Source organism: Poecile atricapillus, chromosome W (genome assembly GCF_030490865.1).
Source record: "Poecile atricapillus isolate bPoeAtr1 chromosome W, bPoeAtr1.hap1, whole genome shotgun sequence".
Lineage (NCBI taxonomy): Eukaryota > Metazoa > Chordata > Aves > Passeriformes > Paridae > Poecile > Poecile atricapillus.
In genome coordinates this window covers 23,422,542-23,556,499 of record NC_081288.1, presented here as the reverse complement: position 1 = coordinate 23,556,499, position 133,958 = coordinate 23,422,542, and the positions used below count along the sequence as shown (strand labels likewise).

Below are 133,958 nucleotides of genomic sequence, written 5' to 3'. Positions count from 1 at the left end.
TTCTTAGTTGTCAAAAGGATGTTCTGTGGGGTCTTTTGAATCAGGTGTGCATTGCTGTCACCATGGGGGAGCCAGCTCTGAAACACAGGTGATTCCCTCCGGCACTGGATGACCACTCATGAATGAGACCCCTCTAAGGAATTGGGCTCTCCCTCCATATTTCTTTCCCTGAGTTGTAGCTGAGGTAGTTCAAGCACTACTGAAATAGTTTAGAAATTAAGAGGGTTCTAGAAGGGAGAAAGAAAAAAAAAAAGTGTGTTACCCCTTCTAACCTCTACTTTTTGCTTTTTTCACTACTTTTAAATTTTGTCATTGCATTTCTGGTATTTTATTGCTTTACATGTATAGCACAAGCTAGATCTGAACATACAGACCTATACAAGAATGGAAAGCTCCTGTCTTTTTTTTTTTTCTTTGTTGGCTTGTAGATCTCATTTGCAAACTTACATTTGTGTATAAGATATTTTTCATATAATGAATTTTACCTGACTTAATATGAGCATCTGTAAGTCTTGCCCCAAGTAGCCAAACCAGCTGAGGAAATAGGAGTCTGATAGTATAATTCAAAGGAGTGGAAGTTCAAAAAGAGAGGAAAGAGAAGGTGAATGTCAAGTATTTCTACTTCTAGTAACAGTAGTCTTTTTTTTTTTTTTTTTTTAAAAATGCAGTAATTTCTAACACTTGAAACTTGTAGTCCTTCCAGACAAATACCAGGGTTTGTTTTTTTTTTCCAGGTACAATCTCAGCAAGGAAATGAAAGCCCCTAGAGAAGAGGATTTTGTGGTTCTAATCGTCTCAGTCCCTGCCATGGGGTTCATGAGCACCCAAGCTCCAGCGTGAAGTCGGTCAGAGTGATGATCGCAGCATCAGACTGTGCCTACAGCCAGCCTAGAGAACAGATGAAATCCCAGCACTTGTCTCCAGCCTACCACTCTGAAATGAATGCTTCCAATTCCCAGGGCTGTAAGTTTCATGGGAATCAGTCATTCAGAGAATGTGCCAGCTATCTGAAATATATTGTTTGCTCTTATGATAATATTTGGTGTTCTGCACAAAAATTCTTGGCATAAGCTGCTAGTTAATTGTGAACACATCGTTCATAGCTGTGAATCAACTCCTTGGTTCCTGTAACAACTTCCATCCCAGAGAAATTAAGTTAAATTACCAATAAAGGAAAACAAAGTGCTTAACTGTAGCTGAAGTGAAGGAAACAAGACAGCACTGAGCCCCGCATTTCACATCTCAGTCTTGAGGCAAATTAAGCTGCAAATGAACTTTCTCTTACTGGGTGTGTTGAGAACCAAGGCTCTGTTTAACCCTCTCCACTTTTTCCTGATTTCAAATTTATCAGAAAGGGAAGAATGGTAGAAAGCATTTAATCCAATATGTATTTATATGCAGAGAATGAAACCACAGCTCTTGCAGCAAGCAAGAAAGATTCTGACGCCGACTTTATGCACCATTTCTAACACTGGCTAGTATTTTATAGCTAATAAACTACTCTTTCAAATCTCCTGAGAGAAAATAAATATAAATGAAGACAGGCCAGTACTGCTAGTTATGCGTGTAAAATAGCTACAATTAAGTTATTACACATTCCTAGCTGTGGGGAGGGATCATTACATGTTAACCCTGGGCATCTGCACTCTCTCAGGCACACACATGGACTTCAACAGATGTTTCCCTTGTGGAGCCTCTGCAGGATCAAGACCCATCTCTAACAGAAAATTCTATTAGTTTTAAAAGTCCCCAGAAGCTCCCTGGCACATATGTACAATTCTATGGGATCTAAACGATGTGTGTAAACATGCCAGTGGTCCAGATATCCTAAAAATCCCCCACAGGCCTCCACTGGCTTAATCATCACACATACTCTTCCTTCTTACACTTGTTATCTATAGGATCGCTCAGCCATCAAATATCCTTTAGGCTATCTGTCTTCCTAACCAGCATGTCAGCAATGAAATCCCCTCGGCTCCCGGGACGCTGGGCTCCAGCAGGGTCGGATCGTACCGGGTACTCATTCTCACTCACCAGAACAAACAGAAAATCCAGCGCAGATGCAGGGAAACAGACAAGAGGGTGAACTCAGGAAATTCACAAAACTCAGCACTCACAGAATTGTAAGCTAATTATTTGGACTCCAGTGTCACATCAAGTATCCCCAAAGGACTGACCTTATATTTGTATTAGCTACATGACAGCCCACCACTGCTGTCAAGGCACCGTTTTGAACCATCAAACCCCAGCTGTATTTAAGGCCACATCTTCAAAAGTCTTCATCTGAAGAGGTACTAACATTTCCTCACGGCACAGATTTCAGTGATCCCACAGTTTGATCTTCAGTTTGCTGTGCTAAAATCCTATGAATGGAAATAGTATTCCAGAGGATGAACCTCTTTATGACTGCCCTAACTTGCAAACCAGCTGCAAATTAAGCTAACAAAATGCAAAGGTGTTTACGTTCATAGACACTGCAAATTTTACAGCTACGCTAACCTTCTTCCTTGCCTGCACACTCACTGCATTGCCAGCTGAAAACCAAACTTATTTTCTAAAGGCAAGCAAGCCAGCTACCCTGATGGAAGCAGGATACTCTTCTGATGACTTTCTGTGGGACAGCTGTAGCAGCATCATAGGTATCTTAGCACAAAATTATCACTTCTAATTTTGAGAAGGTTTTTTGCTCAATATATGTTTACTATAGTGAAGGTGCACCTGAAATAGACCTGTTGAGGCTACAGGTTTCTTTACAGTCCACACCCAAAAGTTTTATTTGTCAGAATCCAGAGTCCCTTTTGTAATGAGGCTTACACTCAAATAAAATCTTGAGGACTGTAAACTGTAAACTGCAACTTAAATAAGTGAAATAGTTTCCTACAGTTCTATGGCTAGTCTTATGTAAAACCTTCTTTTAGTTCTTTTTTCTTTACACCTTCTTAAAGATCTTTAGTGAAGATAAATATTTCAGAGCAGTGAAAAATACTACAATTGCCTCTCCCTAAGAATTTTAAAACTAATTAATTAGCAGACAAATAAATCATAAAATCATTCTTCTCTCTGAGTCAGGCTCAAAAGATGAACTTCTTCGGTCAAGGCAATTTCACCACATTTCAAAACCTCTAAGAAAACCCGACAGATTTTACAAAGTTATTAAAAACCCCCTCAGGAATGAAGACCTGATTCAGTGACAGGACCTGGGTTTAGATCCTTGTTCTGCTGCTGCTGAGGGCAGAGGGAGCTGCCAGGAATCGAGCCCTGCTGCACAAACATTGCCCACACAAACGCTGCAGCTTGCAGGAAGGAAAACATTTTTTTATTGGTTTGTTGTTTTGGGTTTTTTTTCCTATTCTATTTCTTTCATTTGCAAAATCTTGTAAGATACAAAATCACATAGGACAAATATTCAGGTTCAACTATATAAAGGACCAGTGGTATTTCTTCCGCATCTCCATATCATATCAAATTTAGGATTCAAAAGAATCACTGGATTATCCTAACTGCTCAGCAGGTTAGAGCCTTTATAAACACAAATTCTAAAACAATAAAGAACATGGGGTTTTTTTCTCCTTATTGGAATAAAAAGGTATGAAAAGTACTCCAGGAAAGTACGGGGAAAAAAGCCAATAGCAAGTTCCCTGTTTACTGCGTTGCAATAAGCAAAGCAAACAGTTTTCAGAAGCAAAATCAACCATTCGTTTGGATTAAACAGATCAGGACCTAGGATCGCTCACTTTAGCATCTTATATACATTCTGAAATGTCACAGCTCCATTCCCAACTAGCATTCAAGTATTTATTATCAATACTGATAATTTCATTAATTGAACCAGGATATGAAAGCCATTAATTTTCTTCAATCAATGCTTAATATGCTAGATCCTTCTTAAATGTCAAGCTCGTAGCAAAGGTCACCCACCACTGCCGCAACACCTGTCTATGTTGATAAGAAGATAGACTGAAATCTGGCCAGTGCCACAAAGTTTTCAACCCAGGCGGTGGGAGCAGCTTTTCGTGGTTCAAACAAACTGCTTTAAGGGCCTAATCCCAACGTCCTTGACAGCACTGAAAGGCTTTCTGCTCATTTTAATGGGCTTTGGATCAGCTCCTAAGTCTCAGCTTCAAGTCCCAAGGATCTCATCCATCCAGCGCCTGAAAGCCAGCAGAGGTTTTGCCCAGCACTGAAATCACGAGGGATATTTACTGAGTTGTGCGGGAAAGTTGCGCTCCAAGAACGCGCCTCTGTTTCCTCGGTCTCCTGCTCCCTGAGCGGCGCGGCGGGGGCTTCCCCGGGAGTGCCGCGGGGCAGGGAGCGTGGCAGCCCGCCGGGAAATCCACGGCTCCCCGCGTCCCCGCACGCCGCTCTCCTGCGTGGACGGCTTCTGCGGGGCAGCGCGGCGAGGGCTGTGTCCCTCCGGCAGCGCCCCGCACGCACCGTGCCGATGTCACTAGGGGGGGCTGCGGCCGAGGAAAGCCGCTACGGGCGCTCGGGGTCGCCCGCAAAGCTTCCCCCGCCAGCCCCGGCCGCCCCTCGGGGAGCCCCGGCCGCTGGCCCCGAGCACCCAGCCCGCCCCCGCCCGCTTGCTAGCCCCGACTCCTCCGGGGTGAGACGGGGCGCGGTGCCGCTGCCCCCGGTTCCCCGGCAGCTGGCGGGCACGGAGCTGTAGGGTGCCGGCGGGGCTGGGCGGTGAGGGCAGAGCCGAGCGCAGGGCAAGCTCCAAAAGCCAGATACAGCCCCCCGTAATGACCCCTTGGTGCCCCACAGCGAAGGGGCGGGGGAGCCCGGCGGAGGCTGCACACTTCCCCGGCAGCTCGACGGCTCCCGGCTCGGCTCGAGAAACTACACCCGGGGGCAAGCGACCGCCTGGCGGGGTTAAAGGCGGCGGCAAAGCGATGAGATGAAACATACCCCAAACCCAGCGAGAAGGACGTGTGGCCCTACTGTGTGGGTGCCCCACTCCGCGGCCGCGGGAGAACCCCGAGGGCAGCGGGAGAACCCCGAAGAGCAGCAGGAGAACCCCCTAGGGCAGCGGGAGAACCCCGAGAGCAGCGAGAGAACTCTGAGCGCAGCGGGAGAACCCCGAGGGCAGCAGAAGAGCCCCGAGGGCAGCAGAAGAGCCCCGAGGGCAGCAGAAGAACTCCGAGGGCAGCAGAAGAACCCCGAGGGCAGCTCCTCGCCAAGCGCCTCCGCGCCGTGCCTGGGCTGGGCCGTCGGGGCCGGGCGCTGCTGCGGGCGCGCTGCCGCTGTCCCGCCGGACACCCGCGGCTGGGGCCTCTCCAGGAGGGCAGGCGGACAGAAAGCCCTTTGGCCTTGGTGACAGCCCCCACGGGTCACTCCACGGGTTAGAGGAACGAGAACTAAACCCGATGGAAGCACACGACTCTGCTGGGGGAAGGTGAAGGATCCAAACTGTTCCCCTACCTTAAAATTAGAATCGCGGGTGAATCTTATTTATTTATTTTTAATTTAGGTTTAGGGAAAATCTGTTGAAGATGAATTAAAACATGACTGATTTTTTTCAATGAAGCCATATTTCTCCACAATGCAAAAGGATCTTTACATAACAACTGAAACTCAGGAGAAAAGCTAATTGGATTAAGTCCTGTGAAAGGGAGGTTAAGGTGTTTGAATGAGACAACTGCAAAGCTCCACTTTTCTTGCCATCTGCTTAGCAAGACTAAAGTGTTTTCTGATTAATATTATCTTAATCAATCATGCTGCCACTTATTACAGCCTTACTGAAATTAAGAAACGAATACTACGAAGGCTGAACCCGAGAATGGACAATTACTAAAGGAGGGACAGAAAACGCGGGGCTTTTTTTGTTGGGTTTGGTTTTTTTCTTTCCCTAAAGACCCATTCCTCTCGACAACGAGATGTTGCCAGCAGTCCCCTTAACCCCGCCTCGGCAGTGCCTCCGGACAGGAAGACAACTTTCTCTAACACACTCTTAGCTCCAGCACCCGCTCTGACCCGAACTCAACGATTCCTTCCTCGCCGAACACTTTGTCCCCGGAGCAGCCCGCCTGGGTTTTGTCCCGGGGACCCGGCAGTAAATGTGGCCCAAACCCGGCTGGTGTGGCCGGTGGCAGGCGAGGGGCCGAGCCTCCCCGGTGCATCGAGCGCCCCGCGCCGGGACCGCCGCAGGAACAGCCGAGCCGGGTCGGGCAACACCCTTCCCCTTCTCTCTTTCCCTCCTTGTTTTCAATCAATATTTCAAGTTTACAAAACGCCTATCGGCCGCGTTGGGAACGAGGGATGAGAAAGACCTTCGCGCGTTTGTGGCGACACGGAGCGAAGCGGTTCCGAGGCAGGACTGTCTCTCCCTCTCCCCCTTGCCCCGTCTGCACCCGTACCAGCTACACCGGCACAGCTCCGGCAACCCCGGAGGAGCCGGGACGGAGCTTCTCCGGGGCTGCGAGGCCCCGAGGGAGCGGCGGAACGTGGCCCTCCGAGGCCGTCGGGGAGGCGCGGCGGGGACGCGATCCCGCGGCGGGGCTGGGGCAGCTCAGCTCCGCGGCCATCTCGCCTCAGGGCACGGCGGTCACAGCCGGCACAGCGGCTGCCGGAGGGGACGGGACAGATGAGGAGCGGGCGGCGGGAGGGCCGTCCCCGGGCTGAGCCCTACCTAACCTGCGAGCTGTCTGCCTGGGGAGCGCCTGGGCGGGCAGGCAGGGAGGGAGGGGAGAAGGAGGGGGTGTTCTCCTGTGCTATAAAATACATGAAGTTTTCAGAGGTGACTGTGGCGGCTGCCTGCCCTCCTTTGCACGCGGGAGCCCGGGGGCTGCGCTCCGCTCCGAGCTGTGGAAACCGCGGGAGCGCGGGCAGGGCGGCGGGAGGGAGCGGGTGAGCAGTTCCGAGAGGCTGCCGGCTGACAGCGGGAAGACCTAGGCCTGGGCCCTGCCCCACGTCCCTCGCCGCCACCCCCGGGCCGGGCCGGGCGGCAGAGGCGGCCGTCGGATGGCGGGGCTCGGGCTGCGGCCCTCGGGGCGGGCGGGCTCTCCTCTGCGGCCGAACCTGTCCCCTCCCGCCGGGGCTTCTCCCCGCTGGCGGTGCCCGCTGGTGGTACTGCGGCCGCCGTTCTCCTGCCCGGTTACGGGACCGACCAGAGCATCTTTTGGTGGTACAGGGAGAGAGAGACCCAACCTTGTCCTTCCCCAAACTTCCTTCTGTCCGAATCGGCCCAGCCCCGACTTGGCCCGCGGGACAGGATGACCTCGGTGCTGGGTTTTCTCTAACCCACCAACCATCTCCCCTAGTAAATCCAGTTTTCTTGCCCAAACCGTTTCCTCCCCTCGTTGCTGCTCTAACCTTAGTGAGCGCCTAGAACTAGAAGCGGAGAGGCAACTAGTTTGCTGGCCGGCAGCCTATGATGAAGGGTAGAAAACAAAACAAAACAAAACAAAACAAAAAAGCAAGCAAACAAACAAAACACAGAAAAACACCCTCTGCTCCATCGTATCTGCAAGTGGAACCGTAGGGCTCCTGCAGCCCGGGAGCGAGAGCTCCCCCTCCGCGGCCCCCGCACCCCGCTCCCCCGCACACGCCCGGGCTCATTTGCCTGCGAGGCCGGTGCGGCGGGCGGCTCCCCCCGCTGCCGCCCGGGCTGCCCCCGCCGCCACGGTCAAGTTGAAAAGTCCTCCCTGACGGGCGAAAGGAGCCCGCTGCCTGCGGGGGGGGACTTACCTGTGGAGTCCATATCGGGTTCCTCCAGCAACCCGCAATGCATGCTCTTCCCATGGACGGGACGGGAGCCCCAAGGTCCCGGGGTGTGCAGAGCCCCTATCTCAGAGATGCGCGGGGGAGAGGGAGCAGGGTGGTGGCGAGGGGGTGGGGAGAGAGGACAGAGGCAGATAGTTGGGGAGGGGGATGTAGCGCGGGAGAGAGGGACACTCCGTAATCCAGCAGGGCAAAGCCAGACCCGTCAAAATGTTTGCGGATGTTTCATGGGAAAAAGCATCATTTTATAGAAGCCCTGATGGGAGAAATGTCATTGATAGGCCAGCCAGCCTGATGAATGGCTGCTACTCAGATGGGGATGTGGCAAGGCTCAATGTGAAGCCCATTGTGATGCTGTTTTGAATAAGAAAAGCTTTCCTCCAAAAAGGGGGGCCTTAGATCTACGCAATCCCAACACTTCGACTTCCCTCTTCTATTAGAGCATTAGAAACGTTTTTCTTATTTAAAGTTCCAGCGGTCTTTCCACTCCTCCCTTCTCCCCCCCCAGCCCCCACCCAAGGTCCTTGGCTCATTACAGACCGAGATCAAAATTGGCTTAGATCTTCAAACGGGCAGTAGGTTTGGGGTTGTGCTCTTTGGGGCTGCCGGGTGTGCGTGCAGCGCGGCCGAGCTCCCCTCCTCCTCCTCCTCTTTCTCCTCCTCCCGGTGGGCTCTGGGTTGGGATCCTTCGCGGGCACATGGCATTGGAAGCTGCAAGGTTCCCCCAAATTTCTTGTAAGCTTAGTTTATTGGAGAGGAAAAAAAAAAAAAAAAAGAAAGGAAAAAAAGAAAAAAGAAAAAAGAAGAGCGATGTGTGTGGGTAGGAAAGGGGTGTGAGGATAGAGAGAAGTTGCCAGTATCTCGGCAAGCGATGCTGGCACTGCAGACCTGCGGCAGGGACTCCCGTGCAAGGCGGGGTGGGGGCCGCTCGCCACCGGCTTGTCTGGCAGTGGAGAGCGGCTGACCCGGAGAGCTTTCCATGGGACCGGGCGGAAAGCAGGGGGGTGGGAGATCCCGATGGCCCAGAGAAATGAAGGACCAAGCGGGTGCATTTTCGAGCTAGCGTTGCTTCCCAGCTTTAGTCCGAGGATGCGAGGATCCCTTTTCGGGTTAGAGGATTGCGGGGGGAGAGTGGGGCAGGACAGAGGCTGGAAAAAGTTGCTTATTCTGCATGCGGTTGTATGTGTTGGAAGTGGAAGTAAAAGTGCAAAGCTAGGGCTCTGATAAAAGTGGCTGGTTTAGGGAAGGAAAAGCTGTGATTAGAATATGAATAGAGCTCCAGGAGAGGAAGAGAAAGGGGGATTATGGCTGAATTACTTTGACCATGGACAGAGCCAACGTTTTCCACTCTTCTCCCCCTCTCCCCTCCCTGCACCCAGACTACCCCCCTTCCCTCTCCCCGTCGGGAAAAAAAACAACAAAACCACCAACCCCACACAGCAAAACAAGCGGCGAGGTTGCTAAAGAGGAAGCTCCGCGGTGCCTTCGCATCCCCAGGCGGGCCGGCGGCGGGGGAGCCGGCGGGGCACCTCGGGCCCTGCGGGCCGGGCCGGGCGGGCACCGGGGCAGCCGCTGCGCACCCCCACAGGCCTGGTTTTGGCGTGGGGAGCCCCCAGTGCGCACGAAGTAAAAATAATACCGGAGAGACACAGTACAAAAACCGAGTCTGCAGCCGGCAGAGAAGCCCTCGCGGTGGCGGCAGGGACGCCGGCCGGCTCTGCCCGCCGCGGGGACGTGTCGGGCGAGGCGGCAGCAAGGCCTGGGTAGGCTGATGCTTCTCCCTCTGCCCTCCACTCCACCAAAAAACAACTCCAACCCAGCGCAAGGGCTCTGCTCTTTCCCGACGGCCATGGCAATCCCGACGGGGAGCTTCCATCTCTCCGTTCCCCGCACCAGCCGGGGCCGCCGGGCTGGCTCTGCTCCAGGCGGCTCCGCACCGGGGCCCGACGGGGCGGGCACGGCCGGCTCTGTGCCGCCGCCTCCCCTCGACGGCGCGGCTGCCCCGGCCTCGGCCGGAGGACCGATCGCCCCCGCCCCGGCCTCCTCGGGGCTGCCCGGCCAGCGGCTGCCGCCCCCCGGGGCTCGGGCCCGGCCTCTTCCCCCACACCAGCCGTATCCCGCTCCCACAGCGAGGGGACACGCTCAGCCCCGCCGCTAAACGCCCCTGCGGGCCGTGCGGGTGCGTTTTGATTTTCACCACCAAAACGGTGACATTTCCCCACCTTTTTATGTTTTTTTCCGACTTTCTTTTCCTCCAGGGCTTTACCGCGGATGATGCAAGCCCTGAGGGGATCCTGAGGGAAGGCCGCGGGTGAGTGCCCCTGGGGGCCAGCCTGCTATTTTCGGGAGAGCCCCGGGCCCAGTGGGGGGGCAGAAGCCCCCCAAAAAAACCCCAGGGACATTTTTGTCTCTGAGCAGGGCTCGTTCTTCTAGGGGTTTTGAAACCCGCGTTAACTAAAAGCCAGGAGATGCCGCCGGCGCCGCCTGTTCGCGGGGTTACCTGGTGTCCGCATGGCTTCCAGCGGGTGGTCACGGCCCCCGGCAGCCCCGGGCCGGCACAAGGCCGCGGGCACTCGCCATCCATCGCTCCGTGGCGCGGGGAGGTGCCCGCAGGCAGGGGCCTGGCTTCTGGAAGTGTGGAACACCTGCAGCCGCAGGGATCCATCACGGGCACCCTGAGCTTGTAGGAATTTCACCTTCACCGGTGTAAAGTTTAAGAGATGCTCTCGTGTTGCTGATATTCCAGAGATGAGCAAAATGACAATACAGGATTTGTGAACACGGGGATATGCTCTTTCTGGGGTCGATGAGAGGGATGGGATTTAGCACAGCCTGGATGTCTAGAGGCTTGGGCTGTTCTCTGAGGGGATGCAAAGGTGTATGTTCTCTGTGGAGGACGATGTGTGGGCAGGATCAGCAGCAGCACTTTTGTTAGACCAGAGGTACCTGCTGCAATGTGTTTACTCTCTGCCTCTCCAGGTTAGCTCCTGTCCCCACATTCTTGTGGAATATGTCAATGCTGTTGCCTTCCCACTTACCTAGTCCCTCATGTATCTCAGATCACCCCAATGTGCTTCATCACTCCATTATTGTTTCTTGTTTGGATTTTGCTTACCTATTTAAACAGCCTTGTGCTTCTGGCCATCCCATTGGACACTTTATTGAAGTACTTTACTCTTCTGAAAGCACAGAGCATCTCCTGTGCTGCAGGCTGGCAGTTTTCAGATGGAAGCACGGCAAGTCACTAGCTGCAGTTTTTGATTTGATACAACAGGCAGGTCTCAGCAAAGACACAAGAAGTATACAACTGGGAATTTTCACTCCAAGCTCTTGCCTATGCAGCTCATCTACAACCCATAAAATAGATGGAGATTAACCTTACACTGCATCAGATGAGGCATTTTTAGTAGAGAATTCTGAAAAGAATACCACCTTTATTCAAGAAAGACTACAAACTTTTTTGTTGGTGCAGGAAGGGAGAGCAGGATCAAGAGAATAAAAGACATATTCCAGACTGCTGAACAATTGGATGCAAAGCTGACATACCATTTTAGGTGACCAACAGATAATGAGTTTCTTTTGATGGTTTAGCAAAACAGAGGCAGAGTGGAAGTATGATAGTTTGAATCAACTTATCATCCACATATTTTTAGATGTTTCAGAAAAACACATTTCTAGGACTGTCTTTTACTCTGCAGCTGTCTGTGCCAGTAGGCTGTGACATTTTTGACATAAAAAGCTTCTTACACTGGTACTACACTGAGTATCTGTACTGAACTCAAATATTTTGGGGGAAAACCCCAAGAAAAAACGTTTTCAACAAAACTTCTGATACAGGAACAAAAAAAAAAAATAAATGGTTATCTATTAATTTAGTCAATTCTACTTAAAGGCAACTTTAGGCTGAAGTTGTATAGAAGTTTTCCCATAGATTATCAGGGACACCAGCCTTCATTAGTTTTAGGAATGGATGGGAATTGCTTGTGAAAGTAGTTACATAAGATGGCTCTTTGCAATACCAGGGATCTGAGTTCAGTGACTCAGGGGATCCTTCTGGATCCGATGTATCTCTGTGCAGGCTGTAAGATTGCTGGCAACAGCCAAACACACAGTGACACTTCATTATTTTAGCAGTGGCCTGCAGTCTTTGAGTGGTTCCATATTTTCGTGCCTGAGCCAGCAACCTCCTCCTCTCAGTATGAACCCATGCTTCTGTCAACCCTCCTTCCCAGCTCTGTTCCTGTTTCTGCTATCTTCATCTACTGGGCAAATCCCATGGAAGAAACAGAGATGGATCTTGTTTCTGTACTGGCTTCTCTTTCCCACTTACTCATCTTTATTACCAGAACAGGAAATGTTAACTTTATTTTACATATATTAACACCCCTGAGGAAGCTATACGTATAGGTGAAGGACAGGATATGGAGTAAGCTGACAGATGACTTCTGGAATCAACTCTGTGTCTGTGCTTGGGGAACATGATGCTGACAGATGCAGGAACTGGGAAAGGAACATCAAAAGGCTGCCTAGGTACACAAGTGCCCCAATTCCTTCAAAAGCCTTTAATTGACACAAGCACCACGAGAAAGTGGCTAAGGCAGACACATATGCAGGTATCTGGCAGAAAACAGCAGAAGAGCAGAGGCATGCAAAAGATGGATTGCACATGCACAGGGCAGGGGGCACCTTCCTTTTAGCTGGAAAGAACAGTAACATGAATTGCAGCTGGCACTCTCTAACTGTAGATATTTCTGAAGCCAAGTTCTGCTGAAGATGAGCAGTCAGCCTTAGATGATCTTCTCTTATTAACGTCTGTGAAAGGAATTTTGCTCAGCCCAAGCTGTCTTCTGTTTATAAAGTAGTGCAGTGACAGTGTTGCCAGAAGAGATCAGTGGAAATACCTGGTTCACACTGGTCACTGGTCAGTCTGCAAGGAGGAAGGGAATTCACTCTCCTGGGTAGTATCAGCATCCATAGGAGTTGAGAAGAACCACTGCAGCCAGGGCTGCTGCCCAGAACTCAGCCTGGGAGACACTTGTTGACTTGAGTTTGAGAAAAGGGCAAGCAGTCATCGATTTCCGAGCTTATACCAGATTTAGCTGGCTTTTGTTGTGTGTGGCTGGTACTAGTTACCAGAGGATTTGTACTGTGTGTTGGAAGAAGAGCCAGCCCTAAAAGCTATTATAGACAACAGACACAGAAAAGATCCATTCCAGACTGCATCTCAGCTGCCGAACAACTGGATGTGAAGCTGTCATATCCTTTTAGATGATCGACTGATAATGAGCTTCTTTTGATCTGCCTGGAGCAGAGAGAATTACCTTCAGTGCCTGCCTCTGACTGGCAGGGGGAGGCTTGAATGCAGAGTTTAAATTTCCAATTCACCAGGAGTTCAAGGGAAAACGGTTTCCATTATTAGAATATAATTTTAGTGAGAAAGTAGAACTTTGCTGTTAAGCACACCAATTTTTTTCTTTGTTCTTGAGCTATTTCTCAGTTTAAAATGTTTTATTGTCAAGTAGACTATAACTACCACGCACTGTCTGGAATGGTAAAGCATATGCATAGGTCAAGGAGCTCCCCAAAACTCAGGCTACTGGAAGACAAAGGCTCTGCTGCAGTTAGCAGCAGGGAATTGCTTTTGATTTGGATCTAACATGCTGTTTATATACTGACTGGGAGGAGGGGACAAGGACGTGCACAACGAAGTTATTGGAAAAAATACAAGGTCACCGGAATCACCTCAGTTACCTGCCCCAGGAACCACACAAATAAAGGAGTAACTGCAGTTAGGAGAAATACACAGTTGATGGTTTGGTTTTTTTTTTCCAGCAGCAAGATGCAAAGAGCAATGGGCAGTTCATGACCTTGGAAGATGGAACAAAGGCCTAAGACCATGTTCTGGGTAGAGAACAAAAATCTTTGCTGCTGATTTTGAGACAGAAAGAGAATAAAGCCATATAGACTTTTTTTTTAAAAAAAGCCAACTTCAAAATTTCTCTCTATTAGCTCTAACCTGGGTTTGGAGAATTTAAATGAGAGTTCCATTGTTTTAGGATCTATGTTCATATGTAAGGAAGGCGGAGGGACTGTATTTGAACTCCTAGGTTCATATTCTTAAAAGCTCTTAAATGATTGCAGAAAGGCAAATTCATGCAGTCTTAGCTACCTGAAAGCACAGTCTGACTGCGGCTACATAACCAGGGCAGAGTAAGATTGACAGAAGTAGCTGTCCTTACTCTTGCACCTTTCTACCCCTTCCCAAAGAAAGAACTCCTCCACTGAAATTGGTGGGCCCATGCTGAGATGGAAATATTTCATGACAAGGATGGACTGAAGTCAGATTTTGTTTCAAATATGCTCAAGTTTCTAGCAGCATTTAGGTCTAAAACATGGATCCATTTCTGGGCTTCTGAGCCTTAGACACAGAAACTGGAATCTGGATCCTCACCGTGCCTTGCACACGTTAAGCCTCCCAGCACTGGTCCAGATAATAGCAAAGAGTCACCATCTGGCTGGATTTTACGGTTTGATGAAGTGCTCAGTTTTAAGGCAAGCACGTGTCTGGCACCTGGGGACTGTGGAGCCCTGATCCCAGTTCTGGCACAGTCTTTCTGTGGCCCTGGGCAAGTCACGTCCTCTTCAGAGGAGGGAATTCATCAAGTGCCCCACGGCCCTGCTGAAATGGCAAAGGGCTGTAAAACAATCCACAGCTCCAACGGGAGGAGAGGCCGGCTGGAGGGGCTTCAGCAGCGCTAAGCCAGCTCCCTGCCACAGCTCCAGAGGTGCATGTGCTGAGACACAGCTGAGGAGGGCTCCTGTGGGTCACTGTGGGAGGCCTGCAAGCCCAAAGCTTAGGCTCCCTCTCACTAGGGCCATCCTCATCCTCAAGAGCCTTGGGGCAAAGTACAGACACATTTTTAGCCCCTCTAGTTTGGTTTTGCAGCTGTGTGACACCAGTTACTGTCAGGCTTTATAGGTGGTCTGAGCAGGGCTTGCAAATGCATTGTCAGCATTTTTCATTAGTTTGCCATTTGTTACCACCAACCATTGAAATATTCTTCAGTCTTTATAGGTTTTTAAATATGACATACTCCCATTTTGCTATAAACCATAGATACTTTTCTATTTACCATTAGAAAACATGAGAAAAGACACGGTAATTTCTCATCATCATGAATCTATGTTTTTCATTTTTTTCCTCCCTGTATAAGCAAGAAATAAGGAGTCCAACAAAGTAAAAAGCTCTTTTTGCTACATATTGAAGCTTCTTTATAAGGAAAACTCTTAATGAGATATGGGCATTACAAACAAAACCAATTGTGCTTAGTGGGAGCCCTTCCTTTACTTTCATCTTAAAATTATTGCATCTCAGTATGCCTTTATTTCATAATATATCCTCTTTGAATGCCAAAATTGGCCAGTCTGGTTTCATTTTTTTTTATAGTTTTTTTTTTCTTATTTCTATGTTTAGATAAATTTACCTTTTTTTAAAAAAAAAGAAGTTAAATACCTGTAAGGGTTATGTAAATGATTTGAAGCTGTTTTTCTGAACTCCAAACTAGTGACCTGTGTTGCTTTCAGCTCCAGAACCGGCCAGAAGCCCTGTGCCTTGCTCACCTCCTCATAGCATTCTGTAGGTCAGCCCTGGCTTCATTCTGTTTCTCACAACCAAACAGCAGGGCTGGACATATCCAGTATTCACTAGGATACATAGCATTTAACCTTTTATCTACACAGAGTGGCAGCTTATACTACATGGAGTTAGGTATCTTTTCCAACAGCAGCACACACCTCTAGCTCCTATCAGAAAATGGATTGCATCTGGCATTTCAGCTGGGACTGATGCTCAAGATCTTCCAGCAGAACAGCAATTCTAGAAAGCTTCTCCTGGCCACTATATACAAGGAATAAAGAAGTTGCAATGGAATGAAAACCTTATGGTACTTTTCTAGCCACAGCTTCTAGCGCTAAAGCCTTCAGATTTTGTCAGGTGTTGTTCAGAACATGGTATCTAATTCAGCAGTTAGAAAGTGATGGGAGGGTTGATCTGGGAAAGACCAGCTCCAGCAGTAGCCATGAGCTGACATACGACCTTCTTTCTGAAGGCATTCATAGTATAAAAAGGGGGGGAGGGAAGGCTGTCTGGGAAGATAATTCAAACGGCTGCAAGGATGAGGCTCACCAGAGGAAAGTAATCTGACAGCTCTGGGGTTCTGTAATTTACCTCATCAGTCCATGCAGAACAATTATTTCTCCTGACTGCAGTAAGATTCCTTCCATGAATTGCCACTTTGATCAACCATATTCCAGGAATCCATAGCTTTTCTGCTGCTGGCTCTGTAATGCTTATTCCATTCCCAAGAGATTACTTCCAGGTGTCAATTATGATGGAACATAAGCAGCCTCTTAGGGAGATGTAAGAAGTAAGCATCAGAGTTTTAACCCAGATCTGCACTCAAATAAGCCTCCAGTGTAGGCACAGGCTTAGGTCAGGCAGCAGTGAGGTGTAAATGCAGCTGATGTAGGTATCACCACAGTAACTGATAGTGGGTGACCCTCACTTACTTCCAGACACGTCTAGTTTCTATGCTTTACAGGATCCATCATTCTTAAGGCTGTTCTTTTCTTCCTAAAGCTCAGCTATCACAGGATATTCTTCAATCTCAAAAACCCATTCATCCCCATGCTTTCATCAGCTTGAGGTGAACAAGCTGCAAGGTTGCTCCTCAGGGCTGCACACAGACCTTTTCTCTCAATGAGGTTACTCATGAGCACATTCGTTGTTCCTCTGCCATCTCTGCTGTAACTGCTTCAATTTCCATGTGTACAATTTACACATTGCTTAGTCTTTCATGTCCTCTGACCACCCAACCTAGGAGACCAGCTGGGAGAGGACTGGGGAGCAAGGACCCTTATCCTCAGCGGGTTCCCGTGGTGCCCCCCAGCAGCTGTAGCCTTAGAGGCTCACTCCCTCTGCTGGTGCTCCCGAGCTGCAGCTGGGCCTTCTCAGGCACCAAAGCAGAGAATGTTCATTTGGTTGAGGCTTTTGCTTAACCTCTTCCTCCAGTGAGGAGGATGTCACTCTCTCTTAAAACTCTTTTGTAAATAACCCTGAGCTGTTTGGATCCTGGAAGAGGTGCTTCAAGAGCTTTTCCAATCCAGGTTTGTTGTGTTGACATCTGTGTTGTCACCAGTCAAACTGCAAGAAAAAGGGTGGGAGGGAAAAAGAGAAGGAAAGTAGAATCTATTTCTTCAGGTTTGGTTTTTAAGCCCAAACACAAAAGTACTAGTTTAAGCATTTTGTGGAAGGCTAAAAAGAAATCTACTCAGGCTGATACTCATCTGTGCTCAAAGCTAAGAGAACAGCAACAACGTGACTGCATGAGCAGTGTCAGGATTGTCAGGATCAGCACACAAAGTCGTATGAGAAGTGCATCTCAAGACTTTTACATCATAGGCAATGTTCTGTATCCTTGCTGACCCAGAGTGCTGCTTTTCACTGTAGGACAGATGAAGTCTGTACATGTCAATGTCCTCTGCTTAAAAAGTTAACTGCGTGTTTTGCTGAGTAAGGGCTCATTAGTTTAGGGAACTAAATGGTTCTTAGTTCATCCACTGCTTTAATTCTAGGCCTTAAGACCTCATGAAAAAATCCAGTTGTTCCCTTTCTAAATCCTCTCAGGTTACTCAAACCTGCTTCACTGTCAGAGAAGGATTTGTTCTTCTTCATAGGCTTGGTTTTGTTTTGTTCTTAAAGTGTTTTGTCTATCTTCATATTTTTAAAAACGCTCTAGAGCCCTTTGACAGCACACCAGGTAATGATCACTCCTTAGTGTTTGCAGCCTGTTTTTTCAGGACTTTGAGCCAGTGTATTATCAGACCTGCTACCCTCAGTAGGAATGGAATGGGTATCTGTGTGCTGTATCATGCATTTGCTACATATGCAGTCACCTCCTCCCCTGAACTTCATGGAAACTGCGTACATTCAGTTGAGAGCACATTACCTGTACAAGCACACCATCACTGGCACACAAATGCATCTGCATGCTGAAATTGCACTCAAAATCTCAAGCTCTTGAGAAAGAAGTTTCATTTCTCTAACACTGACACTTCTTTAGAAAACTTTAATGCTTTAGCAAACTGCTTTAGGAACAGAAAATGGTTTAGACATTATAAGGCCTTACCATCCTTACACAACTATCAACATTTAGCCAGTATTACTTAAAACATTTATTATAATTGTTTGGAAAACATTTTTAACCTCTATGAATAAGATGTATATTTAGCTGTGCTTAAGACCTAGTCCAGCAAAGACCTTTTCAAACACAAGCATGGGATTTTTTGAAGTGATCCAAGTGCTTTGCTGGACCAAGGCCTTATTCCAAAATTCCCACGTGTCCCGTTCATGACTAATCAATGCTTCACAACTGCTCCTAGTGTGTTTCACTGACAGACTCTTCCATGTCAGCTTAAAAACAAGGAGGATATGTAAGAAAAATTTCCTACTGTCTTGAACCTCCCCTCACTCCAGTTTTAGAGTTTATTCCTGTTCACCAAAAAAACTCTGAGTTAGATATGCTGGATTTCAATTCCTTAAGGTACTTTTTTTGGGTCTTTTTAATCTTGTTCATTCATTGTACTTAGCTAGTTTTAGCCTAGGTATGATGTTCATGGACTGCAGTTCTTGGAATAAGAGTTTACAGGCATAAGGTATGCGCAGAGAAGACACATGACATGATGATTTGCAGTAGTGGCACCTAGGGAAACAAACAGAAAGAAAGTTAGAGTTGGTCCATAACTTCTGCTGAAAAAACCCAATTGCCACTAGCCACTGTTGTTTTGTCCATCTGCATTTAAACATTGGCCACAGTCCTAGAAGCACCAAATGCTTGAGACACATTTTAGTGCTTAAGTCATAGCTTTAAGTCTTTAAATAATCTGACTGAAATCAGTAGGAGTTTAATGTTAAATCTGCACTTTTGTAGGAGGGCAATCACAATGCTCAGGAGCTAACAGCACCGACTTCTGCTTTTTCAGCACTCAGTGTCAACAAATTCAGCACTGCACAGTGACAGAAAGGAGGTGAACAAAGCTAAGTGTTTCTGAAAAAGTGGTTAATGGTCCAATTTCTGTGTTATATATATGTCACAAAAAGAAGAGTCAGGAAGAAAGAAAGTTTTTTATATGCAATTTCACCCTATAATGTCTCAAACCATTACACTTTCCAGAAAAGAGGCACTTCTCATCTTACATCTTTAAATATTAGTCAGCATAGAAATTCAGTAAAACTGCTTTAAACACATATTCTTTGTGCTCTTTGCTCTAGTGATCTTAAAATTCAGAAGGAAACTGATTTTTTGTCATACAGATATAGCCTTGACTATATAATATATAATAGGCTAGTCAGCCATCTTTGCAGTATTGGGACTCAAATTCAGTGGTGGTAGAAAACACTTCTAATAAATATCCATTTCCAACCTCCCTATTTCTTCATTCTCCTGCATATTCCGTTTTCTGTTTTTGGAGAGTTGAGAAAGCCACTCCTTTGGGAACACAGAGTGACTAAGCACTTCATAATGGTCTAACAAAGCTTTTTTTGTTCCTGTGTTTCAAATTTATATTTCTGGCATAAAGTCTGAAGATCCAATTAAGGAAGAACTAGCAAAACTGAAGGCTTCTGTGGTACAGAATTAGGCTCACAGTCAATTGCAGGTTTATAACTACTCCCCTAGTCAGCATTTATAGGGATAGGTACATTTTATGGTGGGAGGAAGTGACCTAAATGGGAGCTGTTCTCCAGCGATGGCAAGCAAGCAATTGCTCTCAATAGGAGAGATAGAATTCCTTGCAGGCCCTGGAAGCCTGATGAGACACAACTTCTCTGCTGTGAGCACATGTCTGGCATCTGATTACATCTCCTAGGGACTGAGGAGCAGAGACCACTCACTGCACCCAGGCTCAAAGCTACACCATTCTGGGCCTGCTTTGTACTTGAGGGGGACCACCCAGAAAGGTGCAGTAAGCACAAAACTGCATCACACAGAGGTCACAGAAACAAATACTTGAAAGACCATTTGGTATTAGAATTGACATTAAACAGGTCAAAAAAAAGGCAACTTTTACCATCCAAGGCTGAATCAATGGACCAGAAACCAAGTTTTTCTTCATGTATATTTTGAAAGGCTAGAGAGATCAGACTAACTCAACTTATCATCAAAAAAGGACCAAATTTTGCTCATTACATTCAGTGGTGTTCTGTTCCTAAGCACCTGTGCAACAGCTAACTTTGAAAATCTGCATAAACCCAGTAAATCATAGTAAGTTTCAACCAAATTTTTTACAGGGACAAATTCTGTCACTGCCACAGGAGCCCCTTTCCCCTGTGAAAATACCAGTTCAGGCCCAACACTGATCTGCTGTTACTATCTTGCAGAAAACGTACCCAGGGGGTTAGTCCTTGTCTGAGAGGAACGGCTCATCTTCCATAAGACAAGTGCCCTTAATGCTAGCCACAAACAATGTTTCTAAAAGGTTTCTTGCAGCAATGTCTTATTAATGCCTGAGTCACTGAAAAGGCCCATTTGGAAGTTTCTCTTAATGACTTCGTCTCTACTGTGATGCTCATTATAGGGCCACTTACTTCAGATACTGGTAGACTCAGTATAAAATTTAGTAGAAGCTCTCTTATTGATTACCCTCACACATCAGACAGCTTTTCACAGAATCAGATTGCAAGAATGTCTGGCTCTGTCTGAGACAGTAGTTTCTTTCACAATTATTTAAGGAGTTACTAAACTTCGCTAGGAACTTCAAAAAATGAAACGTATTAGCAACACCTTAAAAATAAAATGTAGTATTACTTCTAAAGTTCAAATTCCTGATTTTCTTCAAGGTCCTCTTACTTCCTGTGGATTCTGAAAAATCTTAAAGGACTGCTCTGAAAGTCATGGTCTTATTGAAAATATAATTGAGCTACATCTGCATGTGAGGTTTTTTAAAGGCAATGCTTTACACAGTTAGAAGTGGTTGGTTCTTTGACTTCTGGCATGTCCTTCCTTTCACACTACTTCCTATGATTGTTATTTGCACTGCAGTAGTTTTAAGACCTGGGTCTGAAAAAAGCTTCCCTTCTTACATACACTGAACACACCCTCAAGAAAAACAGGAATCTCAAAAAGAGTTATGGCACAAGAGCCAGCAGGACCATGCCCAGCTGAAAATCACCAATCACAGCAGGATGCTCAGAGAAGGGCTCATCTCTCCTCTGGATTACATGTGTTTACCCACCTCTGTCCGAACATCTGCTCCCCCAGGAGCAGAGCTGCTGCTGCTGTGAGCAAACAAAGGTGGTGCTTGGTTTCTGGCCAGAAAGACTTCAGAAGAAAGGTCTGACCAGGGGCAAAAACAGTAGCTGTCACCTTTACACATCAACAAACTGAGAATATACCTTCCTACTTCAGTGTATCATGGAAAAATCAGTCTTGAGGTACTGAAGTGAATAAAGTCCAATTTCCTGCCTTTCCCAATAGATTGATGCTGATATCCAAGATGCAGCAAGTTTCCAACTGTGGTCTTTTGAGGTTTAGAAATTTATCTTTCTCCTCCTCCTTCTAACTCTCCATCTTTCCCCAATATAAATATTGGAGTAAATTGTAATTTGAACGTGCACCATTTATTTTTTCTTCCCTTAGTCATGGGATTTCAGGTCACCTGTTTTTTGCAAAGCTTGCAATAATCTTGTATCTCAAATTCCTATTGGTTTCACATGTCTGTTTTCTGCTTGCCAGGTCAAAGCAAAACATCTCCCTCGCCTCTAAGACTATCTATAGTCCCTTCTATAAACAGAAGTTTGTTTATCTTCTAATAATAGCGTTTTCAGCCTGCTACGGGACAAATTTAAATCTAACATCTCAAAACTGCCGGAGAGAAAACCCAGTGTGTTACACGTGATGAGCTCCATACAACTTTGACATCCAGTTTTATGCTTCCCCTACATGAAAAACCAGTTTGTTTTCTGGAGACCAAGTCAGTAATGTTTCAGAGTCTGGTCTCAGAGTAAGACAGCAAGACCATTAGCCAGCCTAGAGGGAAGTTTCCTAGGGAGAAGGCATTCAGGCAGAAGCCAGCTGAATTTCCAAACAGACAGCTGCTTGTCTCTCAGGCTCCAATATGGGATCAATGCATTTGCCTAATGCTTTTAGGAGGAAAGCATTAGGCTTTCCTTGTTTTACAAGACTACAAAGCAAAAGCAAAAAAAAAAAATTTAGGCAAAATGCCTTGCAAAGGTAAAACCAGCACAGAGGGGCACAGTCAAAGAAAACCAAATGCATGGGATTATGAACCCCATAGCTAGAGAACAAGAAAGCAGGGGATATTGCTTTTTTCTCCTATTCTTCTGTACCCACTTTCACTCTTCAGCCTTGTGAGGGTCAACATGGGATTGTAGCAGGAGTATGTGTGACTAGCCCAGCCAGTATCCTCATTTCTGCTGGCAGAAGCATCAAGTACATTGACACTGCTGTTCTCCCCTTTCGAAATATAGACAATATCTGGGATTGGGTGCTTGATAATTCCTTGCAAGGGTGGGATGGAAGGTCAGCAGTGGGATGGAAGGTCAGCAGACAGATTGAAGGGAACAGCCTGGCTGTGGAAGAGAACACCTCTGCCCCCACAACAGGAGAGATCCCTGGCTCATTGACTACACACTCAATTCAGTCCTAACTTCAATCAGACCACAATAAAGAACCATCCCCTGTCACCATTTTTCCAAACACCAATTTTTAACTTTTTGATTGAAGTGCATGGGACTGTTAATTGATGCCTGTCAGCTCTTGAAAACTCAAAGCACTGTAACCAAGGGCAGTTCTGTTACACAGAGGCACTTGACAACTTACCATCCAGAGTACCCCAGCAAGCCACACTGCCCACAAACATCCACTTCGAAGGCATCACTTGAAATCATCAGTCTCTCCAATAAAAGCATGCTGGCTCCATAACCTATCAAGCAATCCCGTTCCATCTCTCCAAGACGTAAACCACCATCACGGGATCGACCTTCAGTGGGTTGCCTTAGAAATAAATATTTGGGAAATGTCGTAAGTATTCCAAAACATACATTCTATGACTCCAGCCTGTCTTCAAACTGTAGGAACAACACAGGGGTTGATGGACTTTAGAAACCAGAGCTGCTGATCTCACAAATGTGTTGCTCCTGTACCCACAATATGACGCAGTTCTGTAAGTGGCAACTACAGCATCAGGCCACAGCTTTTTACCTCACAGAATGCAGCTAAATAAGTGAAAACAAAAAGATTTCAAAGAGAATCCAAGACAATCTGGACACAGATTTGGCAGTCTTTCTTGATGAGACACTATCATGCGTAGCTAACAAAATGAAACAATATTCAGCAGCTAATGAATCAATCATCAACCTAATGTTTCAGCTGAACTACAGCTGATTTCAAAAATAAAGATGGTTTTGATCTGTGAGAGAATACCAAAATAAGTCAGCAAACAAGTAGTACACATATTGCTAACTCATGATTGAAATGCTATTTTTTTTAAAGTAACATTTATCTAGTTTATTTTTTTCATGTATGATGGTTAATAGTCATTCTATAGGTTCCTCTACACAAGTCAAACTCCTATTTTATTGTCTGGGGAGATTCCCTGTCCTTATCATGCTAGAGAAAAATTTTAATAAAGCAATCAAGTATACACTGAAGATTTTGAGGTAAAAAAATAAGGTACTGTATATTATCTAACATTAAGACTGCTTAAGCCAATTTTTCTGTTGAACACAATCAAAACTTTTAAACTTGTTTGTCATTCTGCAATTTCATAGTATCAGTTCTACACTCATGTACCAGCACAATGATGTAGTACTTAGGTTGCAAATATCAGAGCAAACTATGAAGCAAAAACAATCATGAATTCCTACAGCACTAATATACTGCATGCATTTAAATGAATATTTACATCTTAGTATTCCTGAAACATGACAGCAAAGAGAAGGAATTTAAAAGAAGTTACTGAGCTTCACTGCTCCCTGAAACCTCACATTTATGTGCTGTTTCTGACACTTGTAGCAGTGTAATCCACCTAAAATATTCAATTACAGATCTGGGCCATTACTTTTGGAGAATATTTTGTTTCTATTATTTCCAACAACTGAATTTGTTAAGCTTACTAAAGATAGTAAAAATTAAGATTTTGCCAACTTGCTGCAAACCACAGGAAAGAATTTCTGAAAGCCTTCAACAGCTAATAATCCTTTGTAACATGTAAAAACTTAGTCTAATTACCAGACCAAAATATCTTCTAAAGATGCAAATTGTATTTGTTTTTAGGGGGAAGTAGTTTCTCCTACTCTGACCACACTGGAACCTTAAAACTAATCTGCTTGTAATTCAAATTGTCCTTTTCATTCATATAACCTTCTGGTTTTCCCAGTGTTGGAAGAATGGATAGAAGTTGTTTACATCCTGATTAAACTCCCCAGGGCCCCCTCCCCAGACGATGGCACCACCACTGCTGTTTTAAAGGACTAACCCTGTGGTGAATGCAGTTTCTCTTCTGAAGTGTCAGGAGGCAGATTTTAAAAGCAGTTTGGACCTCCAAGGAATCAGGCATTTGCTGCAGTGCTAGAAGTGCCAAAGCTGTTTTTATGAACTGACTTCTGTAATACTATTTAATACTCAAGACTGCTTTCAGAAGTTTCACCTGGTGCTGTTCTACAGGACAAAATGACAAAATAGTTTTACAAATTTGAGCCTAAATAATCTCACCCCAATTCTGACAGGATAAAATCTCCGGAGAAAGTATAGTACAGGACCTCAACTCCATACATAGATATGCCATGGGTCTTCCAACAGATACAGGGTGAAGATTTTTACGGCAGGTGAAATTCCATTATAAAAAACCACAAAAAGCTCCCCAAACAAAAAAAACCCCAACTAGAACATTTAGCTGTTAAGTTTCACTCACACTGGCAGTATGATCTCATTGAAAGAAAACAAATCAAAATCCTGCCTACCTAAAATGTAGTTTTCTAAAGTGCCAAAAATTTCAATATTGAGATTGAACCTTTGAAAGGAGTCTCTCTTCTGCTTCCTAAGATTATCAGATTCTTCTTCCAGCTCACATGAGTTTTAAAACTCCTCATACAAAAAGTTGTTTAAAATGTTAAAACAGTACTTATAAAGCATTTGTTCTTCCCCTTTCCCACTATACACATGTACACTGCAGCTGTTGCCCTGGGCAACTAACTTCTTTCTTTATTCTAAATATAACATCAGAAAACAAAGCAGACTCTTGAAAATAAGATTGGGAATATCATTAAAAAGAGGTATTTTTAATATTAAGGAAAAACCTAAGTTCTTAAAATCCTCAAATGCTAAATAAAATGCAGTGATGCTTTAAATAATAATAAAAAAAGTGATCTTCATTCTATTTAACTGTTGCCTTTAGAAAAAAAAATCATAAACCAATTAACTTCAGTGTTTTTAAGCACATTAAGAATTTATTGGCACTAATTCTGCATTTTCTGCAAGAACAGTGGGTTCAGCTGAATGGTGATTCCTTGTTTTCACTTCAGAGGGAGAAATAAGTCTGCCTCCATGGTCTCAGCAGATCTCCCTTGTGTCTGATAAGGAAAACTAGTGATTAGTTTGAATGGAGTTGTTTGCTGAAGCACTGATCTCCAAGAAGTGGAACATTACCTAAAAAACACTGCCTGAAGAAGGAGGAGGGGGGCATCCCCTGCTCCCAAAGCCCTAGAGCACAGAGGGGAGCCCTGAGTGGTGTCTGTCCCATTGCTCCCCTGCACCACAACAGGACCTGGCACATCTGACATGCACAAAGACACACAGGTAGCAGCTCTGACCATGTCCATCAAAACAAATACACACGCAGAAAGCTCACATTGCTCACTTATAAGGAGAATTAAAAGCAGCTTATCTACTAAAAAGATTCAGCAGGACTGGTATCTGGGCAGCACCACATATAGAACTGTGTTACAGATCGTCAACTACCCATGGCATTGAAATTAAGGATTGTATTTCATTTTGAGTACCACTCCAGAGGGCAACATCCTGGTGGCTTTTGACCATGTTGACAAAGAGTGCTGCTTTGCAATTCTGCAAAGTCTTGTTTTAATCAGAACAATAGCTAGAATCAGTAATGATCAGGAAGCTCAAGTATTCTGCCTTATTCCAGATGGAAATACAGCTTTGCTCTGTCACTTAGGGTACATTTGATATATAATAAAATGCATTTCAAGACAATGACGGCCAAATTCCACGTTGGAAACTGTTACAGGATTACTTTTAAAATCAAAAAAGAATGTTAGATGCAATCTACTCTCCAGGAAGTGCAATGGATGATAAAACAATAGCGAATATGAAAGCTGGCAATGCCGACTCTCTCAGCAGAGGCAATGGCAGTAACAAATGTTTAATTATTTGAGGACAAAAAAAAATCCTGAAAGAATAGTCAAGAGGCAGCATAAATTGAACATCCACTAGCATTCCTGAAAGTCAAATAAGGAGCCCTAATTACACAATATGATGCTACTGATTGAACAAAGAATTTGCAGAAAGTAAGGGATGGGGGAAATCACACAACCTTCACCTTTACATATAAACATTACATTGACTTGGTATTTAGGCTTCATTTAAATTCAGTATCTCTAAACAGCTGAGAAGTTGAGGAGGCAACACAAAGGCAGATCAAGGGATTTAGGTAAGCCAGGAGTTCTAGTAAATCCTGTGTACTGTTAGCTAAGACAGAGTGTTTTCACTTTCATGTGAAGGACCAATATAATGCTTAACACACTGAAAATGGGGCAGACAGCATATTATTTGGGAATATAATTTATGTTCATATAGGCAAGCAGCTGTGGTTGTGCTACACCTCCTTTTCTCAATGTGGTTGATGAAAAAGTTCAGACAAATTACAAAATCTTTTCTTGATTTCCTTTCCAGTTCAACCACTGGTATTTATTTCCATGGAAAGCATAAGTTTGTCCTATAGCCAGTGTGAGGTTGGAAAGGAAATAAGCAATGAAAAGCCGAAGAGGAAGACACCTCTACAGCAGACACCTGCCCCTCCTTTCTCTAACAGCACATCAATAGGTAGAAGCTGCACTTAGTAAAAGCTGTTGTGCAGCCAGGCAAAGCAAGAGTGGTGCATCCTCACATGATCAGAGGCATAAAAATAAATGAAGAATTAAAGAATACAAATCATGCTTGTTATAGGGAAGAGTAAGGGTGGGATAGACACGACTGTGCTTACATCTTAAAAACAGTACAAAGATTTCTATGGTCAGAATCAGTACAAGGTTTGACTGATTCTTCAAAAAGAAGAATACCACCATGCAGGAGGTGAGGTATAACGGTCTACATAGTAACCCAGAAAAACTGGCAAAAGGACGTTTGGAATAATCTTCACTAGAATATACAAGATTAGCTGGAATTTAATTTTCTGGCAAGTTTCAGTAAACAATATTATTGTGATGGAGAGAAGTGAACTAAATGACCCCTCAGAAGCATCCCCAAAGCAAAGCCTGTGCCACTAAACTCTTTTTTGTGAGCAAAGAATATCAGAAACTTTGAACATGAGTGCAAGCAGACACAGACCTTGGCTTTAAGGAGAAAAAGTAAGTAGCACCAGTAAAAGCAGGAAGCTTCAATTTCCCCAAAGGTTTTCTCAAAGTGTTGAAATATTAGACCGTAATTTAAAATTTTTTCCTTCTACTCAGAACTGATTTTGTAAAAGTAAAAATGTTAAAGAATAAACAAACCTCTTAAAATACCTATGATATGAGTTATTTGACATGAACGACCCACAGCATGTACTGTGAATCATAGATGGTGTTTTTACCAGCTGCTAGCAGAAGTTTGAGAAGCAAACTCAAGTTTTGAACCACACAGGGCACACCTGAACCCTCAGAACAACCTCCTGCCACAGTCTACTGTCAGAGTTTTTAGTTTGCAACAATGTAATAACAGTTCATAGCACTTTGTACCAAATATCACAAGGTAAAAAACTTTCTTTTATAGCAATGGGTCAACTGGGCACACTTCTGCATGTACACAAGAATTTTGTGCTTAGCCTGTAATACCTGGTGAGCACTGCTCTGGGTCCTCGAGCTCTTGCATGCATTTTATCCAGCACCATGTGCTTCAGTTTCTGGTAATACACGGGACCAAAATAGATATATGCCTCCAAAGGCTCCCTGAAAGAATAAAAAACAAAGCAAAACCAACATCCACAGTTAGCACGCATCTACCTTAAAAGAGGCAAAGGTGTCATGTACAGAAGAAATGTGAAATAATTTGGAAATGATGAGTCCTAGAAAAATGTGTTTGGGCTTTCTGGGCAATCGGTTTGAAACCCTTTCCAGGGAAATCTTCTGAACACAGGGACAGTACACTGCCAGCACCACATGCTGCTGTCTCCATTGCAGCAAGGAACAAGCTCCTGAACTCTGGTCTCACGTTGTGCAGACATGCTCCTATAGCTGCAGGTACCTGTTTCAGCTGTACCATGGTAAGTCCCTCCTCTATCTACAGGAATGTTTCAACAGTGTCATCAGTAGCCGGGAAGGACTATAAATATGTCAGACCCTGAAGAGTGACTTAAGGTACTTCTCTTTATATTCCTTCATAAAGGTAAGCACATATGTAAGCAAATACCTATAGCAAAAATGCTCAGAAGATCCTTTTTGTAGGAGCACTTTAAGAAATTTCCATTTGCAAGAACTGCTTAGCACTGGAACACTATGAGCCTGACAATGTCCTCATCCACTAATTCTCCCTGCACAGTACCCTGAGGCAACACCCAAGGCCCAGAAGGGTGAAGTCCCTCCTTGAGTGGCTGTGCATCAGTGCAGCTGCCTGGCAGCACTGCCCAGCAGCTGCATCCAGGGGACAAGACTGCTGCCCTGGCTGGCACTGGGGGCTCAGATGAGCTGGGAAAAGGCTCTTGAGAACCGTATTTAGGCACTTTCATCAGCTTGAGAACATCTGTGAGCAATACAGAGGGTGTTACTCGTTACTCCATTCTATGAGCTGGAGTATGGCTAAAGATTTCTGTGTTTAAAACACCCCCAACTGTAAGAAGAGCGTAAGCGCCTAAAGATCAGAAAGCAACCAGTGAAAAGCACTCAGTCATTTCCCAGCTGCCACCTTCACCCAGCTACCACCTTCAGCATTAAAAATGACCAGATTTAACACTGACAGACTCAGCATGGCCACTAATTGGTTTGAAAAAAATACAAAAAAGGTATGTGCAATGTAAAACAAGCAGGAGATGAAAGTGTTATACTTCAGTCATTACTGACATTATGCAGTGTTATTCCAAAAGTTGACTAGTGAAGAAAATAATAAAACTTCATTAGACATTTGAAATCTGCAAACTTTCACATTCTTATGAAATCTGCCTTCAAATTTCACAACAAACAGATTAAGCCTGTGTAATTTGCTTGGAAAAAAGTATCAGTGTCCTTAAACAAAGTCTCTAAATAGGGCACTACAAAGTTGAAGTTTGAGGATGGGGGATTTTAGAGCTAGATACATGATTATATTCTCCCTAGGAAACATGATTAGTCAGATTTTTTAAAAGCTACCATAATATACCAACAGGAAGTGTTTCAAGGACCAGGATACATGATATACAATTTATGGAATATGCAGCGAATAAAGAAAACAAAATCGTATCTCTAAAACAAAAAGAGAAGCAACATATGGAATAAGTTGGTAGGAAAGGCAATTAAAATAAAAAGTATATAAAAAAAACTTGCAAAAGAGACCTAAACTTGCTCCTTGAGAAGAAGGGGACTGGAAGGATAATAAAAATAGCAGGAAGGTAGGATTAAGATACATTTTGGAAGGGCAGGCATGTGAAGCCATATGGCCTTTTCCTGTTCCTAAACTATCTTATGTTCTTTGAACTCCGTGTCTCAGAAGCCAGTCAGATCAACACAGCAGGAAGTTTGCAGATTAGAGTATTATGCCAGACTGAAACATTGTGTAATCGAAAGAAAAAAAAAGGAAAAAAGAGCACACACAGAATATTCCCAAGGAACAGACGCTTGCCTCCAAATCCATATTTACAGTACCATTAAAGTCAACATGAAAATGCTTATCTGATTCCAAGCATATGTAAGACTTTCTGCTGACAGAAATCTGAATTTTTTTCTATCTCTCAGCAAGAAAGTCTTGATTTTAGCTTTTTTTCCAGGCAGTAAAACTTGGGAAATTTTCATATGTACCACAAGGTTCATTCCCATTACAGCCACACATACACCAGCAATTTTTAAAATGTGGATCCACAATACACTTCTAAGAAATAAAAAAATGCACACTACTCTTCAGCCTCGTTTCTCAATCTCACAGCAGTTTGCAAACAAGAGAAAGTTCCCAAGCTCTGAGACATGAGAAAATTTTTTCAGATGTGTCTCAACGGGATTTCCCCACTCTCCTGAAACACCTAAATCTAAAGAGCAGATTCTTACCCAGTGATCCCAGATGTTACATAGTCCTTCCCGAGGTAGTTATAACCATGGCGAATAAGATCTTCACACACATCCTTAACTTTACTGCCGCCAAAAGCTGTTCCATAATGAAATCTGCCATCGAGCACCCCAGCCTTTCCAGCCAGGAGTTCAATCAACTTTCCTACCTGTGGAAGAAAAGCAGAGTTAGCAGCCTGGTCATTAGGACAGGCACATTGCTGGATTGGTCACAGCACAAGCTAGGCAGATGGCAGCCTGTTGCATGCAACAGGAGGAGTGGAAGAAGCCCAAGAACCAACTGAGAGTGCTCCTGTGTAAAGGGGGAAAACTGGACTCATCACAAGGTCTGGGAACACCTTTAATGTCCCAAGGCAGTTCCACTTCTTCCAGTTGTCTGAAAAGTGGGCATGATCTGTGTGGCCTTCTGCTGGAGGAAGCAGCCTTGGAGATTGACTCGCTGCACTGCAGCCAGGGGAACAGAAGGGAAGATGTTAACAAAGGAAGAAAGATCAGAGGTTGTGTGAAGGAAGCACTGAGGTCCCATATAAAGGGCAGCAGTGAGGTATTTAGCAGGCAGTGACCCTGCAGCACAGTTGCAAGACTCACCTCAGTTCCAGGGAGGTGTGCATAATTTAAGAAGTTTTATAGGTCTGGATCTATAATTGAAGCTCCTCTTCAACCTTCACCTTACAGTCTGCCTCAGCCAGATTAATGGGCACAGGCAATAGGGAAGGAAGAGCAAGAAATTTCCAAACACTAAGGGTGCAAGTGAAGTATTCAGTTGCATCCCTCTTAGCTTGAAACAGAAGAAAACGAGAGTGATGCATGAAGAGCCTGCAACCTTACTTCTTTCACAGTAGGATGTTTCAAAACAGTGAAACAGAGGGCTGGCTACTCAGAGCAGAGCAAGTGCATGGCATGATGACTGGAGAATATTCCCAGTGAAATCATGCTTCAAGCTTTTATTGTCCCTACTGAGTGATCCCTTCTCTTTCCCTCTTGGGGGACAGTGTCTTGTGAATCGGGCAGCAGCACTCACCGTCATACGCGATGGGAAGCCATGAGGGTTCATTATGATATCTGGGCAGATCCCTGTATCACAAAATGGCATGTCCTCCTGAGGAACAATCAGTCCACACACCCCTGCAGAAGAGAAAACATTTCAATTCACAAAAGAGCAAACCACCAGCAGGGCTGATGCTCATCACCAGATTTTCTTTAGTGTTTTCCTCCTCCTCTCTTTCTCATGGATCACTTTTCACCCAGATTCATTACCATGACCAGTACTCCCAACCTGCACACTAGAAGACAGCCCTTGTGACAGGACTGGCAAAATTAGCATATAACTAATACAATAGCTAATATATTAGCATAATGCTCCCAGTGATTTGTGTGTTAGCAAATTAGGGGATAAAGCTATTTTCAGCTGATCCTATTTTCAGAAGCAACTGGAAACTTCTGTCCAATCAGACTGAATATCTCAAGAGAGACACCGTTTTTAAAGATGATGCTATAATTTCCTGAAAGAAAAACATTCAGAAATTTGGCCTCTTAGCTTATATCGCTGGACATACAGAATTATTATTGATTTGAAATTTATTTATCATATGTATCTTTGCTAAATATTGTCAACAGAAACATATCAAATTGGACTTTGACAGGGACTGAAAAGAGAAGTAGGAGAAAATAAATAAAAAGCAGCAAAGATTTTTTTCAGGTAACATCAGTTTGCTGAGCAAAGACTGCTATCAATGAATTACAAAGTGCAATCCACTCCACAGACTGCTTTAATTTTGTCAGTCCATGAACACAAACTGTCCCTTTAAAAGTTTTGGAAGCTTTTGTCAGTCTCTATCAGTAACAGATAGAAAACAAAGAAAACCCTCCAAAGTCTAAAAATATTGCAGAAAGAATAAACAAAACCATGAAAACTCATTTTAAATGTCCATCATGCATCTCAAAATTTTCCTTCCAACTCTTACAATTTTCTATAGTGAATTCTGCAAATCAACATACTGCAGCTATAAATGATCAAGAGATCTAACATTCAAATTCAGGTGCTAAAATGCAGCTGCTTAAGCCCATACTCCTTTGAACCAAAGCTACTGTTTCAGCTGGACAATTTCTTCCAGAGGTCCTTAGAGCTGAAAAAGTCTGCAAGCTATTTGAGATCAGCCTGCTGCAACTGTGCCAGAGCATGCTTTGGGAACAGTCCTGGAGTGGAGGGGGCTCCTGGAAGACTGAGGGTACTGGTTACATCCCTAAAAAGGCATCCCCGACCAGCCAGTTCACAGGGGGATATCGGCGTCTGCTCAGGAGGGAGCTCCTCTTCCACTGTCCAAGCAAGACAGGGATAGGTGTATGGGACAGTAGTTAATAGAATGAGAATGGTAAGTATGGGGGAAGGGAGCAGAAAAAAAAACTGTCTGGGGCAAGGGGGTGTGTGCTGTTGCATTTAGTTTTTAAACCTATTGAAACTAATTTTCATTGTTCTACTGTGATAAATCAATAACATCCTTCTAGCCCTCCCTGCCAAGCAGCAATCATTTGCTGAAAATAAAAAAAACAAAAAAACCAAACCAACCCACTATCTCTTCCTTGCACAGCTTTTTTTTTGTCCTAAAATTTTATACATAAATACTCTGTTATATGTGTATTATCGTGTATACAATCTGCCTTATTTGCATTTACATCTAAGAAAGCATTAGGTTGCATCTGGACTTCACGGCACCTGTAAGCCAAGAATTAAATCTTAGCTAACTTAAAATTACTTTAGGCTCTGAAAACCTTTTATATGCCAAGCTGGTTCCCATAGCAGACAGCCACTGTGTTGTTTGTTTTGTGTGAAAGTGAATGATAAAAGATCCATGAAATCGACACAGAAAGGCAGAACAGCAGAAAGAACTGAGGGCTCTCCATCATAGCGGCTTCTACCCTCTGCTGACTTGTGTAACAATAGGACCTACACACCCAACTGCAGATCTAACACAGCTGTGCATTTCATTAGATGAAGAGCACTAGTGACACAAGTAAATAATTAACTTATTCTGGTCCGCTGACTGTGGTTATGAGACCAGTCATAGCTGACAGATTTTAATACAAGTTAACACAAAGACAGCATAATGAGCTTAGAAGTTAAAAACAAAATATTTAGACAGAATCCAGAAATGTGAAGCTCACTAGGCCATTTATAAAGTTTCTATTTTACAGAGGGAAAGAAAAAAGGGAAGAAAAAAAAAAGGGAAAGCTATAAAGCCACAGTTCTAAGCTTCTGTATTTTAAGAAGTTGCTGAGCCTGTAGCAGATCTATAGCATGTCTGTGTGTATTTAATAGGACAGAGAAGCTATCCTACCCTATGTTTTAAGAAAGTTCATTCAACTGTTAAAAAAGCTGAAAGATACTTTTCCTATATACAATGCTACTTCTAAAAGTAAGCAACTGCAATTCATTCAAAAATATAAACTTGATTTCATTTTGCAATCGCTTGCTTTCAGAAGCTCTTTAGGAGACTAATGCTTGCAGATCTACACTTTAAGCTCCTGAATTTTCTACTCTTTTTTTTTTTTTTTTCAGCAGAGCAGTACCAGGCAAGGCAACAGCTGCAAAAAAGTGACCAGTTGAATTAATTCATGTGAGTGGAATTATCATTTGCAACTGGCTAATAAAACAGTGGAGAGGAGGCTGGATTTAAAACAGCCTCAAGTTCCAAACCCTGTTCAAGTACGAACTGCATCTCATAACTGAGCAACTGCACCCCATACAGCATTCATAAGTAAGGCACACTCAAACTAGGAGGCTGTTTTGCTCTGTGGCTCTTACTAGAAGTTAGTATTTCTTAATTTCTACTGATTTAGACATCACATGAAAATTGATCCCCAGCATTCATAAAGGACACATGAAATAATTTGGTTTCATCCACTTCCCTTCCTCTCGCAATTTTTATATGCTGCATCTGGAATTGAGCAATTCAACTTGAGACTAAATTCCATACTGCAGTAGGCCTGAATGGCTTTCACCTATGCATTCTGGTGCCTCATCTGGGACCAGAATCAAGTATTAACAACCAGAAAAGGCTGCAGACAAAACAAAAAACAAAAAGTGTTTTTTAATGTGGATTAACAAGATGGTTATGTGCTTGAGCAAGAAAGCATCTGGTAACTTGCTACATGTAATTTCTTTTCAATTGAAAACAAATTAAATTCTAGAAAAAAACTTTCTGTGTATCAATTTTGCAATGTCACCTTAGAAGGAAAATCAGAGAAAATTCTAAGAAATTATTTTACAATATCAGAAAAGAAAAAAAAGTGGATTAATAAGCATGGAAGCTTAATGCAAGGATAACAGTTTAAATTAGAATAACCTTAAATCAGACATCCACAGTGGTTTAACATGCAAGTATAAAACAGCCATAGGCAGTGTTTTTCAATGCTATTGTATGGCAGCCAATAAATGACAGCCCCCTGACTATGCACAATAGCCCCCAGCCCCACACATGCTATCAGCATCAATGCTGACAGCATCTCAAACCCATGTACCTCCACAAGGCACTGACAGCATAAAGAGCCCCTTGCCCCTGTACTTTTGTCTGAGTTTCTTTTCCTAATCAGGAGAAACTCAGGTTTCCAGAGCTGGTACCTTTCGTGTGGTTGCTTTTACAGTTTGCTGACAAACACGAGCACAGCCAGACTTGTAAAAGCTCGGTTCTGTGCAGAGGGGGAAGGGGGGCGGCCGGGAGGGGGCAGGGACAGAACACAACAGTATGGGAAAGTTTTTCACCAGGCTACGATAAGGTGCCTTCTATACACACACATGCCAAATGGAAAAAAAAAAAAAATCATCAAATAAGTCAAAACAACCTAATATAGAAAACTAATTACTACCAGCAGGAGGGACATTAGAGAGCAAAGGAGACGACGTGAATAGAAGCAGCAGCAGTACCAGTTTCTATCAGCAAGATAAAAAGAAGCACATTACTAAACGAGCTTGTTTACTCATTCTAATGATACGGTGGTAAAAGAGCTAAAACTGACTTGAAAGGCATCTATTTTAGCTTCGCCAGATTTAGCAGAATTTGGAAATACTCTTGAGAAATAAGACAACATCACATAATTAAGCAAAGTTGTAGCTGTAACACATCGCTGTATGTTACGGACAAGTGACACATTTGCAAAAATTAGTAAGGCTGAACAAAAAATGTACAGCTGCTTCAAAACTCTCTAATTACATACTGTGTTGGCTAACTAAGCATAAAAGAAGTCTAGAAGAAAAAAGTGCTGCATCACATAAGCTTTGTTCAATATTGAATCATTCACTGATCTATCATATCACTCGCTACATCCCATTTGACATAAGAGGTAAAGAACAGAATTAAAATTAACAGATAAATAATGCATAAGTAAACTTGATTAGTTTTCTTATTAAAAACATCACTCTAAATGAGAGGAGGTGCTAGAAGACAATACAGTTTGTACACTGCTTTCCCATGAGCTGCTGAATGGTCTGATGTGATAAATTTGCATAGTCTGAAGCACACAAAGAGCTGATTAATTGAAACCCTTACAATGCTTCTGGAAGCAGCTATTGTAAAACAATAACCATAGGAACTTTACAAAATACACATGGCTGAATGAGTCAAGAGCTTAATAAAATGTGTGTTCAGGATACACTATTTGGAAACAGAATTAGAGATTTTTATTCTGTGCCATAAAATGCTAAATCACCCTAATTTCAGAGGTTCAGTTGAGGATTTACTGAAAAGGTCAGAAGGTTACCTGTTTGCTGCTTGAGATAAAAAATGCTGTTATTTTCTTCTTAAGACAGCGAACTAAGCAGCAGTTTTGTTAAAAACAAATAGAAAAAACAGAATGGGAAGTTTTAATGGCATTCTGACATTTTCTCAAATACAACTTCTGAAGATAAAAATATGGCAAGAAATCCCTACCTTCCCTGATGCCTAATAACTACTAATCATCCCACATTCCTGCAGTCGATTAAGAGCGAATTCTTTTTAATGCCACTTCAGCCATTTAATTACTATAAACCCACTGATGTTCTATTAGAGATAAAGTACTAATTCTGACTTGTAACATGGGGGGAAATTACACAAGTAGCCATTTAAAACTAGCATTTTATTTTAAATGTTCTGCTTATCTGTACTGTACAAGTGCCCATTAAAAGGAAAAAGATAAGTTGATCTCACTATGAAGTTAGGAAAGCAGATGGCAGATGCTCAAACTAATAAAAATTTCAAAAAGTAAGCAAGGTCAGGCTTAGGTAGATGAGTGGTATTGTCATGAAGTTTATGTAGCTGATAATGCAGTGAATGGATTTTGTTTTGACACTAAAGAACATGGTTCATTTAGGAAAACAAAGACGATCTTTCATGAATTTAAACTTGCTTCCTTGTCTTTAGAGTTGTTTAAGTGCAGATACTTCAGAAAGGTTTAATCCTTTATCTTAGATCTTCAGCTATTAAAAAGCTTCTGTTTGCCAGTTCAAACAATCTCTTGCTTAAATACAGTTTTTCCACTCCTCAGGAATACTGTTCAGTATTGCTGCTTAGTTCTGTGATCTACAGGACCTTTGTTGGAGGTGTTAATCCTTTTTCACATGAGAGACTGAGAAATGTTCTTTCAGAGAAGTGTTATATTGCTTTTTTTCACATCAAAGGAGCCCAACTTTTTCCTCATTGTGACTTGTAGCAAAGCAAGAGGAAATCTGGAAATATAATAATTTACTTTGTATGGAACTCAGATGAAGCTTCTTTAGCTTAACAATCCCTTTGCCTTCTGTGCTTTGAAAAGTGACTTTGCTTGAAGAATACATGATTAAAACAACAAAATAATTACCCCAAAAAGAGATTTTTTTATCCTTCTGGAAAATATATGATGCAATACAGTGAAAACAAAGTTCTGCAGTTCAGGATAAACATATAACTACCAGAGAGGATTTATTTGTGAGCCACTAGGTGCTTAATGACATTACAGACTATAGAGACAATGCCAGTCTCAAAGATCTTACTGCAACATCCAGTTTGAAGATGAATATTAAAATAAAGAAAAATATTTGCATTTCAGAACACAACATGGTGGCCTCATTTGTTTGGTGTTTTTTTTCCTTCTCCCCATATACTTCTTTTTGAGAAGCCTTGAAGGACAGGGAACCTTTTACAGGCAGCTTGGAAGGAGTGTACTTAAAACACGGACTCGCGTGAAAAGAGGGTGTGGTGGACAGGCCAGAAGTGGTGACCCTTGCCAATACCGTGTTGACATGTGAGAGGACACAAAGAAGGCAGCAAATACAGAGGCAGTGACATAGATCTGTATTATTACAGAGGCCTACAAAATCTACCTACATATTTAACGAAAGGCTTTTCTGTAACAAAAGGCTAAAGCTGGTTTGTGAGATTTAATCTGTTGTATCCCAGACGCTTTCTAATTCCTTTACTCTGCTTCCTTCTGCTCCAGTGACAAAGCACAGCTTTGAAATACAAATCAATTTGGAATACAGGAAAAAGACCATCAAAAAGTTTGAGACATGGTTTGTGCATTCTCTTATTTTACACATATTTAATTATTTAAAACCCACTACTACAGTGACTCCATGGAATCAAATCTCATGTTCATGTATCCCTTCTTGAAAATAACTATTTCACAAAAAAGACTGACAATGGAGACAGACATATGCTTTTTCTCCTTCTCACTGAACCAAGGTACTTGGTAGTTTAAGCTCATTATATGTTTAAATGGCCCTATAGCAGGCTTAAAGCTAACAGTCACAAATTAAACTTGAAGTCATAATTGCCTACATTCAGACCAAGATGAGAGAAAAAATTCAAAGCTAATTAAAAATTCTCTCAATAGAAAAAATTAAACTGTCAGTACTATGATTTCTGCTTCACGATTGTCTATATTCTTCTGATATGATTGATCCTTCCCCAGTTTGATGTCAGAGGACGATACCAGATGTAACTTTAAAAAGCTATCAAAGGAGATTTTCCTTTTCATGTCTTTTCTCCAGTTCTGCTGTTGACAGTATTGGCTGCTTCATTGTATAGTTAAACTGCAAAACAGTGAACTGCTCTGTTCTCAGTATTTTTTTTCTTAGTATCTATCAAATGTATCTTCTCCATATTCCTCCTTTCTCATGTTTACTGTAGCATCTTTTTCTATAATGCACTACAGGAACTGAGAGGTTTACTGCCAGGAGGGCTAGGAGTTCTAGTAAGATCTAATAATTTGGAATATGATCACTCCCCTGATCACAAGGCATTACTACAGATTGATGTATGTGACAGCAACAGGGACATGCCTGCAAACTCTGTAGCACAACTGTTGCAATGTTCCCACTCATATCTCCAAAATCAAGTTGAAAGTCACATTCTAAGTAAGTGATGGGCTTGGGTTTTTATTATTATTATTAGTAGTAGTAGTAGCAGTATCCCAAGAACAGATGCAGGGTGATCAGGCATTGTTAACCTGATGTAATGCAAGGTATAATTATGGGTGCCCTCAAAGTTTCCTACAGCATTCTGAGTAATTCTGAATATTGCTTTTCATTACCATGGGATTTCCACAGGTGGTTGCTTGCTTTACATTGTGAGATGTCTTAGGTGCATTTTGTCATATGAAAGGTCCTTAGCACCCTAAAGCCATACTACAGCCTGCCTGACAAAATTCTGTTTCTTTCTGTCATTCTTCCACTGCCACTCATGGTTCTATATTCGTGGAATATATAAAAACATATATATTTATATATGTTTTTATTAAATTAAATAAATAATTTAATTTAATTTTTGGAGGGATATGAAAAAAAAAAGTTCATTTACATTCTGTTCAACTATTCTCATAGGTACACATTAATAGCCCAAACTAGGAGAAAAAACTAACCCATGTATATTTTTCAGGCAAATCCCTATAAATATTTATCATGATTAAAAAAGAAGCTTCTTTAATATAATTTGGAGGGGTTTTTTTTTCATTCTAATAAGAAAATTTGTCTTGCACAGTACTGATTGTATTGTTATACAATAACTTGCTGCTAAAATACTGCATACCACTTATAAGGAGAAGGGTTTAACTAGACAAAGCTGAAACTGTTTCAAGAAATAGGCTTTGGTCTAACAGTGCTCCTAACTTTTTAAGCACTGCACAACTTCATTGTGTATGAGACTGGAAAAATATTTGAAAGAGAATCTACACAAAATCTTCATGAAGGAGGATCCCCCCTGAAAAAAGGAAGAATGGGGCAGTTAAACATTCCAATTGCTCAACTCCTTTGGGTTGCCTCTGAAGCTAACAGTCTTCCTCCCCTCACTTACCTTAACTATCCTATAAGGCTGCAGCACAAGAACTAGACTCAGTTTTATAAGGACAGTAAAGTATGTAATGCTGCTTCTTTACTTTTTTGAAACCCTCAACAATAGCAATTCCCAGATCATTGGGGAACTCAGTGGGAACAGCTTTGTATTTTTAGATCAAAAACCATCTTGAAAATACAATCAAGAAAAACATTTCAATGCTTATCAGAAGAGTTTCTCTTCCTTAATAACAATAGAAACAATGGAAATATTTCCTGAGAATACAGAGTTTCGAAAGCCAGTTTTGTGGGTGCGTGGAGAGACACTGTGGAATTACAGGTGATCTTGCAGAGAGCTGGATGTACTGGGAAAGGCTGTGCAGACTATTCTTATAGATAACACACAAACTTGAGGCAGTATCTGAAAACAGCTGTCACTGTGATCAACTACTGCCTTCTGCACCCATTTTACCTCCTCTGATTGACAGGGCTGCTGTAGGTAGATGTCCTGATGTCCTAACCTGGACACCACAACAAGGTGGATTACTGTGGTTAGTTCTGCATCTCATGACAGGGACACAGCTTTTATACCTGGCCAGTATTTATTAGGACAGGATCACAAGGGGTGTATGGGCTGTAATGGGAAGGATTTGGTAATATCAACCTCTTCATCTTTCCATCACATCTGACAAGAGACCAAGTAATCCTCTCAAGCCAAAATAAGACTTAAAAAATGTAACGAGATTACAACACTCAGGTAATAACATGGCACATACACTAACACAGAAGGTCATGCTTCAAATATTACAAATCTCCATCTCCCAAGTGTACAGGATGACCAGAACATGTCAAAACCTGTCCCACACTGACACCAATGGGAACAAAACATGCCTTTAAGTTGGTACAGTCAGATTGTTTTCGGTCACTTCTTTCTTGATACCCTTTTTCTGCACCTTCCAACTGTGAGATTCAGAGGATGATCTGACACTTGTATTTTTTCACATTCAGGTCAAGGGAGTTCACTGCTGTTTTTCAGCAGACATGGAAATAGGTTCCTGATTTTCATTTTCCTAGTAACATTAAAACTTGAGAACTATATGCCACCAAGCAGTTTCCTAGTAGGTACTCATTTTCAGGTTTTGGTCTTAAGATCCAGAGGTGCTCCCAGATCATGTCCCAGGTGTCTTTTTAAAAACATTCCCTTTCTTTCTGCTCTCTGCTGGTACACTCCTAGTTGTGTTCCTGATTTGATTCCCTTTTACACCATGGTTCTGAGTTATCTACCTGCAGTCTTGTCTTTAGAGCAGAATGTCTGCACAGACCTGCAAACATCCCATTTCATCTCTCATCTTTTCTGTGCGTTCAGAACCTCTCCAGTCTCTCTATTGACAACCCACTGACAAATCTATCACCTAAATCCAAACTGTAACTTAAAAAAGACCCAATCAAACCTCAAAAACACTGTACCTGTTTAAAATGGGCAACTACTGAATTTTCCAGAGTCATATATCAACTGAGAGTTGTTGATCATTGCTAAATTAGGTGAACTTAACCAAAAAAAAACCTGACATGGCCTTCTATCACTGTATTCATAAAATATCTTAACCAATCAATGGAAACATACATTATGTACATATAGAAGGCATATACAACATGAATTTATTTTCATTAAATGTGTCCTTTACCTTTCTGTCCATGACGACTGCTAAATTTATCTCCAATTTCTGGACGTCTGGTTTGCCTCAGCAACATTTTAATCAAGAAAGCATCCTCTGCATTTGATGAAATCATTACTTTTTCAATGTATGAATCAGTGGCACCTTTGTAGCTAGTAAAAGAAGCCAAAACATTGGTTTTACTTCTGTGAACCAAACACAAGTTACAGACAACTATCTCTGTCTTGGTAAGCTCCTGACCAAACAATAATCTTTATGGAACTTGTATATGAGGAAAAAGGATTTTATATTTAAATACATATTTACATACAAGTTGCAGAGTACAGTATGTTTCTGAAAAAGTTTCAAGAGCTGCAATAGAAACTAAGGGAGAATTAAGTTGAACTTGTAAAAGACAAGGTATGTTTTTTTTTCACACGGGCTCTTCTTGACAGCAAAAGCTTCATCATATATTACCAATTTCTTGATCTTCACTTAAACAAACAACACCCAAATACAGTTATAGTTGAAGAAGGGAATTTTCTAGAATTGAGTATTTTCTCAAACACCTTTCCTTCATGTAATTTGCCCAGCTCTAAAGTTATATTGCAACATACGTTACTGGCACATCTTTGTACTGTGGCTGCTGAGGCACACTGCTTCCTTCCAGAGGTGTCTGGGTCACAGTTGGCATAGATTTGTTCACAAGAACTTGCTTATTTTCTACTTTTTCACCTACAGAGAGCAAGAAGAAAAAGCACCATGAAAATGTATCTGACTGTGTTAGAAATACATTTTAAGCTTTTCAAAAAAAAGAGTAAAGTGGAAGACAAACTGGGGGGAACATGCCCAAGAAGTATTCTCTGTTGTTTTACTAAATATTGAATGTTAAGGGAATCACTAAACCAGTTTTCTTTGGTAAACTATAGCAGAACACAGTGCTGGGTGCACTATGAGAACAGCTATTCAACATACCCTGTGTCAGAAGTCTGCACAAAAGCATCTGAAGTCATCTGCTCTAAGCATGGAGAAAATTAACAGAGAACACTTTGCCATGATTGAACTGACAAAATTTAAAAATTCACACCTAAATTTGGGACAGCCCATCATTCCACAATGAGCTGTGCAAGACTACTGTCAATCTCACCTTGTATTTAGATATTTCTATTGACACTGATGTCACATATAGCTTTTCCCTGCTCCATTCCCTTATCCTGCCCTTTACATTGAAAACCAGATCAGGAGGATGCCAAATGATACAACTGCACACCAAGTATCTACCTCCCACCTCCTCCACTAAATTACACTGAACTTCAGCCTGTGTCTCTTCTGTCCACATGAACTATCTCAAACAGGTTTTTACCTACAAGCTGAGAACAGTCTCAGTCTGGCGTCCAGCCTGGTCCTATCTATCCTAATACTTCAGAAAATTCTCACCTTTTTTTTCCTTAATTAACTCTGAAAGCACCATTGTGATGTGTTAAAGAGCAAAACTGACCCAACTGTGTTACTAGAATGGAATTAAGTTTGGTGCCCTTTAAAACACCTTTCTTACTAGATCCTAGCAGATCTATGAAGACATTTTCTAACTGAAGTATGACAGTATGGGAGGATTCTTTCTCAAATCTATTACCATCGGAAAGTTATACACCTCTCTTTACGTTTCTATTTATTTTTCTTATCTCTCTGCAAACATCTTTCTAAAGTGTTAAAACCATAAGGTTTTATTTCCTCAAACTGCATTAACTGACATCTTGCTAGGGGATTTTGATGCATGAAATAAAAAAAATAAGGAGTCTATCCTGAAGAAAACAACAGTACATGACAGACAAACAGGGAAAAACTACAGTATTAAAAGCTTGCCAGTTTGGGAACATAAGAATACAAATTATAATGCTTCATTAGATTCACCTTATTAAAAACCTCACCCTTTTACTTAAATATAAAACTACTCATTTCAAGTACAGAAGTCCCTCCAATGACTGGGAATATGCTGCTTTCAGGAACTAACTTTTTAAAATTTTCCATCACATTACTGTTGATTTCAAGACAAAAAAACTCCCAAAACACTAAGTATAAAACAAGGTGTGCAAAAAATACCAACAGAACAATAATTTCCACTTTGGCTATGAACATGCCATGAGTGAACATGCAGTTTGACCTACCTGGAGAACAGATACCATCAGCATCTAAAATCTCATGGCGCCAGATTGGTTTACGGGTAGCTGCATCCAGCATCGGCCCCATCACTTTATCAAATGTCTGATTTGTGTAACGCTTCAGTGTGCACTTGGCATTCTTGTAAACAAGACACCTTCCAAAACCTAAAATGGAACACAAACTCATCTGCCTAGGAATTCAAAGATGCTTTCTGATCAATTTAAAATCTGAGCTATGGAATATAAAGTATTTTTTGTTAGATTATTCATTGGCTTGAATACACATAACATTGTACACGGATACCTAGGGGTGCACAACTTAAACATCAGATCATGTACGCTACTTTTTTTTAGACACTGGGCTACAGTCCAATTCTGAACTGTGCTGATCTGCTTCTGTATCTCTGCACACACATGCACATATAATTTCTCTTGAAATCACTAAATCTTTTGAATGATTTTGGTGATTTCCAGGAAGATGTAATATGGGAGAAGAGACTGCAATAGGGTGAGAGGAGCACTTATTCTTTTCATGATTTCTAAGAAACTTGAACTTTACTGATGTTTGTGGCTGGCATAAGCTAGTCTACCAGGAAAGTGCTAACTGAGTGTTTAGTATGATCAACCCATTATTCTTTTTTCCCCTCACCTGAAATTATACGTACTGTTACAAAACAAGTGGGTTTTGGATGAGAAAAGTATCATTTGTGGAATTTCTCTCCAAGTACAGCAACCAACCATGATACTAAAGACTTTAATCACATTTAGAATTACAGAGAGCCAAGAGCAAGGCTTGCTAATAATCTTGCATTACTTTAGTTCATTTGAAAGACGGCTGTGGCCACATACAGTACATCTATATCTTCAGATTATGTCAAGTAATTCCTGACAGGCACCACAGCTCTCCCTCTAAATGCTACCAGTCTACCAGAAAAGAAAACATTCAGTTTTAAATCATGCCTGTTGTTGTTTTAGAAAAGGAGGCATAAATTAAATGCAGCAGACATTAATGCCAAAGATACATGTCTAGGAATACTATTATTGCTGCCTAGCAACTAGGAGGAAGGGAGTTGGGGGACGGGAATAAAGTGATGGACAAATCTGATTTTGGCCACCTGAAACTAAAACCAATTTGATCATTACACTATGCCTGCTCTCAAAGGAATTTATTTAGAAAAGGGAGAGAAGAGTGACTAAGTTATCAGGCAACTCTCCTCCAGCCCTCAGCAGCATTAACATGAAGTGCTGAAGAAGTGTGGAGAGAATGAGACAGGCTAGACATGCACAAACATGGGCCTCTGTTAGTCAGCCTTCCCTTTGGTGTTTATGTACTTTTACTTAAAATACACTCCACCACAGATTTGGTATTTATTTTTAAGGAAGCAGGTAATTAATTTAGCCCTTAATAAACACTAAATTACTTTGCTTTACACAATACTATCATTTTGTCCTGGAAAGTAGGCAATACTGCTACTGCTCCCTCAGAACACCAAGTTTACAAAGACACAGACTGCCTCAGGTTCTATTCGTTCCCTAAATACATTCACAAATCTAATTTCATCTACTGCTTTTGTTACTGGTGGAAATAATGAGACCTCTCTGTTAGTAATGAACAAAGGTTCAGGTAAACATCTAAAAAGCAAGCCCAACAGAACAGATTAACTCATGCCTTATGTTTTCTGTAAACCAAGTATTTCCACTTTTTTATTTGAGGTCAGAAGTTAGCCAATTTTTTCTTATAATATTCAGACTCAGAAGTTTATATGCATGTTGGTAGCTTCACCACACTACTGTATGCATGGAGCTACAATCACTAATCATACAGAAAACCAACAAAAGCATTCAAAGCAGCTTGGGAATTCAATTTCTTAACTGGAGATCTAATGCTCATAACTGCAATAAAAGTTATTACAGGATACCACTATGAGAAAACAAGTTTATTAGAATATATATTGGAAGACACACTGGAGAAGTGGGAAAGAGCTGATGGATCTTACCTCTGTCCAAAGAGGCCTTATTTAAGACAAGAGCATCTTCAATATCATAGCCACTGTAGCTCATCACAGCAACTGTGGCATTCTGTCCAGCAGGGAGTTTCTCAAAATCTATCAGTTCTATTGTTTTTGTTTTGACCATTGGCTTTTGTGGATAAGCAAGGAGATACATCAGAGTATCTATCCTGTTTCTTTGATTGTATCCAATTGTACCTGCATGCAAAAATAAAACAAAAGCAGTGAACATTAGTGAGTTTTCTAGAAATGTTTGGCTAGAAAATTACCAAAATGCAAATTAATTAAAATCATACAGAAATTCTTCAAGAAAAGACGAAAAAAAATAATCGAAGCCAAAACAATTTCACATTATTATACTGTAATAAATACATAAGTAGTTTCTTAATTTAAGCTCCCAGAAATAATTATTTTCTTTTGAACAGAGAAAACCTAAGCATCAATATAAAAAGAACAACAACAAAAGAAATAAAAGCCATTTGACTAAATACAGATAAGATGTTCTTTTTCAATCACAACACTGAATCCTGCAAGTATGAAGTTTGCTTTTATTGTTCTCACAGCTACTGGGTTTGGGTTTTTTTGTGGAGTTCAACTTGTGTGTCAGAGACTTGATCCAAAGTTTCATGAGAATCAACAGAAAAGACTATCACTGAGTCCAAGAGAAACTGTGGATCAAGCTCTTCATCTTCAACCTCATATTTCCTTCCTTTTTTGGGCAATAATTAGTTCAACAGCAGCCTGTGTTAGAGTGGGACAAAGTATTAACAAAGCACACCACTAGCAGTAGCCAAGAGTGATTTACTTTCTGAAATTAGAAGCAGCATTAATAGAAAGACTACAGTAGAAGTCCACGTCTATATTTGTCTTTTTACATGAAATTAATTTTAAATTTACAGTTCAGAATTCAACCCTTTGTATACACCTCCCAGCTTGAGACTGAAATTTTTGGCCCTGTCCCATCAGAATGCCAAAGCGTCTCCTGAAATCTGAGGAAAAAATAATTAACACCCAGCAGGGAAACATAAACCGTTGTGTAGCAGAACAAAGGTTAAGGCAATCATATGTTATTGGAGTTTGCTGTACCAGGACTATGCTATGTCTCTAAGCAATTAAGAAATTACACTCTGAAAAGTTAACATTTTAAAGTTTTAAGTGTTAAATAGTCTGCAGTACTTTGTCCTTACGGTATAAGTCTTTCAAAACCTTTCCATTTTCTCCTGCAGTTTCAGAACCTGGCTGCTTTCTTGGAAATATCAAGGCAGTCAGTGTATCAGGAAGATTTCACACGGCCAGGAAGGATATCTGAACACCAACCTGCTCACTGGGGAGGTCAGCTTCCCATTTTACATGCATCTACTTGCAGTTCCCATCTACATTAAATGTCTAGAAAATCAAACTCCAAAATCAGGCATTTCCAAAGACCTATCCTGTCCTTGGCACTAGGTTCACTTTCCTAAACCACAACAGGTCTACCCTTCCCATGGACAAGAATGGTGAGATAGCCCAACAGCTACTGTCTGAAAATGAACTGTTACAGCCTGGACTTTCCTAGGTTCTACAAAGTAGAATTTCTTCTCAAATGACAAGAAAAATCTGGTAGAGTTGACAGGCTTAACTTGTCTCTTGCTTTTAAGCAGTTCTTTTTCTGTCTTTTTCTTGTATAATGAAATGAATCATCTCTGAATAGAATTTTTTGTCTCAGGTAAGACACAAACTGGTAGGGCCTGGATTCCTCAAGACTGAAGACCTTTGCAGTCCCACCCTGCAAAGCCCTACTTGGCCCTACCTAAATATTCCTGACATACTCTTGAGAATTTAGTTAGACATTGTTCCCATTGTACTTTTGACTCAACCCCCTTGGTTTTCCCAGTCTACAGATAGGAAAATATACTTCCAAATTAAAAACTCAACAGGTTTAGACCATTATTCCCCTCTGCATCTAGAATTTGTGTGCTTTCAGAATACGTTGCAGTGAAGCACAGTTTAAATGTTTTAGGTACATTTTCCTGATGTTGAGAGAAATCTTTCCAAGGGAAAATCATGCCAAACTTAACTTTCAAACTGCTTGCAATTTTCTTCTTCTCTGATATCTTTATATGCTATACCTGCTATGGTTCACTGGTTAGACAGGATAAAGTCTGGAGCACCAATTTTATCTTTTACACTGTAAGGGTGTCCTTTAAACCCCAGTGACAATCTGTGGAAGTCCTCTATATATCAAGGATTTCAGATGACATTTTTACATATTACAGGTAATGCAAATGATTTCTCTTCAGATGTTTCACATATTCCAAAACTGGCATTTTTATCAGAGGTTCAGATACGCCTAACAGAACTGCTACTGTCTGGGAGCCAGAAGCAACTGACATTACTGAGATTCTGAGCCTCAATAATAAACTGTATTCAGGCTATTCTTCAGGAGATGAATGCTGTATCAAATTGAAAACATATACATATATATCCATGACAGATATGCTATAGGGCAGGAAAGAAACTGACTAGAGAGTGATTCCAGAGCACAAATGAAATAAATTAGCCAAAAAACATGCCATAATATCAGCAATATTATTCCTAATTGCTAGGAATTAATGGTTATACAAATAATGCTTTCTCTAAACTGGGCTAACAAACCACAGCCTGAAACCACAATCTGCTTATTTAAAATAAAGCAGCAGCTCTCTGCAGAGGACTGGTGTGTTGAGACGTGCCCTCTGTGTGGGTGCTGAAATGAAAGAAGTCACTAGCTTTATTTCTGTTTTCTCTCTGAAAGAACAGAGCCCTTGTTTGCTCTAGCCAAACAACCAAGCAAAAGTAAAGTATAATTAAAGTTCACCATAACAAACCCTGCTCACAATGACTCGCATTTATAATTACCCCAACAGCAAGAACCAATTTTTTTCATTGGTAATTAGCCCTGGTTAAAGCAAAACACACAAGGTTGACCTGGATACAACAAAGATCATTTTCTTGCTTTTCTCAGTACTTGATATATTGTGAATGCACGTGTGCATTCTTTCTTTTTTTTTCTGTTTCCTGACAGGTTTGTTTTTTTTCTTTTTAAGTATCATTTGAGTATCCTTTAGTGTGAAATAATCACTATAAAAACACTACCTACTGATATTTAGCATAAATGAGGCATTGTTATTCTGATGCTGAAAGTTTTGAGAATTCACCAGAACACAGCCAGCTAAAATAAGCATTAATCCAATCCTCTGGTGTATCACTTACAACAACATTAAACTGTACAATCAAAATTAACAAGGATACAGAAATCAATCTGCTTGAGCCAAAAGGGCTATTACTGCACATGCCAAGAAAAGAATTGCTGTAATTCTCTATTTCCCCTGTTTTCACCATGGATTTTCTATGATTCTGTCCTTTTATATGAGCACAAAGCAAGAGAGCAAGAAGTATATTTTTTAAAAGCTGTGATAAGCCTTGCAAAGGGGGCTCCAACTCAACTCAGACAGATTGTCACAGTACGCACATTAAGTGATCTGGATGTTAAGTATTAGAAATACTCTTTTCACAGTAGAAAGATTAAGGAGTGGGTTAAAAGATTATGACTAAATTGGCAGTGGGGGCGTCGGGGGGAGAGCTCATTTCTGCCTCAGCACTTCTGTGCCTACTACCAACAAGAGGAGAGGTGTCAAAATGAGGTCGTGTCGCAGAGCACAAACACTCCTCAAAGAGCAGTGGCAGAACAGAGCTGCAGCCACAGCACATCCAGATCCAGCTGTGATGACCAGCAAAAGCTGGTTTTGCTTTGAGGTTTGTTTAGATTCTGTGCCCCTAGGCTAGCTGTACAAAATTTGGGAGGACTCCAGCTCTCAGTCCACTGAAGAGCTTTCACAACTGTCAAAACCCCCCAGCACTCAGTTCCTTGAAGCATATTTATCCTCTTAACTCAATTTTAACACATTCAGCTGGCTATAGTACAAGACAGAGCAGTAGATAAAGGGCTTTGCTACTTCACAGAAGCAAAGCAGAAAGTACATCATACAGTAAGAAGCTTTTTTTGTAATATTAAAGTTTTTGCTTCATGATAAGCTTCTACATCAAAGCTCTCAGCCACCAACATCTGTGCCCTTCCTTTTCTTTCAGAGGTTAAAGTAACAGTCAACACCCAAACCTTCATTTCCTTACTCAGCACTTGAGTTCATTTGGGTTGAAACTGCAGTGCACAGTTGGGCTGTGATTGTACAGCTTGCTTTGTGTACCCACACCATCACTTACACAGTAGCACATGGGCATGTGCAATATGGGGATTACTGGCAGGAAAACTGTATGTTTTCATTCCTCTTATTAGGCTTTTACACAGTCACAGATGTACAATGTGTAAAACTGACTGGTTTTTTATGTCTTAATGGAATTAAAAAGTCCAGTTTAGAGCTATTTCTTTAACTGTAGAAGCCTTTGATCCTCTTAAGCATTATTTTACCAACACATGAAATGCAAACAGTACAGACTTTTGTATTTTCATCTTAAGTGCTTCTGAGATTTTAAGGTACAACTGTCAACCTTGCACTTAAGTGTCAACATTCAGCTGAGGTCTTTGCAGCCGCTGTTGTATTTACCACCTACCTTCATTTCAGTCTTACAGTTCAACCTGCAACATATGGTAAATAATCTGTGCCGAAAGTGAGCGGCTTAATTTCAATTTAATTTTGCTGAGATCCAGTTTGGTCATTAAGTGCAGCTCTAGTCCTCCAACAAGATGACTCATCTACCCCTGAAAGGGAGGTATTTTTCAGGGCATGTAATGCTTTCCAGAAGAAACATTACTATTTTAGGACCTAACACTTGTCAGGGACACTGGATTACAGACCTCATTGCAATCTCTGATGTCCACTCTCCGCTTACTTGTGCTTTCGTGCCTTTCCTCAGCTTGATATTGCTTAAAAAAGAGACTTAAAAAAGAGAAGACTGTCCAAAGCTGTGGCACAGCAGCTGTGATATGGTCAGAGGGGGTGGGTCAGTGTTGACAAGCACAAGGCTTTCCTCTCCCGGTCTGAACCCTGAGCTCCCTTCACTGCCCCAGGTTTTGACAGTCAAGGGAGTGACACAGGGAACTTGGACATGAGACTTTCCACATGGCAGTGCTGGATGAGAAGTTGCTCTGCAATTTCAGCATGGAGAAAGAAAGCACTAAAGGTGAATGGTTACTTAAAGGTTGGGGTTTGAAGCACTACATCACATCTCTCCACAAAAATAAACAGAAAAAAGTATGTGCAATGGAATGTAATGGGGGGAATACCCTCTAGGTCTCATCTGATCAATAAACATAGAGAAATATCTCTGCTCCACATATTGCCACTTATGGTGGCTTCTTTCTATGCAGTTATTACAAAAAGCTTCAGGTGTTTGCAGGTACTTCAGAAGAGCAAAATATAGCTCAAGTCATGTGCCAACTTTTAAAATTTACTTTTATCTAGCTGCTTTTTCTTTGAGTCAGGTGTTTTGTCATAACAAACTGAAACAAAGGCTTTTTTTTTATTGCTCAAGATATTCAATGGCTTTTGTGTTCCTAGCGTCAGCAGGAACGTCAGAGGATTGTATCCAAGGAGCTAAATGTGCAAGACCTAGGGTCAAAGCAGCTGAATACACCAACCTCAGAAAACACAGACAATGAATTGCAAATGACACTCAAAACAAAACGGGGAAAAAAACCTTCACACAGAAAACTACAAAAGAACTCCACAGATACTGAATTGGCTTTCTGTACACACTGATCCTGCTTAACTGTGTGTGGTAACTAACCAAACCTTCTGAGACTAATAGTCATAAAATAGAGACTCAGGGGTGGGGGAAAGATAATGGGATGGGGGAGAACTGTAAGGAAAAAGATTGCATCGCTCCTCTTTCCACCCACCCACCCTTTCTCTTTTTAAAAATTTAAATAGAGAACATGCATCTTGCTATTTTCTGTTTTCATGTGCTCAACATGACGGTTCAGCATAAGGCAGTTCCTTTGCTATTAATTCTGCTGAAGAAGTCTCACAAAAGGTGCAGTGTTTCAGCTTTGAACACACAGCACAAAATAAATGCTTTGGTAAACCTAACTGAAGTGGCAGTTTCTTCATGAGACAGAGTTGTGCTACTGTAGCTCCCAACTTGCAAGCAAGCCATCAATACAAGCCATGAAACCAGCCTGTAAAGCACCAGTCTGAATGCAGCTGTCTGAATTGATGTATGACTGCTCAGGCTCCTCTGCCTCAAACACAGGCCATAGACTTGGACACTTTAATGCTGGTTTCTCTGAGTATTAAAGAAAGGATTCGAACTTCACTGCTGTCAATTACCCCCAGCAGCAAATTTACAAAACAGTTGGGTTTTAATGACCAGATATGACACTGTCAAATGAAATAGTAAGTAATCAGAAAATTGATTTTGTTTCAGTACTCACCCTCTTCATCCAAAACAACAAAAGCACAAAATCTAAACCATGGCTGTGGAAAGTGTTCAAATAACTAACCACTCTCTTTCACACTTGATTCTTCTTACTCTCTCATGTAAATGTTAACTATTGATATATTTATTTTTACGACAATTACTCAACCAGTCAAGGAAACACTCCTCAATCTATGCTCTGTCTCTCTTTGTGAGAATACTTTTAACTCTTTTTTGTCTGGAAACACACAGCACATGGCAGCATAGAGAGAAAAAAAAACCAACTCTGCCAATCCTGCAGATATGCTGAAAATTTGAAAGTTATGATGATTTCCAATAAAACACAATAGAAAATGTGAAAATGTTCCAGTTTATTAAAATTTTCTTTTAAGTGTTAAGAACTGCAGATATAGTCTTAAATAGAACTGACTGGTACTTTTTTCACATTAATCTTTCCAAGTTTCAGAGGTAAATTCTTTTTTTTCTCAAAGCTAAAGAAGTGCTCTGTTACATTTCCTAGCAAAGCTTTTATGTGAACCAGGAAAGAAAGAATTTTTCTTTGTCACTTTTGCTACATAGCTTCAAAAACTAAATAACACTTCAAAGAGGAATAAAAAGTGAAGTCTTACCCATGGCTTGTTTCCCCATGGCACACTGGTAAGTGTTTCTTGGGGACTGGTTGTGGTGAGGATATGGAATCAGCCCAGCACAGACACCCAGAAGCGTGAAAGGCTCTATCTCCAAATGGGTTGTATCTCTTAAAAGAAAGAGTACAAATTATGGCAGGCTTGTGAACAAACAACTTCAGTAGAATTTATTTAATTTAGCAGTATCTCATAACACTTTACATTCAATTTTGTTCAGGAGAATGTAAGTCAGTAGGACCTCAAAACATGGATTCACTACAGGATTTTTATTTTTATTACTAAAACCCAACAACTTTATTTTGGCTTTGTTTCCACATGAGAAGAAACGAAGGAGAAATAAGTCAGGGTTTATGAAATTCCGTAATGGAGGAACAGCCTCCAGATAATGACAACCTGAGGGAGCTCAGTAAGACAATAAAACATCAGTTTATACAGTAAGACCCAAAATGCCTTAAGGAAAGTCTTCTCATGTAATGAGAGCCCTCCTCATCAAATCACTAATCTCAGAGATCCAGAAATCCACTGGGGAGATGGAAGAAGGAAGAGCACAACAGATTCAGGTATTAAAAAACCTGTTTTAGTTTTCCAGGGTCAGCTGTATCAGTTAAAGAGAAAACATCTGTCTCCAAACCAGATCCAATGCCATAGGTACATGACATAATACAACACTATTTGAAAAGCTCTGCAAATATTTTGGAAGTGATTATGTTGTTAAAAGATAGTACTCATGAGAAGTAAAAAGCCAGGGAAAAGGAGTAAAGACAGAGAGACAATTTGTTCTATCTGGCATGAGCTTCAGAAGAGAAAGTCCATGCTCAACAAAGACAAATCATAGCACATTTTGGGATGCAAGTGGAGAGACTAATAACTAAGAACGAAGTGTACAATAATGCTTGGCTGGAGCAGATAGGAATTTAAATCAAGATAAGTAATTAGGAAGTGGGGAATTATGAAATACAGATGATTATAACTAAACCTATTCAAAGCCTATCTTTCCTGGATTTATTACAGAGAGCTTGGGTTTATGCATACATTGCTTCTTCCAGACATCTAAACCCAATGCATTCTGAAAATCTCATCTCATGTTTGACTTCTCTTGGAAGTCTTTTGGAAGACTTTAATTTTTGAAATAAATTAATTTGATTACTAAACTTCAGGATCTTGCCAAGGAAATGACAGAAAAGTCTTTATTATGGCAACACTCAAAAGACAGCCAAGCACCATAAGCTAAAAAAGGCTAAGGAGTTACCCACAAGCACATACAGACTGAAGACAAGTGCCAGCAGAAACTTAGATAAACGATATATGTACTACTGGAAGAATAATGAAATCTGAAAGCTGAAAAAAAAGACCTGGAAATCCTGAGGATTAAGCCAATGAAACTATCTATCAGTCCTAGAAATCTTTATAAATCACAAATACACCTGAACAACCTAAAAATTACCTGCTGACCAAAGCACAGCCACTATTTTTCTCCACTTGATAAAAAAGCAGCTATGTTGTCTAAAGCCTGTCTTAAGAAAATACTAATAGGTGAATCCAAACTGCAGTCAAGTAATTGCAAAATGGTCTCAAGAGCCAGAATCAAACTTAAAGCAGAGGCTCCTCCTCCATTCTGCCAAGCTTCACAGAACTGCTGACACTTTTCGAACAATAAAACCAGAGGCTTGAGACTTACTGATTGCAAATTTCTTCAGAGGGTACAAGTGCTTAGAAGTAGATAAACGTTTGCATATAGGGTATTCAACAAAATGTCTTCTTCCAGAGAGGTGAATCCTATTTCAAACAAAGATGATGCAACCTACACAGGTTCTACTACCTTATGAAGTATTCCAGAGTGCTAATGGGAGACCTTCAAACCTTACAGTTTCTGCAGGTCAAAAATGCCACTGCCAGAACCAGGCCCAAGAAAGGAAAGGCAACCTTGTGAGTTTGAAAAGCAGAGTTACAAATGTTTAAGGATAAAACTGAACACATTAGAGGCAAATACTCCAAAGAAAACCCCTCTAATAGGATTGGAAAGATAAAGAGAGGATACTGTAGCTAAAAGAAGCCTCTATTACGAAAGTAGGAATGTTAGTGAGATATTTCAGATAGTGGGTTGTATCAGTTGCATTACCAGAACAAACTGTACCAACATGGTCACACCATTTAAAATGCAAGATGATCATCTGGGGAAAGGGGGGACACAACTCAACTATTCAGGATGTAGGGAGTATCATTACCAAACACAAGGAGCAATGTGCTCATAGAATGCAAGCTCAGATACTTATGGCACTGTTAGCCACTGTTAGCATTGAAGCCAAACTCAGAACAATTGATGGACAATACAAGAATCTTCTGAGCTTCCTGGCAGTTGTTGTGGAGTCCTTTCCTCACACTGGTCCATTGGAAGTTCACTTTCTCCTCCTCTTTTGGACTAAACAATGATTTCATGTGATACATTCCCATTAACCTTCCTAGCTGAGTCAGTTGTCCTGTAACTTAAATTTTCAGCTCCGGTGCTTTGTGGAAGTTACTTAATTTTGGCACAAATTACAGCAATTGTGTGCGCTCTTCTTTGCTCATGTATACAGAACTCAGTCAAGAGCATGCAAGAGTAATTTCTTAAAGTGATAAAGTCTTCAAAAGCCTGGGTAGGAGCAATGCAATTTAATTAGCATAGTTAATGCATTACATTTAGCAAAGGTTAAAGATAATTGAAGGGCTCACCCAGCTCCACTGAAATCAATGATGTATTTCTATTAGCTTGCAGGAATACTTGACCAGGACAGATTATTTGGAAAAAGAATTTTCTGCATAAATCTACTGATCAAACATTTCACAGAGATAACTTCTAGCATTTCATATTCAGCCTTCAGTTCACAGGATATTGTCAGAGAAACATTAAAAACCAGTAAAAAGATAGGAGGACTTAAAAATTTAAAAGACTCCTTCGTTTAATGTGGGCTCTTTAATCACAGTCAGAAGACAAGGGTAAAAAAAATTGCAGCAGGTCCTTCAAATATGTGGAAAACATAACAGATCTGGAAATATTTCTGAATTAAAATCACATATCAAAAATGGTTTTAAGATGTGTGGTAAAAAGTACACATAATGATGCAGACATTTTTATAAGGACCTATTATACATCCAAAAGTCAAAGGGAAGGTCTCATCCCAGCACTCTGTTTACTGTAAGGTAGGTGTCTAGAGTCTCTTTATAGCCAGAAAATAAATTTCTAAATAATCATGATATGCTAAGATAATCAAACAACATGTGGAACCATTTGCCTTCTGGACATCTGTTGGGTAAAATTATTTATGATGAGCAGCCCAATGATCAAAACAAAAAAAAAAGAGCCACATCCAGAGAAAGAAAGGATATACCTTTATATAGTTAGTATTTTTGAGAGTCAGTAGCAAGAACAGATCTCCCAAAATCTAAACCATTTTTTGTAACTTCCCATGCATAATTTAGGATGTGTGCAGACAGATTTCTTTCTTTAGCTTTCATTTGGAGTAGTTTCAACCATTAGCAAGGGAGCAGTGTGTACATGTGAAAATAGTAACATTATTTATATGTTTGCATTTCAGAGAGTCACCCTATGAAATATTTTCCCATATCAGTTACTGAATGCATACTTACTTATTGATTGTATTTTCATACAGGGCAATGTTACAGTCATTTTCTTCATTCACATCCAAATATTCAACAAGGCCTTCATGCAAGAAGTCTTCAAAATTCCTACAGATAAATTAAAAATTACACAAGAAGTACTGTTTTATATTTCTGCAAACATAAAGTACTTAGTGTATATATTAAAGGACTGTAATATGTAAAGTTAAACCAGATAAATACTTTTACATGTAAAGTTCAGTGCATATTACATACTGATAAAAAATGTGTTTTTTTAAATAATCCTGTTGCCCACTCACTGCTTCACAGTCTGACAGATGAATGTTACTTACTTGAACAACTAAATAAAATCTTCCCATATGTACTCATCATCACTGTAAATGTAAGCAAATATACGGATAATCATGTACGTTTTTGTGATAGTTTTGTGAAATTTAATTAGAGCTAAATTTAAATGCCTTTGTGTGAGTGTGGCATTTTTAAAAAATATATAAACTAAGAATTTGCAGAAACTTTGAAAACTTTTTAAAAAACTCTGAATGTGCCTAGTTTAGGGTGGTTAAGTTGATACTCCTGTGAGGTATTTGATTTTTCAATCAGGAGAAGGATGATACTGCCTCAAACCTTCCACTTGCAGAAAGATGAAGCTGTGAGATGTATTTGTTCTGTATACTCACCAAAGCTCACAGCAGTAACAAAATAAGAACACCAGCCTTAATTTGACTTTAAACAGAAAATCTCCAGTAGAGAGATTATGAATTTATATAGGAGAGCAGACTTCTCTAATTAGCTAAACCAAGACTGTGAAATACTGACTGACTGAAGCACCTTCACAGTATTTACTTGGTGAAAATTAGTATGGTCTACTTCAATTGCGTACCTGTATCCTTGAGCCAGTTCTTCCATATGCTTGTTTGTAACTGCAGGTTTCTGCTTCTTGACAATTATGTAAGGCCTGAAATATATATATATATATATATATATATCAAAAAAAAGATTGCCATAGCAAATACTTAAACAGGTAACTTAATTTATACTTACACTAAGAACCCTGCCTATGCACAACTTATTCTATAAACTGTTCTTAAAATGTATTTGCCTTTAACAGATAAAACCACATAAATAAAATCAGTAACTATTCATTTAAAATGTGTATCAAAAAAATCAAGACTTATATTTTGAGGTGAAAGCCATTTTTTCCCCTTTAAATCATTCAACTAAATTTTTTTAAGTTTTTCCTACAGATTTTGATGTTGGCTTTAAAAGATTTGAGATTTCCCCAACTACAAAGCTAAGAACAGCATTTAGTACCGTGGTTACTGCAAGGATTTTATAGGAACCTAAGTGAACAGTTTGTGCTCACGTGTCCACATGCAAAGTTGCATTTTGCAATTGCCTACATGCTGTAAAGTACAGGCATTTACTGTGGGTGATCTCTGATGAATCCATAAATTTCAACAGCACATGGATCTCTGAAGGCTTCCCTACCACACAAAAACACTGACACAAAGGATGGCATGCAAGAAGGCAACGTCAAGGGCTGTTGCTATTTGGACAAGTTGCTTTGATAAAGAGCAGCAAATAGCTACAAGATACTTGTGGAGTCCCCTCTGAAGTCTAAATAACTGTTAGAAGACTAATAAGCACTTTTAAATGGTTAATAGGGATATCTGAACAATTGCAGGGTGAGGGGTGCTACAAAGCAAACTTGGTAAAGCCTTGCAAATCCACATGATTTCCCTTGCTTTTATTTTAAAAGTTTAAAGCTTTACTCCCATCTCCCCAACTACACATATTAGCCCTGACTGGAAAAGTGATTTCACTGAATATGCCACTACTCTGGATCTCTTGACCAGGTATGATTAATTGATGGTTTGTACATTTACTATTTTGGAGCCTCTGACATGCCACAAACTACATTCAACTCTGAGATTCAATTAATGAATAATGTGAAATACCACCAGTAGTTGTGACTGCTGCTTTTTTCAAGTGCACACAGAATATGCACACAGCCAGTTAATGCTAAAATATGTATATATTCATTAACCCGTTCTGTCTCTTCCAACCTCTGCCTGTTTTGAATGACGGCTATTTAAGGAGAAAAGAGATGCTCAAGTCGTACTAAACTTGTTCAAATTTGTTTAAATCTGTTCCCATGAAAGTCTTAGCCCAGCATAGAACAGTGTTTATAGCCAGTTCAGTAGTGAGGTAATTCTGATAAGAAGTTTACCTGCACAATCTTCCTCCATCAGAGGAAATGTAGACACATCTGTCAGACAGATTTGTAGAGATGGAAACGAATTCATTGATATAACCCGCTCGACGCAAGATCCGAAAGGTGTTGACTAATTTCTGGTGATCACGTATGACTCCAAGAATGTTACCTGTTCAGAGAGAGAATAAATACCTGGTGCATCCTTAGCACATCCAAAACAATTTACAAATTCTGATCATGTGTGGCATGCATAGTACTTCCTGCTTCTTGCAAATAATGAGTTCTTGTAAAATCTCCCTTCACTAAGGTGAGTAAGAATTGGCTCTTTTTTCCTTTTGATTCAAAATTGTCAGAATTTCACAAGTCATCTACCTGGACGCTTCCAAAGAGCCTGAGAAACCAAATGATATGTTTCTTCCAGCTTTCTTCAAGCATGTTTCTGCTCAGGTGCCCATTCATCAGTTGGTGCACAAGTTGGCAACTCTGAAGTCTGCAATTTCACCTGTACTGAAATGGATTCAAGGTTTCCAAGAACAGACTAAGGAACGGCCCTGCTGCCTTGTCAGAAATTTTAAAGTCCTGATATTTTGATATATGTGATCACTCACATCAGCTCCAGAATTTCTCTTTCAGGTACTTAGCTCAACTCAGCTATCCTGGCAGGGCACTTCAGCTCCTACTTATATCTTCTGATGCATGATGAACAAACAAGAGAGCAAAATTCATTTAAAGAGTCACCTGCCAAAAGCAATCTTAATATATAAAATAAACATCTATGGTCACATTTCACAAATTTTAAAGGAGAAGACCAAGGATGATAGTTTAGGGAATTTATAAGATCTTGTACTTAACAGATTATCTGCCCTCTTAAGTCATAAGTTTAAATCAGGACCAAGTCCACAAGTTTGAATTTTTTATGGATTAAACCCACAAACCACTGGACTGAACAGCAACTTGGCTTGCCTCACTTAGTACTAATTCATCCACATTTGGGAACGTACTATCTTTTTCCGTATTGCAAACTGAGCTTGTGAAGGAACAGTCCAATATTTTGGCTCTGCACTCGTCTTTGGACCATAAAACAAGACAGAAGAGAGTGCATGTGGTTTCACTGAACCTTATCTTCAACACACTGCTACAGAAAAGCAAAGCAAAGGAATGCAGTTCGGTCAAGTCTTGCTCTAATGTTACTGGGAAAAGACAGGGTTGAAGAACAACTGCTGTTTAATTCAAGGGTAAATTAAGAACTTATTCATGGTGGCAGACGTTACACACTGGTCCCTGGAAGCGGATGCTGCTGACAAAAGGCTACTTTGAAGTCAGAGTTATAGTTATAAAAATGTCAGTATTTTGAAATCTGATAGCATAGTACCTGTTGTTTTAGAAATGTTAACAGATCAGTTGTAAAAGAAATATGAACGTGCAGATGCAAAGCACGTGTGCCAATCCATCCCTTTAACAAGAGAGGCTTGTTTTCCATGGCCTAATTTTTCTAATCACACACAAAGCAAGATGCTCCTTCAAAGATAGTTTTAAAGAGAATAGCACTGCTGAACTTCCCAAACAATATTTTGATGTTTCCTTTTTGTTTTTAAAGGCACTTTAAAATGCATGAATATATATATATATATATAAAATATATAAAGATTACAGAAAACTAAATACTTTCTGTAAAGGAAGATCTGAATTTGTAAATTTATTACAATATTACAAATTGAAGTTATTTTCTTTTAAAAGTACTTTACAAGTAGTACCTCCTTTGACAATATCTGAAAAAACAAACAGACCTCTAGCTGAATGTGCATATTTTTGTGCCTCTTTATGCAAGTGGGCTTAAAAACAGGGCTGAAATTTGAGAAAGCTTCAATTTCCCAACTACACACATCTGCAGTCAGAGTTCTGAAGACACAACTTCATGCAACTAAGTGTCATCATCTGGCCCATCTACTTTGCCCAACCCTATCAAAATATTTACAGAGGAAATTATTTGCACATGGAAAGCAGCATCTGCAGTTGACTGTGCTCCAAGAACTACTGGAGGGTTTCTGAAGCCTAACTCTCCATCAGCAACAAATCAGAGTCAAGACTGCTGAAAAGTAACGTACCATTAAGAAAAACCAGGAACACGTTTGGGTATGAAAGTTCTTCACCGCAGAGCAAGTTGACATCTTCAACTCCAAGATTACTGGCTAATTTAATAATTGGGCCATCTTCCATATCCGTAGTAATATGAGTCATGAGGGCAAGGTTTTTAACCAAACCACAGGCCTAGGAAAAAACAAAACCAAAACCCACTAATTTTATTCCTTCTCTTTCTATGTGTTAATACCGTACTCGCATTTTCCTCTCCAAACTGTACTTATGACTGACAAAAACAAAAAGATGGCAAAGTACAAAGTGAAAGAAATTAAACAAATTAATGACCCTGAAATTTTGGAGGAAAAAAATGGTTAGCTTTTCTATATCACATTGAAATGTAATGTTTTAGCATTTACAAGCTAATAAAAAATCCAGGCACTGAAATATATTTTAAATTAACCAACCATGTATAACCCTATATTTCTCTCCTCAGCTACTCAGCAACATAATGGAAATACAAAATCAGTCCATTTATCAATTTTCCACGTATCCTGTAAAACAAAAACATTAACATTTTTAAATGAAAAAGTATCTTCTTATACAGTGTAACTTTATTTCAACTACTTAATGAGACTAGCTCATATTGAATTGTTCAGAGTTCCTCCCCCAAGAGTATCTTCTATTCAGAAAAAAAAAAAAAAAGAAATAAAAGGAAAGCAAAGCAAAGCAAAACAAAAAAAAACTGTCAGAATCAATTTTTTGGTTTAAATATGTACAAAGATGGTTTTCTTCCTCAAGCTAACGGCTAAAGAAATACTGGTACATATTTCCAGAAACATTGCAGGTTGATGCTGCAACTTCAAAACAGAATGTTTATTACACAACAAAGGGAGAGGGGTTTAGGACTCCTCTTTTTCTGCTCTCATCAGAAGAGAACAAGTAGTTCCACTGCAAAAATAGGACCTATTCATGTCATTCTCATATAGCCAAATACTTTCAGAACTGCTTCCAGACAGTCTATGCAGGAGAAAAAAGGCAATATAGTAAGGAGGACCAGGATGTAAACAGGTGGCATGTAAGAAGTAAGTTGTGTTATCAGGCTGAGAATAGTTTATTTCTCCAGAAACCTCCTCATCAGAACTATTCCTCCGATGAGGACTACTTGCTTCAAATTCAAGTGTCTCCATTCCTCAGGACAAGAAACACAGAAAGCAAAATAGAAACTCCTCACCTCTCCTTCAGGAGTGTCAGAAGGGCAGAGCATCCCCCATTGAGATGGCTGTAGTGATCGAGGACCACTCACTTTCCTTGTCTTTTCAAACTGAGAAGAGATCCTGGTCATCATTCCCAGAGCAGATATGTAGGACAAGCGGGACAAGACTTGTGTCACACCTTGGCGATCCATCTTGAATCTCTTTAGAGACCAATTTCCCTGTAGAATAAAATTTATGTTTCAAAAGAATTTGCATAGCTTGTCTGTGTCTTAACTTTGCCCAGTGTCTAGACAGAATGGTATCTGAGGAGCTTTGCAAAACAAATGTTGCCCATTTATAGAAATAAAGTTTTTAACTATCTGCCTATAAACTCCTAATTATAGCATTTCTGTGCTAAGTATTAAATAGAAGTTGAAACAAAAGGACTGCTCTTTCACATGAGAGGATACTTTTGCTATTACATATTCAATCACACAAATATTCTTTTTCATCTGTCCCTCACAGGTAAATCATTACTCAAATTTAGCCAAATCAAATTATTTTGGTTTTGTTTTACAGATCTTTTTTTTAGTATTTAAAAAAGAAAGGAAGGCCTTTGGAGTGATATTAACACTTTTACAATAGATCCCATGAGCTTTCAGTTTTGCCTTTTCCATGATTAGTTACTTTTGTAGAAAACAGAAATTTATGCTGGAGAAGTCTGACATCAAAGCCCTCTACTTTTTTGAAGCCTAGTGTTTTTGGAATCCAGAGGAAAAAGACTCATTGATGTGTTTTCCCAGAAAAGAGAGTGTATGTGGGTGGGTGGGTGGTTGGGTGGGTGTGTGGGTGTGGGAGGAGTAGGTCTACCCAACCTCCATTTGGATTACACCAAATATGAAATGCAAGATCCATGCACATCTCAGAGTGTTTGTGTTTCAGGACTGTCACTGGCACTATCACTTGTGGTTTTAATCAGGAGAACAGAGGAGCTCAGAGCATATTCCAGGACACATATTCTATGCTGAGCAGATGAATAATCCCTACGGCTATCTTGAAATTTGGTGCTACAATTTTTGCCTTTGTGACATTGATTCCATATCCAGTTCTCTGAACTTGAGTCAATGGATACAGAAACTTTCTGTCTGAAATACTATTTACTCCAGGCACCATGTTACTGGTCAGTCTAAAGATAACATTGTCCCAAGAACTGCTAAGAATTCTGCTAATTCTTGAACCACTTTGGCCAAACTCAGCTCACCAGTAATAACAAATAATATGAAGCTCGCTTGCTGTACTACACCAAAGCCCTTTTAGAGGCTTTGGTGAGATTTTCTTGGGTTTTTTATTTACACTTTTAACAGCACAATCCCATTCAGTAATCAACAGGAAGAAAACACCACCCATACGAATGACTTTGTTATTTGCTTCCACTGGAGACTATCAAGTATCTCAAATTTGTAATAGCAAATGGGAAGACATCATGCCCAATGGCAAGTCAGTCAAAAGAAATCTTTTCATTTGTTCAGCATCTTTGGGAAGGGTTCTCTCACTGACCATTTCATTCTCTAAAGACTGGGAGTTATGAGACTGTAAGTGGAACAATACAATAAATCAGTAGTTTTTCTTCACACTAGAAAGTATTGCGTCTGTACGTTAAACAAATATGTGGTTTCTCCTTTGCTGCCTAGAAGAGTCTAAAATCAAAAAGACTAGGAAAAAATAAAAATACTGCCTGAAGAAGTCATACAAAATATTCTTTATGCTTTGGAAGGGACAGACTAGATCTTTCAAAAGTTGTCCACAAAAAAAGAAATCCAAAAGGGGCCAGGGCAGTTGTGAAACCACCCCCATTGAGAACATCCTATTGAGAACTCTTATGAATGGGAATTTTCCCCCTCAGTGGCATCAGGTGGTTCTTAGGATGCTGGAATGTCCATGAGACTTGTGGCACTACTGCCTGTCCTACCTTCTTTCCTGGGCTTTTCCAGGGTAAGGAGAGGACCCGTAGCAAATATCACTGAGTACCACTGTACAGCTGATGCAGTAGGGCTATGAATTCTTTTGCATGCTACTGGTGTAATTATGAATCTGCTCAGTTATTTCATGCTCTTTGAGACTATCATTGAAGCATTCTGGTGAGATTGGAGATTGTCATTTCCAAGAATGGTTTTTATGGTATTTGCTTAATCTCTTGAATGGTGTGCACTGGGCATTGTTCCTGAGAAATTATTTTTCAATGCTTAAGAGCAGATGGTGTTTAACTGCTTATGTGGCAGTAAAAAAAAGTCCAAAGACAGAGGAAGAACGAAGACTTCACTGAATATGGACTGAATATTTGCAGATTTATCTCTGTCAGTCCAAATGGAAAAACTGGCACAAGCTAGAAGAAAGCACTAGCATTTAGAGCAACAAATCTGTCAATTGTTTTGGTTATGTGCACTATAGAGATTTAACTACATTTGGGGCACTCATAAAATTAAACAGTGATAAGCTTTAACACTGGGATTTGTAAGTTACAGGCTGTTGGCGGTTTTGGATGCAGTATGTGGAGTTAATTTGTTTACAACAACCAAAGAAAAACCTCAGTTTCATGCTAGGCAGAAAAGCCCTCTCAAGAGCACCAGAGATTAAAAATTAAGTTTCACAATTTTTACCAGCTCCTACAATACTTAAGTCTAATCTAATTTCTTTTAACAATCACGCATTTCAAAGTCTTTTACAAGCTACTAGCTGGATTTCAGGAGCAATCTCACAAATTGCTCTTGCAGATGTCTGAGGTGAAAGAAAAAGTTAGTATCTATTATTGTTCTTGTCCACTGGTGTGAATGAGAGTATCTGTTCCAGCAGAAGATGGAAACAGACTAAAACCCAACCAAGACAAAATTTAAAGGGCAATTATAAGGGTTTTTTTTTAAAAAGGATAACGTGGCATGGATATTATGGCACGCAACAGATTTCCCTGTTAGATAGATCAGCACCATTAGCACAGAAGTACTAACTTCTATGCTGCAAATTTGTTCATTCCAGCAGCTTCAAAATAAAAAGGCATTGCCCTCAAAGAGCTCAAAATTGAGGTTGAGGGGATTTTTTTCCCCTCTTGTTCATGATGTTTTCCTGCTGTTTTTCAAAAATCTTTTGTACAAATGATGTAACCTGACCCCAGCTAAATCCAGATAATAAAAAACCACAGAGTCAAGTAGAACCTAGAAGACAGTCAGTTGGATAAATACAACCATGGCCACTTTTATTTTAAATTTGCCTGTTTCTACCATTCCTTCTCAAAAACTAAAACATCAGTTTGAAATAAAAGATGCTTGATCATTATTGATTCTTCACTGAATTCCAAACACCCTGCCCGTGACGGAATTTTGCAATTTTAATCTATAAAAGAACATGAAATAGATCTGCTTTTTAAACCAAAACCAGAAGGTTCACCAAAAATAAATGTATGCACTTCCATCATTCACTGTGGTGGAAAAGCTTTGCATCCTAGAATGAGAACAGAAATACTTACTGTGGAGATGGCATTGACCATGCCGTTGGTGATCTGGTCCTGCCGCATGTGCTTCACGACATCAAACTGAGCTGCACGCTGCTTGGGGATGACCTGGTCAGCAATCTTCTTCAGCTCTGAGTTAAATTTTTTGAACAAATCTTCAAACAGAAGAGAAAGAAGCTGGAAATACAAAACAGTTAAGGGAAAAATTATACTTCTTCAAGTCTAGGAAATGGGGAAGGAGAGGGGAGACACAAGTTTAATATTTCTACCTTTCTAATTGTCGGTTAACAGGTAGAAATAACTTTTCTGTTTCACAAATGATAATTTTAACCCAAGTTTTTTGCCTTGTTACAGTATTAGAGAACTTATCTCATAATAGAAATTAAGTACAATGGTCTAAGTTTATGCACTTACTCCTTTCTGCTTTGCTTTAATCCTTCCTTCACAGTATTTTATTGTAGCCATACTTCTCTATGCTATCCAACTATTTTCCCTAATCTGCTACATTATAATGCAGCTAATTTACTTCTTCCTCCCTAAAGTTACAAACTCTTTTAGAGATATAATACCCTAAATGTACAACCCTGAATTACACACAAGATTTGGAGGCAACACTGGTTTTTACTCTAATACATACCTCAGGTTTCATAGGCAGCTTCCTTACTCATACACACTTTTATCCTGCTACTTTCTGCCAATCACAATCTGTGGAAAACTAATTACACCCACAGAGGTCACCTGGTTCAACATCATTCTGTTTTCTAGAACTGCTACTATCTGGAAAGTGCAATACTCTTCAAATCTCTCCCTTAAAAAATAAAAACCAACAACCCAAAAAGTCTTCAGTTTAGGCAATAAAGCTACATAACTCAGCTGAATTCGAAAAAAAACCCCAAACAATCAACCCAAAATGAACCCAGCAACAGAACTGGTCAAAAGTGTTGCATTTTAAAGACAATTATTTCTTGTATATTAATTATTTCTTTAAAAAGCCATAAAAAGAAAAAAATCTACCAAAGTTGTAATCTGACTTTTTTCTCCAATCTGCTTTGTTTCTGCAGTGTGCTCAGCCTCTTCTTGCAACAGCAACAGTTTTCCAAAACATTTAAACCCGCACCTCATGCTCACAATGAGTAGCTTTGCAAGTAAGCAATGTAAACTCTAAAGCCTGACAATCCAGTCCTGGGACTTGAGTCTAAAACAGCTTCAAGTTTCAGAAGAACCAAAAATGCAGCTGCCAGAAATGGTAGTTCCCAGTCTACAAAGCACTCATTGTAGAACAAGCTATGTGCTCATCCATCACAAGCTAAGACACTCTGGAGTAATTTGTACCATACGATTTTTGTATATGCAGAATTAAACTGTATTTTAACTGTCTCCATGAGACATAGTCCCCACCTTCTGGAAAGAAGAAAGTAAACCACACTCATTCCTCTCTCCTAGGATGGACCAATAGTTTTCATCTCCTTTCCTCTACCTCTGTGCTCCAGCTGGGCTGACCAAAGCATTTGGCAAATGACACTGTAAAGCTGGTGACAACACACACTGTATGCTAACCCTTGACAAAAGTGGAATTCTATTGCCAGTCTGGACAGACAGGTTTTTTAGACCTGACCTTGGAATGAGAGGAAGGTGCTGCAGACCCTTTTTCCCTACCTGATGTTTGTAATACCATTAACAGACACAAAATTCTACTCTCTCACCACTGTCACAAGAAATCCAGTCACCTGCAAGTCACCTCCAACTCACCCGTGATTTCACTGTTAGTTGAAATTAGATTTCCACAAGAAATAAAAGGAACTTTTATGAAGCATTGTCTTAGGAAGGAGAACTCACTGGAGCCCCCAAAAATAAGATTATAAGGGAAGAATTTCAAAAGTAGGGGAAAAGTAAAGTGGAGGAAATGTGTCATTTTAAGATGGCTGATATGACAATCATGTTAAGAACTAAACTTTTTTGAAATTAACTACAGTAAACATTTGATCTCAAGAGCTTTGAGCAGGATTTAAACACTTAACTAAACACTTTAAATACATTAAATACTCAGAATACATTTTCATATTTGATTCCTTGATCAAAAAGCTGCAAGAATCTCTGAATTCCATATGCCATGCATGGGGTTTGTAAAGCCATACCATCCTTCCTTTTCTCTAACTAATAAAGTCAGTTACACCCCAAGTACACCAACTTGTTACTGTTTGCCAGTCTGGAAAGCCTCATACTTCGCTAATTTCACTCACAGACTCTAAGAGCTCTGACTATCTGGCAAAGAAGAATCTCACAATAACCACATTATTTAGGTCAAGAGCAAGAGATTAAAGAAAAAGGATGGAATGCCACTGATAATATTCAATGGATTTCATAGTTAGTCCAGAGCCTTTCAGCCTTCTTCAGAGAGGAGCACTAAGGAGCAAATTATATTTAAGGAAAAAAAAATACTGACAGCTCATCAATTGATTTTCATTGAAAATCCTAAGAAAAATTAATAAAGAAGTTAAGCTGCTGAAATACAGTTTCAGCAATTAGCTTAATGTCAGAGAATTCTAATTAGGCGCCTTGAGATTGCTATTTAGCGTTTAAGCCTTTAGAGTGCCAAATTCTCCCTTTCACACAAACTGGTTGCAAAATTAAAGACATTAGGCAGCCTTAATTATATTATCAGAACAGCTGGGATTAGGCAATCTCTGAAGTCAAGGCGGTATTCTTTTGTCACAGGGTAGAAATCCCTTGCTTTCCAGGGTGCCGGATTTTGGTGCTGTTCCATATCTCACCCATACAAAGCAAGCTGCATTAGAAACAAAAAAAAAAAAAAAAAAAAAAAAAAAGAGGACAAAGAACAGAGTAATGCTTAGCAAATAATGAACACATTAAGGGAAGAGAAAAGGTAGGTGAAAAGATTAAGCCTGAAATCGGTAGGTTTTGCTAACACCTCAGCTGGCACCTGGCCTACCAAGCCTCTAGTGGCAGACAGACTAAGAGAAAGCTCTGTAAACCAGCTTGGCTAGTGGATACAACTCTGTTATCTAAAGCTAAAGCACATTTCGTACTCTCTTGTCCCATGGGGTGTGAAATTAGCAGCTATTGTTTTCACGCATTTTTATAAACACAATGCCATTTATGTCTTTACACTGTTTAGACCACTGTGTTTTTCTCCTCACATGGGAATCTTTTCTTTTTTTTTTTTTCATTTATTCAGATTTTAAATCAACAGGATTTTTATTCCAGGAACATGCTGGCATTAAAAAAACAAAAATGAAAACAAACTACCACCAACCACTTTATCCACACAAATTTTAGCTAAACACAAATATCTAGAAACTGGAAAAACTCTACACTATTTAGTCTGCAATCCAACAAAAATAGTATTTCACCAAAAAAATGGCAGAGGGGAATTCAACCATTCAGCTTGAAATGACCATTTAAAATACCACAAGAGAGAAAGAACTATTCTTAAACAAGTGTTAAAACCCCCATACCTAGTTCTCCTTGATGTAGAAAAAATATGAATTGGCTTTGTTGTGATGATCCTCTACATTTAAAACCTTTTCCCACATAATTTAAAACAACTTTGGTTGTTAACATCTGTGTGAGCAGAGGCTTTATACTTACAGCTTGTAGAAAATTCTTTACCTGTTCTACTTTCTGCTTTTAAAACTATTGGGAAAAAACAAACTACTCCTTCAAAGTTAAATAAGAACAATCTGATGACCAAGCAAAAACTAATTTTACTGATTATAATCCATACTGAACTACAGCAATATTACAGCAGAAATCAATCACAGCTTAAAATATTTATCTCATTAGAGCGTTGCACTACTGTACATTTACTACTCCTTACACTTTAGAAACACATTCTGTCTCAGCACCAGGGTAAAAATTTGATGAACAGTGAAGATATTAATTTGAAGAGAGAATTTTCTTATCCTAACAAGTTAAAAACATTTTTTTCATTGCATTTTTGCCTCAAATGTGTTCAAGAGTACCCTCTTAGTTTCTTCAGAAACTAAGAACTAGACTAAACTTCAGAAATTTCAGAAACTAAGAAGCAAAGCCTGTGTTTTTTACTCTAAAATAATAGCACTGTGTGTGTATGTGTTCACATATGTACACAGAGGGCAGGGTGGAAAGAAGGAGTATGAAACAATATGCAAGCACACATCTTAAAAAGTGTAATAAAATGAGAATGTCCACTGGACAGGAACAAAAAGGAACAAACACTGTTTTGTGTGTGGAGACAGAAATCCCAACACAAATGCTGTGAGCAGCAGAGATGCAGTTTCTGCCATTCAGTGTATTTTGTGTACTTGTTTGAATTTCTGACACATGACCAATAACCACAGGTGACACCAACTACTGAAACTCCAACTTACATTAGTACTGAACACAGCAAAGCCATTTTAATATAAACTGTTTAACCAAATAAGCACACAAGGCAAGGAAAAATCCAATCCATATTAGCCAAGCAGTTCTTTCACCTGACAGGCCAATTCCTCTTGCATTAGGAGGATGCAGTTTGGCCAACAGCTGTGAACTGCCACTCTCTGCAAAAGGATGCTTCCAGGCAGATACCTCAAACCATTCCCTCTTTTACAGCCCTTTGATACTGCCTCTGCCTCCAGTGTCAAGATTCTGCAAGCAGAGAACTCCATAAAATTGACTTTCATTAGTTGCTCAAGTTAACTTTGAGACATTCATTTTGTTAACTCATGCTACTCTAGAGGCCAGACAGGCAGATGACAACAAATTATGGGAGGCTTGAGCGGCTGTTCTGTGAGCTGTTACACAAGCTGGACTCTTCACAGTGGGACAGCCTGTACCTGACATGCAGGAACCTTCTTTGTCCCAGTTTATTCCTTTACCCAGCTGCTTAGAGGGGAACACTGGGGGACAGCTCTTACTGCTGCCTTCTCGACACTAACAGTGTTATGCCACAACTGGAACTGATGCTGTATTTGCACTTCTCTGTCCCTTTGTCTGGTATAAAGAGGCAATACAGAAGTGAGGATATAATGTATTAGTCTCAGTCATGGAAGAGATCTATGAGTCAACACAGAAAAGCCAATAAAAATAAATTGAGAGGGAAAACACTTCAGTTGAGAAGACAGGGATACTCCTTATTCTACATTTTTTCATAGGAGACAGCTACAAAACCCAGAAACATTTGTCTCTGAAGTAAAAACTCACCTGCCCTGCCAGCTCCAAACGTTTATTTCCATAATAGTCTCTGTCATCTACTTTATTTTCTCCTTGAGCCAAAATCACTCTGCGTACCATCACTGCTGTGTATATGCACTTAGCACGAAAATTGAATTCCTTCACCTGTGAACAAAAAACCCAAAAAAACTAATCAAAACAAAAACACACCAGTGTTTCAGGATCAGCAACTTAGTTCTCATTCAGACAAACACATCCATTTAAATCACTGGTAATCTGGGCTGACTGAGCTACAAAAGGGGTTTCAGTGTTTCACTTTCCTTAAAAATGTAAAAAAATATATATTAGTTACTTTGAAGCAGATAGCAAACGAAAGTAAATCAGAATAAAGGTATAGGTCATGAGATGAAAGTTCTGAATTAACACCTGATACTGCCTGGCTATGCAGAAAAGTATAGTTTGATTAGTTCAACGGTACAGTATTTCACAAAGATTTCTTTTGACTCAATCCAAGTCTTCCCCTTTATTTTGAGGTTGATTTACTTTATCTCAGCTACAAAGCCATCAAAGACATTTTTCCCTGCCAACAAAGCTCACACCATAAATAACCATACAAGATTATTCCTGTTTAATAAACTCCCAGAACATCACATACAAGCACATGGGTCAGAATGGTTGATGCCAGCAGCTCTCGGGCTTCTTCCATCTTTGTTTTCTTTGGGCCTCCCCACATCCTTTGCCTTCGTACTTTGTTTCCAATATACTTCAATGCCTGTGAAGGAGGGAATTAACCTGAGTTAATATCAGAGTTTCAACCTATACAAATATACACATATGTGGAGTTACGTGTGTATTCCTCAACCAGTGCAATCTCACCAGCCATGGATGATACAAACACCAAAGAAACTGCAAAATAACAAAGATGTAAGTGATACTAAGAAAAAAAATCCTGAAAATTGACACAACTGACTATGCATACAACATGTTTATCACAGGTTGGTAACATTTGGAACGGAAAGGGGTGAAAATTCTTTACTATGATACTGAAAGAAAGTATATGGCAGATATATAGAAAAAAGGATTCTATAAATTCCAAAGATATCTAGTTCATTTATTTAGAATTTTCACCTTCAGTTCTTTTGTGTACTTGCTATATTTCATTCAGATATTAAACCATGAGGTGACACTCACTGTTTAATATCCCCAAAAGCTACTGTGTGGCATCCATGTCTGTCTCCAGGAGTGCCTTGCAGTGGACTCTTACTCTCCTACCAGTTGTCAATCAATCTGCAGAATTCCTAGTTAGATTTGTCAAGAAGCTATCCAAGTCCACACAAGAAGTTCCTGCCTGGAAATGAAGCCATGAAGGTATGTGAAAGAATCACCCTCTCCACTAAATGACAGGTTATCCTTTCCATCTGCTACCCTTTCCCACAAAGAGCTATCTCTCTATTAACTTCATTTGACATTTCTTGCACAGAATACCTTCTGCATTTCTGTTTTTCCAACTTCCTGGATACTTCACATTCCTCTGTGTTGCTCCAGCTCACCATCTTACTCATCTGACTCTGAATTAGGAGCTCTTTAAGCTAGCTGGAACCCTCAAAAGCCTCCAAATATGAAAACCAGAAAGGTATTCACTTTAAAACACTAAACATCACACACAGAATGATTTGACAAAGTTTACAATGAAATAGCAGAAATAAGATTAATCTCCAAAGGCTTCTTCTAGCAGAATAATATATTCTCATTTCCTCCCAGCAAAACTGCCTAAGTTGTGGCTAACTAAAAAAAGTACATGAACCAAGAGAATTCTGCAGAGTCTTTAGCAGGACAGAGGGTAGCTGCTACTGTAGGCTTCATACCAGAGATTAGAATGGGAGCATATCTATTCCTGGTGAAATGGTCATACCCACATCAACAGGGCATCTGCAAAATGGGGTATGCAACTCCTTTTCAAAAAAAGTCTTCAATCCCTGATTTTATATACAGGATTATGTCATTAAAACACAACCTTGGGCTTCTGAAAACAAAGCATTGCTTGACTTTGATTTTTTTATTCTCCAGTTAGGTTATGAGAAAAAGTCTCACGTTTGACAAGTCCTGATGCTTTAAAAAGCCCCAGCTTGAAATAAACCCCCAAAACAAACCTTAAAACACAAAGTCTATGTCCACTGCTGACACAGCAAAGTGGTCAATACCCACTGTCTTGATTTTTATGGTCTCTGGCCATGTGAAAAGACACACCTGCATCTGTGTAAAAATCTGAGCTTTTTGGCATTCTTCCAGGCTAGGAGCAAATGCAGCCATCACATGTTCCTCTGTGCCAATCATCTGTACAATCTCCTGGTCACTCTCAACACCCATGGCCTAGGAAGAGAAGAAAAGACAGAAATAACACAGGCTTTATGTTAACTCACTGACATTTGCTTATGCTAATTTGGTATTGTTTGTCTGCATTACTACTAAGCAAGAGCTAGTTCTTCTCTAAGAAACTGTGCCATCTGGCACTGGCAGCACATATTCCAGCTATGGAAGAACGTTAAATGGAAATCTTGATAAGCAGCAGGAACACACAACACTTTTTGGAGAGCTGTTTTGGGTTTTTTTTTTTCCTTTTCTTCACTGACAGGAGTTAAATTCTGTGGGGTTTTTTCTTATGGAAAAAAAAAAAATGAGTAAAAACAAATCAAAATGTTTAACAATGAAAACCAAGACAGATTCTACAATAAAGAAAGGAAGGTGAAATTTCTTAAATGGTACTCACAGTCTCTTACCCCAAGCAAATTTGCAAACTCTGTTGACTGTGATGTTGCCCATCATATTTGAGAAATGTTTACAATTTACCCCCTTTGCAGCTCTCTGCATTTAGAAGATGACTTCACTACACAATTCCACTTGAAAGACATTCTATTATTTCACTGATCCATGGACACCTTGTTAGACTTTATACTGCAGAAAAAGCTTAATAAACTAAGAAAGCGCTTAACAGGTTTAGAAAAATCTCTGTATCAGTAAGTGTTTCAAGGTGGCATCCAGCAGTGAAGGCTTTTGTGGATTCCAGATGGTGCTAAAGCTCCCCCCCTTCACACATTTGCCTGGAGCTCTGCCATATCAAGAAATGGAATAATCTCACTAAACCTCTTCTGGCTGAGTTATAATATGTTTCTCAGAACTTTGTGAGGAAGTTACGTTTGCATTCACATTATTCTCCAAAGTGCCTGCCACAAAGACCATTGTAAATAATGGCCTATGTAGACACTAGTATTCTGGTTCTCATTAAAAACTGGCAGTACCCCAAAAAGTCACATTTTCCTCAAAAATGCAGAAATACCTTCCCTTCTTATTGCCTTCGTGGAGTGTCACTTTGCTTAACACCTAGCTAACGCCATTTCCTTGTAAAACTGTTGCTCTAATTGTGAAGTATTCAGTTTCTTTTTTTCTTTCATTTCTTTCTTTTTGAACAAAGAAGTGGTTGAAGTTCCTTTAAACTCAAACTCTTGTCTTTTCACCTTGTGGTTTATTAGAAATTAAAAGTGCTGAAAAATATTACACACCTGGAACAGTGTGAGGACTCTCCTCTGTTAATAATGCAAAGCCCAGATCGCAATTTCACCATCTCAGACAGACTTGAGTGCCAACTCGAGATATAGTTACTTCACCAGGTAAGAGTGTTTCATCATAGTTTGATCCCATTAAGTAGTCACCCCTCTGATCTCAAGGCTCTTTTCAGAACCAGAAGTTAGCCATATGATATTATTGTGGTTGAGATCTCTGTTTCTCAAATATTATTACACTTCCTCACCCTTTTAAATAAGGTCACACAGTAGTTAAAAACACCTCAGCAGAGAAGTTAACAAAACCCCTCCTGACCTAAGAGCCAGACTCACAAGGTAAGTAAAAGCATGAAAGCTTCACAACAGTAAGTTTCCATGTGTCTAGGATTTAATAGCTGACCAGGAAACTAGTTCAGGAACAACTAGATTCATACAACTGTTGTACTTAATCTAGAACTTTTTAGAAGAATAAAATTGTTGTGCCATTCTAGGCACGTATACCACAAATACATTTATCTAAAGCACATCAGCTGCAAGCTGATATCACCCCATTTCTGCTTGTCAAGTTAATTCTAGGATGGCAACCAAATCTTAAGGGTCATATAAAAACTGGGGGGGGAAAAAGTCAATCTGAATTTTTATTACGTTTTTTCATCCATTAAAAACTGAAAGCCATAGTAAATTAAAGAGGGTTGATGATTTCTTCTGCCTTGACGAATTCTTTAATCAAAAGTGTTACAGCAAAAGGATGAGAGTAAGACAAATCTATGCCTGCATAGATTTTTTAGCTGGAGCTAGTACCAGCAAAATCACTTGAGAATTCTCAGTTTCTGAGTGGTAAAGACTAAGCTCTGTCACCAAACAACATATGTTATGTTGTTAAATATGTGCAAATTGAAGGAAATTAATTTATGGGTAATGACTAAAATTCAGGCAAATGACTGAAAAAGATGTGCTAATACAACAGCCTAAAAGTAAACCTATTTATTCTCCTCTATACTCTCAACAATTCTGATCAGAGTTGCATACACAAATCCACCTACATGCAACACTGAGAGGACAAGCAGCAGGCCCATGCTGCGATCAGACAGATTTGTAATCTTAACGCTTTGGTTTTCAGTAAATTTGGCCCTGATGTTATCCTTCCAAGGAAAACCAAACAAACAACTAATAAACCAAACCAACCAAGAGAAGTACTCTGGAGTTAGCCTGTAAAATCATTAGGACAGTAACAAAATATTCCTTGGTTGTTACTTGTGTTACAGAAACAGGGAGGACGTGCCATACAGGAATGGGCCCAACGCTTAAAAAGCAAAGCAATAGTAAGATGTCTTGTTTCTTTTTGATTGGAAGGCAAGGTCACAAAGGGATAATTTTATGGGGAGGGGGAAAGGAGACTTTGTAAAAGCATAATTTGACAGTGGCAGTGAAAGGATGAGGAAGGAGACACTAGCAGGCTGCTGAAGACCACAGTTGAAGGGTAGCAGTCAATGGACATAAAACAGACAAGGCAAAGCAAGCATTCAGAATTTCAGATCATCCTGAGTCCAAGTGGGAGAAAGTGGTCCAAGTGGAATCAACTCCTTCTTAGGACTGGGGAACTTCCTCTGCCCAAATGTGTTTGTGTCCATCTTTGTGTGCACACACACACGTACAGATGAGAGTGTGAGCCCAGCTCTTCCTCCCCCAGCTCATGTCTTAATGATGATGTCTAGGCGTTTCCATGGCACTTCCCTAGAATGTAGTTCTGCAGTCCATCAGGCCAAATTACAGCACAGAGACAGGCAGATGACTGGATTAAAAAGATGTCAGGGTAGTTCAAGGTTGACATCACAGACAGAATTGGTCTAGAGCTTTCATAATTCAAAAGATACGAGCTATGAAACAACAGCCATGGGAACCCATAATCCTGCAGATCCAGTCAGACCACCATCCAGCTGTTCCTCTGGAGCTGCACCTTAACAGCTCCAAGGATAAACCAGGTTTATAAAAATGAAATTCAGCTTGCTGTTCAAATCTTTTGCCGCAGGTCCTAGAACAGTTTCTTATAGCTCCCACAAAAACTAAAGATACCTCATCTAGTGATTCAGGTCATAAAATTCAACTTCTAAGTCCCTGTAGGTTACTTATAATCCTCTTCCTTCCCTAACCAGTTTTGATGCAGCATACAACCTTCATTTACTTCAGCTCCCAGGGCTCATTCATACCTACCAAACTGAGATCACAAAGTCAAAAGAAAAAGAGCTCTTACCTTTGAGCAGTTCTAACTCCCTGCAATGTAGGGAGCATCCTGCAAAAGCAGCCAGCACCATCTTACCTCCAACTCGGATGATTCTCAGGATACAAACACCCTTACATAGCACACAAACATCCCACACCTCCTCCAATGCTCACTGCTACCTGTAACTGTCCAAGCCCCCCAGGTAAAGCATGTGCACCTCCTAGCCTGACATATTCAAGAGCACTGTGCACAGTTCACATAGCCCTATGAGATGCCCACAGCCAACACAGCTAAAACAAAGGTCTCTTGGGGCCGCAAGGCAGCTCAAGACACTATAAACACCCCTGTGGTTGCATATGTGTATTAACTAATGAAGAAGTGTTACAAAGTAAGCAGGAAGCAAATTAGCTGTGCTTGTTTCCCATTAAAAGGCAGTTAACAGCCCTTTAAAAACTGCAACAAACACATACTTAAGGGGCAAGATTGTGTTTTATGTCACTTCTTCGAAAGTCAAGTTGCATTTCCCTATATAGGGACGGCACAAATGCTTTGTCACTCATAAGAAAAAAAGTCAGGAAAAACTATTTAAGCTACCACAGCTACAAAGCTCTAGCTCCCCCACATCTAAAGAGCAGATACCCCAAGTCTGCCCTAGAATAGTGCCAGGCACATCCCTTTTGTAGCCTATCAAATTGCAGTTAGTTGTGGTCAATGTGCTAAATTTCACAAAACCACAGCTTGCATGTGTTTGGCACAACTGGCTGTAAAACATCAGAGCACGCCTATCCCAAAGATCCCTACAGGTCTGGATGGCAGAAAAAACAAAGCAACAGGACAAGGTGATTCTGGCTTGCAGTTATGGAGAAGGATGAACTGAATGCAGATGCCTCCTTTAGGGTGACCCACACAATCCAGTCCCTATCTAATCTAACCAGATCAAGGGACCTTTAGATCTACTTTACTCCCATGGCTCCCCAAAGCCCAGGTGCCTGGGCTTCACTCCTCACCAAAAGCAAGGATGGAGAACTCTGTGTTCAGGTCTTCCCCTAGCATGCAGCTCTGTCAGTTGGTGGTGTTTGTAATGTTCTCTATTTCACAGTCCTTGCTTTTGACAAAGATATCTAGAGGATATATTAGTACACCTCCACCTTACAGATGCATTAGCTTTAAATACACATTAGATTATAGATCTGCAATACTTGCTTTCTCTTCTGTAAAGCTACAATGATTTTCTGCACCTGATCTATTTCTTAAGTCACATACAAAATGTCAGGTCAATTAAAGCTATTGAGACTAGAAAGACAATCCAAAATTGCTCCCCGTCTCGCAGATAGTCCCTGACAAACTGCCCCCTCTAGCTGGCCAATGCATTGAATGGCAGCCTTCTACCAATTCCTATTTTTTTTGTTTCTTAGTCAAAACACAGAGGTCTTTGGAACTTGGTTGTAGCCTAGATGCCGGTCTGAGAGGAAATGCAGAGCAATGGATTTTTGCCATTGCTTTCTCATTTTAGCTTTTAATTAGAAATTATACATCAGGCTGTTTCAGTACAAGTTAAGGATTCAAAGGCAGTCAAAACTTCAGACCTTAGATTGTCTATACAGCTTTATTTAGTCCCTTGCAGATGTGGATCTCTACATCACAAGAAGCAGAACAGCTACTAGTAACAAGGAAGACACATACTTCATGCCCAAGGCCTGAGTGCTGGCAGAAAGGAATTATTCTCCTTGCTTTTCCAACAAGTCTCCTCTGTATAATACTGCTGTGTGAGAGAGCTGAAGTTAGACAGGCATTCCTAAGTTTGGGATTGTCCAGGCTGAGGGCTATTGCATTTGTAATCTTGCTCCTAGCAGTTAAATAGAACAAAGCAACAGCACATTAGAGCAATGCCCAAGAAAGGAAAATCGCAGACTGGTGACTGCTTTCATTTCCAGCTGGAGACTCGTCAGAAGCAGACAGAAGATCCCTGAATTTCATGTCGTTAAAGGAAATGACCACTCATGAGAACTGCTAGAATGGAACATTCAGAATAGTTAAAGTGGGTGTAGCTAATTTTCTACCGTATTAAATCAAAATAAATAATTTAAAAACACTACAGCCTAGAACTTCTAACAGCTGCAACCCCTTATTCAATTAATAAATGAAAAATTAAGAAATATTATCTAAAATATAAAAGATACTTATGATGAGAGGCATAATTATAGCAAACTACTTTATTACCTTATTGTCATAAGGTAATAAAGTAGTCAGTACAGCTTTGCTTAGAAAAACAAGCCAACAACCAACTCCTCAGACAACAACCCATAGCAGTTAGTTTACATGAGCAGGTATTTATCTGTACCAGCACAGGGTGACAAAACATAATAAAAGTCTATAAGGTAAGGTAAGGTGGAATCCAGCAGTTTGGTACTGGAGCAAATGGATTAAGAGCCATATTAACACTTTCCTGCAACACAAGAATTGTGAACTTAATCCTGGCACTTTTATGTGCATTTCTGTCCATAAATACCTTCTCAAACTCGGTTAACTCTGGTCACTAAAAACAGATGATCTCCTCCCTTATTTGAAGAGATTTTCTTAATCAGAGCTAATATCCATTTATTTACCTCTCAAGTCTAAACCCAATGATTAAACTATTTTCTAGTGCCAAGGCACACCAAGCACTGTGGTAATACGGAAAAACCCATAAATAACATTTGCGCTTTGGGCACGACCAGCTCGGATGCTGCAACCTCGTGCTGCCCTCTCCTGGCACATCATTTCCTGTGACCACCTCTCCAAACTTTCCGTGCTGTAACCCGCTACAGAGAACACAAAAAGAGAGTTTTGCCTAGATCCATCCAGTCAGAGGCTTTTTCGTGCCTCCAAGAATGCAGCCCAACTTCCTCCTGCACACACAACGTAACAGCCTGTAAATTCACAGGCAGCAGCAAAGCATTACAGGACAGGAAGGAACTCCCAGCTGTTGGCAGGACAGGTCCCAGCCTAAGGCCTGGCCATGCCCTACTGTCGTTTCCAGCAGCTGGACAGAGCATGTCCATCCACCACCTCTCCTGGCTTTAGTCCATGCATTTGACTCCACAGACAGAAACCCAGAAACAACGACCCTTAACACAACTTGTAACATAGCTCGTAACAAAGCAAAATCCTTCTGACTTGTAGCAACCTCAGAGGGCAGAGTAAGGGGGTGGCAGATATTTCTCTTGGCCCAGCAATGCTCTCCTTGCAGAAAATCACTTATTCTCCTTTTTGCTGTACAATAAAGATGACTTCCCAGGGGAAAAAAGCTCGCAGTTTCTAAGCCCTGCCAAGTCCTTCTGTACATATTAACTTGAGAGCTGCTGTCAATCTTCATTCTGGAGCTACAGCACAGCATTTTTCTCTCTTTTTTTTTTTTTCCAAACAAATAGCTGTATTACCTTAAATATGATAGCAATGGGAATATCTTCTGACAAAGTGTTGTGCCTCAGGTAAAATCTTCCTTGTTTCACAACCATATTTGTTCTGCTCTTCTTCTCATGAGTGGAACTGAAGTTAAAATAAAAAGAATACCATGTCCAACAGTGTACTGACTCCTAGAATCTTTTCTATAGAATTTAGCAAGCTTGAACAATCTTTCAGCTGAATTAATCCCATTTTCTCCTCTTTTAAAAATTCCATCAAACCAGTCACGGATCAGCCTGTAACTTCAAGGTAATAGGGAATTATCACCTGTGCTGGGGACTATTTGGAATATTTGACTTAATCAAGTACAAGTCAGTACTTTTAAAAATCATCTTTACACGCTTTGACAATCAATTTTGATATAACCAGCAAGGTCAAACTGTGAACAAGTACTGCAGCAACAGTGGTAATGACATAACAGTACTTGGTGGTACATTAACTTCATCCAGACTTACTGAGAGACCACAGAGTAGCTAGGAGAGACGTGAGAGGCCTCTGGAGAAGAAAAAACAGCCCTCACACTGAACAGTCACAAGCACCATAAAACAGACCAGCATGCAGCTTAAAAAATAAAAAACAACCAACCAAAAGCTGAACAAAATTGAAACAAAACTTGATCAAGGAGGAAAGGCCAAATTTAGACTACTTTACCATTTTCAGTAATTTGCATTGTACAAAAATATTTCTTTCCTCCTCAGCTGCCTTTAACTTTAAGTTTTTATGCCAATTTTATATAGAGAGGCAGACAAAAGGTTACATCCAATTTCCACTGCAGTAACTTCATGTTACTTGCTGCAAACTGAGACCAAACACCATCAATTAGGAAGTGCAAAGTGCACTTTGTTACATTAGAGCTTGCTTTTCCTAATCTGGGATGAATCCTGAAATACATGAGCCACTCTCACTAATTTTTGTGGGAATACTACACTATTTAGGGATTGAAGTTTTAGCATACAAAATGACAGTAGCAAAACAGGAGCACTGAATGTCTACAGCTTTTTCTGGTTAAACTATACTAGGAAGAAACCTCCACAGCCATTTCAACCACAACAATGAAGTTCTAAAGCTTTGGGTTTATCTCCTTTATGTAACGCTAGGAATTTACTATACCTGGTAACAGAAGCGCCAACTGTGCCTTTTCTGTCAGCTTCAACAATAATTCTGTTTTTGGATAACTGCTCTTGAATAAGAATGACTTTCTCTACACCTTTAACAATGAAATAGCCACCTAGTTAACAGAAAAAAATATTTTGCATGTCAGTACCCTTGCACCTTATTTGTCTCATCCAATATGCCTTTGAATATAACTTATTAGAAAGTAAATCATAAGTACACAATGGGAGAGTAAATTCTCCCTTAAAAGAGTAATGAACAAACTTGACAGACAAAAACCAAAGAAGTTGCTTGTTACAACCCTCCAACTCCTCCCTACATATCAAATAATGCCATGTAATTTTTAACACTTTATTCTTGCTTTACAAAGGGCAATGACAAATGAGAGTTCCCACCCTGGAGGATATCATGCTCCACTCTTCCCTAATCTGTTTAATTTTCAATGAATTAACTCATTTTTTTTTCTCATACAACACATCACTGTACAACACTATATACAAAATCCAAAATAATATATTCAAAATTTTGGTGTGTTGTTTTTTGTGGTTGAAAACTCAGTCTGCAAATACCAGCTATTCATGTTCTCAACCAAAAGCCTGACAATTTTTTTAGTTGCAAGCACACACTTGAGAAGTTTCCACAAAGACTTAATGGTGGCAGGAAACACACCAGAGGGGTATTTCTTTGCTGAAGAAGACTTAAAACTCAAAGCACAGACAGGGGAAAATAAAAGAACATGAGTGAAAATGTACCTGGATCTAATGGACACTCATTTAGTTTGGCAAATTCTGCAGGAGTTTTCCCAGTAAGTACACAATTGGAGCTACGCAGCATTATAGGCATTCTACAAGAAAACCAGTTACAATTTTACTTCAGACTCAGAGAGAAAAATATGAATAGTCAAATTCAGAACAAAAAACCATGCTGAACAAACTGGAGAGACACATTTAAGGTAATCAGAACTCATACATGCTGTAACCAACAAGTTTTCATTTAAGTCCACCTTATTTCATTGAACATATAACTGAAAAGAGACCTGAAACTGTACACCTACAAGCAGAAACCAAAAACTTCCTATTAAATTGTTATGTAACTATCAGGCATCATGACAAGCAGGGTCACCAAGGCCAGTGATTAGTGCAGAGACTCCTGGTCCCCAAAACGGTCTGCAGAGAAGGACATGTCACTGCAGATCCACTGTTACCAGTTTTCATTAGATAAAGTTAGTTCCTATCTCATTTCCCACACAGGAATGACACCTTCTGGCTGCAGAGAGATAGTGCCTCTAATTCATAACCTAAGCAAGAAGCTGCCCCAGTAGTAGCTCTGATTTCCCTGGTGTCCTTGCAGAGAAGCCTGCAAGCAAACATTTTGTGAAGCAACATGTGGTGGAAAGATATTCCAAGAAATTAAAAACAAATTCAGTGCTTAATTAAGTAAATAAAAGAGAAACTAAAGATTCACCATGAGGACAGTCAAACAGTGGAAGAGCTGCACAGGGAAGTTGGGCAGTCTCCACTCATGGAGGTCTTCAGGACCTGACAGGATGAAGCACTGAGCTGACGCATTTTGAGCGGGAGGCTGTGCAAGAGGCTGAGCAGGAGACTGTACTCTTTCAACCTGAATTATTCTGTCACCCCATGGTAAATCATGGAATGGTCACTTTTACAATTTGAATATTCAACAACAAACCAGCAATGACTTTGCAGTTATTATTGAAAAGTGTACTTTTATAGTCAGCTTCATATCATACCTTTTCACTCTCAGATTTCTCATTAAAACTTTGGAAAGAGAGCACAGTTTGCTTCCAAAGAGAAAGCTGTATTTCACAAAAGATAAAAAGTTTACCACTACATCTACCAAAAGACCTCCATGTCCTTTAGCCTCTTCCACCAAAAAGTTGATTTTTGATCCAGCTTATAGAATTTCACTCCTTGGTGGACAGCCTTTGTAAGAACTGTGTTCCAAGTGTTTTCTAAAACACACGTTGACAATAATTATTTATGAGTTCTATTAAACAAATATTTTCAACCTCTAAGACTATTCATTCAATTTCACTTCAATAAAAAACAAGATTAGACTATATTTCCTGTATTCAAATATTATAAATTATTTTTATTTCTTTGCTGTTCTCATATTGTTGTATCTTAAAAGAAAACTGATGAACTCATATTCTGTACTTCTGCAGATTAAAAAAAGCTATCTTGTCACTATATTTCACTGAAAAAGTGCGTTCTAGAGACAAAAAGCTTCATATGACAAGCAAAATCTTTTATCACACAAAATATAAGCTTAATGCATTAGCTGTTTATATCAGAAACAGGAAGCAGTTGGCATAACGTAAAATGGAATACTTCAATGCTATTACTGCAAACTCCAGTGAAACACCTGTCCCAGTTCAAACTGCATATCAAACAAGAGCACTGGCCAAAGGAAATATATATAATACGGACAGATGAGGAATGTTATTTCCCATGGAAATCATAACTGGATATGAACAGTTTTTAACAGCAAAAAACTTTTTGCATGTATGCTTTTAAAGCTAGTCTAATAATGTAATTTAAGCAATTTTAAATGAAACCTTAACTTGTGCAGCAGAACTAATCCTTGCTTTACTGGTCTTACCATGCACCTTCCACAGATGCTACTCTACATACGATGTATGAAAGACTAAGTAATTTGGCTACAAAGCAAATATGCCTGATTTCATTTTACAATAATGCAACTTGCAGCTCCATGCATGCATTTACTTCTGTGGTTTTATACCAACAGAATCAGAGACAATATTCATCCTTATATCTATCCTTCTCTGGAAGGAGACATTATCAGAAGCTTTTGCAAAACACTATCTTAGACCCTAAAATTCATGTACAGCTGTTTATGAAGATTTGCCTGCTTATTGTTTCTTTTAACAAGGAAGCAAGGTTGGACTACATGTGTTTTGCAGTAAAAACTCTTCCCAGCATGGCAGCAAAGGAAAAATGCCAGCAGAAGCTCAGCACGTGGTGTCTCACCTGCCAATGGGTAACGCATTGCGGATGATCCTCTGGCTGCCCCGTGTATATTCAATATCCACGGTAATCGGCGCAGAATAGGTCATGTCCCTCAGGCGGCACTGAAAGGACAACAGGCACATGGTCAGGTGTTGACTTCAAGCTGAAGAACCTCTCTTAAAACAGCCTGTATTTGGCCTATCCTGTAAATCCTCACAAAGAAATCAAGCAAAGCAAAGCTTCAGCAACATCTTCATGATAGCTGAAGTATGTTGGACAGACTCTCCTGCTTAAAATAAAAACCAAGAAAATCCAAACACAATTGCTCTGATTTTCAAAAGCAGACAGCAGATCTGTGCCTTCAGAAGACAGCACTGCAGAGATTAGCTTCTAAAATCTCTAATTAAACAAACAGGTCTAATTAAACAAACAGTTCTAATCAGCAGAGCTGGCATAAAGACCAGAGTGTGTCTGAGCAGTGCTCAGCTCAGGGACATTTGTATATGCAGACTCTCAACAGCTGAAGACTTGTGCTGCCATATGAAGTCTGACAGCACGGAAAGGCGCAAGATTGAGAGAGACACCAAGCTACCTTATCAGCAGAATGAGCAAACCTCACTGTATGGTACCATTTCTAAAGATGACTTACCGAAGGCTCACTAGAGAATCACTTCTTGCAAGGATTCCCTGAATTTTTCTGCAAATTGCTTGGAGATTGAAAGAAGCAAAATAAACACATCTAGGACATTAGATATCTCATGGTTCAAACATTTCTAATCCAATCTTTCTGGTCTGCTCTCCCCAGCCTCACTCTAAGATGTTGCCAGCCCTCAAGGTACTGTGCCTTTTCATGCAAGACAGGCCTTACTGCATCTGCTGAACACAACAGAGCAACTCACAGCAGGTCATTCGTGACCTCACTGTGCATGCTTTTACCTTTCATCTCCAGGATCACAGGTTTAACAGTAGTCAGACCTGCACATCTATGATTCTGCAGTCTTTCAGTGTATTGCTTATCCACAAATGAAAGGCAATTAAGATTATACTGTGTATTGAAGATGCAGCTCTATGGAAAAATATGCCTCAAGAATCATCACAAACTGGATGCTTCTCCTCTCCACACTACAAAGTTAACCTATTCTCTAATAATAAAATACTGATATACACCAGCAGCTTTCAAGCCATGCTTTGCAAGAAACTAGGTGCCATTTTGCTCCCAGAAACTACATCCAATTTAAAAGTAACTGAGAATATTTCCATATTCTAATTACTTTAAATTCTTCTGTGTGAATATCATCATCTGTATGAGTTCAATAAACTCCCATAAGGACTCTCCCAAAAAGAGAGTTAGATGGACTCTTTAATACTACTTGGGGAAAAAAATGCCTTGGGATTCTCTGTGTGTGCTTTTTTTAACACAAGACACAGATAAAAAATACAAATAACAGTGTAATATTCCGGCATGTGTAATTTTTTATCACCTTCCTTGAGGTAACTTACTATAAACACCTGAAAGTAAAAGAAAGGCATGACTTGATATACACTCCGACCCTCATAAAAATCTAATGATTTTAGGTGATTTTGGGAAGGAATTTTATAAGCCTTCAACAGAGAAATATAACAGCAGACTCCTAACTATCCAACCCTTTTTTTTTTCCTGAAGGCACCCAGGCTTGACCTGAGCACCATCCTATTTAAGGGAATAACTGTGGCCTCCATGTGTGTACAACACACCGAAAATAAAGAGAAATAATGCACTAACATTAAGCATCAACAAGAATATACTTGAGATACAAGAGTATCTTATTCTAAACTCAAGGTCAGTATGCTCTATAAGCATTTATTTAGCTGCCTTCTGCATATATAGTCACTTGAATTATACAGTAAGCAAGCATATTAATACCCGAATTCTTGAGTATGAGTTGTTGGCCACAAACAATTTTTTGCATGCAATTTCATTATTTCATTCATATGAAAGAAATGCTTCCTGTTGCATTTTGTGCATGTTCACATCTACTGATTGAGTATTATCTACACATTTGTGAGGTGCAGCAACTATCATGTATTACATCTGGCTGAGTTATTTGCTTTATTTCAAAGCTTTCCATCAAACCAAATGAGATTTGAGTCAGGTCACTCAAGACAGAAAGTGGCTACGTCCAAGTGGCAGTCACTGGACAGCTGATTCTTATAGAATTTTTTCAAAGCACATAATGCATTTCATTATTGCCTAGATTAAATGATGAAAAAGACATTTCAATATCAAATGGATAAGCAAGGAAAAAAGCAACTGATACATGAACTGAGTTATGAGGTTGACAACAGCCTGCATGTAAGTAAATGACTACAAGTTCCAAGTTCAGTTCCCCCTTCAGAGACCAAAAAGAGGTCGCTCCCTCTGTTGCAGTGGTATAAATCTCAAAGTAGGGTAGCATGAGAGAAATACTGTGTTCTTGAGCACTTTGAAGAGAACTGAATGGCTCTAGATACCTGAAAGCAATCCTATAAAGTTCAAAGCTTATGTTAGCTTATGGCTTTCTCATACATATGGAAGCCACCTTATATCCTGTTGGTCAAAACCAAGAGACCTTCTGATTTCAGTCACAGCAGCATGTCCTCCAACATGCATCTTTATTCCAGAAGTACACAGTCCATCTGTTAACCTACATGCCTACAGCACCATCATGAAATTAAATATACTCTTCAGAAGGCTGACGTTCTTCTGCAACTTCTTCTAATTTCAACAGTTTCTATCTGTTTCTGCTTAAAGTTTCCATGTTTGCTTTCTGAATCAGACTTTAAAAATATGAGCAAAAAATCAAATACAAGTTCCCAAAGACTGGAAGGGAAACAGAGACTGAAATGACGTATGGTGCAGACAGCAGCAAGGCTAATATTAAAAAGAAGTTAATAAAAATATCAAAGAACTTTATGCATTATAGCATGTTCAGCTCTGTCATAAGGAGAGCCACAGGATTAAGCAAAAGAAGAACTTTCACTACTTTCAAGGAAACCTACTCAAATTCAGCTAGCAAAAAACACTGAATACAGAAAAAAAATAAAATTAAAATAAAATTAAAAAGCTTTATTCCATGATGCTTAAAGCTCTGAGGCTTCTTTTTACAGAGATAGTGGAATGCATTGCACTACCTAATGTAGCATTAATGTAGCATCAAAATTACACGCAGCTATTATCCAAGATATTCCCAAGATAAAAAAACAACCCAACAGAACAGATGCAAACATTAATACCTCATGAGGTGATACAGGTCGTGTCACATTGAAGCTTTCTTCCACATCTGGAGTACCCACATAGATATTGAGGTACCTGTAATACAGTTTCAAAATAAGCAATGAGGTAAATATTTTTCATGCAACCTAAAGGAAGCAAAATTTTACACACAAGAAATTACTTTGATGAACACAAGTTGGTTAATAATAAGCAATGATTCTGCCCAAAGTAACTAATTTGAGTTGTGGTCAAATTAGTTAAAATATAGCCTGCATGTGCAGTAAACCTTTTAATCTTCCCATCTTTTATTGCATAAAGTAAGAGATAAGTCATGGAAAACATCCTCTTGATTTAGACCTACACAAGGACTTATAAACATTTGTAGCTGATAACAAACACATGAGATAGCACTCATGCTGCTACCGATATGGAAATCATCTCATGCTTACTTCAGGTACCACATTGGGTCGGCATCACTTGTCACTTTTTCATTGGCCTTCATGATTTTCTTTATCTGGAGGAGAAAAAGAACAAAATGCAACCACAGCCTTTCCTGAGTACTAAGAGCCACTCCCCACCCACCAGGAGAACCTACCTCAACATTGATGAAATAGTTGAATGAGTCTATGTGCTGCTTCACCAGTCCTTTCACCTGAAAAATACATGGACACAGCGAGTAAAATCAGCTTCAATAACGTTAATCACACAAGGCAGAAATTAAGCTATAAGCATTTATAACTCGTTTTGGATAACTGTGCTAAATTCTTTCATCTGACAAACTCCTGCGAAGTGGCTGGATGCTCACTCTCTGGTTCTATACATTTCCAGGCTTACACTGGAGCTGTCATATAAAGAGCATGGATAGGGTCTCTGAGAGCCAGTAAAACAGGAAAATCATCTGAAAACATTACATATATACAGTATGGATTGAGAATAGCCACACCAAAAGGCAAACCTCTAGGAGAATGTCTCCACAAAATAATCTGAATCAAGAAATAACAAGAATAATCAAGAAAACAATCTATGGAATGAATCTATTTATAACTGCAAGGAATTAAAAAGAAAGGCAAAATCCACATGAAAGTGAGGACAGGTATTCTGGGAAACAGTAAAAGCTAGAGAAGGGAATGTAGAGAAAGAAGATGAAGTATTCACACCATGAAATGAGCGTACAGCACTAACCTTCAGAAATGCTGGAAGAAGTCTCCATTTTTCCTGAAAACAAAAAACAGTTTGAATCACCTTTCCAAGGAACAGACAAATATCTAACATGCCTGAGCCTTTTTGTCTGCATGTTTGTTATTTTTTGATCAGTAATATTATTTAAAATCACATCTATTTAGAGAAAAAAAGAAAAAAACATACTCTCTAAAGCAAACAGAGATGGATAAAAATAACCTGGATCATTTGAGCAAACCATAAGTGCAGTATTTACTAAGGATGCAATGGCACACTGTCTTTCCTAAGAGCAACTGATGTGAAAATATATTTTTCTTAGAAATTCCTTAACACCATGTCCTCATTTAAGATCTACTAACCTTTTTTTGGTTTTGTTCTGTTAACACTCTAGATTATATTCCTAGAAAGGGAAGATTTCCTACAACTTTTACTTTACAAAATATACACAAAAATCTCAGACCTGGGACCAGCACTTGTAGACACAAGTCTCTGTAACACTTACCAGGACCCTAAAGCCTACAAAGATTGAGCAAAAGTACTGACAAGTGCTAAGTATATCAAGGTTCCCACAAACTTTCCCCAATTTCTAATCTTTGATGATCACAGGGAAGATCTCTTTACATCAGCCCCACTTTTTTCCCACCATGGCAGGGCAGAAGCTTGGCTGGAGACAAAATCCTTTTATTTAGGAGGAGTGTTCCTAGACCCCATATGCTTCTCCATCTACTACTATTTAAAAATACTACAAAATTAATAACCAAAAAGAAACTGTAGAAAGTTGTTAGCTTTCTTATATCCACAGAAACACTGATGGTGCTCTTGGCTTTCAGCCTGTTGTTTGTTAATCTACTAATCTTGCTTGTGATTCCAATTTAACATCTGATAATGGCAAAGCTAATGCAGTAAAAAGAGACACATGCAGTATGGTGTGGCTTTTACTACCGGTCCCTTGTGGTCTATATGCAGTAGTATTTACAGTCTGGAAAGCTGAAGAGAAGTTGATTTCATGCTTTTATGATTTAATGTCATGTCTAAAAAAGGGGGTTTAATCTGTTAAATAGTAACGCAATTAAACTGATGACCTAGGGATGAGGCTAATGATTTTAATCTTAAATAAATATTTCAAGGCCAGGCTGGAAGGGGCACTGGGCAGCCTGGTGTAGCGGGAGGTGTCCCTGCCATGGCAGAGGGATGGAAGGACAAGAGCTGTAAGATCCCTTCTACCCCAGACCGCCCTGTGACTGCGTGGGGACACAGGATGGGCAGAGACGGGGGACAGGACGGCACCTCAGGAGGCCGAGCCCGGGTTCCTGAGGAGCTGCGCGGGGGCAGCTCGGAACACACAAAGCCTCCCCCCGCAGACACCGAGAGGTGCAGCACAGGCCGGGGGACTCCACGTGTGCGCCGGCAGGCGACTCCTTCCAGCCTAGCCCAGCCCAGCCCAGCTCAGCCCGGCCGCGTTCCGGGAGAGCCCGAGGCGCGCCCGGCCGCTCGCCCCTCGCCCCGCTGACCTCCACTGTGTTGACCGGGGCCGCCGCCTGCTCCGGGGTGAGAGCACCCAGCCCCAGCGCCTCCATCGCCACCCGCGCACCGCGGCGCTGCAGCGCACCGCGTCCCCCCGCGCTCCGGCGCGGCGCCCGAAGGTTCCGGCCCCGCACAGCCCGGGCGCCGCCGAGCGCTGAGCACGGCCACGGCCGGGCAGCCCGCCCCTCACGGTGCCCTCAGCCCGCCCCTCACGGTGCCAGGCCCCTCACGGTGCCCTCAGCCCGCCCCTCACGGTGCCAGGCCCCTCCCGAGGCACTGCAGCCCGCCCCTCACGGTGCCCTCAGCCCGCCCCTCACGGTGCCAGGCCCCTCCCGGGGCACTGCAGCCCGCCCCTCACGGTGCCCTCAGCCCGCCCCTCACGGTGCCAGGCCCCTCCCGAGGCACTGCGGACCTGGCGGCGCCTGAGGGTCCCGCCTGAATCCCGGGAGGCGGCAGGGTCACGGGAGGAGTTGGGCTTGAAACGTCTTTCCTGCAGTTTTTAGCATGTAAAGCAACGTAGGGCATCAGCTTGTAGCGTTTATTCTTCTTTCATCCTCTTGCTGAATCACCTCCAAATTTATTTGTTCTCCTTTTCAAGGGCCTGTGCTATGGTGACACCAAAATTGCAGTCAAATGCGGAGCTACTCATCTGCCCCAGTTCAAGATGAAACAAGAAGCACTAGTGATCTCTGCAGATTCCTGTGGTAGTAAGGTTTTGAGAAATACATATATATAAATATATATATGTAAATGTAATAACTGGTAAACAAGTTCTAAGAGCAGGGAGTGAAAATAGCACACATACGCGTCTGCTCTGGCTCGGGTTCCACATGAGGAGCGTTCATGGGGTTGGGTCCGGGCTCCACCCATCCTGGGCACTAAGGCCCCTATCCTAAAGAGGAGTTACATTTCAGACTCCTGCCATTTGGTTTCCTGCCTAAAGCGCACAGTCAGTGGAGACTTGGTTTAATACGTGGCAATCCACGTTTAATCCATGCAAGGCCCCTGTCGGACACGGGGGGAAGCTTGGAGCAGCTTCTCACAGAAGCCACCCCTGCAGTCCGCTACACCTCCAACTCCACCGTGCAAACCCAATACATCGTGGTCCAAGGAGTCAGATTTAAGCAGGCAACTGTTTTGAATATTATTTGTACAGCTGGGTTAAAGTCACTAGTCTACACTGGAGCTGCTCCTGAGAAGTAACAGAAAAAATGGTGACAACAGAATATTAGTGGAGTCATTTATCTTTGGCATTTAACAATCTGCTGCATTTAATAACGTTTGTATAAATGACTTTTCACCACTGATGGTATCACAAACAAAATTTAATGCATACAAACCCTGAAATACTCGTTTTTTAACAAAGCTACTACAGAATGGCATCTTGTTTCACAAGGACAACTGTAGAGTAGAGGCAAGTTCTTTGCAGCCACAGTAGCATAAACAGCATGCAACACATGACATTAAACAGATGCAATGTCCATGTTTGAAACATTAAATTAAAACACATTAAACCATCACTTGAAACACAGGCCATGCTATAAAATGCCCTTTACAAGTCACCTTAATTACCAAACCCCCCAATAAATGCTATCTTTTGAGTACTTACTGGTAAAAACTAGTATGACAGTTTCCCCAGTTCATTAAAAAGCTATAATTTGATACTTGTTTGTAAAATAGAATGCATATAAAATACTAAAATAAAAAGTTCATAATCACATTAGCAATCACCTTCACATGTTCATAAAATCCTCTTTTGGCTGAAGCTCAAAATCATGTAGGTATATCTAAAGTTGTAGCAAATCACTAAGATTCATTCCCCCTAGCTGCTTCTGAAAAGCATTCTCTTAATGATTTTGAATTACCTACCAAAATTTTGTATTCACGTGAGCAAGCCTGGCTTACCTAGTGGCACAGTTATAGTCTAAGAGTTCCATTCTCTCAGGTTTTCCAGAAAACAGTTCCCTTTAAAATATGTGTTCATCTATTTTTTGTGCAATGTTTTTACAAGGGATAGAACAGAAGTGCACTAGAGAAATTACTCTAAAAAGGCATTTTGAATAAAGTAACATGTACATGAACCAAAGTAACACATACATGTACCTTAACATGTACATGTGACCAAAGTCCTTGGACACTGAAGAGCAACTGAAGTAATTTCCTTTGCTATAAAGAGTATACATTCCTGTAGAAATGGACTACAAAACCACAGTGCTAATAAATGCCCAGGTTTTTTCAGACCTTTATAATAGACACAATAATGTGCATAAACAATTAGTGTGAGACATTACACTTTTACAGGTTTTGTCTCTTCATAAAAAATAGATTATAATATAAAATATTAAAAACAAGCTCTAACTTGTACCACACTGAGGTCTTCCATATATGGCATCTTAAAAGGAGTATTATATGGTAATATATTAAAATATAATTTTCAAGTAAATTATTCAATTTCATAGACAACAACATGTCCATAATATGTATTCCAGCACTACCTAATCCCAGTAATCTGAAATATGCAAAATACAGCCTGTGTAAATTTAAACAAGTTCACTTCCACATTTCTCAATTTCAGTCTATTTCATTTTCAGTATGCAGGACTCCCAATGCCTTAAATGGGAACTAAGTATTGCGGCCCAGTCCAAAGAAATTTGAGGAAAATGGGAGCATTTCTCACACACTCCGTAAAGAAGTGAATCTAATAATATTTTCTAAAATTACTAATTACTTGGGTTCTTGCTTTCAGGCCTAAGAATATCTTGTGAAAAACTTACATTCTGTTGGATAAGGGCATGAAAGGGGTAGTTCTTCTGTGGTACACTGTAAGGTCAGTCTTAAGTGGTTTTGGGAATAAAGGTTTGGAGGACCTAATTTAAAAATACTTAATACCCATTCATTAAGATCAAAGATCAGTACATACATGTATTAAAGATCTGTATGACCTCCACTGAATAAACAAAATGCTTATAAAGACTATATACAGAAATTTACTCCACCCCCCATCATGTTTCTTAGGTGTTTATCATAAATCTTAATTAAGAGTTGAGAAGTTCTGAATGATTCCTGCTTGTAAGCAGTGAATGCCACTTCTGTAACTGATATCCTTCAAACAGCTTGTAACACTGGCATTCCTTAATGTAACAGAGGCAAAGTTCTGGATCCAGTAATTGCAGGAGTACCTGAACTTGGCCTAGTATGAACCTGGGTTTGGTTACTAAATCAGTTATGCTGTAACTTTCTTCTTCAAAGTATTGTCAGAAACATAATTGTCATCTGAGATGTTACTCTACAAAAATACAATGTAAGCATAGTACATTTTATTTACAGTTGTTTTGTCATTTCCTAATATGCATTGCATGTAAATATATTTCAGCTGAAACATTGTTTTGATGGTGGCAAAACAGTAAGTACATTGCCAGCTCTTTCCCACTGTGAGTCATAATAAATGCTTGCTATGGAAATTAATTCACTGGCTATTACAAGTGACAATCCATTAAACAAGTATTTTTCTATTAAAATATATATATATATGACCTTGACATTGATTTCTTTACAGTGAATTTCAGAAACTATCTGTATACATTTTACAAGACTTTTTCCCATCAACAGTCACTAGAGTAGGCTGTTCTTAGAGATGTGACTTCTCCACTGTCTTGGAAGATTAAAAAAAGGGTCCACATTTTAACTGCTAGATGTTTCTGCTTCTGTTTTCTCCATTGCTGCCTCAGGAAAAAGCAGTTTTCTAAGTATGTTTGCATAGAATGGTCCATACACTTTTTTATTGAAGTTTACAATGCTTGCATACTGAGATCCCAGAAACTCCATCTCTGTCTGAATCACAGAAAGGCCTCCTGGCATAGTAGGCATACACTTCTGAAAACTCGGAAGAGCAAGCAAGCTTCTCATGAAGAGCTGGATTCGTTTGTCTGAAATGGAATATAAAGTATGCTCAGAACAAGTGTAAACCCAAGATGATGCCATAGTCACTTTGTAAGCACCCTGCACATCAGCACGGCTAAAAATCCAACAGTGTAAGCAACACGTCTTTCCCAGGATCGTGCTGGGGTGGGGAACAATACTGCAAGCTTCTTAGATTTAGCTACTGCAAGGTGGACACAGCATAAACCTACTGCAACAAGTTACATTAATTAACATGAAGTAGACACAAAGGAAAAAGAACAAACCCACTAGGTTTTAACTCAGAATGGACAGAAAGAAGACTAAATAACACTTATTTTTTTCTCAATTCTTCTCCAAAATACTAGGCTGCCTAGGCTTGTCCCTACATGCACTTTTACAATTCTTTCTAGCTGTGACTAACCACGCTCTGCAGCATACCAAGAACACCATCTCTAAGTAAACAACATTTCTGCAGTCTTAGTTGAGCCAGTATTTTACTGCAGCAAGAAAATGCTTTTAGAAGGTAATTAGACAGCTGATTAAGCTTGCTGGTAGTAAGTTTATAAACAGACACATACAACATGACTATTAGGTGGTATCTTACTAACCAATCAAGGAACAGACAGGATTATTCTTCTCAACAATATGAGCGATTTGACCCATTAAATTACTCTGCATTTCTTCACTAAGAGTGGGAAGACCTCTTTCACTTAGAGACTTATTCACTGTGCTGCAAATCTGGACACCAATAGCATTCAGAGCCTCCTTCAGGTCAAAACTTCTGGAAGAAACAGAAAAGCATTAAATTCTGCAGTTTCTATAGCATACGTTGTAAAGTGCCCTCATTTGTCTCCTCTCCCTTTTATTTTCAACCTGGTCTCTGCAATGAGAATTTTGAAAAGCTTTCATCTTTTGCTGCAGATTTATGTAAATCTAGATATACAGGAAAATCTCTACGTGCAAGATAAAATAAGGACCTATATGTGATTCAAATGGAAAAAGTAATTTCAAGTGTTCAGCAGTGACACCACTTCACTTTATCATTGTGCCTAGGTGTTTTTCTGGATCATGTGCATAGCATTTAATGAGAAAAAACAGAGTGGAAAACTCTTTAAAAAGACAGGGACATACATCAGACTTGCTTGTAGTACAAGCAGACAAAGAAATAGGCGGCCAAGTAACTTGAACTACCTACAACAAGTTTGCAACAACTCCCAAGAGGATTTAATGAATGCATTGCCACAGTCTCTCCAGTATTAGGAGTATATGAATGAACTTTACTACTAGGTTCCAAAATCTGTACATTAACATCAAAACCAGGATTTCATTAAAATCTACCTTTGAAAACACGTGTCTAACATATAGTGGCCTTGTATCATAAAGGGAATATATAAATGACTAAAATGTGGTATCTTCCTATTAATAACAAGCACCAGCTATGACAGCAGATTTTTTTCCAACTGTTTCCTGTAAAAAAAATAGAAGTTAAAAAAAGGAGCAAAGAAAAGGCCTTACGTCTTGTTCATGCCTTCAAGAAGAGGAAAGGAGATCCTTTTCAGCTGGTCAGCAAAATCAGGCACATCTACAATTGCTGCACCCACCATGTTATTTGTTATGAGAGAAACACAAGCTATGACTTTTAATTGATTGAGCTTTTCTCTCAACTCCTGAAGACGAACTTCATCTGTTATTAGAGTCTAGAATTGAAACAACAATACTAATTTAGGAATAAGGAGGGAGAGAGACAGGAGAAGGACAGATCCAGGATATAGTCATGAAGCACTACTATTTTTAATCACAAATACATAAACCCAGAGAATACAGCAACTGAAATACCCTAAATATGTAGTATAGCATGAAGTGGCATTATGTACAAGTACCAGAAGTAAACCTGTGGTGGGAAGAAAAGTAATGAGGCAACTGAGGACATAGCACCTTATTCCTCATCACTGCTGACAAATCTGCAACCAATTCAGCCCATGACATGGAATGCTCAGAGGATCCAGAGGACATTGTAATAACCAAGTTACAGACATAATAGTCTTCTGTATTTGGGTGTCTTTTGAAAAATTGCCAAGATTTGTAACTGATGGATAATAATGAATAACTGTGCTTGACAACCACCAATTCAAACACCAGATCAGGTTCTACAAGTGATACATAACCCATTCCAGGCAAAAAGCCAGCTGATCATACCAAGAACATAAGTAATCCCTACAGCAAGATGTAGCTGGAGTTAATTTTAGGTTACAAAGAGTTCATCCTGAGCAGCACAGGGGCATTAACATCCAACTGTACTTGGTAGCAATTTCAAATTTAATAATATGGCAAGCAAGATCCACCAGAGGACATCTGTATGTAGTTCTTACTCAACACTGGTCACAGCAAAGTAAGAAAGTGGTTTCACGTCTGTCCACTGACTGAGAACACCAAGAGCATCCCCATGTATTTAGCAAATTCTCTGCCAGGCCACCCTACATGTAGCTAAGGCCCTTCCTTGAAATGCAAATTTTAGCCCTTAATGATGGCAAATTTCACACTGGCTTTATGGGAAGTTGCAGAGGTCAGTAATCAGGAACTTGAAGGAAAAACTGAACATTGAGTCTTGAAGTAATAGTTTACATGCACTGAGAAAGGGTAAATACCTACTTTAGAGGCCTCAAGTTTTTACTGATTCTGTTTTACAGAGCAATCCCACCAATTCCTGGTGCTGTTAGGAAAACAGGGTGCTACAGTCAGTTCTTTTATCGATAGAAAAAGCCAAGTACTGTCAATACAAGGGCCAGCCTTGTACCTGACCACTGTAAAGATTGCTCTTGGGGTGGAGCTGGTGAGCTATGATTGGAAAGAGGGAGAACAACCTTTACCTTGTTCTTTTCTGGTTGAAGACTTGCCCATCTTGAATTTCAAAAACTGGACTAGAATATAATCTCCAAATTTCAAATTCACTGTGCAGAAATTTAAGGAGTGCAAGACAATATTCACTTACTGTTATCAGTAGCAGGATTATTATATCACACCAATGATTTCATATAGCTGGTAATCTGAAGACATCAAAGTATATTTCTTACCTCTGGAATTGTTTTGCAATAATCCCACTGTAACAATTTCAAGTAGCCATTGTTTAGCACCAGTGTAGGACTAATAATTGGTTTTGAACTACAATCAGCACCAGGGGATGATGAAGACTCATCAGAAATAGATGACAATTCATCTTCTATTGATTCCTTTATCCATTCTGTTGTGAGATTCAGGGCACCTAAGCATTGCAAATAGCACAGATTTACTGCATGCTTTCATCAAAATAAAGCACTACCTTGAGAAAAACATGAGCTGTATATATAAGAGAATTCAACTTCTGAAGACTTAAACATAGTGGACAGCTCAGTCTTCATACACGATAATTCTCTCACTCACTTTCTTCCACTGGTCACCTTTTTACCTGGTTTGTACAAACCCAGCCACAATTTGTTAAGACTTCAGTCAAGATTTTTAGGTAATGGAAGTCTCTATTTGGGAACTCAAAATTTGGAGTTCCCAAAGGATTGTTTTCCCTTTTTCGCAGAGGCCACTTATCAGATAGGGCATAAGAGTGAAAAGTAGAGGTGAAGGAAGATTAAAACATTTGATTTGTTGTGGTAGAGATTTTCTCAGGCTGCATGTATGAACACCGCAGGTCCTACCAGTGGCTCAGGGCTCCCATTTTAGAAGCCCCTGCTCCAGATGTTAGCAAGCTTACCTACTCTTCTTGGAGGATCTATTTCTGAGCACCGTTTAACCAAATTGCACAAAACATGCAATAGTGGATCAAGTTGACTTTGCATCATCTAAGAAATTTTGTTCAGAGCCTGCCTTTTGTTTATTAAAAAATTGATCTTACCCCTTCCACCTTTCAGGGACACAAACTGGTTTTGCATGTTCACTTCACACTAACAGAACTGCTGCACACAAAAGAGAAAAGTCTCATCTTATGTAGGGCTTCTGCATCCAGACAGCAAGAGTCACCCGCTTGTTTTTCAGACACCAACTGATTTGGCAAATGTAAGTTTGTCAGTAACTCCCCCAGGTTGCAGACAGACAAACTTGACAGCAAGTTAAGCAATCATCCAGTGATAGCTTCCTTATGAAAAATTTTTCCCATTACTCAGATACAGACAAGAAATTGAAGTTTTCTTCTAAGTTAACTGCCACTTATAGAGTTTTCACAGCATATATTTAAACAGTCTTCTTTTCAAAGAAAAGTTTAACTTAAATATAGCATGATACATACTCGGTGTTTCTTCAAGAATTTCCTGGAATTTTGTTCTTTCGTAGTCCACCAAGTTATGCCAGAGGTATGGTCTAAGGCTTTTAATTCTGTAATTTGCCATATCCATTTTCATCAGGTCCAAAACACGGAATATTTGTCTGAAAAGAGGAATTTAAAATTTCACACTTTAATTTAGTCTATTGATTTTCACCAGCACATGCTAAGCACATGTACATTATCACTTTAATTTCAATTCTGGGAGAAGTGAACTCCTTCATTGGCATTTCAGAGTGGAATTCTTCAACTCTATCATCTGGAATTCTTGAAGTAGTAGTATATTTAAGGCTTGGTCTAAGTTAAGGAGAACAGGACTAATGTAGCATCACTAAATGCTACAGCCTTGTAAGTTTTTCAAAAACTACATTAATTGGTGTGTTTTAGCCTAAATTAACAGATTTTAACATTTTGGTCACTGATTGCTTTAAGAGAAACAAACCTTCTGACCCAGTTGCTTTGATCCCTATATATACAGTGGAACAACTACCATTTATTCTTAATATTTCAGTGTACCTAAGGAGCACTGTTTTCTGCCCTGTTATGCAAATTTTTACTAAAGTTCAATTAATAAGATCTTAACTAAAGAGCTTTTAAATCCAAAGTTTGGCCTTCCAGAAGAAGCATGCAATTAACACTTCAAGGAGAAACAGTACAAGTGTGCTGCTTACATTTTCTAAGAATGAACAAAAAAAGAGTTTCTGAAACAGAGATTATTGCAAGAGTTGTTGGCTTAGATATTCAGAGCTGCCTGGTTTCATCTAGGTATCCTACCCATTTCATTACAAAGATAGACAATCTGGTCAATGTGTCAGAGCTCTTCTCCTTTAATGCTTCAGGAAGTTTTCCTATAGTTTGAGAACAGGTGTTATGCAAACTGACACAATTTTAGACTTCCTTTACCCAACCACCCTGCCTTCCACTGTTTACTACCCTTTCAGAGAGGAGCTTTTTTCCTCCAAAAACCACACTCAAATACCAACCTCAGTAACTCTACAATATTGTCAGTGGCTTTTAACTGTTTTATGTCGTTGTCTCTTATTGGAGCACATAACTTTCCCATAGTGTTGATGATATAGTTAGCTAGCCCAGGAATATCAACAGCATTGTGTTCTGCCTGCTGTCTTATGAGATCCGTATCTAGGACTTCACAAATTTGATTGTGAATCCTGTTTGCTCCAGGAGTCAGGAAGGAAAGTAGAATCTAAATTAGAGGGGGAAAAATAGGAAAAACTTATTAATAAAAACCAAAGCACTTAGTAAACACATTTCAGTGAAATTTTAATATTCATAACAGGTGCATATAGCTGACAGATTATAAGCAGACGTTTTAAGACTGAACATTATCAAAGGTAGTGGAGAAAAAAAGGACTTTGAAAAAAAACAGTACAGTTCTGCAAAAATTCTCAAAGGTAAAAAAACAAAAAGCAAGTCAACAACTAGACTTGTTCAAAAGCTGGGAGGCTACCCTGTAAAACAAACATTTACTAACTTAAAATTCTGAAAGACTTAGTATTGTGCCAGGATTGAAGGTTTGTATGCTCACCTGTGCAATAATCAAACAGTGAGGTCTAAGTGGGCATGTGCAGTCATGTTTATGCTCTTGTTCATGCCCTAAGCTCATAGTGTGATTCTGGAAACAGGCTAGTAGAGATGTGAAGCTTTGGGAAAAGAGATGACTTTCATCCAGTAACTGTGCAGTGAAAGTTGAGTGAACATGCCCCTGTTTGTTTGTGGCCATATTCCTGGTTGATATAAATATACTACAAATAGACATCTATTTTCAGTTCTGAATAATCATGACTTCATACTATAAAAGGAAGAACTAGAAGATGTTGGTTCAACTAAGTTAAGGAGACCCTTCAGTGAACTAAGGGACTCTTAGAGCAAAGATGACAAAACAATACAAAGAAGGAAGAACATTACCTCCTTAATTTCCTCAAAGAGCTTGATAGCATGTTCATATTCTGGAGGATCTTCATTCAGTTCTGATTCCAAATGATCCCAAAATGCCTTGTGTACAATTTGTTTCACTGTGCCTGCAAAGCTGTGGAGTAAGTCAATTAGTTATGGAAAAAACTCTCAACTAGCTTTCATCCTTGTAACTGTTTTAGATGAAACTGATCATTTGTTGGGAAACACACCTCCCCAGATATTATGCCCTGCAACCACATTGTTCTTGGGTGGTGATCATCAGCTCGCAACACATGGTCTGGACTGCTCCATTCATTTCTCCTCTCTTTCCAACACCAGCACTGCTTTTTGCAAAATTCAGGCTCTTACCTGTTTTGTGGGTAGTCTTCATGTTTTATGCAAAAATTTGCATTTACAGCAATTTCATGAGCTAGAGTCCAGTTTGACAGATTTCTTGTAGCTGCCATCAGTTCATCAAATGTGATAACCTTAGGAGGGCTTGCTGCTGGAACAAACAAGATCAATTCAAGCCAAATATCTATAGCTGGTAAGTGCAATGGAATATACTAAAACCTAGAAATTTTACTGCTTGCTAATTGGACTCCTGTACTCTGGAAGAAGCAACCCAAGATCACCAAGTCTTTATATCTTCCTAAAACACTAACTCAGGAAACTCCCAGCTTATCAGGGGTGTGTGTGTTTGTGGGGAAATACCACATAAGCCTCAAAACATTTTGAGGAGATGTTCGTATTTCCACATCTGAACTAAGATATCTTCTTTCCTTTAAAACGGGATCTGGCATTCCACAGATTTCCTACTAACTGTTCTGTCAAAGCCACCCAACCAAAAGCATGGGCAGTGAGAGATACCAGATGTCCACAATAATTATGAGCACATGATGGCTGTATTGCCTGTTGAAAAGGTTCTGAAGTTATTGACTTGCAAACATCCCCACTTAAGATCAGCAGATCTTTCATCTGCTGTGGAATGTAAATTATACTCATTTTTTCAGGAGTTAGCAGCAATGACAAAACAAACTCTACATTGGAAAACAAGAGCAAATTCCCCAAATTTTTAAATCCTCAAATTCTGTAATTTAATTTAGTATTTGGAAGACTGGTAACAAAGAAAGATAAAGACCCAGGTGCCAACCGCAGCTCTACTAACAAGCTTGTTATAATGTAAGACTATTTACGTAGATGTAAGAAGCACGGTCTGCAAATGCTTACAGACACACATGAACCACATCTTAACCAAGGCTTTCCTTATCATTACTCAAATTATCTTCCTTGTGCAAATGTGTGTTTTCTGTTTGATTCTAATATTTATGAAAGAAAAATGTGAATTCAAGATTAATTACATGTAACTTGATATGGTATTAGAGATCTGTAAGTTACAGAATTAATTTTTAAGTGCAGGGATCAAACAGAAGAAACCCACCCTTTGCACAAGGCATATCTGATTGAGTGGGAGACTGCTACCAATGTCAAGGTTAGGAAGACCATGGTGACACACTTTTCTTACACTTTCTGAAGGGAAGGAGTGCCCATGGATACAGCTGCTGGTGGTGTTCCACACACAGGAGATGCACTGCTTCACAGCAGAGAGAAAGCCATGCCTCTCTCATAATACTCTTAAACAGATTCAGAATCCCAGGTTCTACCCACGACAGCAAAGAGAAACAAGGTAAGTTAGCCTTATTGGTCCATGCACAATGCAGGTAAGGCTGAAATAGGCTTACACGCTGGGGAGCTGGGTTTGCTTGAAGAATCACTGTTAAAGCTCTGCCTGGAATATTCCGAGTCGCTGGAAGAGGCTGTGCTTTCCGAGAGGCGTGAAGAATCTGAGTCACTGTTCTGGTCATCATTGAGAGGCATTCTGATTCCCTTTACCTTATCTACACAGTAAACAAGAACTGGGAAGACAAACACAATTCCCATTCACATTCACAGACACAAACCAGCAGTTACTTTTGTTTGCTTCTCAAACATGCTACTGATCATTATATTGTGAATGAAGATCAAGCAGCTGCCTTTCCTAAACAGGAAAAGTAAAGGAAATTATCTGGCTTGACATGCAGAATTATGTAGTTATCAATGAGCTTTGTACCTTCAGCTGTTTCATACTTTAACAATTATGCTGGAGACATTCCCAAACTGGTTATATTTTAAAAAATGAAAGACTACCCACAGGAACCCCTGAAGCTGCTTGTTACAAGACTTTTGGTAGTTTTCAATGTACATAAAAGCATCTTGTGATGTTACCATCCCCCATCTGACTTCATCATGAAGTGGCGTTTAGCAATGAGTTTCCTTCCACTAACAAGCTGTACTCAGTGCAACGACTGTGATGCAAACACAGAAGCTGCAGGGGGAGAAGAGGCAAGTAATTCAGAATGTAACATTTCTAACAAGGGGTAGCTGAAAGTATGGCCTGCTGCTTTAGCTGGGTCTGTGCTCAAATCAGATCAACAATGGTCCAGACCCAAAAAACACTGCTCCTAGGAGTAAAGGTGGGTAGGTTTTCTAGTTTAAGTGAAATGGCAACTCTGAGCCTCTAACATTCTATTTAGCACGGACAACCTCCTCTGAGAAGCGTTGTGCTTCATAGTCTTTCTGCCTATGTAAAGAAACTGCCTCCCAGGCAGATAATCTGCAGTTGCAGAAAATGTGGACAGCTGCGCAGTGTGATACAGATGATTAACAACTGCATGACAGGAAGTGAAAAATATGTTAATAATATTAAAATGAGGAGCTGGAAGTCAGCTGTAATTACTACCAAAGGAATTTGGCCCAGATACCAAAAGTAGCTGTCCATCTCTGATTATGGCCATGAAGCATTCTGTAGTGGACTTTATGAAGAGGCATAACCAGCAATGGTTTCCATCAGCAAATTTAACCAATATATAACTTCATTTATTATTAAACCACATCAACTTCAGTAGGCGGGGATACCACACTTTGCAACTGCTGAACTTGGAAAAAAAGACACTTTTGGCAATAAAAGGATGATCTTTGTCTGTACTTATTTAATCAACATATTGTGGGGTCCTGGGATAGACAGAAGGTAGTGAAAATTAATATTTCTTAATGCTGGCACCTAGTTACAGCTTGGGTACCAACTCATCCTGAATAGGCCTTTATAATTTGATGAGCTACTACACCAATGAGCACTCCTCTGTTAATTAAGATGATTAACATTTCTTAAGTGTATGTTTACTCTTCTTCCTCTCCCAAGAGGAAAGAGGATGCACTTGAGCACCTTATTTATGTCATACTTTGCACTGGGATTTTTTGTGAAAAGAACACATTAGCAAGAACACAGCTATCCATTTAGCACTGTACTGGAGGAGCCAGTAAGAGACACTTGACTAGAACATAGAGGTCATGCATTCAGAACTTGCAGCATTACCTGTGATCCTAAGCATCATAACTCTTACTAGAATAGCAATTCTGTGCTTTCTAACAAGCAAATATTTAAAACAATATTGGCTAAGCAAGACAGAGTTGCAAGAGAACCTAAAAACCCCAAAACACAGAGATATTTTGGCTTGGAAATTGTATTTTAGTTGCAAGTTAAGAAATGGATCACTAGTTAATGCTAGAGAAGAAACAAATTATTTCTTCAGTTAAAATCTGTGTTACTAACTCAAAGTTAGTGCTGACCAGAAACCAGTTGTGACAAACTAGTTATAGAACATACTTGAGGTTCTTCATGTTGAACTGCTCACGTAAATACAGTAACACTGTCCAGAGCCTGCAGAGTTTTTACAACCTTCCAACTAATTTTTTGATCAATTAAGAACACTATTTCCAGGCTTTAATCTTATATAACACCCCTTTATTTCCATACAAATAACTAAACTCCAAAAGATTAACGTTGAAGCACGTGGTTCATCAAAATATTTGATTAACGTCATCTGCAGTGTAGGGGCCCAAAGTCTTGCAAATCACTTGCCGAGTATGAGCACTTCAGGGCAGTTCAGGTGTTAAGAACATGGAAGAAGGTAAATGACCATTAAAACCCCAAATACTCTCACACAATTTACACATCATCATTTCATGAATTTCCTCTTGCCTCTAGGTATGACAATGTTAATAAATATTCAGCTTTGCAAGGTGCTTCTGAGAGAAGCACTAAATCAGCTATGAAGAAGAGTCAGCACTGCCATTTTCCACCCCATCTTGATTTCCAGGAAGATCAAGTAGAAAAGGTAGAATTAGAAGTCTATATACATTAAGTCCTTAAGCACTAGTCCTAGCAAAGGATCTTTTGGCAACAAATAGTTGCATTTCAAAGAGGCCCATGGCATTTTGATGAATCAAGACCTGCTCCTACAATATATGCACACATGCAGACAGCAGAGCTGTCAGTAGAGTGCTTCAGAAGACTTAATTTAAGTAAGAAGTTTCAACACTGCAGTGGAAGGTCATACACAAAAGAAACACTGTAATCTTTTGCCACACTAAATACATCTCCTAGTAGAATGCTTCAAACACAGCAGGAAGCAAGAATGGGTGTACTCTGCAGATTCAGAACATTATTGCTAAATTCTAAGTTTAAAAGATAAACACATCAAACTGAACATACATGAATACACAAGCAGAACCTCAGGGCCATCTAAAACACTTAGGCAAAAATACAATCATTGAGCATATGAAAGGTAAGTTCAAACCAAAAATGGCATTTCTAATTAGTTACAACAATAGACAACTGACTCACTTAGTCTTTGGTTTATAGCATACACTGGAAGAGCTGATTTTCCTTACGTTTTGTATATAGCACAGAAGTTCTCATTAATAACTAATGGCCAAGTTAATTTGGAACTTTAAGTTTCAATTAGTATAAGGGTCACATAAAAATATTTCAAAAAGCCCTTCAGCCTTTCAAGTTCTCTTTGTAACTCACCATCTTGGATAAACAACACCATCTTGTTCTATTTTTTTGTTCATTAATTATTACATATTAGGCTGTTGTTTTAATATACATATTAATATCCCACCTATTGTATTAAAGGGTCAGCCTGAGCTTACAACCTGCTTTACTCTGCTGCATTAAAGACTACCTACCTTTACATTTATATTAGGTTAGACACCTTCACAGTGGGCTTCATCACACCATTTGCTTTCTTTCAATCAGTACCATACTGTAAGGTTTTTTAAGGATAAACTCTTCGGGAGACCAAGCTAAAAGTACCTACATGTACCAACCCCAAGTTCCACATGTACCGAGATTCCAGCTAATTTAACAATAAATTAATAAATTCTTTTTAGTAAAAAGAAAAGGAATACAAAATGCTTAGAGGCATCTTGCTCCTAATTGGTTACTGCATCACCCAACTCGATTCTTCATTTAGAACTTATCTAGACTGCAGTATCAGGTTAGTTTTAGAAGACACAAGCACACTTTTTATTCAGGAAGATTTGCTTTAGAAGTTATTTTACGAAACACGTGGGGGGAGGAGGGAGGAAGATGGTTTCACCATTCGTTTGGTTTCTTCCTCAGATACCATCTTCAAGGAAAGGTTTTCCACAGCCCTGCTTTGTTCAGCCGAAGTGCACATGGACACAGAAACTTATGAGTGCTCTGTCCAGTTCTACCACTATGAAGGTCTTAACTCTGTTTATTCTGCTGGGCTCACATTCTTACTATCTTCAAGCTGGCACCGACTGAATCTCATTTGGTCTCGAGTTTCCCTTTCACTGACTCCACCTCTGTCAGCACCCAAGACATGAGAACAGAAAAGAACCTTTGTTAAGAGTTACTTGCATTTCCTCCCGCCTCATTTTTCACAGCTTACAGCCGTCACTTCTCCCCTTTAGCTTTCTACTTCCACAGCTCTTTCCCTTTGAAGAGACACTTCGTGAAGGCTTAAAAAACTGTATCGGCGAGAGTGAGATGTGGCCGAGTGTCTCGAGCGTTGCCCGCGGGAGTCACCTCCGCCTGGACAGGTCGGTGACGGGACGAGGGACCGCGGCTCCCGAGGGGAGCCCGGGGACGTCCTGCCCGCTCCCCTCCCCCGCAGGGGGAGCGACCGCGAGGGGAGCCGGCGGCTCCTCCTCTTCCTCCATCTGTTTCGCTGCCTGTCTCCACCCCCGGCCCCATGTTTTTAACAGTTAGCAAAGGCAGGAGTTTGGCACTCGCCGACCAAAACAAACAGCGTTTCCAAGGACAGGCCCGGGGGGAGGGAGTCCGGGGGAGAAGCAAGGAGGGAACGCTCCCCCTCAGCCCCAGAGAAGGCGAGTCCGGGCACCCGCCCCTAAGGGCCCCAGCCCCCGTGCCCCGGAGAGGTCGCGGGGTGCCCCCGTCCTGCTGACCGGGGCTGCAGGGGGGGACCAGGGGCTGCGGCCGTCGGGGCGGATCGTCCCGGCGGACACGAAGGGATGGCGAAAGCCCAGGAGACACGGGGCAAGGGGAAAACTACAGACTCAGCGCAGGAACTGCGAAACCCACCTGCTGCAGCGAGTGCCCCACCGGGGCAGCAGAGCGACGGGCCAGCCCACCACCTCCCTGCCACCCACACCGCACAGGAGGGTGGCAGCCCCCGAGCCAGCGCTGACCCGGACTCACCCCGCGGCTCATTGCCTAGTGTGCCCGGACACCCCGCCGCGTGTCAGCTCCGCCGGCCGGCCAGAGCAGCCCTGCCCTACCCCGCTGTCGCCAGCCGGTCACTCACCGCTGCCCCGGGCGTCCTGCGCGGCGCTCGCCGGGGCGCACACAGCCCCCCCTCAGATTTAAAGACCCAGCCCGGACTATTAGTGTCTTCCTCGGGCACGTCCATCCCTGGCCGTGGAAGGGGGGAGGTGCGTCATCCTTTCCTGCCTGCCAGCGGCGAGTTATCCGAGGCGCTTGGGCCAGCCTCCGCTTATGTCCGTAGAAACTGCCTGTATCTCTTCATTCTGCCTGCGACCGGGCACTAAGCGTGGAAAAATATGAGGCGACACGGGAGGATATTTCGGCGGACTCCCCCGCGCTGGCAATGGGCCGTGCCGGCGTGCGGGGGGTAGGCCGGAGGCCGGGCCGGGTGGTGTTTACGGAAGGGCCCGTCCGTCCGGGCCGGCACCGCCCCCGCCCCGCCCCCGGGCTGCCTCAGGGACGGGAGCACCGACCCCGCCGAGCCCGGGTGTTGGGGGGAAAGGGGCTGTGTTCCACACGGGACGGGGTAGCTCCTCAGGCCGTGTGTGCCCTCATTTGTGCACTGCGCTGCAAAGGGAGCTTTAACTGTTCCTGCTCTGGTTTCCTTACTCTGTCGATTGGGGGGGGGGTAATGAGGCGCCCCTCCACGCGCCATCTTGGCCCCCCACCGCCACCCCGCCACCGCAGCTTCAGGGCAGCCACTCGGGACCTTGCTGAGTTTAATCACCCGTCTCGCTCATGGCTCTGGTGTCCGGAGGCCTGCTGAGCGCCCACTGAGGAACGCAGCATGGGGCCGTACAGCACTATCATTACAAATGCTTTGCTTATTGCTGTATTGACCTCATGCACTGGCAGCTTCACGCACCCGCTGGGCCAGCAGTACCTGTCAGGGTCATCACCACTTCTGTCACAGGAGCTACGTGCCACCGGTGCCTCACCCACCAGGAAGCACGGAGGGCAAAACACCGGCAGTCATCTCTGAGGCAAGAGCTCGCTAACGCCGGCCTTGCCGATCATGAAGACAGAGCTCCCCTTCTGCTGATAGCCTTTAGCACACGTGGTGAGCTACACAGAATAGGTGTTGTAGTCGGGTAGACCAAAGCCCTCTGTAGGTCCCAGTAACCTCTGCTATAAAATCAGGGTCTCGAAGCGGGGAACCGAGTTTGGCTACGCGAGTGCCAAGTGCTCGGCTGGAGAGGGAGCGCTTGCTTGCAGCGATGCAGAGCACCTGTCAGCCCGGCCTTCAGAGATATTAAATGGGATTAAGTCCAACAGTCTAATCCGATAGCTTCTACAAAGAAGACGATGTTTTAAATAACTGTATTTGCACTACTTTGCCCCACTTTGTGCATGTCACATGGCAATGACAAGTCTAAAAGAGGCTCCAAAGGATTTTGGAGAAGACTGTGATGGTACGCAGATGGACTGCTTTGTACAGAACTGTTGCAACTTCCAAGGACATCATTTATTTATTGTTTTTTACATCCATTTTTGGTTAGACACAATCTGAAATATGGGAAAAACACAAGTCTTTGCTGTGATGACTGCTGACACTTTTTATTAACACACTAAAACTGCACAAAGATTGCAAAAACACCAGGGCCAGTGATTCAGGGTCCATTTTATGTCTCTGTGGACTGGTAGCTGTGGAAACCTGTGCTGCTCAGTGGCCTGGCTTGCACAGGGCCAGCCTCACCAAGTGAAGTAGCTTCTAAATACTGGTATGAAAGATAACTTCAGGGGGAAAAGTATCTCAGGGATGCCACCTAAATCATGGAGTAAGGGATGGTATTCCAGAAAGGGATGGCTTTAAAACAATTTTTTTTCCCCCAGTTATAGCAGTGTCCATCTCTCATAAGCACAACAGCTGTTTTGGAGCCCATCCTTAAGTGAATAGCTTGCTCTATCTATCTAATCTATCTAATCTATCTATCTATCTATCTATCTATCTATCTACCTACCTACCTACCTACCTACCTACCTACCTACCATATCAGAGATGTACATCTGTATGTATAGCTGAGGCACCAAGGACATGCTTTGAGATTTTGGTCCAAAAGCCAAGAATAAGACACTGCAGTACTCAGCACTTCACCTTCTTTGTGGTATCAATTCTTTCTGATCCAGAGGCACTGAAGATGTAGGCCACTATATGGATCTTGAAGTAGATTACTTACTAGAGAGATCTTCTCCTCAGAGAAATGCTGCTCATTTCTCATTTTCTGGTGTCCCCAATGTCAGCCAGAAAAATGTACAGCCTTTACATTTGTTCTGCTCAATTAACAAGATCAATGTCCTTGTGTCCTATAAAGCTCATGCATGTATGTCCTGTATTTGGCAGGGACAGAGTTAATTTTCTTCCTAGTAGCTTCCAAGGGGCTGTGTTTTGGATTTGTTTTGAAAACAGTGTTGATAACACTGGGATACTTTAGGTGCTTACACTGGGTCAAGGCCTTTTCTGCCTCTCACCCCACCTCAGCAGCCAGAAGGAGGGTGCACAAGAAGTTGGGAGAGGACACAGCCAGGACAGCTGACCACACTGACCCAAGGGATATTCCATACCACATGGCATTGTGGTCAGCAATAAAACTGTGGAAAGGTTGACGCAGGGGCACAGCCTGGGGACTGGCTGGCCACCAGTCAGTTTCTGGTGAGAAATTGTTTTCATTTGCATCACTTGTCTTTATTGGCTTTTATTTATCTCTTCGTTATTTTCATTTTTATTACAATTTAATATTATTCTATTTTTTTTCCATTATTAAACTTCTTTTATCTCAACCCACAAGTTTTCTCACTTCTACCCTTCTGATTCTCTCCCTCATCCCACTGGGGACATGTGGGGTGAGAGAGAGCAACTGTGGTGCTCATTTCCTGGATGGAGTTAAACCACAATAAAGGTACACATTTGGAATTTTGACTAGTGTCTCTAATTGACTTTAACTCTTGGCCTTTCACTACAGAAGCACTGTTAATTGAAATGAAGGACTAGTTTGTGCTCACTCTTTGCAACAAGTTGGCTCATAACCTTCCTTACTGTTACCAGTAAAACTGTCAAAGACAGTAAAGCCTTCAATTAGTGCTCTGCTTTGTCCAGCAAACAGCAAGGCAGCTATGGAATGGATAGGATGTGCAGCTGCATTTGGCCCCACAGGTCAGAAATGTCTCAGTATGTGGCTAACTCATGGTTAGCGTGGGAGGAGAGGGAAAGGGCAAGGCATGCTATAGTTTATGCCAGGGCCCATGACAACTCAGTTGAGAACATAAAGTCACAAGACATTTTTCCCTAATCCTAATAACTGAGCCAGGCAGACTGGCTTTAGTGCTAGCAGATGGATGTTAAGACTCTGGGTTGACTGAGATCATCAGGCCCAGATTTGATAATAGGCTCAAGGTCAAGACAGAAAGACTACAAGGCAGGTGGAAGGATGCTTTCTCAGCTTGTTCTTCTGTGAAGTTTCCTGTATTCCAAGGGGAAATAAGTCTTGTGAGAGGCTAACAGGGTTGCTACTTCTCCCCACTGAAGTATTTGTCTTCAAATTCACACAAAGGCAAAGCAGGACATTGACACTTCTGAGAGAAAATGATACATCAGTAGCTTCCCCAACACACCAAGTCTGCATTGTCTAGCAACTTTACCACCTCAGCAAATTCCTAATTAGTCCCCTCAGCACTAGTAGCTGGTCTTTCTGTACAAAGGAAATGGAGTTTGACCCACCAGTGTCAAATACAACAAAAAGCTATTTGTAGAATGGTATTCTTGGTCAGAAATACCTTGAATTGGTTCCATGGTGAGAAATATCTTTAGGTAGTACATTGCTAACATTTTCCTTGTCAGTACCAAGCGAGAGAAGGAGAAATAGTGACAGTTACCTTACTGCCTTACCCCCTGAAACAGATTTACATCCCTTGATACTTAACATTGATGATCCTCTTGATTATTCTCTCTGGTGAAGTCCATATGGCTCAGTTCTTATAGTAAACTCTGAAATAAACAGCTTCAGAGCTAAAATCCTGGGTCTTAGGGTACTGCTACAAATCCTAGCCTTTCTAGGCCCTTCCTAAATAGAAACCTGATATCCCTTTCTCATAAAGTGTGAGGCTGTGGCTAAATGCTCACAGTGGAAACTGCTTTTGTAGCTTTCCCAGGGTGCTTTGTTTGCTGCTGAAGATTTCTACTGTCATTGTATTGAGGAAAACAGATTATTCTGTGATTTCCTCATATGCTTTAGTGCAAGCCCCCTCATACCATCTTCAGCCACCTCTGGGATATATTTAAGACAACCTCCTGACCCTATGCAAGCTGTTACTTGTTAGGGTCAATAAGTTCTGTTGTGGTGCCCATAACCTGCAGTCACTCCAACATCTTCTCAGGTCTGTGCGTTTGATAGAATTGTGCTAACAAAATGCCTGAGACAATTCACTATAAATTCTCCTCTTATCACCTATTCTAGTAGTTACTAGAACATCATGTACAGACTTAACAGTTCAGTTCATCCTAAGCCTTGGCAGAGGTGGAACTGTATTTGACAGGCTGACATCAGAGGCTGTGATCCTGCTGACTTTACGATTCACTGTTTCTAGGTAATACTCAACATAAAATTTATTTTTTATGTATATATATTTGTAAAGGAAGAATATACTGTAATCAAAGGAAAACCAAAAAGACAAGATCTTCCAAGCCAAAATTTCTTTCTGTAATCAAATGGAGAAACAGATACATTCAGTGCCTCAATCTCCAGCTGGAGCCCGCGGCACAGGGGAAGGAAGGCCTCCACAGCCTTTCCTTTCCCGTCCTGTGCCAGGATTCGCTCCGTGGGGAAGATGAAGGCAGCAGGCTCCTGTCGGCATGGGGAGGCAAAGAAGCATGCTCGGAGCGGAAAGGCTCTGTGGGCAGACTCGGTGCTGAGCTCCTGGCCTCTCCATCTCGGACAAAGCCGTCCGTGACCTGAGAGGGGCTTGCCTGGGGCCTGGAGCGCTCCTGCCAGCCAGGGCAGCAGCTGCTGGGTCCCCAGGGACCAGCCCGATGCCAAATCTCTGCTCTGCAGGCACTAGAAATGGGTTGGGGAGAGGGGTTGCCGATGGAGAAAATAACTTTCTCTCAGTCATTCCGGAGCTTGCTGCAGCTATTCCAGCCTAAATCACAACCAAGCAAAACAGAAGGTGCGTGAGGCAGAATCCAGAAACAACGAAAACTTTACGCGCGGGGCCAAAACCTGGCAAAGGGACTTGTCTGGATCGGGGGACGCCCGGCGCCGGAGGCTGGAGAGCGCTCCCCGCTCCGAGACCCCCACACAGGGTCGGGAGAAGGTCTCTAATCGCGGAGCTGGGCCGACGCTTCCTCCCCTCCCGGCCCCGCTCGCCGCTTCCCGGTCCCATCGCTCCCCTGGGGATGGGGCTGGGCCCTGCGCGCCACGTCTGCCCCCCGGCAGGGCCGCGGCCCATCCCCGTGTGCGTGGCGGCTCCCCGGGGCGGGCGCCGGGGCGGGGCGGGGAGTGTGGCGCGGCCCGGGCCGGCGCCTCCGCCTTCCCTCCATCCTCTCTGTCTCTCTCCTTCGCTTACTCCCGCTGCTCCCGCTCTGCGTACGGCGGCGGCGTCCCGCCATGTCGGCCGCCAAGCACCGGGGCACTAAGGGGGGCAGCCCGCCCGCCGCCAACGAGAAGGGCGCGCAGCCCGGCGGCGCCGAGGAGCTGCCGGTAAAGAAGCCGGCGGCGGCGGGGCACGGCCGGGGCGGCAGGGCCGGCGGGGGGGGCCGCTCCGGCGCCGGCCCCCGCCGTAGCTGGGCGATGCTGCTGAGCGCCGCGGTAGTGCTGGGCGCCGCGCTGCCCGCCGGCTGGTACATGCTGCAGCTGCAGGAGGAGGTCGGGCGGAGCGCCCGGGAGGTGGAGGCCTCGGGCCGGCAGCGGCAGGAGCTGGCCGCCACCCTGGACACCGTGGTGCAGAAGGTAGCGCGGCGCCGGGCGGGCTGGGGACCGTCGGGGCGCTCGGTGCTGCTCGGCGGGCCGGGGGGCAGCAGCCGCCCGTGCAGGGGGGCGGGCGCGGGGGTTCGCCCCTTAAATAAGGAGCTGTGCAGCTCTCGGGTGGCCTGGCTTGCGGAAAAGCGAACGTGTCCCGTTGGCTTCCCCTCCTCTTCCGCGCTCCCTCAGAGATGCTTTCATGGCATTATAGGGGCGGATGGAGTCAGGGCCGCGGTATTCCCCGTGCCTGCAAACGTGGCCCCAGAGCTGCGAGAAATCCCTGCCAGGCAGCGTAGAGCTGGGCGGGACGGGGCGGGCCGGGACCCCGCGGCGGTGGCCGCAGCCCCCAGCTGGCTTTTCCAGGGCCTGTGCCTGAAGCCATTTTATGGAAAGCAGCCCGCGCCCTGCTTTCCGAAGGAGCTGCTGCCCCTGCTTCTGCATCTTCAAATCACTAAACCTAGCGGGGCGAACGAGCCGCTCGTCGCTGCCTGAGTAGGCAGGTGTGCACGCCAAGGGACATGGGGTGGCAGCGCCGTCAGAATGGGGCAGGATCCTGCCTCAGCGTCCCCACGCTCTACAAAACAAAACCCATGTGAGCTTCGCCGAACAACAGTGCCTGTGCCAGAAACACTGCTGCAGTACCCTGCCTCCCACGTTCCTGCCGCACTCTCTGGCCAAGGGAGTGAGGCTCGCAGTGTCCAAGGCAGTGCCTAAGGTGGTCCAGGATCATGGAAAAACTGTGAAGTTGCTGGCACAGGATGTGGCTCAAATGAAATGAAACAAATGCTCATTTCTCTCTTTTTTTTTTTCTTTTTTTTTTTTAACTCTGGCCCTTATTAGCCTCCCAGCTATAGTTTTACAAATAGCAGTATCCACTTGGATACATCCTAGGGTGCCTGAAACCTTTAAAAATGGCATCTGTGATTGCATATCATCAACATACAATTCAACTCGTTTCCCAGGAGTAGGTTAATTGGTTGGAAGACAGTATGTAAAGTTATGACTGAGTCAGATCAAAAAAAAGGAAATTCTTGTCTCAGCTTGACTGCTTTCTGCATGGCAGACCATTTGGATTCCCTGTATTCCCCACGAGCTTGGACCTGGGCTGGCAGTGGGGGACAGGCACTGGCAGAGATCTCCTGGCTGTTCAGTGGTGCTTCCAGAAACACAGTGGCCTGAACGTGTGGAGATTATATTGTCACTCTTGGTGTTTCCTGTCCCATACAACAAGGAGGAAAAGGAAAATTCATGTATGTGAGGGAGAAGAGTTATAAACTTCAGGGCTATAGGGCTGTGTCTGAAGCTAATTTTAAATCCTGAGGGGTTTACTCAGTGATGACAGGACAGTGATTTGAACTGGCAAAGGTTGTTGCTTTTTACCGGGTTTTAAGCCATTTTTGTGGACTGCTTGTAAGAAGGAAGAAATTGCAATGGCAAGATGTAAAACTACAGTACATGAGTATAGAACTCAGATGTACATGCAATGTATAAGCCCTTCTAATCAAAGGATGGGGACAATTTACTGCCTCCCATCTCCATGTCATTGCAGAAAATCGGAAGTATGTGTTATGTATTCTAGGAGAGGAGTATATAACAGAAGTTTATAAATAATTGGTTTCAAAGACAACTGAAACTTACTTGCTGTGATAGCAGATGGCTGTTAAAGGTGGGGGAAAGATCACAGGGTTTCGATGTAACTCTTGGAAATTTCAGTTGCTGTGGTTTGGTGGCACAGAAAGGTACTTGAGGGAGAGGAGAGCAGGCTGTATTTCATTGCTTTACAAAGGTGCAGGATCCTGTGCTGTACTCGTAGAGTGCCATCAGCAGAGGCTGCTGTGTTGCTTTGCCCTTCGTCTGACTGCAGAGCTTCTGTCAGGAGTAAGCATTATATAAACCCATCTGCTTTACACATCGAAGAGAAAGGAAATGATGTGGAGGTTTAGTCTTTTGCATAGCACCGTTCTCAGAGAGGCCAAGGTCATTTGTGCAAGGGTATTGCTTTGAGTCTTGGTGGCTTTTGGTTAGGACAAATCAGATTAGAAGCTGGTATAATTTGAAGACCCCAGTCCATTTTATTATATCAGAGCTCTCTGATCTTCAAGTGGCTGGCCCAGATGGGGAATAGCTTCAACTTCCACCATGAACATTGCCTGAATGCAGTGGAGTGAGGTGGGATCCATCTCTATGAGTCATACAGTTGCAGAGGCTCAACCCTCTGGAGAGTTCTGGCTATTTCTGATTGCTTAGACTAAAAAGATAGTTACTTGCAAATATGAATTTGGTGATTTGGTTGAAATGTGTCACTGTAAAAGGAGGGGGAGGAGAATTTTCCTGTGTTGTCCTGTTAGATTTCTGACCTCCATTTATAGTGATACAGAAAAAGCTCTCTGCTCTCTGTGGAAATAATCAGAATGAATGACAGCTAAGATGTAATGAAAATGAGGGTAAGTCAGTCTAATGACGGGTGCCCAGCTGCAATGTGTATGGCAGTATTACCTTCTCCACCCCTTCCCCTTAGGTCATTTCTAATTTCCAATGGGAAACTAGAGAATACAAGTGTAGGGAAAGTAAAGACATTAGAAACCTTTCTGCTGAAGAGGAAGAGAAGAAGTAATCTTAATGGGTATTCTTCAAACTGCAGGGATCTGTCAAAGCAAGGGCAAGTCTCATGGCCAAACTCTACAATCCTTGTACCGTGTAGACTTTCAAAACTAAGGAGGATTTGGCCAGGGATCTTCAAAAATACATAGAAATAGCTTAATTTCTAATTAGGATGACTGTTTGGTATTTTGAAAATAATGTCTAGGTTCAGAGTCAGTCAGGGAACTGCTGGGGCCTGCTTCAGTTGAAAAGAATAAAAAAAAAAGCAACTCTGTATTCTAAAACCATATAAAATATATTTCTTTCTATTTATAGAAAAAACCACCCCTCCAGCTGTGTATCTAATCAGTAAACATGGCAGCCCATGTGGCATGGCTGATTAATGTACCCCTCAGACACAGGGAGTAGTGTGAGGCAAGGCAACATGCATTACTCAGCACTTGCCATCCTGCCAAAGCCTTGAGGTATTTTCTGTGTGATGGATTCCTCTTGCAGCCAGTGGGAGTTCTTACATTGCTTTACTAAGTTTAAGAAAGTACAACCCACACATGCACAAAAAGATTTCTCCACAGTCTTAAGACTGATGCTCTGCTTGGCCTCAAAATTAAGTAATGTGTGCTTCCCTGGCCTGGATCTTACCTATAAATGTGAGAGTAAACGAATGTGACAGCCCCTCACCCCTTGACCTTTTCCCTCTGGCTGCTACTAAAACCAGTTGTAAAGATAGTTTTTGTAATTGGGAGGTTTAATAGCGTACCTGATGCAGTGGTAGGAACTTTCTGTTAACCTGAGCTAGATGCAAGGCAGGCCCTTGGCAGCTGCTGTGCTTTTGTTCTCTGTGTGTCCATACATGCGCTCTGCTCACTGTGACTGTGTGGGTGTATGCAGGAGTGGGAAAAACAAGCTGCTAACTATTTAGAACATTAAAGACTTACTTATTTTTTCTAATTTTAAAAAAATAGTTAACAAAAAAACCCCAATCTCTTGTGTTTCTCTTGGTCCCTAGGAGCAGCAAAATGTCATGATTACTATTTCCATTCCTTGGCCCATCCCAGCTCTACTCTCCCCCTAATTTTTCCTGTTGCTCTTTGTTGTCTACTGTGAAACTTCCTTTCCATGGTCAGGAATTGCTCTTCGGTATTCTTGACTGATAAAATCTAATCCCAGCTTTTCTATATTCAGAACTTGATGCCAGATATTATTTTGGATTGGTTTTCCCCCCGTCCCTCCTTTTTCTAAAGACTTGTGGTCTTTAGAACCAGGAATCCTATAGGGGAGGGATGGTTTGGGGGTCTGCATGCAAATTCTGGAAACCAGGGATCCTTTTTCACTGCCACAGATTTCCTGGATCATGAGTGGCAGGTCAGTGAGGCCAAGGACACTTAACAGAAGGTGTAGGTACTATAGAGCTGGAAGGCTCAGGATGCTGGGGCTTTTATGCCTCCTATATCTGTATGCCACTGGGTCACTTCAGGTATGGGACATGAAGGATTGCAAGGTAATCGTTTCGTCTGGTAACAAGGGCTATAAGGATCTTGGACAAAAAAGGATGAAATAACTGGTATTAACCATGTGTGTTTCTGGCCTAGGTACGTTCTCTTCAAACCACAATTGGAGAATTTGAATCCATGATGAAAATTGTTCAGCAGAAGCAGGAGGTGAGCGAGAAGGCTGTTAAACAAGGGGAGAGTGAAATAAACCGGATCAGTGAAGTGCTTCAGAAGCTGCAAAATGAAATTTTGAAAGACTTGTCTGATGGCATTCACATGGTGAAGGATGCAAGGGAACGAGACTTCACATCTCTGGAAAACACTGTGGAAGAGAGACTAACAGAGCTGACCAAGTCTATAAATGATAACATTGCTGTATTCACTGAAGTCCAGCAAAGGAGCCAAGATGAAATCAATAATATGAAAGCAAAGGTTGGTTCACTAGAACAGGCAGATGTGTATAAACATGAAATTAAGGTGCTAAAAGATGCTTTTGATGAAATGCAAGCATCCATGAAAATGAAAGAAAAGGACATAGAGACCTTGAAGAGTACAATAGACTCCATGGAGTCTGATGTGTACACTGAAGTGAAAGAGTTAGTCAACCTCAAACAAGAACATGAGAAGTTCAAAGAGGCTGCGGACACTGAACACCTTTCATTAAAAGCTTTACAAGAGAAAGTTTTGAGAGCTGAGGGTTCTATTATGCAGCTCCCTAGTGACATTAAAAGACTTGATGAAGATTTACTGCAAGTTAAAGCCAACCTCAACAAATGGGAAGATAATGAACTCTTCAGGAAAGCATTAGAAACCTTTGGGAAGAGCAATGGAGGACTGGAATCTCGATTGAGGCACATAGAAGACAGCCTAGAGTCTCTAGCGTCTGTTGCTGCTCAAAACAGTGAAAAGTTGGAATCTTTCCTTTCTAAGGAGGCAGAGTATGAGAATAAGCTCAATACCCTAGAACAAAGCATTACCACTCTTCAGGGACTCTCAAATGCAGATGTAACTTCAGTCACAGATGCTCTGAAAAACCTTGGTGAAGCACAGACTTCACTGTACAACGACATGGAAAACTTAAGGAGAAGCATCAGTGGCTTGCCATCCTCTGGTGCTCTCCAGGATATCCAGAAGCAAATCAGTACTTTGTTGGATCAAGGCAATCATCAGGCAGGTCAAGCACATTCTCAAGGCTACCTTGAAAAATTTTCTTCTATGGAAGGCTCTGTAGATGAACTGAGATCTTCTGTTAGCCAGGTTGATTCTGATTTGAAAATGATAAGAACTGCAGTGGATAGTTTAGTTGCCTATTCGGTGAAAATTGAAAATAATGAGAACAACTTGGAGTCTGTGAAGAGCTCAATAGATGACCTGAGGAATGATCTGGAAAGGTTGTTTGTGAAAGTAGAAAAAATACATGAAAAAGTTTAGGCAGTGGTGCTCCTTGGGCAAATAATGGGTTAAGGAAAATAGCTTTTGTATGCCCCGTTTTTTACTCTTTTTAAAGCAATTTGATACCTCCAAAGAGAATAAGAATACTTTAATAATAGAGACAGTTCTGCTTATTTCCTTTTTTTCATTTCCGTGTAGTGTTTTTGGAGTTTTTGTTGTTTGGATTTTTCTTTCCCTTAAGTTTTGTTTAAAGAAAACACAAGTTTAGTTGGGGGTTGAGTTTCTTAAGGGCTCATCTTCTCTATGAAGTTGTACCACTGTTAAGTGTAGTGGTGTAACTGAGGCACTACAGCCTCGTTAGCATGGGCACATATTTAATGGCATGAAGGTGTTTCACACTGACACTAGAAATCCCACACAGAAGGGAGAAGGGCTACAGCTGTTCTGGTACCCAAAGCATACTGCTGCACTCACCGAGGATTTTACTGGTATATTTGGGTTTAAGAAACAAACTATCTTAAACTGTTTACTGCAGGGAACTTGAGTGGTGCAAGTGTGGAGCACCTCATCTGTTTCTGCAGTTTGGGACTCAGATGTGTGGTCAGTTTACCAAGGGTCAGCTGAGCTGTAGTGTATTTCTGAGACCTTAATCTGTACCAAGGAACTAACAAGGTCTGAGGTAAGTGGCACTGCCTGGGGCTAAGGCCTAGGAGATTCATTCATCATGATCACATGCTTCTTTGCCAGCATCTTCAGCTGCTGGTGCAGAAGATCAGTGCTTAGAAGGGACATCTGAAGGACTGGATTAATTTCAAGAGGGTACAGTAATATTTTTGCCATATTTTTAGACTGTTTACATGATTAGGCTGTGTCTTCCTTGGAAAGTGGTCTTTGATAAGGGGTTTTTCTGTAAAAATCATCACAAATTTGAGGAAAGAGAAGGACCAAAATTGTACCTGTTGTGTTCCATGTATAACAAGCATGCTAACAACAGCAATAATACACTCCAAAACACACAAGAGGGAAAATCACCATGAAATCAGCAGAATTGCTTCTATGGCATATACATTTCCAAGTTTTCACACAGCTGACAGTGACCTGAACTCTAGTTACGTATTCAGGACTTGGCACCTGATTCTTGTCACTATTTTTGTCACCAGGTGTCTGGCTGGGGCATTGGTAGCAAAGGAACCTTCTAGGAGAGTGAGGAGAAAGTGTCATAATTCTGTAGATGGTCTTCTAAAAACTGCTTTCTTGTGAAGCTTCTTTGGTTTTCTATCTTTTTGGAAAGGATTTCTAATATCTCTCCTTTTCGAGTTTACTTTTCAACTTTATCCAAATAATTGGTAAAGAAGTCTGCACACGGATACCTTGGAAATAGGCCATGGGCATCATGCCCACTTCAGCCTGGACTAGACAGATCCTCAACTGTGTTAGATGAAAAATTACTAGAAATAGCATCTCCCAGAAACGGGAACAGCACAAGTGAAAAGGAGTTCTCCTAGGTAAATAGGATACTGAACCATATCCAGTGTTGTTCCCGCTGTAAATGGGAAAGAATTGCTGTCAGAGAAAGAGGGAGCCATGGCATTAAGGTAACTGTTGTCACTGTTGGAACTGCACTGTTCTTTGTTGACTTCTCAAGTTCTTGAACAATGTTGTTTAGGTTACTGTGAAATGAACTGTATGGCTTATTTGCAGTATTTTTAATACATAATAAACATTTGGAATATTCTTTGCACCTTTTTTTTGATTGCTCCTTGCTTATTGTTGTATTTCCCAGGGTGCTTCCAGTGGGGTACAGGGAAGGGCTTGGGGAAACGCAGCAGATGTGCTGCAGCCCTGTACTTGCTCTCAGCTTCCATGGGGAAATGTCGAGGCACTTTTGCCTGCTGTGGTTACAAACCAAGTCTTGGAAGCAGGGTTTGAGTCGCATCAAGGTGTTGCTGTTGACCAGCAGACTCTGGAGGCCGAGAAGGTGATCATAAAGTGTGAAATACCTGATCTGTGCCATGAGTGAGTTCTGTGCCAGACACTGCCAGCAAGGCCTCTGTAAGACTTCCTCAGTGCCCAAAGCTTGTAGGACAGAAATAATGTGCAGAAAGAACTTGTGTGATATTTCCACAGTGGCTGCTCCTTTTGCTTAGCTTGGAATGCTGGATTGTTAGGCCCATCAACTGATACTATTCTCATGATGGATATCTGCCTTTCAAAAGTTTGGGAAAGGGTAATTTCAGGAGTATGGGCATCATCAAATCCTGGCAATTCTTGAGGCCAAAGTCACAGAAATGGGTCATAACTCTTTAATTAAACTACACGTGCTTGACAAAGCAGGTGAGCACCCAAGCTCTTCTGTGTAAAGATATTTGAGATAACCTGTTGGCAGCAAGCTGGCTGACAGCATGCAGTGACTTCATAGTAGCTGCATGATGTTGGAACTTGGGCTGTTAAAGCCAGCAGTGCAGCTGGGCTGTATTTGACATCAAAAATTAAGCAAAGAATTACTAATTACACTTCTAGTAACTGAATTTTTATGGCAAGCTATTGAAATTATTTATTTCACTAAATGAGAATAATAATTCTCTGTAAATAATAACATGTCTGGAGGCAGGCACAGAGACAAGGATCCCTTGGCAGGCTGGTGGCTCAGCTTTTATGTCTTGTTTGACATTTTCATCCAATAAAAACATTTCCTAATTTCCTCATAAATGCTCACAGACGTAATGCTGCTCTTTACTGTCATTCTTCAACTTTGTAATGAAGCAGTGGAGAAGGTCTTTAGCAAGACAGAGCCTGTTGCCAGTGTTCCTTTATACTACTGGGAGTTCATCAGTAACATGCTGTTACAGTAATAAATTTCAACATAAATTGTCTTACCTGATTGATGGGGTATTGATCGGGCCTGTTCATTAACTCTTGCTTTCATTTTCGGCTCTCATAAATGGAGAAACCATTTCACTGAGGCACTGTGGATCGCTCTTGAAAGGGCTACGCTGGCAAATGTGATGGAGATAAATCTTGGGCTGCTGCAGGAACTTCTCCCAGCGGGAATTCAACCACTGCCTTGAGCTAAATTACTGAGAAGGGCATCTGGTGGTCTAAATGTGTGCGTTGGAAGTTTCATTAAAGCATGGATTAGTGATTTAGTGTTTTTACTACCTTTTTTTGACATAGCTCAGCTGGTACCTTAAACAAAGCTGCAGAGAGATTCAATGACTGCGGGAAAAAAGCCTGTCTGAGATGTACAAACACCCCAGCAGCCAGAAAACATCCAGCGTGGCCCTTCCGCTTGCCAAGGGTGCTCTCGGTGCAGTTTGGAGCCCTGCAGGAAAGGAGCGGCTGGGCTGGAGCGACTCCCCAGGAGAACGATGGCGACGATGGGAGGCGAGATGTTGCAGGAGGAGAGCCGGAGCAAACGGGGCTGTTGAGACGCGGACAAGCGGAGGGCGAGGCAGGCTGGCAGGGGAGGACGAGCGCTCTCCGCTCCCCGGGGCTGAGGGCGCGGAGCGGGGAGGCGGCGGCGCCGGGCGCCCCCCGGTGGCGGCGGCGCGGCAGCGGCACGGGCTCTGCGCCAGCCCGTCCGTCCGTCCGTCCGTCCGCCCGGGCCGCAGGGATTCACTCCGGGGACAGGGGCCGGGAACATGTCCGGCCTGGCACATCCAGCTGGCAAAGGACAGGCGCCAGGTTCCCCCCCGCTTCCCCTCCCCGGGTCCCGCCGCGGCACCGGCCCGTGTGCCCTGTTTAATGCTCTCCACCGCCCCGAAAAATCCTTCATCCACTGCGGAGCTGATTCTAGAAGCAACTGCCGCTTATTCTGCCCAGTTTTGCCATTTTGCTAATAACTGGTCCCTGGCCCATTTGTCGTGTCATCACTTGCTTGGTTTATACCTGTTTAGGGAGGGGGAAGCTGTAGCTCTTTTGGGTTTAATATCAGCGCTATGTGATTCTTAGCACTGTGAGATGCTAATCCCTGTTGCTCCTCTGAGTACTCGTACATTACTGCTACCCTGGCCTTCCTGCATGCATTTTGGTCATTGTCATCCTCCACTAGCCAAGTGCAGATATTCACCAATGTCAGACATGCTTGTTCAGAATATTTACATTCAGGACTTTTTGAACAGCTATTTGTAAATCTTGGCATGAGGTCAAACAGCAAAAAAAAGTGATTCCCTTGCCAAGAACCCATTTAGTCTAACGCTGACCAGGGATGCTCAAAGGGAAATTCTGCCTTGGACACCCAAACAAAAAGTGTATTTTGTCCTTGCTCACACAGGAAAACCTCTCCAGAGTCTCTAGTGTACAATCCATTGCAAGCTCCCAATATAATGTAATTTCTCCAGAGTCAGTGCTTGCTCATGCACTTGGAAAGTGAAAGAACTTGGAAATCTTTTTATGTGAGCAGAGCTCGATAATTCCTGCATTTATAATGCAAATACTAAACCCCAGAGCTATTCAGAGTTAAGACAGCATCACAGTTGTAGCCTGCTAGACCTCAGACAAAGACATCCCTGAACTCTGATTTTTTTTGCTTATGGAGCAGGTGTTCCCTTGGTTGCCACAGATTTGCAAATAGTACATCTCAAAATCTTTTCCAAGATGATGCTACTAGATGCTCTGCTTAGCATCAAGGGGACAAAGCTCTTCTCAAGTGATTCCTGTTTCACTGTGAGAGAAATAAAAGCCAAAGAAACAATTTCTCATTTTACTGTGTATCCTGTTTTGAAAAAAAAAAAAAATATATATAGTTTTGAGGAAACACTTATTACACAATTAACTCCTCCTGTGCCTCACCCTGGTGTTCATCTGCAATTCTAGAGGAAGAAGCTAGTTCAAATAAGGGCGGCTTTGTTCCACTCAGAAAGATTTTGCTTTGGCACTCTCTAGATGTAAATATGTCAAATTCCAGTGCATAATCCTTTCCTGTCAATACTGCTTAGGTTGGGGTTGGGATAGAATCCTAGAGTTATGAGTAAGGATGGAAAACATAACAAGTGGAGAAATAATCAGGGTTACCTTGAAACTTCTGAATTTTTTTATTGCTCTGACTTCTGAAGTTCTGACAATTTTTTCTTTTGCCCTCATTTCTCCCTTTTCACCAAATTTTTCAACTGTATATACATAGTACGGGGATACAGACTATTATGCTTAGATTTTAATTGATTTACAGTAAAAATCTGAAGTCACAAGCAAAACCATGCCTTAAGATGAGAGCCACTGAAGAGCTGCTTGTTTAGAGAGAGCACTGCAAGAGATGTGATCTAAACCTGGAATTGATATCCTTGTCAGTGGCAGGTAAAACAAAAACTTTGCAGTTGCCAGAGTGTGTTTGAATAGTTCACGCTTTGGTGTCACTCAGGCCAAAAAAACCTTACTGAACCAAATAGTTCCCTGCCCTGGAAACTCAAAATGCTTTTGCAAGGGAGTGAGATCTATCCTGCAAGGTGGTGTGCCTGTGAGCCAGAGACCTGGGAAGGGCAGCAGACTACCTCTAGTCTGTTCAGCCAGTGTGCAAAGTCCGTAAATTGAAACGGTATGGTCAAAAGAAAATTTCCATCTCACTGGAAAATTTTTACAGAGTGACAAGGGTCCTGATCCAGATCCCACTCAAGTCGGTAGCTACATTCCCCTTTTCTTTCCTGGTACAAGATTTAGGCCAAAGCACTTCACCCAAAGCCACATTGTAAATGTGTAATATACCCAACAATAATTTCCAACACCTCAAGTTAAAAAAAAATTCTCTCCTTTCCTATGAGTGCATCAAATTACTTACCAGAATACCTAATAGCTAACAAATCTTCCCATCCTGAAGCGAGGCTCTCCTTTTTCAAGATCCCTTCTCAGAGTTTAGACAAAGCACTGTAAGAACATTGTCAGAGGAGCTAGTACTGGCTTATGTGGTATATGGATTAAAGAAATATGGTTTGTGGTGCTGGGCAAGCAGGATGGGCCTCAGGGCATGTTTATTAACTATTTCTGTTCAAAAAGATTAACAATGTAGATAGCCTAATGCTCAGCAGTAGGCTCTTCACTGAGGGACAGCCTTCTCCGTGCTGTTGTTTCCAGCTGCCTAGAGTTTCAGACAGAGCAGCTACCTGGTACATGTTCAGCTGATGCCTTCAGAGATGCCATTACAGCCCTCAGATAGAAACAAAAGGGACATTGATTGATCTGAATGTGTGCCCTGAGTGAATGAAACTGTTGTTATTTCTACATCATGCATATAACACCAGAGCCCAGAGGTTCAAACAGGTGCTGGATGAGAAGATTTATTTAGGCACCTGTCCACTGGAATGCTCCAGGCACCAAACCACTCTCCCAAGGGCATATTTTTTAGGATTAAACATGGGTTTCAAGCACCCCATTATGATAATTTTTGCCTCATCCCTATACCAGATCTTTAATATTGTACATTCACGTCTAAAGATAGTATTGGTCTTAGCACATCCATTGAGGATTGCACATTCTCAAGGTGGTTTCTTGGTTCTATCTAATGTGTTTAGCATTTTAAAATAAGATATGCATGAAAAGGAGCAGCTTTTCCATTCAGAAAGGAGATATTTGTATTGCTAATAATAGCCCTACTAAGCTTTTGTGACCTTGAGATTGATGGAAGGATAATTAAGGTTTGCCAGAGTCTGAATCCTTATGTATAATTAACTGAGGTGATAATAACCTCTTAGAGCCGTGCAAAATACCTCTGTAGCTGAATGCATTCAGTGATCAAACTGCATTACAGTATCCCAAAAGAATGTCACAGCCTCTCAGTGACTGCAGTTTGGGGACCCTACTGGAGAAAGCCCCATACCCCCTAAGTCACTGTAGTTTTAAAGCCACAGCAGCCATAGAGATAGCAGGCTGACTCCTCCTAGTCTCCTTTGTGTTCAGAAGAACCTCCTTTGATTAAGTCAGGCTGAGAGACATTGTAGACCTTTCAGAGTATATTATCACACAAGGACATTTGGGTTAGCTGGTAACAACATGGGGTAAAAAGAAGCTGTGGTGCTGTAGGAAGTGAGGGTGCAGGCTCCAGTTGTCCTTTGTGTCACTGCTCCTTCCATCCACTGTGCAGTCAGACAGCAGACCAAAGGTCTGACCAAAGGAGCTGAGCAACCAAAGAACAGAGAGGGACAGAGGAGGTGTGCTAAAGCAGTGAGGCACACAGCAGAGACAGACACCAGTACACGTGGCTGGTGGCAACCATGGCACCTGTGACATTTTTATAACTTTCAGGTGTTTCTGCGTCCTCTCCTGTCTCTTTTGTAGAATTTTTCCTGGGACATGATTCAGGGCCTATGGACATAGATAGATCCTTCTCTGTTGACTTCTATGGCCATTGGAGTAGTGTGTGTGTGGCACAGGGAGAGGGGAAGGTGAAGAAGTACCAAACAGAATAGATACCTGCTGCTTTCCAGCCTCCTGTTATATATTTTCCAGTGTTTGGGGAGCTTTATTAGTTTATAAATCTTCCCAAGGCAAAGAATCTTCTCTTTCTTCTCTGCATTCTTTTAGTATGTAAGGAATACTTATAATGAAGTTGGCAATAGATAGTGGTGTTATTTGTTAAATATAACCCTCAAAAATAGTTTTTGATTCAGGTCAAGGAGTAAGATCAAGGACTTTAAGCTTTGCAACTAAGTGCTCCAGAAGTGCTGGTAGCTCCATAAATCCAAAACAGGAATCCCATGTTAGAACTGACTAGAATTAATGTATTTTCCCCAAAGTCCACAGGAACAGCCAAGGGTAGGGTGAGGAGCTTCATTCTCTTCTGGTTTGGGCAATTACTACTGACATGTAATTTTGCTGTTGTTGTGGATGATCTGCAAGTACTTTTAGCAGAGAATTACGGGTCTCATATGACATCTTTGGGACCTGCCCCATGCAGCACATGTACTGATTCTCTTGCTTATGAGCCAGGTCTGCCCCAAACCTCAAATAGATGGAGTAAAGGCTGAATCTATCCAAGAGCACTACCACTTTGTCCTTTGTTCAGATCCTGATTTGCTTTCACTTGCCTTCACAAAGCTCTTCAGTTTCCTTAGGTTTAACGTTTCACATTCATTAGAACTGGTATAATTTACTACTTTACCTATAAAATTAATTCAGAAACAGAGCTTCTGTTTCAAATGGTTGCACAGAGCAAAATCCCTGTTTGCGAAAGTATTTGAACTATAAAAAGAAGCACATCTATTAAAAAGAGTTTTTGGAATGCTGTTTATTTTTCCTTTCAAATTTTTTTCATGTCACCTTAACAAAAAGTTCTCCTCCTCCTGAAGAACAGTGAAATAAGTCTAAGTTCTTACAGACTTCACAGCACAATCCACATTCAGGACTAAGTGTGCTTTCTTGCATTGGCAAAAGAGAATTGAGAAAAGATGTAGTGTAGTGAGTGAAGTTCAGTGTTTGTATTTTTGCCTGAACTATTTAGAGGCAGCACTGATTTTAACATTTCCTGGACAAAATCTGGAGGTAAATTTGTATTGGGATGATGGCTGAATCTAGAGATCAGCACTTGATTCCTGCAAAAAGAAATCAAGATCACAACATGAAAATGTCCATCACCAGGTGAATCCTGCTCACCTCAGTACTGCTGCCTGAAAAAGGGAAGAGAGTTTTGGAGGGTGCAGCTACACTGTACCTTGAGTGTGAGCCCAAACTTGCTTTATCTCTAAAGCATTTGGGCAAAAGCCTGTGCTTTAGGAGTGAGGTTAACTACAGATTTGTGCAGACAAACCCAGAGGAGATTCTTTCTTTCTTTCCCTCTCTGCCAGTCTGCATTTCAGAAAGCAGAAGCAGGGAATTACTATGGGTTCATACAGGCAAAGAGAGGCTTGAGGGCTCAGGCTAGCAGCTAAGTCTCCCAGCAGCAAGTCAAAACTCCTAGCCAAAGTGCTGACTTCCAATTCAAAGTGCTTAGGTCCCTCTGAAGTTTGTACTGAGTAAAGATAAACACATCCTGAAGTGCTTTGTTAATATCACAGGGAAGGGCTTGACACAGGGACCAGATTTGAGAGTGGAGGTCTTCAGTACAAATGAAAAAATCTAGTCACTGGGTGATTTATTAGTCTCTCTTCAATGATACTTTTGTTTTAAGAGGGCTTCAGTTACCCTCTGCTGACTGGAATTTTTCATTTATGTTGGAGAAGTATTGCTCCTTGACTTGAAAAATTACTTCCAGTGAGCAATAAATGCTGTGGGCCTCATCCTGTGGCTTTGGGCATGACAGCTCACCACCGGTCACTTTGCCATGGGATCCTAGCCATTCTTTCTCTGTTTTCTTTTTTTTGCCTTATTCTTTACACATGTTTGTAATTAACTTTCTTTTTTCTTTTTAAGTTGCCTTGTTACATCTCCCTCAGTTCCAGGCTATCAGCTATGGGTTTCCCTGTATTTGAATCCCAGACATTCCTCATCAGTGTGCTTGCTGAAATGTTTTTACCGCTGGAAGAAATCCTTTTCTCACATTGTTTCCAGTATATGTGGTAGAGTGAATCCTTGCAGTTAAAGAAAATTCCCTCTGGGGAAAGATCCAAAGTGCAGTGAAAGGCTGAAGACCACCAATTAACCTCCTTTCAAAAATAACAGCAACATTTTAGGTGTAGCTGAAATTCTTCTTGTTCGTTTTGATCTTATTTGCACATTTCTGACAATGAAACCTCTGTCTGGCTGTATTTTTGCATCTCTTGTGCAGTTATCAAGGAAAAGGTTCGGTGTTTTGGTATATCTCTAATGTAGGTTCTATGAGTAAGTTTATTTAAAATGTTTTCTTTAATATGAGTCCTGGGCTTGTGGAGAATCTTAATACTGCCCTGCCTTATAATAACTCTTGGTAGGGATCTGTGGGGTCTGTTTGCTCTTTCCCAGCCTTCTCCTGCTCCTTTCAATAGGAGCATTTGACAAAAACAAATGCTGTATTTCAAGGCAGTTCAACTCCACTTACTCTTTTCAAAGTCAAAATGAAACCATTTTAAAGTAGGGTTTTTACTAACCAAAGCAACTCTTGCATACTTACAAACAAGAAGAAAGCAGCACATTGTTACGATGCTGTTATTGTGTCAAGATGTTAAATGCCTGTGAGTAAAAAGCTGTGTGGGACACCTTCCCAGGGCCCTGGTTACACCAGAGTGCAGAGCTTCATCAGTGCCTGCTCACCCTCCTGCACTGCCTTTGCAGCAGATGGCAAAGGAAAACTGTGGCACCCTTAGGACAAGGTCTATCACTGAAGCCCCTAATTCTGCAGCTTGTTTTGTTGAGATCAGAGCCCTCTCTCATCACTCTGACATGTAAATGGACTTTAAAGGTAAAACAATTCCATAATAAGTCAAGAACTATTGCTGAAGATGTTGGGTAGAACAGGTGTGGCAGCGCCTGTCTTTGAGCTGGACTTGTTGATTAACTCCCTCTTGCTTCCCAAATGCCATAGTGTTCTCAAAGTGGGGCAGAATTTCCTGACTGCTGCCCTAGCAATACCTAGGGAAGCTAGCTTCTGTCTACCAAACTTTCTGTATAAATATCAATACAAAGTCTTGTATTGATACTAGCCTTCCCAAGTCCAGTTACCTTTCTAGCTATTTGCCTGTACAGATTTGAACAGATCTTTAACATTTTGAAAATATCTTCTGACAATGCCTAAAATGCTCTAATTTTTCCTTACATTCCCTCATATCCTTATATAGGATAACAAGAGTTGTGCCAGGGGATCCTTCCACAGCATGCAGCTCAGCTACTGCAATAGCAATGAACACTACTCAACTCCTTTGGGAGTAACCTTGTCTCTTGCTTCATGCAAGATTTAGGCTTCAGCTTTCTGCTGAGCCTTCTTCAAAGGTGGCCAGGAAGAGCAAGGTTGCCAAACCTCACTGCAACCTTAATGGGATTCAGTCACCCAATTCCTCACAGCAGCAGTGAAATCCCACTCTCAGCTCCACGCCTTGTTCTTTGCATAATGTTCACAGCCCCATGCTGCAGCCTAGCTAGTCAGTCCCAAGGCAGCACCTTATCGTTGGCTGTATTACAGGTCTGCAATGTAGGTTGATGTGCCCAAAGAAAACACAGGAAACACATCAGATTAAAGAGGGAAATCAAGAGAAAAATCAGGTAACAACACTCATCCTCATTACCCTGAAAGAAATGAGACATAGAGAACAGAAGGAAATGAGATGGAGAAAACAGAAGGAGCCGCCACCAACTAAATAGGTCAGGTTGCCAGCATGAGGCTATTTAGACAGAGATAGCAGGAAGGGTGATCAGATATGCAAAGCTTTTGAGATGTAGATTTAAATTCCCCTGGTCAATGGCTCCAGATGTTCTCAGTGTAGCAGGGCAGAATTTTTTCCACAGTAATCCCCCTCCACAGTAATTCTCCTCCACAGTAATTCTCCTCCAACTTTCACTGAACATAAACTTTTCATGAGTGCCCTTAATATGAAGCACAGAAGTCTTCAAACTAACACCTGTTGCATCTATTTTTATAAGCTGTGGGACGGATCAGTTCTACAGGGGATTCAAGAATAAAACATATTTAGTAACCACAAAGGTTTTTTATTATATTTCTTTTAATTTCAGAACTTGGGACTGTATAGCCTATATGTGCCACCTGCTGCTGTTCCAGTTTGACATAAACCTCTCTTTGTTTTGCTCCTTTAAACTCGGTGCCAGATTCTGCTCATGCTTGTGCCCTCGTAGATTCAAAATAACTCCCTGGGCACTAATGGTGCCATTCCAGGTTCTGTCTAGTGTAAGTGAGAATAGGAGCCGGCTTTTGTCAATTCAAATTTACCCTTGATGCGACTTCATTGAGGGTGAAGGAGCTGCCATGAGGGTATTTTGGCCTCACTGCTCCATGACACTGAGTGTTTCCTGCAGGCAGCAGACGGAGTGCTGTCCAGCCAAACGCGGTGAGTGCAGCAGGTCACATACCTCTTCTAAAGCTCTGGAGCTAAACTGGGTCAGTGGAGGCACGACAGTCCACACCAGCTACAGAGGGGCCTGCGTCGTTTACGTGAAGCAAGAAAAACATGTGCAAACGCACCTATCCAAACCTGGAACTGGAACTGACAGAGGCGAAGGGAGTTCCCCGCTCTGCTCTCTCATCACATATCCTCGATAATAACCCCTGACAGAGAAAGCCTCTTCCTGGGCAGCTGTGGATTTAATTTTGGTCTTTGTCCAGCCCAAGCAGCTCAGATCTCTAAAGGAGTGGATTTTCTACACAATAGGGGTGGGATGCACCGAAGCGTGAGGAGGAGGCGGGACACCAGGTGTCTATGAATGAGCTAAGCAGGAGCCTGAAATGCCTCCGTAGCCCTCCCCTGGCCCTTGTTCTGCCCTTGGACTGTAACACGGAGCAGCACAATGAATCAGTATTAGCCCCGCTGCAGCTGCGAGAGGTCAGGCCCTGCACTTTTGTACCGGCATCTTTCATTTAGGCTCCTCGGGGACTCGTTTTTAAACCGAGGAGAGGGCTAATGCTCGAGCTATCAGGGGAAATTACATCAGTTGGTGACAGGACAGGCTTTTAGGAAAGGCAGCTTGTACTTTAACCTCTCCTACCACACCCTCGGTGTGATGCTTAGGTAGCCTTTTCTGCCCTGGTCTCTTTAAAGTACCCTGTATAAAAGTCAACAGTGCAGATCTGGTCACCTATTCTGCCACTGATCCTCAGGAATGCAAAAGCTAAAAAACTTTAGAAAAGGAAATTGCTTTTGGTGGCACTTGGTGCAAAGTCCAGAGACACAAAATCTGACAGTAAAAGAGGCAGGGAGAGATGAGTACTTTTGCTAACTGCATCATAGGGAGAGTCCATATTATTTTCATTCTGGTCTACACTCCTGGCTGCTAAATATCAAGCCCTTTACTTTGGCTCTGATGCTCTACAATGCTGTCTGCTCCCTGTATTCTTTTGTTTTGTGCCTACTTTTATTGACACGGCCCACGTTATTAACTGCAAGCTGTTTCTCCAGGGAAAATCAGGTTATCCAGCCAACCCACAAGGAAGAGATGCCTCATGCATGTGAAACCCCTCTGTCTCCAGTCTTCAGGCAATTAACAAGCAGCATTAATAAACTTCTGGGGGAGGCAGCCCTTCCTGTCTGGAATGGTGGTGGTTGTGACAGAGGCAGGAGGGAAATGCTGGTGAAGGCAACATGGCAATCATTAGCATCAGGAATAGGATATGCACTGGGGAAAACCAATCACTCTAAGCAGCAGGTACTGGATGTGGGCACTGAACACCTGGTTGCCTTCTGTTTGAGACTATGCAAATCTGAAGTACATGTAAAAAATCAGAGGAACAGCACCTGCAGAAAAATTGCAGTAGGCTAGGAAAGGAAACAGGCTGTGAAAGTTGTCATCCACCATCTGTGCTGAAAAGCAAAAATAAAAATTTTCACCACTTATATAAATTAGTATTATTCCTACCAAAGTGGAATTACACTGGCATAAAAACAAAGAAAAGTGAGGTCTCATAAGGAACAACAGTCTCTGGATTAAATCCATTACTGGTGTAAACAAATGCATTCCACAGACCTCAAAGGATCATGCCTGCTTGTACACACAGTGAATTTGGTCTATTTTCCCCAGAGGCCTTTTTCCATTTTAAGTGTAGTGTGCATGCAGATGGCCTGAGCTACAATGGGGTGTCCAGCTCTGTACTAAAACTGTCAGCTTGACTTCAGCTTGAACATAATGCTGTGCTCTGCTGTGATTATATTTTTAAAGTTATATGGGAACAATATTTCAACTCCTTGTGAACTTTGACTTTTAGATCCTCAAGCATCAAGATAAATATAAAAAGGCTTTTAATATTGATGGCTAGTGTTGACAGGATCCCTACTATAGCTGTAAAAGCAATGTGAGCGTGCATTTATACATACAGATGGGTATGTAGATATTGTCGTTTTTATACATTCATATATGAATGCTGCTGTTAGGTGTATCATGGACACACATGCACAAATGCAAAGAGTAATTAATGATTATAATAATCCCTCGGAAATTAGATTCTGCCATGTGTTTTGCCTCAATTTGTCTATCTTCCCTCAGGATCAATCTGCCCTTCTTTTCAGGAGTGCTGAACAGCCACTGCTCCTGAACACTGGCAGCCATGCATAATCACCTCCTCTGAAAACCACACTAAGCTCTCACAAGCCTGCTTATGATGAGTCCTGGTCTGTTGGTGCTTCTCTTCAAATAATGATATTCCCATTATTTGTCTGCAGTATCGTACTGGAGGATGAGTCCAATAACATACCACTGCCAGCTGCTGTTTTTGAAATGGAACCGTGCAAAGCTTCACCTCAGGTCCCTTTCATCTTATCCTGTCACACTAAGAAATGTATTTTTGAAAACATATCTCTGTCATTAGGAATGCTGAGTCCTTCTGCTGCTTTTCCAAACAGCGGCACCTCAGGCATCTCTGGCTGGGTTGCAAGTTTGCAGGCAGGCAAACTGAATGGCCACCGAGCACCTGCTTTTTTAATTACAGAAGCATTAGCTGGTACAGAAGAAGGTTGCTTTTTATTCCTCCTGGGGTTCTTTTCACTTGGGCAGCCCCCGTGGAGGGCAGAGATACCTTTGGTCCCTGCCATTCCTGGAGATAGAAGCAGCTAATGCTGCTGTGGCACTGCAAAAGGTCAGTGATGAACACAAGCCTCAGTGTCCTGCTTTCTGGCCAGAAAATGAGTGGGGATCATGGGCTGAGACCTACTGACACCCACAACTGATGAACGCAGCAATTAAAGGGGGACATGATAGCTGAGAGGAGAATTACACCACATGCCTTTCTAGGGCTAATCACCAGAGAGACAACAGTTTTGCTCCTGCATTCAAACCTGCTGAAATCTATTTTACACAGATACAGCCTGATAATCTGGCCCCAGGAGCAGTAGTTTCAGTCTTTCCATGAGCCAGATTTGTGGGTTTAAAAAAAAACTGTGATCAGAACAATGCCAGTGGCTTGGGCTCCTAAGGCAGACGCTTTGCTCCTAAGGACTGTGTTGGGAGCCAGGTTTTACAAGGGACATCCCAGGAGATCCCTTTCCCTGGAAGTCTCTTTGTAGTGGGGGGTGAGCCTGAGCAACTAAGCTGTTATAGGCCTCTTTCCATCATATGAAGACTCAAGGCAAAGCAACCCTCCTTTAGTAGCAACCCTAAAGGTAGAGCAGCAACAGCTTAAGACATATGAAAGAGTTTCTCTGATCACTTATCACTGGCAAAGGGCAATTTTATATCAGGAGTCTTTCATGGCAGCAGGAATCAGCCCCCCTATCTATTTGTGATCACACACCCTTCATAATTGTTCAATCTGATTTATAAATTCACATAGATTTTTTTTTTTTTCAGGAGAAGAAAGGTAAACTGCTAAAAAAAGGTGCTGCACGATCTTGCCCACCACTGATTCCTGATACCATTTCCCAGTGGAAAAAAAACCTCTTAAAGAAAGACCTGTCTCTCACTCTGTGCCTGCAGCACTCCTAATACATCCCAGTCCTGGTTTTCACAGCTCAAGACATCTGCTCACTCACACAAAAACCAGATAAGCATTAAGGTTTTGTCAGTCTTCTGACAACTTTGAGTTCAACATACCTAATACCATCTTCACGCACACTCTGGCCAGCTTCAGTGATGCCAATCCCAGTTTACATCCAGCTTTACAGACAGAAAATAATATTTACTACTTACAAGACTGTAAAGTAGTTGGAAAATGTTGCTGTGAGGCACTGCTGGGGCTGGTTTTGCAGACAGATTTTTTCCCAGTGACGCTCAACCACTTGGTGGTGCTACAGAAAGGGTCTCCTTTGCTTTCTAAAGCAAAGCAGGTTTCTTCTCTTTCATCAGCAGTAACCAGAGATCACATGAGATAAAGCTGTGGCAAGAAGCACCTTTCTTCCTTTCTGTTTTCTCATTTGAGTACTGTTATTGCAACGGTCAGGTTGAAATCTTAGAAATCCAGCTATTGTATTTCTCCAGAGAATGTGTGTGTAAAGTTACAACCTCAGCCAATTCATTTCCCTCTGTTGGACATTTGATCTACATATTTCCAATGGAGCTGAAAATTGGCAGAGTTGGTGTCCTGGGAGAATTCACCCATTTAAAAATGAATGTGCCCCACACTATGCTTGCTTTTCTTGATCATCCAGTTCTAATTTTTCTTTTTCTCTGTCATGAACGCTGGCAGGAATCAAGCAGATTTCACGTCCAAGAGCTCACAGTACCACAGAGCAGAGGATGTGTGTCACTTGGTGTAAAACCAGAGAGAGCTGGGCAATTCCTTCATCTCCTTGGAATACCCCAGGCATACTTGTAGGTGCCAGCTGGTACACAGGGATGAAAGGTGAAACCCTTATT

The 133,958-nt window shown here is 41.4% G+C and overlaps 3 protein-coding genes across 10 annotated transcripts; 1 reads left to right on the top strand and 2 right to left on the bottom strand.

Moving 5' to 3' along the window:
* Positions 1-17,876: 17,876 nt before the first annotated feature.
* LOC131592219 (DNA-directed RNA polymerase III subunit RPC2) lies at positions 17,877-89,589 on the bottom strand. Its single transcript, XM_058863600.1, has 28 exons — positions 89,411-89,589; positions 87,903-87,935; positions 87,316-87,372; positions 87,170-87,234; positions 86,741-86,816; positions 83,510-83,610; positions 81,248-81,339; positions 80,493-80,610; positions 79,358-79,466; positions 72,408-72,530; positions 70,816-70,932; positions 70,191-70,325; positions 65,022-65,183; positions 61,543-61,743; positions 60,338-60,500; positions 58,248-58,401; positions 56,898-56,972; positions 56,027-56,125; positions 52,382-52,509; positions 45,348-45,557; positions 43,357-43,515; positions 41,809-41,926; positions 41,222-41,364; positions 31,278-31,381; positions 30,239-30,405; positions 27,845-27,958; positions 22,617-22,790; positions 17,877-18,479 (listed from the first exon to the last, which is right to left on the bottom strand). Exons 1-28 carry the CDS (start codon positions 89,474-89,476, stop codon positions 18,350-18,352), a joined length of 3,393 nt encoding a protein of 1,130 aa, XP_058719583.1. The 5' UTR covers positions 89,477-89,589; the 3' UTR covers positions 17,877-18,349.
* A 1,141-nt stretch (positions 89,590-90,730) lies between these two features.
* LOC131591681 (T-complex protein 11-like protein 2) lies at positions 90,731-106,560 on the bottom strand. 8 transcript variants are annotated; one of them, XM_058862616.1, is made up of 10 exons: positions 106,218-106,560; positions 101,283-101,456; positions 99,910-100,045; positions 99,553-99,673; positions 98,610-98,830; positions 97,594-97,730; positions 96,395-96,582; positions 94,839-95,020; positions 93,932-94,101; positions 90,731-93,349 (listed from the first exon to the last, which is right to left on the bottom strand). In XM_058862616.1, the coding sequence occupies exons 2-10, from the start codon at positions 101,416-101,418 to the stop codon at positions 93,105-93,107; spliced, it is 1,536 nt and encodes a 511-aa protein (XP_058718599.1). In that variant the 5' UTR covers positions 101,419-101,456; positions 106,218-106,560; the 3' UTR covers positions 90,731-93,104. The 8 variants fall into 8 exon arrangements, with proteins under 8 accessions (XP_058718599.1, XP_058718596.1, XP_058718595.1 ...); XM_058862613.1 differs by having other exon boundaries at positions 93,932-94,104; positions 106,112-106,559; XM_058862612.1 differs by having other exon boundaries at positions 93,932-94,104; positions 106,218-106,558.
* A 5,184-nt stretch (positions 106,561-111,744) lies between these two features.
* On the top strand, positions 111,745-119,355 carry LOC131592246 (cytoskeleton-associated protein 4-like). Its single transcript, XM_058863640.1, has 2 exons — positions 111,745-112,119; positions 116,322-119,355. The coding sequence occupies exons 1-2, from the start codon at positions 111,778-111,780 to the stop codon at positions 117,651-117,653; spliced, it is 1,674 nt and encodes a 557-aa protein (XP_058719623.1). The 5' UTR covers positions 111,745-111,777; the 3' UTR covers positions 117,654-119,355.
* Positions 119,356-133,958: the final 14,603 nt, after the last annotated feature.

What these genes read in the sequence shown, in the direction of transcription:
- LOC131591681 (XM_058862613.1), bottom strand. Translation starts at nt 101,418, where the DNA reads ATGCCTCTCAATGATGACCAGAACAGTGACTCAGATTCTTCACGCCTC. An exon ending in CTTGAAGGCATGAACAAGAC is followed by an intron (nt 94,105 to 94,838) that starts GTAAGGCCTTTT and finishes TGTTTCTTCCAG; the next exon opens with AAGTTTTGACCTGAAGGAGG. An exon ending in TCCTGTCTGTTCCTTGATTG is followed by an intron (nt 93,350 to 93,931) that starts GTTAGTAAGATA and finishes ATTCCATTTCAG; the next exon opens with ACAAACGAATCCAGCTCTTC.
- LOC131592219 (XM_058863600.1), bottom strand. Translation starts at nt 89,476, where the DNA reads ATGGAGGCGCTGGGGCTGGGTGCTCTCACCCCGGAGCAGGCGGCGGCC. An exon ending in TGAGTGTCCATTAGATCCAG is followed by an intron (nt 80,611 to 81,247) that starts GTACATTTTCAC and finishes TCTGTTAACTAG; the next exon opens with GTGGCTATTTCATTGTTAAA. An exon ending in TTGCTGGGGTACTCTGGATG is followed by an intron (nt 18,480 to 22,616) that starts GTAAGTTGTCAA and finishes TTGTTTCCCTAG; the next exon opens with GTGCCACTACTGCAAATCAT.
- LOC131592246 (XM_058863640.1), top strand. Translation starts at nt 111,778, where the DNA reads ATGTCGGCCGCCAAGCACCGGGGCACTAAGGGGGGCAGCCCGCCCGCC. An exon ending in TGGACACCGTGGTGCAGAAG is followed by an intron (nt 112,120 to 116,321) that starts GTAGCGCGGCGC and finishes TTTCTGGCCTAG; the next exon opens with GTACGTTCTCTTCAAACCAC.